The 121,896-nt window shown below is 42.2% G+C and overlaps 8 protein-coding genes across 30 annotated transcripts in view; 3 read left to right on the forward strand and 5 right to left on the reverse strand.

Moving 5' to 3' along the window:
• The window catches only part of LOC118508836 (diuretic hormone receptor-like), a gene marked incomplete at its 5' end in the record, with an annotated part of 31,786 nt that extends 18,962 nt beyond the window's left edge, over positions 1-12,824 (reverse strand). Inside the window, 7 exons of the mRNA XM_036048583.1 lie at positions 782-858; positions 2,702-2,782; positions 9,618-9,717; positions 9,937-10,030; positions 10,127-10,310; positions 12,282-12,405; positions 12,603-12,824. Of these exons, the coding sequence (XP_035904476.1) occupies positions 782-858; positions 2,702-2,782; positions 9,618-9,717; positions 9,937-10,030; positions 10,127-10,310; positions 12,282-12,405; positions 12,603-12,824 (882 nt within the window). The remainder of the gene's footprint in view (positions 1-781; positions 859-2,701; positions 2,783-9,617; positions 9,718-9,936; positions 10,031-10,126; positions 10,311-12,281; positions 12,406-12,602) is intronic.
• Positions 12,825-57,416: 44,592 nt separating this feature from the next.
• Positions 57,417-89,607, reverse strand: LOC118512939 (diuretic hormone receptor-like). Of its 22 annotated transcripts, none has more exons than XM_036058137.1 (13): positions 89,401-89,579; positions 73,365-74,038; positions 67,314-67,512; positions 67,110-67,221; positions 66,804-66,897; positions 64,828-64,908; positions 63,402-63,484; positions 63,126-63,236; positions 62,747-62,932; positions 61,709-61,836; positions 61,097-61,147; positions 59,596-59,677; positions 57,417-58,300 (listed from the first exon to the last, which is right to left on the reverse strand). In XM_036058137.1, the coding sequence occupies exons 2-12, from the start codon at positions 73,675-73,677 to the stop codon at positions 59,644-59,646; spliced, it is 1,392 nt and encodes a 463-aa protein (XP_035914030.1). In that variant the 5' UTR covers positions 73,678-74,038; positions 89,401-89,579; the 3' UTR covers positions 57,417-58,300; positions 59,596-59,643. The 22 variants fall into 22 exon arrangements, with proteins under 22 accessions (XP_035914030.1, XP_035914022.1, XP_035914023.1 ...); XM_036058138.1 differs by lacking the exon at positions 57,417-58,300 and adding an exon at positions 58,314-59,103 and having other exon boundaries at positions 89,401-89,580; XM_036058129.1 differs by lacking the exon at positions 59,596-59,677 and having other exon boundaries at positions 89,490-89,607.
• A 3,305-nt stretch (positions 89,608-92,912) lies between these two features.
• Positions 92,913-96,615, forward strand: LOC118511563 (potassium/sodium hyperpolarization-activated cyclic nucleotide-gated channel 2-like). The gene is made up of 10 exons (XM_036054802.1): positions 92,913-93,218; positions 93,416-93,565; positions 93,635-93,768; positions 93,844-94,010; positions 94,097-94,430; positions 94,509-94,702; positions 94,779-94,928; positions 95,000-95,308; positions 95,388-95,436; positions 95,992-96,615. The coding sequence occupies exons 1-10, from the start codon at positions 93,046-93,048 to the stop codon at positions 96,171-96,173; spliced, it is 1,842 nt and encodes a 613-aa protein (XP_035910695.1). The 5' UTR covers positions 92,913-93,045; the 3' UTR covers positions 96,174-96,615.
• An 860-nt stretch (positions 96,616-97,475) lies between these two features.
• On the reverse strand, positions 97,476-98,876 carry LOC118511565 (thioredoxin-like protein 1). The gene is made up of 3 exons (XM_036054804.1): positions 98,430-98,876; positions 98,234-98,344; positions 97,476-98,161 (listed from the first exon to the last, which is right to left on the reverse strand). The coding sequence occupies exons 1-3, from the start codon at positions 98,679-98,681 to the stop codon at positions 97,664-97,666; spliced, it is 861 nt and encodes a 286-aa protein (XP_035910697.1). The 5' UTR covers positions 98,682-98,876; the 3' UTR covers positions 97,476-97,663.
• Positions 98,877-98,954: 78 nt separating this feature from the next.
• LOC118511566 (non-structural maintenance of chromosomes element 1 homolog) lies at positions 98,955-100,072 on the forward strand. The gene is made up of 3 exons (XM_036054805.1): positions 98,955-99,198; positions 99,255-99,742; positions 99,808-100,072. The coding sequence occupies exons 1-3, from the start codon at positions 99,093-99,095 to the stop codon at positions 99,919-99,921; spliced, it is 708 nt and encodes a 235-aa protein (XP_035910698.1). The 5' UTR covers positions 98,955-99,092; the 3' UTR covers positions 99,922-100,072.
• LOC118511564 (bifunctional coenzyme A synthase) lies at positions 99,936-101,886 on the reverse strand. Its single transcript, XM_036054803.1, has 2 exons — positions 101,021-101,886; positions 99,936-100,951 (listed from the first exon to the last, which is right to left on the reverse strand). Exons 1-2 carry the CDS (start codon positions 101,738-101,740, stop codon positions 100,109-100,111), a joined length of 1,563 nt encoding a protein of 520 aa, XP_035910696.1. The 5' UTR covers positions 101,741-101,886; the 3' UTR covers positions 99,936-100,108.
• Positions 101,887-103,777: 1,891 nt separating this feature from the next.
• LOC118511567 (cuticle protein CP14.6-like) lies at positions 103,778-108,306 on the reverse strand. Its single transcript, XM_036054807.1, has 2 exons — positions 108,152-108,306; positions 103,778-104,784 (listed from the first exon to the last, which is right to left on the reverse strand). Exons 1-2 carry the CDS (start codon positions 108,161-108,163, stop codon positions 104,386-104,388), a joined length of 411 nt encoding a protein of 136 aa, XP_035910700.1. The 5' UTR covers positions 108,164-108,306; the 3' UTR covers positions 103,778-104,385.
• A 12,133-nt stretch (positions 108,307-120,439) lies between these two features.
• On the forward strand, positions 120,440-121,633 carry LOC118508834. 2 transcript variants are annotated; one of them, XR_004905822.1, is made up of 2 exons: positions 120,440-120,756; positions 120,849-121,633. XR_004905822.1 is itself a non-coding variant. In XM_036048581.1 (2 exons), the coding sequence occupies exons 1-2, from the start codon at positions 120,444-120,446 to the stop codon at positions 121,030-121,032; spliced, it is 333 nt and encodes a 110-aa protein (XP_035904474.1). In that variant the 5' UTR covers positions 120,440-120,443; the 3' UTR covers positions 121,033-121,633. The 2 variants fall into 2 exon arrangements, 1 of the variants encoding a protein (XP_035904474.1); XM_036048581.1 differs by having other exon boundaries at positions 120,440-120,592.
• The last annotated feature ends 263 nt before the right edge of the window (positions 121,634-121,896 follow it).

A 121,896-nucleotide genomic window follows, 5' to 3' on the forward strand; every position in this document is an offset into this window, starting at 1 on the left:
GTTATTCCCTGATTTCGAATGGAATCTGCTTTGCAATAACTGGTGGCTGTTTGTGGTGCCAAGGAAGACTGCATGAGTGCTTCGAGAGTATTGCCGGACAATTTCGGCCGGTAATGTCTCTTGTTGACCTCTTCCTTTCGATCGATAAAAGGGCAATGCTGGATAGGAAGAATTCATTTGAGAGATAAATGGAACTCTCTTGTTTCTTATAGTGTGAATGTTTTTGCTCAAAATGTTTTACTAAATAAAGCAAAATTTTCCTTAACTTAATACAATAGTAAAGAAGAATTTTTTTTTAAATATTCAGACACAAAAAACAATGTTCTTCATGAATAAAAATTTTAAAAAATTAGACACATAAGTTAGATTGGAAAAATTTAATAAGTGCAGAGTCAAAAATTATCCGAACACTTAAAATAGCAAACATACGCTAAAGTAAAGTTTATATGGCTGAGCACCACACTCGCTAACCGCAAAGCTTCCTTCAGCCAGATGTTGTGGTTCATTCCAACCAAGCGGTAGCAATACGAAATGGACACTAACGGTAACTCAAAATTCGGAAACAAATGTCAACTTTCTGCAGCACTCTACACGAGTAAGCTAAAAGTTAATAACAATTTAAACTTTCACTTTCCCCCCGGACTGGCACGCCCAACGACCGATGATGACCCATTTTGTTGAGATAATTGTTTCGTCGATTTTGTAACGGGGATCGAAAATCGTGTTGGAGTAGGTTCGCGGCGAGGGGGAAGTATGGGAACTTCCGGCTGCACTTACTTACCGTGTCCGTTTTGCCCTGCCCGGACAGGGTGATACCTTTGGCGATGGCCCACAGCATAACGAAAATGGCTGGACCACCTGGAATTTTGGGAAACGGAACGATAGAAAAAGGTTACGAACGGTTTTTTTTTCGATGATGAAAGGGCCTTTATTGCTGAATGTTTTAAAAATTAAATAACCAGTTAATCGGAATTGTAACGGGGGGTGGGTAGAGTTGTATAAAAAAAAATTGGTCCCATATTGTCAATATGCTGCCAGTGTTAAGGCGTTTGAGAAGATAATTACTGTGGTGTAATGGTAATGATGTGCTTCATTCTTTTATCGCCATTGCACAATAGGCTGTTAATATTTAATGCTTACACACACTACGCAGCCTTTGGTGTGCGTTTGTTTTGTTGCAGCATCTTCTTTAGGCCCTTTTTTGTCTCCACTCTGTTTAAACTACTCTCCCGGGAACGTGAACAATATGGCGTACGAAGGGAGAACGGTCAAATGGAATGCTTAAAAAGCAACAAAACACCATCTTCCCAACCGTTAGGACATTCGGTGTAAGAGTAAAAAAAACAGATCCCGTACTGGAATGGATGGCCATTTACTTTTTGCTTCTCTTTGGTACGAATGGTCAGGAGCTAAAGGATGGTCCACTGATTCGTGTGTCCCTGGTGGTGTACAGACGGTGCGTTCGCCACGTTACACGGAACGTAGCACGCGGATAAAAACCGGAGCTTGGGCGCCGGTTCGAAATAATGGTCGCCACACTGAAATGGACAATTTATTTAGTGTTTATTGTGGCGATAATGGTTGCCCCCCCATCCCGGTGCTGGCTGGTTTCTCTGCTGGTGCTCTTTTTTTTCGCTTCTCGACCGGTTAGCTTTTTTCTGGTGTTCGTTTGTGGGACTTGGTTGGCAACGGAGGCCTTGCCGGTGTTGAGTATTGGCGATTGGCCACTTGCCAGTAGAAGATAGTGGATGAGTGCCGATGCTTGCAGTGGTTGGTTGGGCAGATAATCTGGCTTTAAGTGTTGCGAGACGGTTGTTAAGCGAGATGCATTTTTCATTGCACCGTAGTATGGGGTGTGCGTGCATGGTTTAAGGGGTTGTCGAGATTCTTTCATAACGCTCTAAAGGATTGCATTGATGGGCCTTCAATTTGTATTCCAATCCAGTCTAAGGTACGTTTTAAAGTTTGGTTAGGAATTTTCAACTATTGAAAAAAAGTCTATGAAGTCATCATAGGTCCCATCAGGGGAGGACCATAGTATAAGCATACTAAACAGATGCCCCGAGTTTTCAAGAGACCCCAAGGGGCTTTTAAGAGACCCTGTAAGCTGGTTGTCAGGTCCTTGGAGATTCTATCATTTAGAGGGATCCCAAATTCCATATCTCCACTTTAGGGGCCTCCTACTTTTATTCTGCTTAGGGCATCCAAGATGCTTGATCTGCCACTGTGCCACTTGTAAGCTTATTATAGTAAATTGATATATTCGCCTTCGTTTGCGTAGCGTCACTTTCTCAAGATGTTTGATTGGCTGGTATAAAAAAAATCCCTAAGCTTATTATTCCTGTCTAGAATTAAAATCATATGAGTTAAGATGAGGTTAATTGGTGAGTTAAGATGAGGTTTTGGTTAATTAAGATGAATTCCGTAACCAAAAATCTAGGGGCTCAAATAATTGGGCTAGAGCGATCATAGATAGCTAGAATCAAATTCAATTGTAAATTTTATTTAACAACGAATTGCATAATTTAAGGCATTACCTATCTGATACCATTCTGAACAGATTTAATGAAGCGAAACGAATTGAATCTATTCCCCTGCTGATATACTATTTAACGTAGAGTTTTTTGGTTTTTACCTATAAAAATAACTAAGACATAAATAGAATAAAATTCGCCGCAAAATTCGCTCCTCCGTTACTTACCCCAACCGATGGCGGCATACATGTTGAAGCGCAAATTATCACCCGAAAACGTTTCCACCACGAGCATGTACAGATAGAGCCCTGTAACGAAGGAAACAAAATCGTTTAGCAAGATAATGATTGCCAGCCCCACACCGAGGCTCAAATTACACAAACAATGGCGAAGTGGATACAAAACATTGGTATATGCTGCACTGAAACAGAAAATCTAGGAGACTATCTTATCCGATACAGCTGACGGTAGTGATTATAACGCTTCGCCAGCCTGGATGGATTTGCTTCGACAGAAACGAGAGAATAGCCCCTCTTCCGGTAGGAAAGAAGTATAAAATCATTTCCCAGAATCGTAGACTAACAACGCGAGCACGATACTTGCAGATTAATTACTAAGCATGCATAGTGTTCTGGCGACGAGTCCTCCGGGCGGCAGCCCTCTATCCCAAGAACACGTCTATTTCGAAGCCTATAAGGCCTTGCGGAAGCTTTTAAATGCTTGTATCATGTGCTCCGAGGCATCGGACGGTTCGATGTATTCGATCCGATAGGATTAGTGTTTCGTTAATAGCTTCCGCGCTGAACTCATGATGATGCAGAAAAACCCCTGTCCGGAGAGAATGGAACGATGGTAACCTTCTTTTGCTTGAGAATTAAGACAGCAGGATGAAAAAGAAAGCCAACAATCGTTTATCGCTTTTCTTCCTGTATCTTTCGCATTCGCTTTCTGCGTTGTTGATTCTGGGTTGTGTTTTTAGGGAAGAGGTCGCTGAGGCCATGAGCTTAAGCTCAACCGCTTAACACAAACCAGAAATGACGTGCCTCGCGGATTAACGGCCTTTCTGTTTCTATAATAAGCTTCAGCGGCGCAACGCTGAAACTATAGCACCATCGCAAGCTGCGAAGACGCTCATAATTTTCGCGTTCGATAAAACTTTCTCCCAAAGGTGGCCATCATCCGTCCAGCAGCGTATATTTTCACTATGATACTAGGTGGAAAAGGCAAGAAAAAAAAAAGTTTTCTCGGTCTCTCCAATCTGGTCTTGCCAAACATAACGCGTTAACAGCACGCGTGTTAGAATGTTTAATGTTACACTCATTAATAACCTGGGCACCTGCGAGAACTCTTTATGCTCCCTGTGCGAGAAAGGCGGGCTCTAATGAGTGTGCCGGTAAATTGAAAAAAGTTTTACCATCGAGGGTTGGGCGAAGCAAAAAACTTTTCTCGTCAACTGTGCCGTGCCTCGTGTGTGTGTGTGTGTGTGTGTGTGTGTGTGTGTGTGTGTGTGTGTGTGTGTGTGTGTGTGTGTGTGTGTGTGTGTGTGTGTACGTAAGGGGTTCCGTTCTATTTGCGGTTAGGAAAAGCTATTTTAGTGTGTTGGAGGTTCAAGTGAAACAGGTTGGTTAGTAGGTGAGATGGATGGTTTGTTTATGTGCATAGTTGTGGTGTTCAATTCTGTTTATTAGATTGGTCGGCCAATGCTCGAAATATGATGAAAACTTTACTTTGTTTAAAGAATGGTAGAGTTTAAAAACAACATAATAGTTAAGAGAATATAATTTTTTTCAGAGATTCTTAGTAAGTGAAGATATATATAAGAGTCGAAATATTATCATACTGAAGAGGACTGATCTGAAGAGGAAAGCATCTGCTATCCTCAAAACGAGCTGAGTTAGATTTGAGCTGGATATTGAATAAGTGAATAATAATTGGATTGAATAATGATATAAAAAAAATCTGAATTTTTAAATATACGTAGTGTTGCCAATCGGTCATAATACAACCTGAGGAAAACACTCTTATCTAAATACTTTTCGTGCCGGACTGAGCTGAATCTCTTTATAGTACATTTATAGCAGCCTATCAACAGAAAGGATGATCCGCAGAAGGATTTCTGTTCCACCGAAAGGACTTAATTGTGTGGAAGGACAATGGAAGAACCATTACAATGGTGAGATCACTAGGACATCTTTCCTTCTTGTAGCGATTTTGAACTCTCTTCGATATAAAGATTCGAAGACTAGTCATGTCATGATACTGTCACCGACGAATCCCCGATCGGCCGCTCCTTCCGCTCCTAAGTTGATGCGCCACCGGGTAGCAGTCGGTACTAATAGAGGATAATAGTTTGAATTGAAAAGTTCAAAGTCTTAGAAGTTATGAATCAACTATTGAAACAGTATAAAACAGTATATACTTTTCATTAACACAAACAACCCTTGACGACTGATTAAAAATAAATTTGAAATCGCCTTAGTGATTCTAATAATATAATGGCAAAAAGCTAGCAAATCCATAGTTCATAGATCGAAAGCAAAAGCAAACTAACTCCATTTAATGTTGTTTAGTTTTCCTGCTACTAATTGATCGAACGTGACGTAAGGGAATGGCGAAAGCTTATTTCAATTACTGTCCCGAGCAATGCACAGCGAGAAAACTCGGATAGCACGGAAATTGAATCGTACAGAACCTGCCAACCGGACACCACAAGCACGTTCATTAGAATCGGCTTTTAGTGTGGAAAGGAAAGTGCACGGTGGAAAAGGAAAAACAAAACACTCAACCACTGTCGGGTTTCCGTCCATTTTCCACTCCACTTCACTGAGGTTTCGATTGGGAAGAAACCAAACGCAGACCAGGCTTACTAAAAGCAATCTGTGTCGCTGCGTTAATTGGTGAGAAGATATAGATCGGTTGCTGGGACTATTCCACCGATTTCCTGGTGGAATCGATCTTCCGCTAAAACCTAATCGTAAATACTATCGGATTACAAATCGATCCATTTACTGGTCCGGGAGTAGAGTGAGAGGTTTGGACGGGGCAAAGGAAAAAAAAATAGAATCATCCGGAATGCTTTCCACGGGCACGAATGGATTCCGTTCCTAATCCAAAGTCAAACGCAAGCTAAAGCTCTCTTCGATCGGTTTAAATCCAATCGCAAAACGAGTGATCCAAACATTGGGAGGATGTAACTTTGCCCAAAGGGACCACCACCCTGAAAGATGCTTCCCCCGGGAGGCAAGTGGCATTTGTGTGTTGTTCTAACAGGAGTTTTTTTCTCCCTGTTTGAATGGAACTCTCAATCCCGATCGGTGGCCCTTGGGAAGGGTAATATAATGTTGGGGAGGGCCAAGCGAGTGGGAAAAGATTCTGGTTTTGTCCGGATCGATTTAACCCAGTTAATCCCACCATTAACGTTCGTGCTTCAGCCAAGGACATAAGACCATAATCTTCGTTCGTCGTTTCGTCGCCGTCTCATGCTACTCGCTGCCACGCTTGGCTAACAATTTTGCCACCGTTTTGCCCTCCGGCACTCGAACTCAGTGAACGATGAATCCATAATCAATATTTATCTTCATTCGCCATTCTGTTTTTTGTTGCTGTTGTTGCTGTTCGGAGTTTTCACCGTCATACCGTGGAATAGGGCTTCGTTACTAGCTACAAGCACAAGTTCCTTTATGTCCTTGCACTAGGGACATCTCTGCTGTACATACTGTTTTTCAAAGGAAAAAAGGAGGAAAAGTAATGAAAAGCAAAGGGAAAAAGAGAACAACAGCCAAGTAAGCATCCCTAATGTCACTCTGCCTAGAGGTGTTTCGCCGAGGAGGTTGGGAGGTTGGGATCGAGTTCCACCGGCAGGCATATCTAATGCGCCGTACCGGATTAGGATCGAGAAGGGTCTGAGCCTGATTTGATAACAATTATTTTCGAGGTCGAGAAATAATGTCAACATGAGCATCTACTGTCCTTCCAAAGTCGTGGGAGGGCTGAAGAAGCAGCTTCAGCGAAGGACAGTGATTGGATTGGGAATGAAATTAGGAATGAAATAAAACGATTTTTTTTAGTTTTTGTCACTTCGTTTGTTTTGCTGTGTTGTTTTCCATGCTTGACGCAAGCAAATAATTTCTCGGTTAACTGTCAAGCAGAAATTAAAAAATGTAAGAAATTTTATAATGTAAGACATGTACTAAAGTGAATTGAAATTTTGTAAGAGGTTTTGAGGTATAATTCTTCATCCTTTATGAAGCATGTAAGTTTAGATTTTTTAAGACTGAATTTAACTTTGAACTGCAAGTTCAGAAAGGTATTGGATTTTCTAAACTCTTTTGCATTATACTTTATCAAACAGTGGCATTCATGTACTTGAATTCAAAATTGTAAATGTACCCCTAAATGTTTGCAACCAACATAACATCAAGCTATTGAATCTTTGCACCTTAAAGTATGCAATCTACATAACAACATATTGCAGGACTAGTTGTTCCTTTCCAAACCAAATTCAATACGTGATATTATGCTAAATGACATAAAATTTCGTTCGAAGTAATAATAAAGAATAAAACCTGATTGCGTTGCATCAATTATCCATCCGTTACTGTCCGATCATTATGTTGACCAGAAAAATGATCATATTTCGCCGAACATCATTACTGCATCACGAACACTGTTGCTTCTCATCTTTAGCGGGGAAAGAAAAGAGAAAATTCTCAATCTCTACCAGCCATAAAGAAACCATCCACTATCGTGCAAAATGCATTTGTACCACCCTTGCCATCACCTTTTTTTTGTCCCTTTTTTCTGGGTAAAAGTTTTCATTTCTCACTCCCTCTCGAACAAAGCTGACGAAGCGAAACCGACAACGTAACAGTCAAATCCACGGTGCACTGATTATGATTTTACTCACGTTCCCCATGTTCTGTGTCTTAAATTCGATGGAAAGACATGGGATGGGAAAGCTGAAAGCAGATTGTGGCAACTTTGTTGTAACCGTCCGGTGCATGCGGTTCCTTTTGATTCCATTTCTTTTGCTGCTATCGCTAAAACATGACGACGGGTTTTGTGACAGCGTGTTCCCAAACGATCAACTCGCATTAGCCGATGCCGGTAAATGGACGATGAGCGGAAGCTGCGATGGACGAAGCAGAATAAACTGGACGAACGTGTTTTAATGCTGATTTTTACGTGGCTGATTTAACCGTGCGAGTGTGGAGTGGAATTTTTGAAACGGAGTAATGTAAATAGTTCAGAGCAGTGTCGGGGTTGTGGCTTAGAGGGTTTACCGTTAGTATTTTTAGTTTTAGATTTATTTGTAACGGACAAAAAACTGGGCTTTTTGGATTGTTTCTCTCTTTTTTGTTGGATGGTTTGATCTATTATTTTCTTGTAACTATTGCACTGCTATCTTTATTTCAATTGTTCTGTTACATAGTTCAGACCGTTTATTCAACCTAAGTCTAGTGCAGTATTTAATTTTTTTCCTAATCCTAAATCGTGTTCCGCTGGTTGCCTACAGTTAGGCGCAAACAGAGCAGATGGTCAATTTTTCATCAGATTCTACTTGAATTTAATTTATTTGTTGATCTAACAACAGGACAGATTTCCCCAAAAAAAAAAAAAAAAATCTTAGCTAAATCTCACCAACTTAACCAAACCATTTCGCTACGATAACGATCTCAGCTATGCCACTAATTGTCCTTCACCAATGTTCACGAGGTTCGTATGTAGGTTAAGTGTCCTTCGAAAGTATAACATAATTATTGTGTAACGCAGATAACTAATGATGTTGTTCTTTTAAATGAATTGTCAACGCCAAACTTCAATTACGCGTATGTTTGCTACTATGCCAAGCAAAAAAAATAAATAGAAGAGCCATTCCCCCCCATCTGACTGGCTTCGCTGCTTCCCACGGTTAATGCAGCAGGAAACTTTAGCAAATGTGGATAAATGTTAAACATGGCCGGTTGAATGTTTGCATTAGCTTTCTCGCCATGCGCCACATCCTAAGCCGTTCCGTCGGGTTCTGCGTCCGCGACCGAGCATGTTTGTTTTGTTCTTCCGGCACAAATAGCGAGGAAAAACGTTGATGTGCCCGTTTGGTTCTTTGTTGTGAGTGTCCTTGCGGATGGTGAGGAGGTTCTTGCAGGGGGGAAAAAAAGCTACCTCCAAAGCGCTCGGCGACACATACGACGACGGCAATAGCGCATTGCCTCACAGTAAACAGGCGGATGTTTCCGTTTTCGTTACGCGCCGGAAGGATGTAGAGTTAGAAAAACAGAACGATCGTTTTCTTCAAGGTACCGGGTCGTGTTCCTTTTTTTTCTCCCCCTGCTTTTAACCAGCAGTAATACTAACTATTACTTGGCTGTTGTGTTGGGTTTCCTGTAGCCCGGAAAAGAAGTGTGCGTGTGTGTGCAACGTCTTCTTCTTTAGCTTGGTGTGGTGTGTGGGCTCATTTTTGGAAGGATTTCGGTTTTCACGAGTGGGAAGCACCGTTTGTTAAACCTTCGTTGGCAGCAAGCAAACTCCCGTTTTACGAGAATATGCTAGCTACCAACCACGGATGATGGCATTTTATTAGCAAAACGGTTGTGCACGAGCACCAGCAGCAGACGATGGTTTCCTTTTTCGATGCTGAAGTGGAAATTTTCGGAAGCCACAGGCGAAGGCGCTCGGCTCGTTTTTAACAGAATGAAATTTAATGATATCAACACGCGACGAAACACCACTCGAGAGAGTGAGTGCCGCGGCTCACGTTTCCCGAGTAAATAAAGATCGTACGTACCGGTGGCGGTGTTTATTTAAATAGGCGAAAATGTGTGGCCACCGTTAGTAGGGAGAAGCATTTTTTTTGTTTTGTTTGGGAGGAAACGCATTCGATTTGGAGTAAGGATGGGTTTTGTACAAATAATTTACGAGAATCATTTAAAATGGCATGGCAACGTGTGATTAGATACTTGTTTTTTTTTTTTGTGAGTGGAGCTCAACGATTCACAGGAACCGTTTCAAAAGTAAGAAAAGCATCGCTGTAGTTTTGCTTTCTTGTAACTGGGAAATTTATCATGAACGGAGTAACAGACATAAACATTTCGTAAACGATCGTTTAAATGAAATATCATATTAGAGGAAAGTTTCCTCACTTACCCTCAACAAGCATCCAGAAGAAATTCGTTAACGTAAAGTAATGTAGAAGTGTGACGAATATAACACAACTCGTCATGCCGGTACTGTTGCCCGTGGAAAGCTGAATGGGATGAGACATGAAAATTAGTTAGGGTTACACTTTTTTTCAGAGCTAAATTTAAAAAGTTTCCAAACCAAATAAAAACTGAAATGTTCACACTTAAGCCAAACAAATCATCATCTGAATTGGTCTTCTTATAATTTCAAAGCGCTGAAAGCGTTTGCAGCACATTGGTAGAGTGCTGTGAATGCCCACCATCCACCTCCCAATCACACTTACCTGCAGCGTTAGGATAATAATCCACAGCAAGGCCGACAGTATGTAGGTGATGAAAAGATTCGCGTGAATCGTGTTCCGCAGGCAGCGCAGATCTCTATTGATATAAACGAAGCAAAAGAGAGTACGTGCGCACACAAGCATTCGCATGTAAATGTTTGGCCTACCGTTGGCCCACTTGCCACACACTTACTTGAAGTAAACGAAAACTATCACAGCGAGACTTAGCGCTACCAGGCTGATGATGTAGCCGGTGTAGTAGATGATGGACGAAATTTCCACAATGTCCGGCGGTGGTTCGTTCACATGGTGGCAGGCGGCATAGTGGCTGTAGTTGTCCCACCTACCATTCGGATGACAGTAGCGGGTGGCATTCTCTGGTGAGGAAACGGTACGTAAAGCAAGCAGAGGGCCACAAATGAGAAATAATTATCCGTGTCACGAACAGACCGGCCATCATACGATCGATCGATCGAACGATGTGTTTGCTACTGATGAACATCCCGATGGCTCAACGGCGATGGTTGTAAGAGATTATTTAATTGCTCATTAAATTTCAGAACCTCGGTGATTTTACCACCGAGTGTGTGTGTGTCGATCGGTCAGACGATGCCGGAGCACAAAAAGCAAGTAAAGCAGAGCATTCGTGAACGGCGGCACAATGCAGCTATGGCACGTGGAACACAGCACATTCCCGTCGGTGCGGTATGCCACTTCAAGTTCAAGTTTGTCACCGTAGAGTAAGTTTGTCGTTCTACCCGCGGAGAGCAGTGTTGGGATGGGCTGCATTGTGGTTCAATGATTTGCGGGAAAGAGTACCGGTTGGTCGTGTGTTAAGGGTATCTGCCGGTTTGCATTTCATGGGGTTGAAAGTGCAAGTGCACCAAGTTTCAATAACGCCGCTGGGAAAACTTTAATTGAATGTCATGCCGGCGGTGAACGTGTGGTTTTGGGCGAAGAAGGAGCAGAGTTGCCGGCGTAAAACAACCGGATGAGCGGATGCAAGGTTTGATATTTCTGTCTGTAGTCATGTAGTTGGAGCAAAAACTTTTGCCCTACCGTATGGTTCATAAACGAATGTTATTTAAAGTTTTGTGGAACGCGTGAACGTGTCGAAGTTGTCGAAGCTAGGACGGATAGGGGTAAATATATTTTTACCCGATGGGTTTGAATACGCGTGGGTTAGAAATGGAGTACCGTGGTAGAGTTGCTTTCAATGAGCAAGTGAAGAATTCTAACTTCTGTGTGTGCTTAAAAATAAAAGTGAAATAAACAAGTTGCTCTAAATGGACGTTGTTTGGTGAGAAATGGGTAATTATCATGAACTCAACGAGCTAAGCTATTGTACACTACGGGCTACTTTTAAAGCAACTCACCAAAGAAAGTTTGCAATTTATATAATATAAGATTATCAAAAAAATACGTTGAGATAGGAAAAGCTGGATGATTTTTTCTCCTAGTATTGATTTGGACCTTGAAATACCCAATTAAAAAATCTGGTGAAGAGCTTATAAGAGAGTGTCTATTGACGTGATGACTGGTTCTTGGGTTCAGGTGTTCGGAATTGGACCTCGTCCATCCGTATTGCGGTTCCAGAATGTAACGAAACACCACAAGATCTCAAGTTGATCTCCCATGCACAACAATAACCAATTAGCATGCTTTTATTACATCCAAAAAAAGACAGAACGGCTTACCTATAATTACTCCTAATTGCTGTTAGGCCTCTGCATTTAAGGTCATTCTTATTGACTGAATACTGATTGCATGCATACAACAAACATCAATTTCACACAGCAGAGTACAGCACAGTGCACTGTGCTGTACTGCTTGCCATCGTGCAAGCCAGTATCACTATCAACCTGCGTTGAACTTTTGGGCAATTAGATTATACTGTACACAATGTGCCCCTATTTAGGAACTATTAGGTGCGTCAGCCTTTATCGTGCCGAAACGAAAAAGACGAACAAACCCAATGATCTTTGATGATAAGATGGGAAAACTTCCACTGGCTATACGGAAAGTGTGTATGTCCGGCCCGGAGAGACAGAGCCCACGTACGGCATTATTGAATTGCTGTCCCATGAAATTCAACTAAAGCAACCCTTTTCAGGGCGTTGCGTAAGCTCTATCGAAGAGGTGCACATATTCAGGGTGTGCTTGTTACTTCTTCTGGCCTTCCTGACGGGAAAGGTACACACGCACTCACAGAAATGAGTTGAGTCTTGTTTACGCTGCCTGTTACGTTGCGTTACTTGTCGTCGATCATATTTCGTCCGAACCGTCAGCCAGCAGAGCTCGAGACGGGGGCCTGTGAACGAATCGGTGAGAGGGTTACGTTTACTTACTTGTCACATCGTAATGGACGCCTTTGAACTCCTCGAAGCATGGAAGCACTGCCCAGGTACCGGGGTCCGTTTTCGGCCAGCACAGGACCCGGTCAAAGTCCACCGGACATCCATCGAACAGCGTCTGGGCAAAAGATTCGGAACACAGACGGGTTCTGAGTGAGATGTCGTTCTGTTGATACATGCCTTTTTTATTGTTGTACTTTTTTGTTTGTGTTCGGATGCAAGAGATGCAATAACATTGTTAGCTCAGTGAAAACAATATGATATGGCATCCCTTACGATAGCGCCACATGGGCAAAATTGGACCGGACCGGTTACCTCGGACTGTGCATCCTGGTGCGCTCGGAGCAGACATTCGAGCTCGGTGCTGTTCTCGAATGCACCGAATAGTTCTGGTGGAAACGAGCTAAGTTCGTCGTAGTCCGCCACGCTGACCAGCCGCTTGTAGCTTCCGTCGCCGAGGGCTACCCGCTCCCTGTGTCGCTGGATGGGTTGTATTATGGGAGTTGCAGTGTGCTTCCGGTTCTTGTTTGTGTTGGGTTAGATGGGACGGATGCGATGCGAATTTTGTTGTCTTTTGGGGTGCTGGGTGCCAGATTTTCGTGCCACTGATCTTAGTGTCCGACAGAAGTGCGCTCGGAGGATGACATGGTGTTGGTTTGTTGATGTTGCTGAAGTTTGATATTATTTCCTTAGCACGATCGCGCTAGACGTCTAACACTGTAAGAAAAGAAAGATGGAAGAAAAAAAATCCGTTTAATATTAAATATTTTGTATGTGTTGCAAACAAAATTTAATCTTTATAAACATGATTAATATCTGGATGGCTAAGTCACCGGCAAATTCCAAAGTTAATGGCCAAAGATAATTAGACAAGATTTTTTTAAACTAAACACAAAGATACGAATCGGCCACCCAGATATATAGCTAGCTTAAACCATCACAATCTCATGCCAGTTAGCATGATAAATAGGTAGGATTTTTTGAAGCGTACAAATTTCCATCACCAGATAAACCGCTCGGTTAACGAATGCAAAACGAGAAAAGAACTGAACGAACGTCCTAACTCAAGGTTAGGAACGCGGGTGCGCTTGTTCGCTCGCCACAAACCACCAGATAACAGCCTCAGAAATAAGATTAGAACCAGCGACCACTAAGCACTGGGCACCGAGCGAAAGAGCGCCGGGCCGCGTTTGAAGCAACCAAACTTTTGCAATTATCCTCCGCTAGCTGGCTGGCTGGCTGGCTGGCTGGTTGGCAGGTTCAGCACAGATCTGCACGTCTGCATCCCTCATCGTCCGTAGTACCACTTTTCCGTTTGAAATAGTGGTAAATACTCTGATAATTGGTTTGCCACAAAACTTAACGTCCCAAACCGCCATCCCAGCTCGAGCTTGTTGGTGTGTGCGGGTGTACGGGTGCGGTTTTGTGTTTGGGATAAGGAATGGCGGATGAATTGGGTTCCAAAGTTTGGACACTTCTCGCGGTTGACTGCGAGCAGGGCAAAACTTTGATTGCACACACCTTCCCGGAACCGTCAGCAGGGTCCCCGGGCCCCGGGTTTCCCGGGTGTCCGTGAATGTTAAGACCGATGCTGTAAAATCATGTCGCCTGTCAGCTGCACATTCTGAGACTTGGGGTGGAACTTTTGAGCCCATAATTCGTTTGGCTGCGGTCGGTTTGATGAGCCGCGCGGAGGAGTTTCTTTGGGTGGTTTTTGTAGCTGAAGAATGGTTGCGAAACGGTGCACATAGACGATGGTGGTGTTTATTCATAATTATAACCATGATATGATGTGTGTAATGTGTCGAGATGTTTATAGAAAATGAAACTTGACCTTTTTTCCAAAATTTTTTAAATTATTACACTCCAGTGGTAATTGTCATGCAGTAGTTAGAGGAAGTAGATAAAAGTGGTTGATTATCAAGAATATTCAAGTTATTTGCGTTGCATAACTCGTGATAAGTTCGTAATTTATAAGTTCAAATAACTCAATTTTCTTCTTTCCGCGCTGGGTATAAGAGTTTATCACCGCGAACAGATCAAACGCCGAGATGTATGCAATTTATTTTCGAATCGTAAACTCTCGTTTGACATCCAGCTTTACATCGATGCCGACTTCCCGGTATAGTCGCGTAATGCAATACTTAGATGCCATCAATCTCCCAGACCAGCAAAGGCCAATAAAGACAAATTTATGTGCCTTAATATGAATAAACAAGAGAGTAATTTTTAGACCCATTTTAATCATATTTTTAGCTGCTTTTTGGGTGAGTAATAATAAGTAAAAAATCAATTGTAAATGCATTCAAAAAGTTGCCTCTCACAAACATAAATCCCCTTTCGCCACAGGTGAAACGGCGTCAACCTGACTCGAATTTAGATCAACCTTAATTATAGCTCTCTGAAGTGCATTTATTATAGCGCTGTTTTTTTTAGCTTTTTTCCACCCTCAATCCTATAAAAATCACGCGACCCGGAGAGTATAAAAAATCCACAATGCAGCTCGTACAATCAATATCGACAATGCACCATCGCATCGTTTGTTAGCGCTTTTCGGCTAACCGCTGAACTACATAAATCTAGTTTAACATCCCAACCCGGAGCATGCAACCACTCCGCATCGGTGTTCGTTTCGGGTGGAAAATGTGCAGCAAACGAGCGTATGCTGATGATCTCATACTCAAATGAACAATGCACAGGGTAAAGCTCGCTTGATTTCTTCCTCTTCGCTTCGTACATTTGCATGCGTCTGTTTGTTTTCCGTACGCTTCGGAGGTTAATTTGTGCAAGCGCGTGGGAGTTTATTTTGCGAGCGTCGTTGTGCCCCTTTTTGCCTTGAATAAAATGAAACAAAAACAGCGTGCATTCGGGAGAATCATTTTTGGACAATTTAATGTACAACGGCCTAAAAGGAGCCCATTTGTGCATTCCGATCAATGGAACAGAAATTGGATTCGACGTGTGGAAATAATGGTTCTAATCCGATAAACTAGGCAGAATGTTGCTAATTTTTCATAACGTGAAAGGGTTTCACGAAGTAAGGGTTTTCATAACAAAATCCATAAATATATTGAAAATTTATTTTTTTATCATGAGCGTTAAATTTAACGGTCAAATTTAGTCTTAGTTTCGATGGCAAAAGCTGCTCCTACAAGCTTTAGAATTTGGCCTATGAATATGAGTTTTTATTATAAATAGTTATTTCATTAGTCATTTTCAATCATTTCAATAGTCATTTTTCAATAGGAAGTCAATAGTTTTCCTTTAAAATATATAAAACGTATAAAAACAGCTTTAAGTTATCACCAAATTCATCATTAGTGTAATGGATAAACAATCGTTCGATATTAGCCTTCCTGCCCCTAATCAGAAAGAGCTATCAAGCACTGCAAAAAGCATACATCTAGGAGCACAGAGAGACACAGATTGTTCCATTATCAAATTAATGATGTATTGATCAACCCTCAATGCGACGTTGGCAGAATCCTTTGTCCCCTGATTGTGAATGAATTATTGTAGCTATCAATTTCAATCACTCGTAGACCACCAAACCAGGACCAGGAACAATGAATACCGTACGCTCGCAACCACCGAAACCTCACATAATGAAACGATACGCTTACTAGATCTGCGAATCTGTTTGGTTATCGTTCCTCCGGTGCCGTTGGTGGTCGTTAAACAATTGTCTCATTAAAACTCACGCTTCGTACACGCAGCGCTTCCGGGTTGTGCATAGACGAGTCGGCACAGCCATTGGCACTTGCCCGTGCCCTGTCGTACGGCTTAGAAGCAGTTGCCCATCTTCTGGAACGGCTGGGAATGGTCGTAAACGTCCCGTTTTTTTCGTTACTGGAGTGTATGTTTTATCTGTACGGGTTTTAATGACTGCAGCACCGGATGGACTCAAAGCACTGCACTCTCTGCTTTTATCGGTCATCTTATTGGGGAGGATAGGCAGGGTGGATGACAAAACGCGAATGATTATCCACCAGCTGCAAGCTGTTAAAAATCCACCAAACCGTATCGTATAGACGACGACGACGACCACCACTGGTAGCGGGTTCGATGTTGAAATCGGATAATGCAGCTACGAATCGAATAGAAAACTCGATCCTGGTGGTTCAAGTTCGAACTTGCAATTGGGTCTGGCGGCTGAATGCAGATTCCCGTTTCTGGGGTAACAACAATTGAAATGAGCAGCTGGTGTGACTTTAATCAGTTTCGATACCGTTTTCCATCGTGCCCTCCAACCAGCAATTGTTCTTCGCATGCGATCGTACGCAGAGGCAGTCCGAGATGATCACCGTTTTTTGCTCTCTCTCTCTCGCTCATACTTTTTCAGTTCAGTGGTGCGCCTTTCATCGCTCGCTGATTAAGTCCAAGTGTCGACTTAATTTTCCCACCCACCGTACCTGGGTTTATGGCCCCGACCGCAAACCAACCCCCGTCCCGGAAACCATTAGAAAGTGAGGGAAAAACTTAATTAAACCTTCTGCCGCGAGGACAAAAGTTTTCCATCATGCTTGGGTTCGCGATGAAATTGGATATTTTTCGCAGGTCCGATTTTTTTTGTGTGTTCTTTTTCACATTTTGGTCCGCTGTTTGGTCCACTGTGGTCAACCTTGCACGCAAGACGAATGATTGTGGGAAATGAAAATTAATGTTTTGGGAAGTGACTGTTTCTTCTTGGTTTTGATGTAACAATCGGGAAGTGGTTGTTACATTCCTGTTTGTGGTGAAGTTGGGAAATTTTTGACAGAATTTCCGGAGTTTTTTGGGGAAATAGTGCGGATTGTTTTATTTCTTTCCCCTTTGCGATTATTTTCTTTTATTTTTATTTGTTTTTCTTTCTTTTAAACGTTCATCAAGCGAAATATTGTTTCCGTAATTTTGTTCAATGACTTCCTATTTGAATTTTTCGATTTCCGCAAAATAGTACCTCGACGCAATCGAAACAAGGGAAAGAGATAATAAAATTTGCCTTCTCGCAATTGAAAGCCGTTTGCTTGCCAGTGCTTTGTTAATACCTTCTTTCTTTACCTATGGATTCTCGTTACTTTTTGAGGAGTTTTTCACCATGAAACGGGGAAATAAAATTAGGAAAAAGAAGTTCCCTTCTCTAAATTGAACTCACTGTTGAGTTAGTTGTGTCAAACCGTGTGGACCTTTTCATCGTTCGGTTTGTTTTACGGTTTGCGTTCTTTCCTTCATTCTTCCATTTCCCGATGTTGTTTTGTTTTTCTTCTCAAGAAGCGAAAAAGCCACGGGACATCTACAGCGCCAGCACCGGGCACCAAACTGACCAACCCACTAGCCCCATGTTTGCGTCCTGGTACTGGGTTGCCAAACCATCCCGCTGGGACGATTAATTTAATTAGATTTTATGGGCCTTGCAGCGCCGGACCGTAGCGAAATGACAGCCGGGACTAATTTATGTAGAGCGAACCAGCGTTTGTGCTCCCGAAATGTCTTTGTTTTCGTAGTCGTTACGAGCGAAGTTGTTTTTCTTTTCGTTGGTCAGTTATTTATTTCAGTGTGTGCGTGTGTTTGCAGTACGGGAACGGGTTTTGTTTGAATGCAGAAGTTTCCTGTAAGATATGATTTTTTTGTGTGCTACATCCCATCCAAGGTTCTAGCTCTTCAGTTGCCTATGCATCGGCAATGAAGATAATGCTTGGGTCAGCGATGGTGTTAATGGGTTTGCTTGCTGGTGTGCGCTATCGAAGCAAGGATGGAAAGGCACTCTGTGCAATGCATCGAGCGAGACCCGAAAGAGACAATAAAAGCAACCAATTTATTGCACATATTTCATACGCGACAGTAACGGCGCTAGGAGATCGTGGGTAATAGTTTAGTTTCTGGGTGTAGATAGTTGGTGGCTTTGCATTTGCTTTCCGGAGTTTTGTATTTCATTGTTGTGAGAATGGTAGCATAAGGGTTTGCTTCTTCGTAAAACTTTCGCTACACAAAAAAGATATTTTTATATTTTTTATGCAACAATACTATTTATGTTTTATTCGTTTACTATTTCAATTTGTCCTTTCCTTTCTTTATTAGCCAGCTTTAAATTTTTCTTTTAGTTTATAAAAATCTGCTTCTTCATTATTCCGTTTGTTGATTAAAAAAACTTCTTAAAGCTTTACCTCGGTTCAATCGTCTATTTATTCTTTCAATTTGAATAATAACATCAAAACAATCCAATCAGTGTGTTCGTCACGGTGTTACCCCTAATTCCCCGCCCCTAAAGTCATGGTTGTGGCGCCGTATTTTGACTGAAAGAAGAGTCAGAAGATTTCTGATCCAAATTCATTACCCAGAATCGTTGCCGACGGGTTAAACTACGTCCCTACCTACCATTAACCGGAGCCCAAGGGTGCAGGACGTGCGTTAAGCTTGGTCCGGCGTGAAATTACCTCGTGCCTTTCGAAGGTTGGAGGAATTAGTGTGTCGATTCGCTCGAAAACGGTGGTTGCGCCCCGGAGCGTTTACAAGAACTTGCCAATAGAAACCACAAAAGCGTCCAGTTTCGCCTCGAGTCTGGTCGCTCCAAGAGCCGAACGATGAGCCGTTGTTTAATTCCATGCCCCGGTTCCGGGTCTTTAGCTTGTGCAGAATTTATGGATGAAATGTTCGCGAGTAGTACGGTTAGCAGCACGGTTGTGAATAATATGGCAACGGTCATTGTCCGCGGTACAGAAGCAACAATCAAACCGTTTATTACGCTGGATGGTGCGTGCTCGCGGCTCGCTTCATGGAAGCAGAGGGCTGTTCTGGTCACAGCACGCGCAGCATTGGTGGAAAATTGATCCCTTTTTCCGGGTACGGATCCGAGGTGACGCAATGATCACTTATCACCATTGCAGCAGCAGGCCAATGCGTTTTTGCGGTATGAGGGAAAACATCGGAGAGCACCCGTGCACCTTCGGCCATCGAATACGGGTTGGAAAATTCGAAACGGCTGTATGAGGGAAAAGAATAAAACAAAACACAAGTCCTTCCATTCGTAATCGTGCGCTGGAATTGAAGGGTGACAGTTTTCGTAACGCTTTGCTCGGACGGTGCGTTGCGGGCTGGTAATCTTGAACGTGATAAATCGGTTTAATTGTGAAGGGGTCGTAAACCTGTCGCTTGACCATACTTGACTGAACCGGAATCCTTGTACAATGCACTGGGAGACGAAGTTGAACGAACGGTCGATGGTTCGACATTGAAAAGCGGATTAATTTATGAAACTTCATGGTGGCGGTGTTGAATGTCCATAAGTTCACTTACGCGAGCTTTCAAATAAATTATACCGAAGCAAACTGTAATGTTTGAGCTGTGGTTAAAATCTAATAGAAAAATATATAATTTTAAATAAGACGTAATTCTTAAAACACCAGGCGTCTCCATGGTACGATTCGAAAACGTTTGTGAATGACCAGGCACCTCCATTGAAAAAATTAAAGTACAAATAATTTTGTTTGTTTATTTTTGTTTTTTTGACTTTATGTCAGATATTCGATTTTTTCATTTTATTTTGTTAATCCTTTTTTATCAGAAGCTAACAAAAAATACGCTCTCCCCCAATGGAGATCCTCCATTTATCTTCCGTGTGACAAAAAACTGCAATCTTTCTCAATACACCGGCCAATACCGGACCGGCCGGCTGTCGATAAACTCATCAATAATGAATAACGGTAGCGAGAGAGAAATATTGCAGGAACCACTGTCCCGGAGCACCGTTTCTTGTTCAAATACAGTCACTCTACCGTGCTCGCATCGAGCTGAAGGGAGGAAAACAAACACGAAAGTGAATTCTGGAAAACTGTACATCGAGTCATCGAGCCTGACCATAGCTTCACCATGTCGCAGTTTGTGCCTTGGGGAATGTATTTTTTTATCTCTTACCCCATTCCGAAAACCTTAGCTGTTTGTATGCATATTTTAAATTGAACTGCATAAATCATTCCCGGTACCATTTGGAGCATATTTTGAAAGATAGAGCCATTGGCGGACCGGATGATGTTTGTTGCAATGTTGCGTGGGAAAATATATGTTTGTGTTGGAGCGGACTGAACATCATCTTCTCCGGGAATCAGTTTCTGTGCCATCGATGCGAGTTTTGTATTGTTTTTCTTGTGAAAGGTTGTGAAACTGTAATACCAATAGATTTAAGGTTAAGTGAAATGTGCTCTTGAGTATGAGTAGCTCAAATGCTTTCAAGAAAAAAATTTTTGAGATTAGGATTGAAATAATTCATCATTGCAGGATTTATTATGTTCTTAAAAAATATTTATTCTCTTAATGGAATACGGGTTACGACCCGCTGCCCTAGCATATGCATGTAAATTGAATCTTAAGCTGAAGATTAAATTAAACGTGCCCAGAACGCATCAAAGTGGCTTTAGTACATCCCCATTTAGTATGATTGACTTCTGGTTCAAGTACTGGGTCGACCTTTATGTCACCCAACTGGCAAGCGTATGCACAGAATGTTTGGGAGTATTCATAATGCATAATGGAAATTGCTTACATTGCCATTTCGCATGGAAAGCTAACATCCCAAACATGCCACTTCAGTTCGGTTGGATCGGTCCGTGCATACTTTGCATACTGGGCCATAGACGAACGAACGATGGCACTGACCGCCCGTACGCTTTGCACGCTGACGAAAGGAAATATGTGTGAGGCATTTTGTTCGGACTTATCTTTTCCTGTTGCCCTGGACGGTCCAGTCATCTTCTACAACTGCTGTCCATCCGTTGCTCGGGCACCATACAAATGGTGCAAAATTAGGTCGTATCAAAATTTTATTGCTTGTCACACAATGGGAAGTGAGAAGGAAGAAAAAAATCGTCGGAGAAAGAGGTTTCTTTTGCTGCTGCCATCGCGGGAAAAAATTTTCACTTCCTTTTGGATCCACATGGTCCAGCAGACGTTTTCGTTTTTTTTGCTGCTTGTTTTGACCGGTCCGGAATATATTGATCATATTATATTTCAACACATCAAACTTCGGAACAAAGGGAGCTACCTTAGACAGCAAAAAAAAACAACACTCGCACTGAACACTCTTCATCCCTTGAGAAGGGTAAAAATATATACAAAACAGATGAGGGAGAGATTTGCTACTCCATATGGCAACCACAGACTGTTACGGTGGTGTGATAAATGTATCGAGCTTATGAAGCTCTTATGTTATCAAAGTGAGGATAAAATACGGACACTTATGGTCATTCGTTCGTCCACCAGGCAGACAGCAAAACGGAGCGCTGTACGGTGTGAAGCCAGAACAGTAGAAAACCGGCACCAGCTTTGGTGTAGTAGCAGTGAAGAAGCGTTCTTTTTTGGGAGTATGTTCTTCCACGTTAAAGGATAAACGACGAGAGGATGAAATGAGTCCAAGTGATACCCGAAATAGACACTCGAGTGATGGGAAGGTTTTTGGAAGGTTTTTAGACGTAAGGCGTTCATATGTAGATGACATTGAACGTGTCTGCTGTTGACACTGGAGAGATTAATTTGTGAAACGATTTTGGAAGAGAATGGATGGATTACACTGAGAATGGATGCTGGTGGTTTTGTTGAACTTTATGAATGAATTGTAGCATTCGTTGAACTGTCTTTATTAAATGGTGGTGAAGGAATGGGTTAATTTGATAATTCATTTGACTTATTTGGAATGAAAGGGATTTTACAACTTCAATTTAAATATTAACCTGAATAGATAAAGGAAAACTCATTCAAGTTTAGTGGACGGCTAAAGTGTTGCAGGGACGAAACTCATAAGGCACCAGGCGTCTCCATTGTAAAACTCAAAAATATTTGTGAAATAGCAGGTTCAGCTCAAGAAATTACAATTATTATAAAAAATTACTATACGGTTTGATATTCAAAACAAAGAAATATCGTTATTAAAACTGTAAAATATTCTTAACGCACAACGCCTGAAAGTATGCAATATGCTGTTTATTTTTATTTCCGTGAGCATCTGTCAAATAAGCGTAGTTTTAGCAAAAAGGATAGTTTATTTTTGGAGTTTTATAAATGTTCTTTGAGCTTCAAATACTTCACCTCAACAAATGATGACCAGTTTTTTACTCTTACATCCCACATAAACTGGTTCACGGCGATATTCGCTTAAAACCGGCCTCTTCTAAGAACAGAAGGCAAAATGCTTTAAGCACGATTTATCGATCTTATGCAAATGTGCTGGCACTCAAAGCATCTTCCCCGCCGTCTGCCAACAGAACGACAGGCACTACTTAGGATTGCAATTCTAACTTTGCAGTCATTTATTTCCGGCATGCATAAGCCATTGCCGGCCCAAACACGGGAAAGTTGTGCAGTTGTGCAGTGAACGGACAGCCCGGCCGTTTAGTGACACTGGCGGTGGTAATCATGCGCTTCATTTGTTTAAGTTGGCACGGTGCCCAAAAACTGTAGGAATTTTCGGGGGCCGTATTGTCTTATATTATTGTGTCTGTGAGAAGGCGATAGTGTACAGAGCGGAAAAAGGGGTTCCGAAACGAAAAACGGGATGATTAATGCAGAACGAAGGCAGTTGTGGTTTTGGTTTGGGTTGAGCAAGAGCGAAGGTGAGCTTTCCCGGGCAGGATTGTATTGGATTTCGTGAGAGAAAGTGTTTACTTTAAGGATTTCAACAAATGGTTTTTGGTTGAAAAATTGAAACAAAATACTCCAAGAATGCTATACGAAGCAAAAGAGCGCCTAAAGTTATGCAATATTTCAAACAATTTCAGTTTGACGCGTAAATTTTATCCCTTCAAATCCGAAACTTTTCCGTGAATACAATGAACACTAAATCATAAAAACTTTAATAGCTGCATGTGCTTTATTGTCATCCTTAGCGATATTTTCGCACCATTTTATGACGGCTTCAAATGGTCTCTGTCGACCACGGCGGTGTTCCCTCGACTCATTATACATGCAACTAAAGTGCAGAAAGCTTCATGCAGCGAACGACCTTTGCACCGCACGCCTTTAAAATCCAACAAACCCAGCCAATATGCATCATAACGGCAACATACGCCCAACACATGTCGAAGATTCGTATTCATGCCACATTTAAGTTCACCACCGGTCTGCACCGCGAATTTATTTCGACCAAGGGTCAAAAGCTCGCCGGTCCGGGAAACGTACATATTCTGCATTCGCAGCCATCATCGCCACTGCAAACGTGACCTATTTCCCAAACCGGAACTTGTCGAAGCAGTGCTGCAAACGGAAAGCGGACCAGCCAGCCTATTCAGCTGGGCCTCTGTTATTGTCCAGTGTCCAGAGTATCTGGTGCTGGTGCGAGCTGTTACGTTCGGTGAGTTTGTTGTATCGGAAGCATCCGTATGCAGCAGCATCCGGACGCGATGCTGGTTCGAATCACCAACCGTACGATTCACGGGCGTGGTACGATTCCAGTTAACAAGGTTAGGGAGGAGAATTTCTCGTCGGTTTCTCTGGCACCCAAACCTCGACGGCTCGAGACAGTTATAGTCGTCCCGAAGTTGCAGTATAACTTCAGTTCAGTTGCCTTTGGTGGACGTTTCGAGGTCAGCTGCTGGGGTCGGGTAACAGTGTGTCCAGCTGTGACCAGATGCGAACAGTAAATCCAAAAATTGCTTATTCTGCGCATCGAGAAAGCGCGTTGCATCAAGTGCCATCAGTGCTTTCCGGATGACGGTTACCACAGCACGATTGTAGCGTTCCAACCACCGACAGACAACAGAGTGTGATGACAGAGAAGTGCACAAATTTATTACCCTTTGCGTTAGAAATGGCCAGCTGGAGTTGTGGTTTGTGTTGGGCTAACTAGGGTAAGTAGAAGCGACAGATTGAAGGCGTTTAGCACATCGGGGTATTGGCTGGAAAGTTGTCTCCTTTTTTATGCGATTCTAGTGGTCAGTGAGGTTAGCTGCAACCGTTTGTGTTATGGAGAGTAGTTGCAGTCAATCTTCAAACGCGCTGTAAAAAGCGGATTTATGTTGCGATGGTGATTTTGTGGTTCACGTGATGTGCATGACCCGGTACTAGCAAGCAACTCGGGAGCGCTCGAAATAACCTTCGAGGCATGAGTACATGAAAGCCATGAGTAGGTATTCTGCTTGAAGTTATGCGGCGCTTGCATTCGTAAAAGTGTACAGACGGCGTGACATAAATAGACAGATGAACACCTAAATGTATGCAACTCGTAAAGCGTCACATGTCTTTCGGACTGTCTGGTGGACGAATTTTCGCTTCCAATAATGTCATCTGATAATGCTCCAAATGTCTACGCATCAGCCTTTGCAAGCTGTTGGATTTTGGGAAGCAATGGTTGAAATAACTGACATGCAGCCCACATATCCACGCTGTCATTGTCCTGGTTAGCCTCTTTTTTGTCGCTCCCGAGAGAGAGAGAGAAAGAGAGTAATGGTGCGGTTGTATTGCTGCCACGGCCACGCTGCGAGCAACATAAAACAATAGAATAATTAGCAATGCACAGACTGTTGACACGGGACACAGATGCTGTGTCATGTGATGCCAGCCACGCTTTTGTCTAACTTGAACTTTTGATGGAAGGGAAAAATGGCATTTTGATGTTACGCAGTACAAATTGCGAGCACTCGAGGGCAAATGTTAACCAACCACATTTATAGATTCTGTGCAAGGAAATGTTGCATGCATTTATTGATTGGAATTCCTATTTATAACATCAGTTAATTTATTTCAACATAAAAATATGAGTCGCTAAAAAAGAGCATTATATTGCATACATTTAGGCTGGATCGAGTTCATGATAATTAACTGTTTCTTTTTAAATAATTTGATCATTTTTTTGCGAAATTTTGCGCAAGCTTTAAATACATCTGTACCATACATCTCATACAAGCATCACATGTATCCGCAGTCCATCTGAAAGCCACACCATAAAAAGCCCTTTATCCAATACAAGCCCACAAGTATCGATCGATGTTTTTCATTAATTTTACTTCAAGCTTGGCGCTGCCTTCGTTCCGTTCCAATTTGCATCCTCCCCTGACTTGAACCACGATCAAAACATCGTTACAAGCACATTAAAACATAATCATTGATTAATTCCACTCCCTTATCGGCGAACGTTCCTGCTGATGATCGGTACACCCCCTTAGCCTTAGCGTTTTCTCTCTCGTGCAGAACGTACCACGGGGATGAAAAAGCAATCATCTCTGAGTTGCTTCGGTTGCGGTCTCAACATTTGCCCCCGCATTTCCCACATACACACGCACATCGATAACGAGTAGGAGCGTGTATTTTTACTGTTTTGAAGAATTGACAACATTAATATTGAACACGTTCTGGGTGGGTGTCTTGCTCGGGGACACTGACAGCAGAATGCTGAAGAAAGTAGAGTCCTGTGTGTGCGAGTTTAGAAGATGGCTCCTTTGAATTTCGATCTGTTTTCAAACCGGGCTTTCTAGTTGTAGGTGAAGAGGTAAAAGCATTCGAATATTGGCTTCATGTTTTCAAGTGGGATTAGCATGAAATGAGTAGGCAACCGTGATAGTTTAAAGTATTTTGCTATTGCTATGGAATTGGACTCCTGACGAAATTTTAAATTGTTTTGAAGCTTACTGACTTTGACAGAATATTTTATACAAAGGAAAGCATTCACATCAATCTTTAAAAATATTGCAAATCAAAAACCGTCATACATCCGAATGGTACAGTTACATTTTCTGCTCTCGTTTGGAAGATACGACCCATTCCAAAAACCCAAAAATCAGGAATGGGTTGTGTTTTTTCTTTGCATTTTTATGACCTCCCAGTGATTGCTAGAAACATAATAATGCTCAGCAACAGCACAACATGTCAGCTTATTCGGGTCCATGCATCCATGCCGTTGTTGGAAAAACAAACCCAACTCGATCCTGTAGCCACCGATTTTCGTACGAAGGGTTATTTTCTGTTTTTCTTCCGCCGAAGGACGCACTTTCGCATGCCCGGACACATACCGTGCTACGGATGATGGAGAGTAATGTGATGTTGTTGGACGAACGTATCGAATGTTTGTTGTTATTCGATAGTTTTCGTGTGTAGCGTGTGTCCCGGAAGCGGATGATCCGTTTCCCCGAAGCCTGGCGTCATTTTTTCTGCTTACGGTGAGATTAACTTGAACCATGTGATGTAGTAGGAGTAGGCACACACACACACAAGTTGTTTGTTCGGGGTTTTTTTGTGTTATGATGACTCGCACTCCAATGATGAAATGTAGCTCTTAGGCTTTCATTTAAGACAAGTTTTTTTTCTATCGCAATAGTCCTTTTTTCAATCGAAGCTGATGGTTGTGGACTACATATATCGTTCGGAAGGTTTGATTCGATTTAATGAGACTTTGATGATCATGCAACCACGTTTACTGCTTGCATCGAAAGCGAGGAAGAAGAAAAAGATGAAGAAATCCTTAGAACTAGGTCACCGGGGTTAAGTGGATGGAAGATTGATGAGACCTTGGAGATTGAGTAGCTAATGGGGCTTTAAGTGGTGGTTGTGTCCCATCGATTCGCACGAGATACAGATATGTTAAGACATTATGTTTTGACCTTTTTTTCGGCGTGACAGTTCAACCGGTTATGAGTAGTACACGGTTAGTGCTGCGATTGTTAATTTACTGCAAATCACAACATAATGATTGATTGTGAATTAGCTAGCTCATTAATCTTGTTGTAAGCAAAATTCATGTTGGTGTTAGAGATCCTTATAACAAAATCCTTATATTGGTTATCAAACATAGTCATTTCAAAAGAATTTCGCAGGATTTGTTTTTGATCCTATAAAATGGATGATGTATCCAGATAATAGATCAATTCATCATAAATTAATTCACAGGGTTTTGAAATGAGTTAAAGAGACGATGACATATCTGACAGCGCTTAAAATGAAGTAGATAATATTAATCAGTAACAGTGTAACATCTGTTTAGATCTATCTAAAAATTGTTCAGATTATCTTAGACGAGAAATAGCAACAGCGTTAGATTCTAACTTTGAACAGGCCTCTTAATTTATAACTGGGTCTGCGTATAAAAATTGTAATGGATCTTGTTATCATTTTGTTATCATAAAATTATGGATTATTACTCAAATTTGTAAACAAATCTGTCTGAATTTAAGCTTTTAAAGCATGCTCACGAAACCATAATACTTAACAAAAAAATATTTCTTCTTTTGGTATTAATGACACTAAATTAAAAGCCGAAAGAGTAAATCTTATATTGAACTTAAACTCACATCTTTAAACCTATGACATCTTCTTCAAACATTTTAAACCCATTCAGACGTCTTAAGATTTCATACCATAAAGCAGAACTCTCCAACAACACAAACACACACACAAACACACATACACTTAAAAAAACACGTCCCCCTGAACGTCAACAGATCATTGCACGAAAACAAACCTAACTCAAAGCCGAAAGCGCTGCGTTGAATGGCCGGATAATAATTACGCTTAAAGGAAGCCACTTTAAGCGAAAACACAGTGCCGAGTGATGGAAAGCTACTAAGGTTTTTCTCACCCCCATCATCCCCTCACATACCTTTACCCGGTGGAAAAACGCCAGAGTGCAGTGGCGACGGGTTTGTACCCGACACATTTTGATGATAATGATAAAACGTGTCGAAAACTTTACCCATTGAAAGTAACTCGTTCGTGCGGGAGCATTCCGGCACCGGCAGCGGGAAATGTTTCCGGAAAAATAAAAGAACGCGGAAGGTGTGGCATAAAAAATGGTTCCTGGATTTTCTCGCCCCGTCCTTCCTTCCTCTTCCCTTCCTTGTGCCAATGCTTTTGTTCGTATGGAACGATAATTTTGACTCCCTCCAGTTCCGACCTCCTCCAGTCTTGTAACACTTTAAGTCATGGAAATTAAAGCTTACAAGTGAAAAGTTGGTAACGAAAAAAAAAACAAACGATCGACCTAAATTTGTTGCCACGTTTGTACGAGATGGGGCAATACTAGGAGTGGAATAAAAATAACCTTACAAAATGTGAGAATGAAACAGCATCCCCAGCATTAACACACCATCGACGGAAAACCCATAACGGTGAGTCGAAGAAGGGTTCGAAAGGGGAAAAGGAGGAAAAAAGGCTGAATTTGACAAGGATTTGTCGTTTGACATTCAGTCTCGGAAGCAGGGCAAAAAGTTTGTCCCTCGCGTTTGAAGCGTTTAGAAGCGCGTTTAAAGGAAAATCCGGCTTCGTCGGACACTAATTGTTGGGAAGTGGGATGAAGATGATAATTTGTTAGATGACTGGTTTTTTTTTGAACTCGTAGGTCAGCTACATGTCGTACATTTTGAGTTTCCTTTGCGAGGGATGACCTCCGTTGAGAGGTAACAAAAAGGGATGTAATAATTTAAAAATATTTTTGAAAGGAAACATTGCTTTATTTCACTTAAATTATGCTTCAAAGACCGAATTTCTTGAGAGAAAAGCGCATAAAAAATCATAAAGTAGGTTAAGTTTGTTAAAAAAAGTCCTTTAACAACTTGAGTTGCATTCGCTTTAAAGCAAACACTAGCGAAAACTATCCTTAACCTGAGAAATTGAGATTTAAATAAGAGATGACAGTACGACCGGTAAGGAAAAGTTTCCATTTCCCCAAAATGGGATGTAAGGATGCACAAAATTTTCTCCTTCCTGTGCGAATGTTTTTCGTCAGCGGGGATGATGCTTCCTTCTCCGGCCCGGTTTGGTCCAAAAAAAAAAAAAAAACGCTGACAAAACTTTGCCAACCACACCGGGAACGCGTGCAAACGGTTTTATCGCGTGCCAAGTTTATTGAAAGTTTCGTTTGCAAAACCCGTCCAATTCCAAACATTTCTTCGGCCTTTAACCGGTTGTCAACCAAGCTCGGCTGGCGTTTGGTTCATCCGTGTCGAAGCAGTGAAGGGAAGATCGTAGAAGAATGCTTTTTTGGGAAGAAACGAACAGTTTTGGAAAGAACGACTTATACACAGTCCTGTGGAGGCTTCTTCCCGCGTACGCCTTTTTGCGCTCCGCAGCTTAACAGTTTTTCGGTGACACTTTCGCAAAGGTGTGGTGTGTTTGTGTGTGTGTGTGGGAAGCATTTTCCAGTGTGGTGACTTTTCGCCGGCAAAAGTTCGACGGCGTCGAAGATGGCCGGGAACTTTCGAAACCCCGTCAACAATAGTTGTGGCCTCATAAATAACTCAAAAGCCACGGCTCGCTCCGGAACGGTCCCGACGGTTGATTCGAGTGGATACCGGCGAGAGTGCATTTTAGTTTGCGTTGTGAGATTCGTGGAGATCACTTTTTGGGGGAAGGGAAGATAAGCAAGAGAGCACGGCGTGGTTAAGAGGAAAATATTTCACGCTTTGCTGGAAGCGTTTTACCCTCGAACTGTGTGCCGACCGCATGGACAGAAGATCGGAGAGGATTTTAAGCGTTAAACAAATACCGATTGCATGTGAAAAAAGGTTGTTTGAAAAGACGTTCGAGCTTCGAGTCCATTCTTTTAATTTGAATAGTTTTTTTTTCTCTTTAATTTTCTATTTCTTTTAAAACATCTCTTCTTCTTCTTCTTCTTCTTCTTCTTCTTCTTCTTCTTCTTCTTCTTCTTCTTGTTCTTCGTTTTTCTATTCTTTGAGTCTCTTTTTTCCAAGTCCTTGATTTTCATCCTTCTTTTTCATTTCCTAATTTCTATTAATGTTCGTGTTTCTTTATAGTTTTTATTTGATTTCGATTTTTTTGGATTTTCCATTGAATTATCTTTTTGCTTTTTTTATGTAAATATTTATCACATGTTTTCTAAAATCTTACTTTTTTTTCATTATGCTGTACACCTACAAACGTTTGTTTTCCGTCGTTGTTTTATTACATTTTTTTCTATTTGTAATCGAAGACTGTTAAATGGTTTTCATCATGTTGTTTACCTTTTTAACTAACTTAAATTTTTATTTTATTGATGTGAAACAACTTTGGATTTTTTCTATTATTATAGAATTTTATTTTTGAATTTTTCGTAAATTTATATCGTAACTTCTCCTATTTTGTTCTTTATTTTCCTAATTTATGAACTTATTATTTTTGTGACGAATCATTTTGTGTGTTTTTGCTCAAATTTATTCCAGCCTTTGTATGCTTTCGCTTATTAGCCTTCAGATAATTTATTTTACTTTCTGTGTTTACTCTAGATATGATTTAAATTATATTTGCATTAACATTCCTTAGCTTCTTTGACTGTGAATGATGAAAATAAAATATAAATACAAACCGATATACAATATGGTTAAAAATGAGACAATCAATAAGGTCTTCTAAACACATTTGCTAATGATATCGAATGACTTGCCTGTGCCACAACACCAATCAAATTGGTGGCTCATGATTTTCCGAACACTGAAATCTTCGGTAGAACACGAACGGAAAACCCACAAAAGATGGTTTTGATTGTTGGCGTTTGCTTACATCTCAAACCCGAACAAACTTTACTGCCGAATGCTTTGTGACATTTTGAAGTTTTCCATTTCTGCAGTCCAAACACAGCTCGAAAAGAAGTTATTGCCACGCTCGGTGGCACGATGTTGTCAATGTTTTGACCTATTCTTGTGAAACATCTCGAATGAACACACACACACACACAAGCTCCCGGTCACAAAATTTGCTACCTCAAAAATTCCTTAGCCTTGTAGTGGAGATTATACTTCGAGCTTTACCCGGCAAGGAACAATTCCTTCCCCGAGGGTACTATCGAGAACGTTGTGGATCGTTTTGTGCGTTGGTAGCGTTTTTCGCTACCGTCACGCTCGTCACGCTGTGTAAATAGGAGGGCGAGAAAAGTTTGTACCCTGTGATTTAAAAGTTTATCCGGTGTGTTCACCGAAAAAACACCCAGCAGAAGGAGGAGGAATTTGGTGGATATTTTGAACGCTGGAGAAACAATGTCTATAACCAGTGAAGCACTCGCGCCCGTGTGCGTGTGCTGTGTTTGACAAACTTTTTCCCCAAACTAGAACACAAACACTAGCATGCGATACCCAAACAAACAGTGGCAACGGAACGGAGAAGCTGAAATGATAAAATTCAATTACTTCGGCGGACTTTTCGGTGCTTCGTCAAACGTCAGCAAAGGTTAGGATGGATAGATTGGTGAGCATCAAGGGTGCCACCCAAGCGAAATATGTTTTACGGATGGGAGTTTTATTTTTCTTCACGGGCCGGCTGGCTGGCTGTCGGATGAATATAGCAAATCAAATTACATCAGTTCGAGTTCGGTGCTGATCAGGGGCGAGTTGCTGGGGATTATGGGCAATGCTTCATATTATCCTTCCCTCGAGGGTGGCAAAGTTGTAAGCTTGCGTGTGCCATTCTTGGGAGGGATAGAGATAATCTAATCTCTTTTTTCATGTATATTTTTTTGCTTCACGTGGATTCTTATTACGATGACATTGAGCAGTATTCTCAAAGGATCAAAATCGATTGATGTGTGGGAAGGCTTTTGTGGAAATGATTATTTGTGTTTGAGCAAGTATTTAATTAACTCCAGTCTTAATACAATGTTTTATCTTAAGAATTATATTCGATTTATTGATGGGTGATTTCAGGTGGCGTGCACTTATTAAATGTAAATAAAACAAGAATGCATCTCAGTAGCTAGATTATTGATAACGATTTTACCAGATTAAATTTTTTCAAGATAAAAAATGCCTGTGAACGATGTTTTAAACTATATAGTTTTTCAAAAACTTACTCATCCTAAATTATAATAGCAGGACCTTATTCCACACTATCAGTACAAAAGTTCTAGGGAATCAATTGCCTAGAGTGAAGAAAAGTCCTTTAATCATTACTGAACGTAGTTATGTGGAGATATTATCTCTCTCTCTCTCACTCTCTCTCTATCTATCTCTATCTATCTCTCTCTCTCTCTTTGGCCTAAAGATTTCTCTTAGGTCATTCCAGCCATTTCAAGCTTACTAGACTTAATGATAATGATAGTTAGCTAGTCAGCTCTCACTACGAGGGAACGGTCCAAAAGGGATTTGAACCCTGGTCCTGCCGTAGAGATAATCGGCATATTCATATTGTTGAACTTAATTCTTTTTTTATTATATTCGCTCTGATTAAACTGCCAGTGCTTTACCGATTGGTATAAGCTTCCAAGAACTCTGCAATATTGCTACTAGCAAGAAGTCGTGAACAATCCTCCGATTGACCGCAGAAACTGCACAATTTCTCGCAAGTCGTTTTGTGAACAACGATGCCTTCCTGGGATTTGGAACAATTAAATTTGTGTTTGGAATCCTCGTCTGGCGTAAGCAGTGCCATTATTGAGAACCGAACCATTTTGAATCTTCCCAGAAGTCATCGTAGGAGTTATTTTCGGAGTAATGCTTCATTTTCAGGCCTTCTTTTTTCGGACTTAAGTTGTTATTTTACCAAGTGTTATTTTTGAAAAAAAGTAACACACGTTTATTAATACCATGTCGCTATCCAGCTGCTTTCATAGAAAACTGTGGTATACATTAAAAATAATGGTTTATCCCACAAACCATAGCTTAAAACAATATTGGTTTATTCTCAAATTATTATCCCCATAGCAGAAGCCTTCTCAGATGTTTTTCTAAAGTTTTCGCACTGCTCGTATTATTCTTTGAATCCGTCCAGAAGATTCCATTTTAATCAAAATGTGTCGTTTTGTTTTGCCCTTCACAAAACCAACTGGCAAGTGATTGCAAATTAAATTAAACAACCTGCAGCAATGGGCTACTGAATCCGGGTTTACCTTTTAGCCGTGGCTGTTGATTTAAGCGCACAATACGAGGAGCCCACACCCAGCAACAGGGGCTGGCATAACTATGAGACGAACTAGACTAGGCGGCTGGTAGTGCTAGTGATTTGTTTCGAGCGAATCTTGCCGGTACTACACTGAAAGGCACACAACAAATGGTGAAATGGGTTTGGTTTTGAGTGTACATTAAGTAATTAATCGAATTTGCCAGCCGAAAGACGACGGTACCTGGGTTGGTGTTTGGTGTGATACGTCGGTGTGGCACAGATTCAACTGGCACCGAGCTAGGCGTGCTGGTGGGCCTTATTTTGATTGGGCGCAGGGAGTGAATCGCGTTTGGTGCCATAAAACGCTACGCGGATCAACATTTGTTCATGTAATTAAAAGCGACGTTATTGGGCGAAATCTGTTCCCGCTGGTAGAGCTATAATTATTTTAATTGGAAATCATAAAACTTATGTTTGCTTTTTAATCTCCCCTTAAAAAATGGCCGCTATTAAGTATACCATAATCATAAATAAAATCCAAATTATACATCAGCTCGGTAACACGAAGAAATTAACGTGGACCGTCGACACACTCTCAGCTAGCTTCGGTGTTAGTTTTCCCCCGTTTTCCTCCTCCAGACTGTCGGAAAACTGATGGATTGTGCTTGGGAGCAGATTTCAGCACCCGATAGGATGTTTAATTGAATAATTACTAACCCCCAAAAGGGTTGCCGAAGAAAAGTGCCCACCGTAGACGTGAGCGAACCGTGTCCGACCCAAACAGGAACAGAAATGCGAGAGAGCGAGAGAACGCGCGCAAACTTATCGCTTCCTTCCGGTGAAACCTTTCCACCAACCCGACAAGTCGTCCCAGAGCAAAGAAGCTGAGGTGAGAAAAATATAATAAATTTACTCCACTCACGGCATGAACACGAGCACGGCGAACGTTATTCCGTTCTGTTCTCTGTGTGATGTTATACTCCCATTAGACAGTGTTTCCGGCCACCGGAAGCAAACGAAATAAAGCTCCTTTTTGGGTTGGAACAGTCAGCGCCGAAAGGAATGTTTTGTACACCACTTCTAATCGTGAACTGTGGAATGGTTAGTCGGTCGGCCGTCGGAAGCACACAAGGGAAATTAGGGATGGCCCAAAATCCGGTGTACGATCCACCGGTCGAAACTACGGGGAATTCATGAATGATAATAGATCCTTGGTTTATTGTTGTTGCTGTTGCTGTCTGCTTCACTCGCTATTCCCTCTTGAAGGCTTTCTTTTCCGGGCAAAATAAAAAGATTCATACACGTCCTTTGCTTGGTGGTTCTATGCTTCGTTTGTGCAATAGTGATAGCGACGGGTTTACCTGTTTCGATCATAAATTAAAACCGCAAGGAAGTAGATTAAATTTATGTCCGCCGCTAATGGAAGGGGCGAGTAGATAATGAAAGGATTCTCGTGGAAAGCGTTTGTGGAACGTTGGCGATAGAGATAATGCAATTCCAGGGGTCATTAGGTGGTTGCTTGAGTGGATGTTCATTTCTATTTGCTCGTTTAGGTTTTAAAATAATGAAATGAAAAGCTTGCTGTCAATTGGTAAACCATGATGCTTCCTTGAATCCTAGAATTTATTTATACGTTTAATCTTTCCACGACTTTACTTCGTCTTTACTTAAGAATAATTTTACCTTTGTTGTTGCTTTAGGATAAGACACTCAAGAATTCTTCAAAATTTACGTCTTTCTGCGATCAAAAGTCAGTCAAAATACCTCCCGTAACATACCAAACTACTGAGAATGTATGGGACGCTGACAGTCTCAGTACTCACATGCGGAGCTGAGACAAAGACTTTGCTTAAAATTTACAAACTCCTTAGTTGTGGTGGAGAATGATGATGGATGAGCAGTTTGAATGGTGGCCTCCATGAATTGTTCGGTGACCTAATCATGCTGCTAGACTCACCAGGCTACGATGGGCTTATCATGTCCTTGTAATGGCACTAGACATTCCAAAATGGAAAGTCTTTTTAGGCCACTCGCCGTTTCATAATAGTGAGTTCATCGGTGATACGCCATCGGGGCGAGTTGGACTTGTCAGGCTCCGGTGGGCTGATCATGACATGAGAGTGACACTGGATGAGTCAGACAGTAGGTCTTTTTAGGCCGTCTGCATGGACAGAGGAGGCCCAAGCTGAGATGGATTGATAGCGTTGAGGCATGCTCCATAAGGGAAGTTCAATTTTGACCAAGACTGCGACGCGGTTGTTGCGCCAGATAAGTAAGAAAGTGTCTTACTTATAATAATTTTCCGATTTTGTGGATCGGGGTTGTTGGATTGAATGATTTTAGGATTTCCAATACCATGAAATATTTACTCCAAATTGTATGATCACAACGGTTTAATCCCCTGGGGCAGTATGGTTCGTAACCATTCTAAATAGCTGCTGAAATGTGTATTACCACCGTAAGCATTGGATTGAAATTAGGTAAGGTAAATCCTGATCCAACAAACTCTTCATTTTCAACCATCCGCAACCCAATTTCTGATGAGCCGAAGCATCCGTTTTTCCACTTGTTCGCTTCGGTTAAAACTATTTTTCTCCATCACGTTCACATCCACCCGTTTCGATTGCTCTAGGAGGGGCGTTAAATTGTCCACGGGCTTTTGTGCCGGATTGCCCTGGAACAGTATGCTTTGCCAAAGCCAATCAGCCAACAGATTCACCAACAAACCAGCAAACCATTACGGGAACTTTTTTACCCCACCCCATCCACACTCACCGTTCGATGCAATCGGACCTCAATCGGATGAGGTGGGTTGAACTGCTTTTCCGAACCCTTTTTTTTATCTCCTCCTTATTTCATTTTTCGGATAAGATTTCAAAGATTTCATCGTTCGCTGAACAAACTTCTGCCAAACGAGTGTTGTTGAAGTCATTGCCGAGCTTCTCATCGGAGGGTACTCGATCGTAACACTCGATCGAAAACGAGTAGCTCGTAATTTGATCCGGGTTTGCTGAGCCGTCCGACGGTGTCATGGGCGGTAGCAAATAGTGTTTGCAATTCCAAACCCACCCTACTACTTGAACGTTACGCCAGGATGGTGCTGGAAACGGAATGCTTCAACGCAACAGGATAACCACTTACACCGCACGTGGTGTGAAAATGTACTTCTTTACGGTTGTTGGCGTGGAACAGAATTGTTAATACAGAAGGAAAAGAAAATTGGAAGGCAGATAAATAGGATGAGTAGCAACAGAAGTTAGTTTCCACTTGCGTGTCTTTCACTCTCTCTCTCTCGATCTCTTTTTCTTAGCGCAATTGCATTTAGTCACAACCCTACCGGTAACAGATGGGTGAGGAAAATAAATTGATCCTGGCAAGTATCGGTTTACGATTGGGAGCGAAGATGGCGTGAAATTGTTCGCTTTTCGTACAACGCTAACTTTCAACCGCTGTCAACCTGGTGGCCGTTCGGCTTCGGGTTACCTTTGCTGCTGCGTCCATTACGCTGTCAGTGGTATTCTCGGCGTTCGTGCGATGATTTTCTGAACCTTGATAGCGTAGTTAGAGGTTGTGGTCGCTTCCAGAAACTATTGACAAGTTGAAAGCAAGAGAGTGAGAGAGTTGAGTGCTAGTGCTCTTGCATCTCCTGTGTAATGGTGTTTTCATGCTTTAACTTTTAATTGAACATGTTTAGTAATTGCGTTAGTGGTAAATTTTTCTCGAGGAAATATAAAGAGAAGTAAGAATGTGATGGATGAAGTAAAGTCTTAAGTGTGCGTTTTGGAGCGTAAAACCTTTTAGCGATGAATAATTATATTAGCGAGAAGAAATCTTTTCAAATTTTCCCAGTTGGTGGATAATTTATTCATTTTCTCTCTCCCAGTAAAAGTTTCCTAAATATGCTGACGTTGGAAAGTGTCAAATCAAAGAGCAACGTTCTTTCGTTCATATAACCACAACAAGCTAAGTCGTCAATGGTCAGATTCTGTCTCTTACCAAACCAAACCTTGGTTTACCGCAGCTTTATTCTTCGCTTCCTGTTTTCTGTTTTCTCATCACGACAAAAAAAAACCAACGAAAAGTAATTGGTTGTGAACGAAACATTGCCCTAAAAATAGGCCCGGTCAGTTTCTGGGCCCAAAAAGCATATTACTCCAATTTATTCCTCTTACTTTGGCTTTGGAGATGCGCAAAAACCTGGGGAACGTTCCATTTTATTCAATACTCAAATTCGTTTGTGCTTCAGCGCGTGGAAAGCGCCCAGCAGACGAGATTGTGGTGAGTTATTGCAGCTATAAAAAAGCGTTCCAACTCGCGTGAGTCTATTAAATGGGAAAAGCAAGAAAGCATTTCGTGCACGGGAATACGGGACACACCACAGGGAAACAGCGCAACATTTGCGCTTCAAAATCACACCCAAAAACGAGTCGGGTGTAATAGATTGAACCAAGAGGTTAAAGTTTACACAACAAAGTAAATAGAAGAAAAAAGCAAACGACATAGTCCATCCGAGCTGTACAATGTTTGTGGGTTCGTCGTGAACGACCAGGCGTCTCCATCAATGTACGCACGGGTGATGGAGACGCCTGGTAGCTCACATTTCTTTAACCATTTTTTTTCGCTGTCGTTGTGGTATGTTCCAGGGTTCGTTTAAAGACACCCGCAGCCACCTGCAGCAGGTTATCTTAAGCAGATGGCTCAATTTTCTCGTGGCTTTCGTGGTTTTATATTTGCCCAAGCTTTACGACCCGTTACGATTTATCCTTGCCTAACCCACCCACCACTCGGGAACCGCTCGGGGAAGTGTTAATATAATGTTTGGGACGTGTTTTACCACCGTGTTTCGGTACTTCCGACGACGAATGATACGCGAGGCGAGGTCACATTTCTTGCTCTGCGCTGTAACCGTTACACCCGGTTGTGCCCTTCGGTGGTAAACTTTTGTCGGGATTAGGTCCCACTTTGGCGATTTTATCCCACACAGGCCACAGGCTGGAGTTTACGAGCAAGGTTGTGCAAGCATCCTGTCTTAGTTTGCTCATTCTGTGGTGGGGTTTTCAGCCTGTCTATTTTATTTTGGGGATAGCTTTACTTGTTCGATATCACAGAACTTTCTTCAACTTTCCAGCTTATCCATCGGATCTTTTAGGGATGTTTCTGAAGATAAAATAGCTCTCGTGCGTAGACGAGAAGCAATTTTTTGAGAAAGAAACATTTGACGAATTATTACTGTTGTTGTGTGTGTGTATCATTGACTAGCGAAAAAACCCTTAAACAATCCATAACATTACAAAAGGTACAAGAAAACATCTTCTCTCCCCACGATCACCCAAAAACACGATCACCAGCATTGTCACGGATTGTTAGATATGTTGTCTTGTGCCTCGTAACTTCCTCCACCGTCCCTCGGTTGGATGGCACTCAAGCAGAAGAAATCCCGCCGAAGCGTGTAAGGATTTGTGGTAAACGCGTGTTGTTTGTCCCGTTGGGAGGGTTGCTGCTGCTCCGTGGAAGGATATTTTATTCAGCAATCCCGAAAAATAGAGTTAGTCCATCAGGCGGTTGGAAGAAATCCGAAACCTGGCATCGATATTTCCAGCACGTTCCATTCTGTCGCCTAAACCGTGTACGCACTTCGTGCATTCCGTCGCAAATTGAAGCAAAGAAGTGAGCTTCTTCGCCGTTGTGCGTTGACGAATGGCAGAGAAGATTGCAGGAGCTGATATGAGGAGCGGTTGGAAGTGTTCGTAAATAGCAATAAAGGGGCTGCTGCTGCTGCTGCTGCTGGTTGTGATAATGTGCTATGGAAAGTGGTGTGAAAGCGTTTGAAGCGTTTTGGCGGTGTATTTTGGAAGGAGACAGTTTATTTTCGTCTCGAGTTCCGTGCGGTGTGAATAATTCATTTCGCACCACCAACACGTCGTACGGGTTTGTCTGTATGATGTATGATGTGTGTTCCCGTTCTAGCATGCTGGACTCGGTGGAGTTGTGTAGTGTATTGTGTGCCATGTAGTAAATGGGCCAAGGGTACAGATACAGAGCAAACATCAAATCGACTGTTGGCTTGACGTGGGCGGTGGCACTTTGTCTTGATGGCGCACGAGATTGTGCTCGGGCACTCGATGGTTGATGGGATGATGTACTAGAATGGAACAAATTGAGCTTTTGAGCGAGTGATGGTGGTGGGAAATGTGATTATGCTAGGCTAAAGAGGATCAGCACGAATGGTTAAATTATGAATAGTTCCAGGAATTGCTGGAGATTGTTGTCGGTTGTGCTTGTGATAATCCAATTCGGGAAATAAAACGATCTGCAGGAAGTGGGGCGAGTTGTTCTGAGTTTTTGTATTTTCCTTTGGGGGTTTGTAGTTAGATGATTAACTCAATCTGACATACGAGATGCTAGTGTGTATCTTTATTAAACCTTTGATTTGAGAGTTGAGCAATTATAGACCGTTAAATGTTGGTAATTGTGTTATGACTTAGTAATGTTTTTTTTAATGGAGTGCGCCAAAAGCTTTTACCAATACAGATACTCTCTAAGAATATTTTTTTCATTCTCATTATGGACTAAGTTTAACATATATTTGAAACTTCTTGTTCCTCACATAGAAGGTGGCTAGCAATCAGCGTCCCAAATCACAACCCTGAGGAGGTCCTTTGGTGATATTTAATGGATAGAATTTTTGTCTAAGGTTTACGCTTTCATGTGTTTACTTTCACCCATTCTGACCACTGATAACTTAAGTAGTTGAACGTGGTTGTAAGGATGATTCTGACCAAGACCTTTCGCTTTGGCCTTAAGAGGTTGAAAGATTAAAAGTTTCTGGTTTCATGAAATTCATTTTATTCATTAATATTTAAATACATATATTTTAAGCCTATATTGTTCTGAGAGAAATCTCAGACGACTATCCATTAACGCCACCAACACAGGGCTATAGGACTGCACCGGATGTTTAAGATAATAAAAATCAGCAATCAATTGTGTTGTAATGTGAGTGTTACAAAACTATTAACTATTTAAGAAACTACTGAGTGAACTTCAATATTTTAGCTTTAAACTTTTCCTAATCCATCCATTTTGACCATTTCTGGAAGGAGAAACAAGTCATCAAAGAGCAGCAAACATGTTTCCTTAAATCGGTCCAGGCATTCATTGCATTACTACCTCAACTTTTAAATCAATTAAATTACTATGTAAACTCAAAAGAACTCTATGCTGTTAACGTCATAAAAAAGAGTCCCAGTCCATCAGTGTTTTGACATAGTTTGACAGAAATAAAAACATAGCACTTCGTTTAAAGTTCGGTTCGGAGAATCGTTTTATTTCAACACTACAATTATTATAATATTAAAATCAACATATTCCATATCTAGTTACGAATATTTTTTAATAAATTGCAAAAATCTAATACATTTCTTTATGAACTAAAAAAAATCTAATACATCTTCTTTTGGTGTTGTTGTTAGAATAGAGATAATGCTTTCAGTAAGCTTATGAACAACGATGGAATCCTAACGAATTGCAATCCATAATTAATGACGCTAGCTACACTCTACGAAAATGGCAATAATTGGGAGCACAGATTATCGCATGATATATTAACGTGTGCCACTTACACCGGCCAACGAAAGCTGCCTTACAAGCGTGAAATTAAATTCGTTCATCTCTCGGAACGTATCGAATCACCCGAAGCACAGCAACCCGAAAATGGAGCGTTCCCATCTCATCGCCATGGGAAGAAAGTTCCATACTAGCTCGTTGCCGAATTAATTATGCTCGCGAGTGGAACAATGTTCGCACGGGAATTCACACACTATTTACCGTGGGGCTGTATGTGGGTCAACTGTGTTATCTCCCGCGCTATGTCAAATCTCTCCACCTTCCCATGTGTGTGAGTGTGCTTGTTGAGCCGGATGTAGAATCCAAACGATGCCAACCCATCCCGGGGGCGCTATGTTTAATGCATGCGAAACTCATTAGTTGGGTGACGTTTGCACAAACCCATGCTTGAAACATAGCACCAGTTTCGCTAGAAGTAGTGGTGCTGGTAGTAACAGGACGTTATTTGCTGCTGAAAAGACGCTGTTTGTGTAGCTGCATAAGAGAACGGTACGATGTGACTGCTGAACGAACGTGTGGGATTGAGAATTCGTAAATTTATCCATTTTATTCGTTCGTTGCGTTTCTTGCTGTCGTAAGGCAATTGTTCTTCCTCCACTTTAATCTTCATTCCTTGCCCGTTCTGGCGGTGTCGTTGTTTGGAGCTGCAATGCAAACTGACAGCGACTGTCAATCGTGCGGCGCTGTGCGTTCCTCTTGATTGAATTATCTCATCCCCTATGGTTGTCGCTTGTGGTTTTGCCATTGTTTGCCATTTCCAATTATTGATTGAGTTGCTTCTGGGTTTTCCTGCTTCATTTTATCTGTATCCAAACGAGAACCTTTTTTTTATTTCCACAATGGCAGTCTTGTCAAACATGGTGGCCTATGCAGTGGAGTGGAGCTTTTTTTCTTCTATTTAACCTTACTCTTTGAAACGTGTTTCTAGGGACAGGCATGTCGCAGTACATTTTCTGTCGAGTTAAAAAAAATCCTGAACCGTGTTCACCAGTTGATGGACATGCACAAGCCGGTCATCAATCTCGTTCGCGGCATGGATTGATTGGGTAAGAAAACCCGTAGCGCGAGGATTTGAACACGAATTATAAAGGGCACACGGACACAGAGGACACACTTTTTCGGCGGGCTTTTTGTGAACATGGACAACGGAAAACTTTCACTGGTGAGTGTCGTTTGTGATATTTGAGAAATCGTGAGAAGGAATAAGGCATAGTTTCATGTTAGCTTAGGGTGTGTGTAGAGTGGATATTCGTGTTAGCTAGAATGACACTTGTTGCATTTACGAATGGTTTTCTTAGGGAGGATCTCATAAATTTTTTTAAGTCAAGAGCGACACAATCTTCCAAGGTAGAAAAATCATTGAAAAAATACTTTGAAAGGTATGAAATGATCTCATAGTAAAAAAAAATACATGAATTTTTTGAAAGTATTCGTTACTTTCAGTAAGTTAGGCTCTTGCAACATAGCAGTCCATTTCTCATGATTAGCAGCCGTTTTGGTGGCCGAGGCGCTAGCGACGCTAGTCTTAACACAGCAGGACAGCACGATTATGAGGAGCCACATACTAGAAATCAAATGAAAATAGCACTAGAAAAATAGTAACAATTTTCTTCACAAGTCTCAGTCAGAATCGCATGAGACTGCTCTTCAAGAACATTCGTTGTCATGCTCATTATCGACAAAGTCTTACAAGTATTCTTCTGCTTTTTATTCCTCGCAAAAACGGTGAGTTTTGAGTACGAATCGATCCTAAATCCTAAGGGACTGCTTCTATGATGTATAAGGATGGAGGTTTTGCCTAAAGTAACAGCATTCATCTCCAGATTTATACAAGTTTCGATGTTAAATGGTCTTGACCTTAGACCTCATGTTCCACTGACTTCATTGAACCCATAAATAGTCAACTAGATTAGTTGAAGTCTTCCTCCTTGTTTCGAAGTACGGTCCGCATTGCAATTCATCAACGCCTCATTTTGCTGGACCATCGATAACATTCAGCCCCATGGATCATAAAGGTCACGAAAGTGCTGCATATTTATCGTTGAATCGGTTAAGTCATTGATTTTAGGCTACTGTCTTCATACGTCAGGCACAGGAGATTTTTTTTTGTTTAAATTTCGTTAAGAATAAAAATGAGCGTAGTTATATTTCCTTAAACTGCTTGAATTATGTATTTTATTGCTTTCTTTAGAAACGGTCTTTTTTAACGCACAAACCAGGATATCAACATGAAGTCTAAAGCAAATAATTTAAATATGACACAATACAATCTCACAAAACAATCTCAGAAAAGCGGTACAACTGCAGTCATTCTGCACCAACCGAAAAACGTTACCAATGTACACGCAATGAGATTTTATTTCACCGCTATCTGAATCTTCAATGGAAGAAACTAATCCAAGCTAACATTGTGACACCCGTGTCAACCGCATGGCCCCTGTTAACTGTTTTCTCCGAACGTAACCTCAACAGGCAGTGCCGTTTCGTTTTTATGTTCCGTCTCGCTGCTGTCGTCCATACCGAGCTCGTCAACGCTAATCGGTTCCGATGGCCAAGGGGTTGAATGGTGCGCGACCATTTACGATGGACATAAGTTATCGCGGTAATCAGATTACATCATTAGGGAGCAGTGGCTCTCTGTTTACGTTCTCGCACACATGTCTCCATCCTGATCGAGGACGGCAGGTCCTTTCAGAGCCGTTCATGCGATTGACGCTCAAGGGACAAACGGATGCGAGGAAAACATAATAACACACATTCCACTTTCCTGCTCTAGACACAAAACAAAACAAAACTAAGCGAAAATAGAAAAACCTGCGTGACGCAGCACGATTTAAGTTTCGTTTTTCATACCATGCTGCAGCCTTTTTACTCTTTTCACCCCAATCAACTCAACTCAACACTGGATGGGCTTCGAAGAGGGCTTCCGAAAATGGTCCAAAAGACCGCTCGACTCAAACTACTGCCCCAACAAAAAAAGGGATCCTCCAATCGGAAATGGAGCGAGTCAATTTTTATGTAACAGATTGTAAGATTATTTCGGTTCCGTTTCGTTTCATTTCGAATTCTCTTTCAGCCTGTGTCAAGCGAGAAAGAGCAAGAGAAACGACCAAGCTGATTGGGTGGTCCATGGTCGTCCCTTGTGTGCCCCCGTGCGGCCGCCTCTTCCGGCATTTTTGTTTGCATTACGTGAGTGTCCGGCGAATAAATTGTATTAGCATCATAATGGAATAATATGGATCAACACTCGCCCGTCGCTCTCGTCACCGCCTTGCACTTCCTTCGCCACACACAATTCCACTCAAGCCATGCTAACATATGCATACATAACCTGGTCCTCGGCTCATTGCCGTACGCTTTCTCTCCTTCCGACTGCTCCAAAGAACCATTTAGTTGAAGAGACATGCATCAAGCGTACGCTTCTTAAGCGGCTGTACAAGCACCGGCACGATGATGATGATACTGATGACGGTGATGATGATGCAAATCGGGGGCCAGAAACGACAAGCCATGGTAAAATGTTGCACGAAGTTTAGCGTTTCAGCTGTGCACAGTGGGTTTGGATGGGGATAAAATTTTGAATTTTTACTTTGAGGTAAATAGTTTGTAAATATTTTTGTATTTTTGTTGGTGCAGTAAAATGAAACGTTTCGTAAGAGTGGATAGACGTCCAATTCAAATTGAAAATAGAAGAAAAAAAATGTTCAAAGGGTCTTGATTTAGTGAGATGGTGATTAAGACTGAATAGTCTCTTCATTTTTAGTATTTATTTTCGTATAGAAGTTTTTGCATTAATATATTAAAATCTTAAATTTTACTATTTTAAATGTTTATTATGTGTTTGATCTTTGCTTGTTACTGAACCAGAGATACCAGGCGCCTCCATCAATATGTTCGAGACTAATTTGAAGGATAAATGAAACATTGAACCTTAGATTTTCATAACTTTATTATGAAACATTTGTTCATCTTTCTTTCTTAAAAACATGGTAGAACAAGAAAGCGTTTCTTATTTATATATTTATTTATATTTTGTTTATTTGTGCTAGAGCTGCTTGAACGGCTTAAAGAAAATCTTAATCTCTATCACAATCCAATTTGTGTCCAGCGATTCCCATTGTGCCCCCACTAGGAAAGACAAATGGGTGATGATGATACCTACGAATGGTAAACATTTTCAGTTACAACTTTTGCCCCATTGGAATCGACAACGTCCAATATGTCTAGTTTGTTGGACAAAAAGTTTTACTGATTCTTTCCACCCATTCCCGGTACTTTTGATGTGTGGATCAGCATAATATAGTTTACGAAATGAAACTTTACATCAAACCTGGTTGAAGTGGATGGAGCGGCAGCTCCTGGGGATGGTTTTTCAATCTCTGCCCTCCAGGGTGACAGTCCCTGAAGTGATGAAGAGCCCTTCGGCGAGTGTGTGACAGGCGTAGCAACGGGTTTTCTGATTGACAGCGGTTTCATTAGATGCGCTCTTATTTATGCATTAGCGTTGGCAAGTAGACCACCCTCCGAGCTACTGAGTAGCAGCCGTAGCAGCCGTAGCAGCCAGCGGTCTGTGGTCTTGTCCAAAAGGGCGGGTTAGAGTCAGCTATTCAATCACAGTGGCATAACTTTACATAAGTTTCATGGTCAAAATTGATGAGGGAATTGTTGGTTTGTGGAAATTTGAGCTGGGTATTTTAAGAGATTTTTAGGCCTTCCCTTGCAAACCCCAAAAACGACCACCAAACGATCATGATGAAATCGCAAAAGTTGTGTGTAATAAATTTGTACTATTCTCGACAAAAACACCCACCCAAGGTTCAGTGCTACATAGCTCAACGTCACGGTGTTACATTCTAACATAATTTCACCACAAATCATTCGTAACGATCGGGAAGCTTGCTCCGGGGAATGCATTGCCTCCGGGGGAGGGTGGGCAGATTCTAAGGATTTGATTGATGCCTTCGAGGTATCTTGTCTGTTTGCGTCACTGAAAGATGACACCGAGTATTGCAAACAACCCAAAAACACACTCTGACATTGATGGGTCATTGTCATTGGTGCGGCAGAACGTGCTACCGAGCTTTCCCGGACGGACCGTTCGAACGTGTGGCTGTTGATCTGGTCGTGTGGCAGACAGTATGCGAGTAAATGTGAAATTGTAACTGTCAGTAAACCACTCACGTTCTGGTGCGTTCTGGATGCTTTGACATGTTTTCTCGATTGTTACGCCGGTGAGGTGGGTGAGTATGTGTGTGTTGTATGTGACGTATATGTCCATAGAATTGTTTGCTTTGCATCGTGACTCTGCATACATTAATAATTTGTTTCATAAAACGAAGTGAATGGTAGTTTGTTTGTAAATGAAATATAATTACGTCAATATGATTCATGAATAATTGAATAGAACTATAATTCTATTTTTAAACTTTTCTTTATTACCTTAAAAATAAACAGATTTCCGAATAGAAAATTAAATCATCAAATAATCTCTCTGAACCCCTTTTAACCCTACTCTACGGATAAAGCATCTAGATGCAAATATATATATATAATTTTCCCCACAACACAATTCCAAAAAATTCACAAACGAATATTAACTTAAAACAACAGTAAAACGAACGCTATCCATAGTTTTTGTTTGCTCTTGCACAGACCCATCGCCGCTCAACCGAACTGCTTTAGGCTCTTGTTTGTCATTCGCCGATGAGCCATGGCATTAATTAATAATTTGCGTTGAAAATAATTAGTCCCGTGAATCAGTGTCACCGAGAGTGATATCCGGCCGTGGTATATCCCAGCCGAAAAATTCCCCGTGTTCCCACCCTTGCCGGTAGCAGCAAGTGAATTAACTCAATTTGTGTGTTCATTTTCCACATGGCTGAAACGGTGTGGGGGGTGGTGTATAGGTTGGCGAAGGCTGGAGCAAAATAATTTAACTGATGATGGTGGTTCTATGCATGGCTTTAGCTGCACAGCAGGCCGACCGTCGTTTGAACTAATTTGACCTCAGATGTGCTTTAATTCAATAGCCTGAATGTATGTGGTGAGGCTTCAGTGGGGCTTTTTTGAAGCAGCGTTTGTGAGATTTATGAGCTAATTTTTGTTTGAGCTACAGTTCGTATGTAACTTTCAACTTTGGAATTTAATTTCATGCTTTAATTTTGATGGCTTCTATGGGATCGTGTTTTTCTTTCATGCCGTTTATGAAAAAGTATGTGGTGCTTCATGCAAAGAACTTTAATCCTTCCATTTTACAGTCCACCCGATCTGCATGGAAATTGTGTTGAGAAAATTAAAACCCATAAACCTTAATCCTTTCTAAACCTTACGCTGAGCATCGTTCCTTGCAACTCATCATTCGTATAACACGTGCGCCGGTCCATTTAGTTACTGCTAGGGAGATAATAATCGCATTTTCCTGTCCATCACTTTCTACACCTCTTCCGTCTGAACTAGGAAAAAAAACCTGCTTGGTCATCTTTAACAACATCACAACAATCCATAACCACACTAGATGAAGTTCCGCGTGATGTTCCCTTCCACGGCGCATGATGTGTAGAATGTTCTGGCTCGTTTTGGAAGGCTAGAGATGGCAGATAAGCGTGTATTTTATCACTCAATTAAGGTACATTTTTATAAACGATTGACGCGTGCTACTTTCTGTTGGATGGACTTCGGAAGGAAGAGACCTAGCTCGAACCAAGCATCATGAATAATAAATTACCCTAACGTAACGAGTGTTGTGAATATTCAATTTGAGACGAGTTTTTTACTATTTTTTATTGCTGAGAGAACATTTCTCGCAAGATTGCTAGGTGAATCTATTAAGAATATTCACCAAGAAGTTTTCAATGAGTAAGCCTTAAATGAAAATAGTTTTAAAATGATAGCTCAAGTATATTACTTTATTAATCAACTGAGGCAGTGAACAAGCTTTCGTACAAAAAGAAAGCTAGAACCCAGCGCTATAGCAAGCAAATTAAATCCAACCCTGAAGCACTTTTTTACACAGACACAGCTTATTCACGCATCAGTGATAAACTGTGTAACCTGATGAGCGTTTTAATTTCTGCCAAAGGGCGGCGAAATTCAGTACTCTTAAGACACTTGTCGGTACAGCTGGTTTTTTCGAGTAATTATTAGCATTCAAATGTGAACACTAACTGCTACGCTTGATCAGCAATATGTATCAGGAGCAAATATCTGAGAATTTACAGTAAAAATTATTTTAAAATAAAAAAAAGAAAACCGAAGACTAGAACCTCCTTTAAAGAAACTGTACACGCTGATAAAGATATTGGAATAGTAACCCTAGCCGGTCACTATTGTATGCATAGTCTACACTGAATCGCCGACTTTTCCGTTTTAATCGCGGACTTGACTTATTAGTCTTTGCACATTTCTTATATCCTCAAGCATTCTTATGTTGCCATGAGCTTTAGTCTAAGAATCTGTTTCTCTTTAGAACGAATCATTAAATCTGAAGAAAATGTAAAAGAAAGCCCCGCTTTTCAAGCGCTTAAATGTGAACTGTATTTAATTTGGAGTATTTTCTCTTCTACTGCTTTTTTGGCCAAACCAGATATTTTATTAACTGTGATAGATGATAGCTAAGACTAACATTATGCATATATCCATGGAAGGACCTGTCCAATAATTAGTTACTCTAAATGAAGGCTAAGAAGATCGATATCTGTCGTTGGTATTAATTTACCTCAGGCAGAAAGGTATGACGTCCGAGAGTAAAAATTTTTCTAGAAGGATTCAGAACACTCAAGCTGTAAAACAATGTCGCAAACAGTGGCGAATCAAGCCTATGGCAAGCCTCAAAAAATAAATGTAGGCCTTGAATCCGCTCGAGGATCTTTAAACTAGGACCAATGTTTGAGTCTCCTAATATCAGGACTTTTATTCGAGCAAGCCTAAGCGTGTGCTTATTCCACTAATCACTTGATACGTCATAGAACGCAAAGAAATTATAGCTTGATGCACATTTATTCAACCTTTGTTTACATTGTGCAATATTTTTTCCTATTTAAATGCTTGCCCCAATGAAGACTTGTCCAACTTGGAAACACCATTGCTCTTAGCAAAACATAAGCTACGATGTCTCTTCCTTAACTTCCGCCAATTTACATTGAGCAAACTACTAACTTTTGATCTATGTACTACAGTACAGGAGAAGACTCTTAAAATCCACTCGCAACGTTAAAAGCTTTCAAAACTCCTTACTAAAACTGCCATGCAACAAAGCTAAAAACCAGAAGCAGGCATACAAAACTTGTTGAAATTGAATTTCTACACCCCGAAGAAGCACCAAAACGGCACGAAAAAAAGACATCGTTGGACGGATGCTCACATTAGCCTTCCTGCAACTTTCAATTATAAGCAAACCTTCGAAAAAAGGAAAACGAAAAATCTTTTGCGCCCGTCTTCGCACGCAAGCCCCCTTGAGCTTGCTGTCCGTGTTAGCCGTACGCTCAACCGTCTTTTATCATTCGCTGCACTTTGCATTCAACGAAACGGTAAAGCGGTAGCTGCTGTTCCATTTTCCTCTTTTCTCCCATTTCATGCTGTTCACCGTACACTGAAACGATGATCTTTTCCCCCTCGGTGTTCGGTTGAACGTTTTGTTAAGCACAAAGACGCCGGTAGCATATTATTACAATCACGGCACTGGATACTGCACCGGAGAATTCTGCTAACGCATTTCATCAAAAGCTAGGAGGATGGTTTCAGTTTTGTGCGATAAGAAAGGCAAAAACGATGGGTGTTGAAAAGAAAAGGAAAAAGAGATAAGAAGCATTGTTGCAGCAAAAGAAGCTCATTGACTGACTGACTGATGTGAAGATGAAAGCATTATGTAGAAATGATCAAGAATTGCGAAACCGGGTTTGTGCTCTCGGGCTGCATATTTGCTGGAACTCGGTTCGTGTGACAGCGGGAAAGCGATTTTCCATAGCTTCGCGAGAATTATTATGTTTTCATCATGCTTGTGTGCAATGAAACAAAAACGCGTCCGAATGACCTCGTTGAATTGCTTCAATGTCGATTTGTTTGAAGCTATTGCAACGTGCGCTTCTCCGGGCAGTTTCCAGCAGCTAGCAAAAGTTATAATGGGCAACAAATGGCAAACTTCTTCTTGCAGCAGCATAATGGGAAGCGATGAAGGGGGAATTGCGCACCGAGCCGTTCACGTTTAGCATAACGATCAGACAAACTGGCTTCCTTCCACAAAGCAAATCTCTGTCGAGCTGTCTGCTGAAGTGCCAAACGACAGTCAAACTAGGCCATCACACTATACTCCACCGGGGGACGAGGGGCGCAAAACCATACAGAAAAGGCAGCTTATTGCTCGTCGTGGAAGCACTCGAACGAGTGGGCGATTTCTTTTTTGGACATTAATGAGATTTTCCTGTCCGGGGTTCCACTTGCTCGAGCTCGGAACCTCAGGCCGTGAGTAAAATGATTACTGTGTACCGGTGTTGAAATTGAATCCTACCGAAAGCTTACTGATAACGCGGGACTTTGCACGGTCAAACATTGTGCCAAGGAGCGGACGGTTGTGTTTAATAAATTTTCGTCAAATACACCATCTTTGCTTAATCTAGCGTTAAGAACGATCTGACCTTTGGCTTTGGTGTTAGCACAGGAGAAAAGTCAACTTGCTCGTTGTTTTGTTTATTCATATTTCCTGTTCCTGTTTCGTCATTCCAGCTCCGTACCACGGCCATCTAAAGTTGACCTATTTATAATGAAACAGGCCGTACAGGAAACACTCGTACTCCTATTCTTCACAACACACGAACACGCCTAAGAAGGATATTAAAAATAAAGCATTGTTTTCCGGAACGGGAGTATTTTTCCCCGGGAGCACTTCAACGGTCTCTTTCTCGTCCTTGGCAAGCGAAACGTCCCCTTCAAAGTAGTATGAGGCAGGAGGGTTTTGTGAAGCATAAATGTTTGCAGGCTGGCATGCTGGCGTGGTGGAAAATTTGATGCAGTAGAACACCGGCTGGCTTAAATCTCACGCGTAAACAACGCGGGTGGAAGAAAATGGGAAAGGGGAAGAAAATGTGCCGGGGGCTAACGTAAAGGTTAGGTAGCAAATTGGGCGTACCAATAACAATGCCAATAAATGCTGATGAAACTGATGATGATACCAGATGGAAGAAGGGAGCTTGCTTCAAAAATCATGCTGAAAACGACATATGATTTTCCATTTGGGAATTTTTGAATTGCTAGTAAGACTAAACGTGTTATTATTGAGCGATTTTTTAGAATATTCATGTTGAATATTGAATTACGAGAAGTGAAGATTAACATCCAAGTTCGAAATGCATCAAACCTAAGCTATTAACTCTTAGTAGATATCACACTGTTAGATTGCCAATTGAATCTTTAGCTCAGGTGACCCAGCCAATTCGTGTTGACGAAAGTTCGATGTTGCGTCTGAAGTGTCAAACAACATGTCAAATAAATTGAAGCCACTTCAAGACATTGGACTATCCACACCCGGGAACGTTGACACCATCTTCCGTTACCAAACATTGAATAGATTTCCATCTCATCTCCTTAACAATAATTTTTGGGAAGGGAAAATTGCGAGGACACTATCATGAATTAATTACAACGTGCAATCAGGCTGCACCCAAGTCCTAGGGCCAGTCAAGGAGGAATCATAACGGGTTTTGAGTATATTGTTGTTTTGGAAACTATCCAACCATCATCTTCCAACCCACTTATTTCGAAGCTCCTCGTGAGAGGCAATGCAGCTGCTTATATGCATTTCATTGCCAACAAGCTTTCATCATCAACATCCTATCGAAGTTCGACGCAGAAGACGAGTTATAATTTCAGATCATGACATAGGTAAATGTCGTTACTGTAAATTTTCATGTATTAAAAATATTTCTTTGAGCTTAACTTATTCAAAATCCACCTTGCTGAAATTTTATGTAAAATAATTTAGGTCTTAAAACATGAAGAAGAACACTATATGCACGAAAGTTTGGCAGATATAGGCTTTATATTGATACTCATTTAAGTTTTTAAATGATTTCGTAATAGACCTCAATATTGACATCCCCAGCTATGCTGTCATTGAATCGAAGTAAAGTTTACGGCTGGAGTTAAATAAAATTCCCCAAAAATAGCAAAGACATCTAACAATTCACTGAAATTTAGTATATATTGAAGCTGTTTTTATTTCATTTTTAACTTATTTACCAGTCTTTACTAAAAAAACAGCTAATAAATTTTGCTGACTTCAATTGGACCGAGCTTTGCTTATATTCAATAGAAATATTTATGAAACAGCTTTTTTCTGCAATAAATAAGCAAACATTCTTCTTTTAACTCGACGCTTTCTCCTTAGAAAATGTACCATTCACAACCATTCATCTCCCACAAGTAACATTTTGTTCTGGTCGCACAAGCCAATAACAGAAAACAAAAAGAAAAATAAAACAAAATTTACAAAGGAATATGCAAAATGGTGAGGTTTTCTTAGACCACAAAAGAATTGTACACCGTTTCGCAGAGAAAAGACCAAACGTCCAATTGCCGCAGGATATTGCGCTCTAATGAAAACATTTTCCCCTTGCGGAAGACAAACAATCGTTGACTGGATTAATGGTGACTTGACAGTAGACAGATTAAAAAAAAATCACTTCACAAAGAGATTTTAGTTTATATTGTTTGAAAGGAAAAATATGATTGATGTTTAAAAGAGCTATTTTAATATTTAATAAATAATTAACTTACCAACTAAGGTGTGGCCAAGAGTGTGTAATTGGGATTAACTTTCACACCTTGTTCTTACAGCAAAACCCCGTTCAACTAAAGTTATAAAACATTAACCGGAAACATCAACAGCACATTCAACACTTTCCGAGAACTTCATCCACCTAAGCACCGTTTAATTGCTCTTACCACGTACTACTCAACGCTGATGGTCGGTGGCATACCACAGAGCAGTGGAGAGAAGAGAAAAACAAAAAACACACAATTTCACCTCTAATAAAAATGCACTTTAACTGCTACCGTGGAACAAAATCTGGTTTCTAAAACCACCTGTACGTGTGTGTGTTTTTTCCACCTTCAAACCAGAATATCGGTTCTGTGGGCTCTACCTCCACCGTGGAAACCACCTCAACCGGGTGGTGGATGATGATTGCAGCGTGCAGCGATCCCTGAACACAAATTCAATTACCTTCGTAAATCCAATTTTAATTCACTTTCGTCGACAAAATCCACCGGAGAACACCGTGCAGTGGTTGCATTATCGCTCACCTGCCAACACTTTTGGCACACCAGCGCTGCCACTCACACGCACGTTCAAGCGCGAGAAGAAAACAGTAAAGGAAGAGCCGAGTTTCACCGTTGCTAATTTAGCGAATGGTTAAATATCTTTTTATCTGTGTATGTTTTCGGTGAGTCGGTTTGTTTTGTTGCACACAACGGCTCGTTCGCTTTACACTTCAATCTGTAGCTGTAATCACTTCGCCAAAGGAGACTTTAGTTAATCCTCGCACAAACCCGTACAAACGAACCGAATTTTCCTACTGAGCGTTGGTTTTTTCCGCCCATTTTCTCAGAGGTTTCCCGTTGTTTGATTTATGGAGCTATTTGACAAACAGGCACAACATAACACGGTCGGTTTGTACACATTCCTAGGCGAAAAGGACACCGCACACAATTTTGGAGAACATTTTTGTTTGTTTGTGTATGTGACTGTTTCACAGCGTGTATGTGTGACCCCGAAACGAAGCGTCGTCCGGTTTGTGGTTGGATCAGGCACGCCTTCACATTCGTACGGGATAATAATACCGGAACGGAACACATTTTTCGCTCACGTCTCTTGACACACTCGAGGTGGATGATAATACACACCGTGGAACGGTACTGCGATACACACCGATACACCAAATCCCATACGACACCGACACACCGTATCGGGCGAGACGGAAAATAGGATTAAGGATGGGAGCTTTGTTTTGTAATCAGCTTCGTGTAAGTAACACTTAATCAGTTAAGAGAAGCACATTTAAAGGTAAAACCTCCCTCCTTTTTTCATTATTATAGTAAAACTTACTTTAAAAAGCACACTCAATTACCTCTTTAAAAGCACATTTTTCTTCTAATAGTAAACACTCACACACGAATATAATTAAATGCAATCAAAAACACTTCATGCACAACACATTAACGTACACTTCAATATAGAGATTCCCAACCCAACTGCAGCCTTCACTGTGCACTGAAACCACAAAGCGCGCAGGCAGAGCACGGCGTATGTATGCGAGCTAAACCACGAGTAACGTTGAACTAACGGGCATGGAGATTTGTTTGTCACCTTGCAGGCCCCCGTGCACACGATCGTCTGCAACTTAACGAAGGTAACGCCGAACCAACATAACGAAACCCGAAGCATTCGTAGCATTCGTTCATTTGCAGCACGGAACTGAGAGCAGGAGAGTAAATTGAGAGATTGAACGCGTTGTTTATCCCATAAACTGCCAGAGCATGAGAGAGGGCGATTTTCTCGTCAAGAATTTTAATTCTCTTTGAGAGTGACGACCTCTCTCATCGCTTGTTTCTCGCTTGTTGCTATAGGATTCGAACAGCAATATTGGCGGGAAATGGGGTTTGTTTACGTCCCATGAACGCGTTGTTCGAAATTCGAACACAACGCTAACTAATCCCGGCTTTTCAATTGATGGTGGAGACGCATGGTTGTTTACGTTCATGCGAGCACGTGTTTTTTGGCTCAATTTCTAAGGCATGTATAAAAACATATTTACCAAAATAATGCAGTATTTTTCATTTTCATATGTGAAAAAAAAAATCCAAGGAAAAAAAAACCTATTATACATCTATATATTCCGATCCTTTATTTATTGTTATTTCTTTTTGAGCTGGTTTTTGTTCCTTTATTTTATTGGACAAAGTGAGTATCAGACATTTGCATTTGTATATTGGATATCTCTTCTTTTTCATTCAGTGTATTTGATTATCAAAAAAAAAAACTGCGACATAGAAACTTGTTAATCATTCGAAATTGACTTGAAATTGAAGTAGGCTTTAAGGAACAAAATTGCAATGTATTATGTTTTGTTTACTGTAAAATATTATGATTTTTTTTGGTTTTGAAGAGCGATAAAAATAACATGAGATTTAAAAAAGGATAAAAAGGACTAAAAGGAAATAAAGAACTTCAGAGCAACTAGTACAAACATCTCGTAATGGTGGAGGCGCATGGTAGTTTACATTCGAGGAAGTGAAAAAATATTCTTTTGGGTTTTTTTTATTATTTAGTGTTCAAGACTACCTTTTTAAATTATGCAATTCTTGAAAAAACTTAATGTATTATGTAACCTGTCGAGATGTGTAAAAGTTATAAGCCAGAAAACAAAAAATATCATTCAAACTTCTCACTAACACGCATTAACACATTTACAGAAAAATATTGCTTAAAATAACCTCAGGTATACAAACAAGCTACCAATTAAAGTAATACGGGGTGAAAAGGATTAAATTTCCAATATGTAGCAAAACACACCGAAACAACCATTCCCACAGCGCCCTGGTATCGTGGTAGAGCGTCACAAAATTTTAATTAAATCATTGCCACATGCCAGCTGCTCATGCCAAAGCCAACCAAGCAGCTTAACAAACGTCCCAGTAGCCCAGTTCACCCACAAAACAAGCCCCGAACGCTCGGGGAGCAGCAGCAGCAGCATCAACAACAGCACAACAACAGCACAGCGCCGGTGCATCCATGCAATCAACATAAACCACCCATTGACGATCAAACCCAAAACCGAACGGAAGTTGGAAGCGCAACGCCATAAAACAAACCGCAAGAAAAGCACACCGGCGAACCGCTGGTGAAGAATTGGAACTCTGTGTCTGCTTCCGGTTCTGACCACCGGTTGACTTTTCGGGAGCTGTTGGTGAGCCAGAGAGAGAGAGAGAAATACTTGCACCTAGAGTAGAATTTTCCACCCATCGTTTCCCGCAAACCGCTATAATCTGCTCATAAATATTTACATCCGCTTCCGCCCGAGCAGATTGGGACTTACGACTTTGGCACAGGTCGGCACGGGACGGCGCCTCACTGGGACCCGGTGCAAGAATCCCGTGTGCAACAATGTTTGACGAAGACTTTTGCTGGAGGATGTACCGGCATATCGGTTTATGTGTGTGAGTGTGTGTGTGTCTATGTGGAAATTGGATATCGCAATGTTGCCTGCAGTTTGCTTTCCTGGTACGAAGCAACATAGCAGCACGGAAAGGTGCACCAAAGGAACATTTCGCATCCGCTAGTACACTGTAGCGCTTCACGTACACTGTAGACAGGATTCACGTTTGACTTTTGGAGCAGTTCCAACGCGTGGCGAGACGTTCATGGAGTCGAGTGTAGAGAGCAAGCTTGAGGAAGAACTGGAAACATCACAAATTGCAACCATCTGCTCGGTGTCTTGTGAGGGTTGCGACATTGTTGACGTTAGATAAATACGCAGGACTCAACTGGCTTGACCACAAACATTTTGTCTCGGGAATAAAAAGAGGTAAATTTATAGTTTAAATCTAAAACCGAGCTTTTCGAATGAGTATAAAATAAATATTTCACGTTAGGAAAGAAAGAAGACGAAGAGGCTGTCTTGATTGGAGGACACCAGAAGGTCACTGGGATAAGTAGGTCAATAGCGTCTCCACTTGGACGTTGGTCTGGAATTGATCTGCTTCTAATGCAACGCACGTATTCAGCTATGAGCTCAGTTGGATTTTTCATGATACCTCTTAACCTTGCATCAAATATAGCACTGTGGGGTATTGAAGATGCATTTAATCATACAGCCATTTGTTGATCGGTTCTCCCAACCAGTGACTGTCGTATCTATAATTTATTCAGTCAAAAATTGATTTAAGGCAACAAATCGGAGCTAGCATAAGGTGGTAAAGACTAGCTTGAAAATTTTCACAAATGCTTATAAGTGTTCAGGAAAATTAATAAGGATAAAGTGCACCAGCGATATACACACTGCAAAGGAATGTGATTTTTATGGGAAGTAGTGAGCGTGGACAGTTGCCAAGAAGAGGCATGGAAAAGTATTGCAAGAAGCGGTGAGAAGACCATTCTTCAGCTAACAAGATGGACGGAACAGCGTATGCCAGCTGTTAAATTTTAAAAAGAAGTCCTACCATCTAGCTTGATGGTACAAAACATAAGGTTGAATAAAGTTCATTTCGATCTTGAATTTAGCAAGACTCAGATATTCATATAACAACGATAGGTATCTGTCGAACACAGTGCGGAACCAAGATACATAATTTTTTTTTGAACCAAATTGTTTCACCAAATTAAATTTAACATGTAATTTGATTGAAAAGTATTGCCTTACCTCATGGAAAAAAGGTTACATTTTCACTAGAAAAGGCGTACACAAATCCTTCTGGACACTGACATCATTCCAGTAAAACGTATGCATTGCTTCTACTGCAATCAATATTGAAAGCTGAATTTACGTTCAATTAAATACATTAAACTGAAAACTTTATTATTGTAAAAATGGAATACTAAGCACTAACATTTCATATCTTTAAACCATACGAAATATTTTAAGATCACCTACTTATAATAACTTTGTTATAAATTATTTGTTGTGTTCTATGGACACTTCTCACTGTATTCCCTTCACAAGTCTGTGATATAAAATGAGTAACCAGAACAACTCACTGCTGTATACATCGAGATTTCATTTATATTTGTGTATCCTATTTACAGCAAAAATACATTCAAAAAATGTTCATGACATGACATCTCGTGCACCAAAAACCATAATGACATCTCTTATAAATAACGCTTGTGTTTAGCCAGCGCCACGCTAGCTAGCTTCCCTGCTCGGCTGAATGCATCTGTTTTGTCCGTTGTACTGTGTACGTTACACACATTTAGATTGGTTGGTTTACGTTTCTAGCTTTGTGTTCAATAAGTTGGCAGAGTAAGCTTCTAATAGTTTCATGTGTTCAGTATCGTTGTCCATTTTAACATACATTATAATGTTTTCCCTCTTTTTCTTCGTTAAATGCTTTACACCGATGCATTGCTGGATTGATTTTATCGATTTTGTCTACATCCTTGCACACATCGACACAATAAAAAAAACACTAACACACACTGTTTGTATCGTTTAGCTTTGGTGTGCGGAGTGAAAAAATAAATAACTTTATCACGCCCAGCATCGTCTTTCTGGTCGGCACCGTACAACCTTACAGCCACTATCAATTTTGTTTACATCGAGAAACATCGCAAAATTGTTTACATTGAAGCTATTTTTGTTCCTTTTTGGTTTTTATTTTCATTTAATTAGTCTCCGGCTTTGCTAGCACTCTCCTTCTTTCTCGCCCTATCTCTCTCTCTCTCTCTCTCTCTCTCTCTCTCTCTCTGTAGTGAATCTCGTTAAAAACTGTTCTCTATCGAGACTTGGCTCTGCATGTCGCTCACAGCTTGATTTTTACTGTGTTTTTCCCCCATTACAGCTCAACTGACCAACAACCAATACGTCTACGATCATGGGATGGAGAGTGGAAAGTTCATCGATTCTGGTCGGGAAAACTGGGAAAACCTGGGGGAAGAAGAGAGAGAAAGGAATCTGAAGATAAGAAAGAAGGTCGATGGTTGGTTATTAGTATTTCATGGAGTGACGATGATGGTGTTGGTGGTAATTATTTAATGTGGCTGTATTTGTATTTGATTTTAATGGGCATAAGCAGTGCTGTGAGCGGATGGGATGCTGATGGAAAGGAATTTGTTTGGGAAAACAATGAAATGATCGTAGACGCGTATTTCAAAGCGCTGTGATGTTCCTATTTGATGTTGAGTATTACGAGTATTTTGTTTGAAAATATACTTGATTAATTTGATTAATTTGAATTTTATTGTGAACTCTCTCTTAAATAAATAATTGTTATGCTCATTTTATTTTTCAAAAATAGATAATAAAGTGTTTAAAATCCTCAAACAAGCCATAATACGCTTATTTTCTTTGCTCTCCTATTTTAAATAGTAATCTGCCATCATAAAATACATTACAAGCTGAAAATTCCTTTTCATTCCATTCGTTTCACTCGTGTTTTTGATTATGTTAAACACGCCCTAATTATTTATACATTCATTTCCGCTGCAATGGACATATAAACAGACACGAAAAACAACAGTTTATCTTCGTTGATAAGTACTGGCGCAGGGGTTTTTGGGCTTTTTGTTGCAACCAATGCAAACATCACTGCATCATGCATTTTCGCAAGTGTTTTTCTTCCGGTGGGAAACACAAAAAACCTTACGCTCGAGACGACGCGACTAGCAATTAACGTTTAATCTCTCAGCACGCACGAATGCTTCAGGGTGGCAATGCTATACTCGACCGTACTGCCAACCGAGAAGCGATGTTGTTTACGTAGGTTTTTTTTTTGTTGTTGTTGCGTTGCGTTTCCCGGTGTGAGTTCGTTCGATGTGTCCCACCAATCCAATGTACGCATGCGACCATCAGCAAGGAGGAGGTGATGGAAGGTGCAGAGAAGAGGGCAAGCAATAACGACAACAATGAGAAAGAAAATTAAATTCAGCACGCGTGTACGATGGGCTTGCAACGCAGTGCAACCGGTGTTGAATCATTACGCTGCAAGTGTTAATGATTGGCGCGTGTTGGTGATGGTGGAAATGATAGTTCTGTGCTTCGTGGAAATGTCGTTGTGGCGGTGGTGTGGCGATGTTTTCAGATTATTAAAAGGCTTTAGTTGATGATGGAGTTTTACTGTTATACGTTTATATAAACTATGGTATTTTAAAAGAAATATTTTTTAGAACAGTTTGTTTAAAAAATAATACTTATTGAATAAAAGATCAAAATCAAAATCATACCTTTATACTAAAACTAAATAAGAGCGGCAAACAGTCAGGAACACAGGATCAAATTAATGGTGCAGAAGTAGTCGTTGTTAAACTAAAATACAGGTACAAAACGAAGATTATAAAAAATGAAATATTTAAATAAAACATAAAAGAAGCAGCAACGACAAAAAAAAGGAACACATTGATTGGCAATCTAACAAAAGCAAACTTAAGACACGTGCTGCGGAAGCTGATGTTGTTGCTGCGTAATGAAAACATCGACACCAAACATTCAAACAGGTGTCCTGCAAACAGGTGCCTCGTGTAAACAATTTCCAAGTCCATGGATGGGATTATGGTGGGCAGCGCCTGTTCTCGGTTCACAGCCGAGCGGTGATAGTTAAACATTCGATGAAAACATATTTTTAATGAAATCACTGATCAGTGCTGGTGAGACGCTCGGCTGTGGTGCTGTGACGAGCGGGAAGGATTGGAAATTGAATCAAATCAATGTACGAATGTGTGAGAGCTGTGTGTGTGTGTGCACACCGCGTGCACACATGGTCGAGCAAGCTTAGCAAATAAACAAACAAATGCATACAGCGTGTTTTCTGTTAGATTGATTTTTTTTATGACTTAAATGGAGTCTGTTCTTGTATTTTGTAGATCATTTTTGGAGTGTGTTATAATGTAAATGAGATGCTGTTTAAACATATAATGTTTGGTTGCAAGCACGAAATAATGATCACCGCATTATAAAAACATAGAGCAAAATTATTAAAATGTTTATAGAAAAATTAATAAAAGTAAAGTGAACTATTTCAGCAATTAGTTTAAATATATTTCTATGAAGGATTTTAAAAGTAAAGGAAGAATTATTTGTAGGAAAAAAACTATTAGTGTACTCTTCTTTTTGAAAACTTTTTGAAAAGCTATCGGCAATCGGAAGTGAAAAAAGCCTAAAAGTATGCAATTTAATTTTATAGCACCTACAGATCCTCATACTCCATACGACTTTACTTGAAAACATACTAATGTTAGACAAATTTAAGGAAAAAGTTTAAAATAGTAAATTTTCCTTTAGTTTTATTCATCACATCACAAACATCGGCTAATGATTGACCCAATGCATCAATAAACTCCCAACAGCACTACTACACTTATGCTATGCAATGTTACTGATTGCATACTTTTAGGCGCCATCAATCTGATTCTCAAGTAAACAAAAAAGTACAGTACTGTTTCATCTTATTTTAATTTGCTTTCAAAGCGATAAGCTTTTGTTTTTAATCGCGTACAAGCAACACATTGTAGTTTTTGTGTGTCACATGTTGCATTTTACATCATGAAATGTTTCCCTACGTAAAGCATGGCTGAAACATCACAATCAACGTGTACACACGCCGGTGACAATAAGGTTCAAAAAAAAACGAAAAGCAGTACATTAAAAGCGAAGGGTGCAAAACAACATTTTAAAACTACATAAAAAAAACCATCGCCTTTCGGTTTTATCGCTTGCTAATATACCAACCGTGTGCTTTCGGTGTGCGAACGGGGTGAATTGTCCTTGCTGAACGTCGGCCTGGGTTTTGTGTTGTCCAATATGTTTTGCGACGCCATCCAATGTTGACCAATGAGCAATGGGTGGGTGGGTGGGTTGGTTGGGTGGGTGTAGTTGGGGATGGCACCAGTGATAGGGGTGGAAGGATATTTTTCGATCAGTTTTTAAAATTTTGTTTCAAGACAAAATCACCGTGATTGTGAACGTGTTTAGTGTATGAGCGAAAAGGAAAAAGAGAAAGAAAGAGAGAGAGAGAGAGAGAGAAGGAGAATGAAAAACAAAACACACCCACACACAAACACACACAAAACACATCCAATTTTACAACATTAACGAAGGGGTTCGTAGGGAGGGATCGATCGATGATAATGTAAATATGGAAATAAAGTCCCGTAAATATTGAAATTAATAACAAAAAAATATGCACAACAAAACCGCCGAAAGCGCAATTGTGTGAGAGGTGGAAAGGATGTTCGGTTTGTGTTCTGTTCTAAAAAAAACATTCCGAAAACACACAGAAAAACAAACACCAAAAAAGGGAGAAAACAAATGCAAAGAACTCCACTCCATTTTGTGTCTTACCTACGGTGGTGATTGTTCACCTTCCCGGAAAGGATGTTCCGTTCGTCCCGCCAGCGATAGAAATGATGGCGCAGTGTTTGCCGTACCTCGGAGTTGAGGAAACAGTAGAGAAGCGATACGACGAATCCCTGGCGAAATAGTAAAAGATTGCGAAACAATATTGAATCAAGAGTTAATTTTCATAAAAATATTACGTCCAATTCACAGCTTTTAAATAATAAAGTGATCGATGGTGTCAAGCATTTAGGAAGGGTCCAGCTCGTTTGCATATTTATCGAATCAAACAGGAAACGTGTTTGCGATGCAGTTTTATTAATTTTCCTCGAAGAAAAAGCAGACAATCATTATTCTAATGATGGAAGAGATTTGTGATTGGTTTCATTGCTTCACAGCACATTCGTCGTCCGTGATTGCTCGTGGTCGATTACAGAGTGGTGATTAGAATAACTATCGCCTTGTTGTCATTTTCACTTTTTTCTATCTCATACTGTCTATCATTGTTTTTCATTGATCTGTACAGTGTTTTTCAGAAGATAAAACCAAGTCCAAATTGAGATGGTTTTAAAGTCAAAGCATCATTAAGACGAGTTTATTTATGTTGAAGTTGACCTCAGAAACACTGTTATTGATTTAATATTATTTATGAAAACATTTTTTATAAGGACTGAACAAAACGGCTGAGCTATTTTTTTCAAATAAAAAAAAACGCTCTAACGGACTTTCCGGTCACTTTAGCGCACGTCATAATCGATCCTACTTGGAATTGCTAAACGAAACGATTGAAAAGCGAAGCAATATTTTTTCTTCTCTCTGCCGTATGACACCCTTCTAAATTGAATCAAATCCGCTCGATTCAAACCATATCCGTTTTCGCATTCTCATGAATGTCGAGCATAATGTGACTCCCGATGTATCCCTTTTTCGGTAACGTATCGACGAGCTGCCAGCAGACGTTCACTTCAATCGCGTGCGAGCGTTAAACATTCTCAAATATTCCCCCCAGTCTGTTATAACCGTTGCTCCGTTGCGGTTGTTTACCTGTGTGCTAAGAAGAATGGCCCGTGTGATGGCAAATATGTGGCTGCCGACACCTCCGTCCGGGCCATAGATAACGATGAGGTAGGTGATGCCTAGCAGCGGTATCAGCACGAGCAGCGCTTTCGAAGCTTTCCGATATTGGCGTGTTTCGACCGTATTGGCCGACCGGAGCTTCGTGATCAGCACCTGATCCGGGAAAAAAAAGAAAATGGCAGAGCATAGACGAAAAAAAACGCACACAAGAAAGAAAATGATAAATTCGTCAAAAATGATCCTTCTTCTTGGTATTGTTCGTTCGGTAGCAGTTTTGCTTTCAACCCCGGTGCGAATCAATCATCATCGGTGCGGGCCCGGAAATTCCCTTTTCGCATTCACTTACCCACATGATGCGCAGCAGGAAGATGAGATTGATAACCAGCACGGCACAGGACGGGCCCTGGATGATCCAATCGATGTGAGATTCACGCATCCAGGAGCATTCTATTTCGAGCTGGGTTGGAAAGTAAAAGGATGATGAGAATTTGTTTCTCCTCGCTTTTTTTGGCATGCAATGTGTACGCAAATAGGAGCATGGTTAAAGGTAACAGGAAATATTCTTAATGTGGTATGATACGACTCCGTCTGTCGATTGAGGATATCCGTCTGTCGTGCTTACTTTATTAGGATGTTCCAAATTTGCGGATGATCCGAAGAATGGTTTAGCGATGGCCCACGCACCCACGAAGATTAACGGACCTCCTGTAGGATAAAAAGAAGAGTTTGATTTGGGGATTATGATGCAATAGTTTATAAAACTTTCAAATTAAACTACTTTTTTCGAGCAATCAGGCCTCTTCATGGTCCTTCCAGGTCTAAAGATTTTATTTGCCATCGTTATGCCTTTGGCATTCAGGTCAAAGATTACAACATATTTTCGACACGAAAATTAAGTCCTATTTCAGCTCCAAAAAGAAGAAAAAAAATCTTTTTGTTCTTTCTACTACCTCTTCTACTTTTATACTCTAACCAAACCCTCGAAAGATCTTCAAATGCCTACTATTTCCGGCTTTCTGTGACTTTATGTTACCCGTAGTTGGATAATCAGTGTTGCGTGGTGGTCTGGTTGGGATTTGATCCCCGAACCTGCCATGTGAAGACCCGTGCCGTTCTAACCTCGACCACTGGACCACCGTCCATAACTTCAAAACTAGAACATAATATCTTAATAAACAACTTTATTTCTCATTCTCATTCAACTTAAGTGCGAAAACTTAATTGAAGCAATATATTCCCAAAACGCATTGCAAGAGTGCTTAAAACAAGCCTCACTATTCGAACAATAAAGCATCACTTGTGAAAAACCGATAACGAATCGCCAACAGAATCTGCATTTCTGCAATTAACTACAACAAAGCGATACTTGTTGATATAGACACTCATTTCACGTTACGATTCATCTCTTCTGCGTTCTAGTTGCATTTATTTCTGCGAAACGTGCATCTCTAAACTCCCTAAACAGAACACGTTCAATATTTCGATGCGTTTTGAGAGAGCGACCTACAGATTGGATTATGCCGAGCGCAAAAGGGCACAACAAAGGTTGAACCGTTTTATCCATTACGGTTGGTTGTCTGCAAGCGAAAGGATTAGTCCGCGCGTGGGTTTCCGAATCCGGCGAATCCTTTTGATGTCGGTTCTAGCTCGACGAACGGTGGCTGCTATTTTTGACTTTTGGTTTTAATTAACGAAACTGTGCAAACTTGGTTTCGTTGTGTTTCGTTGCTCGAACATGAACATTTTTGATGTTCTTACGAAACAGAGGTTGGGTACCAAGTACCTGACAAGCTCACTGATTACGCATAGACGAAAAAGTTGATGTAAAGAAGTGGGGGAGTTAGAAAAAAGTAAAAAAATAACCTAATTGTTATTTATGTTGCGAAAAATCATGCCTGTAATGGAGGCGCCCAGTACTTTGAAAAATTAGTAATAGTGCCCAGAGCTTTTTTTCTCAATAATTCAATATTTTATCCATCTTATTATTTGCATTTTCTGGCAGCATAAAATATAGATACACTAACATAATCCTTTTACCCCATACTTACCCCATCCAATAATGGCGTACTTCCGAAAGCGCAGCGTGTCACCGGAAAACGTTTGCACCACCAGCATGTAAAGGTAGAGACCTGCAACGAAAGCGAGACGAAAGGTTAGGTATCACCCACGGATACATTAAGCTAACAGACATCTTAAGTCGGCCCGTGTGAATTATTCCCGCCCGGCCCTTCTACTCCACTCTCTCTCTCTCTCTCTCTCTCTCTCTCCCATCTAGCATCGACCCGCTCAAAACCACCCGTGTCTAGCTCCTAATTGATGGAGTATGTATTAATCAGATGCTTTAAACTAATTACACGGTTCGTTACGTCTCTTTCCAGCCGCTATTTCGCTCACGATTAGAATAAGGGTTGTGAGCGCGTATGCACGCTGCAGGGTGGTGGTAGTACGGTAATTGATGTTTTAACTATTCATAAGACAATGTAGGCAAATGTCTGTGTGACTGTGTGTGTGTTTGTGAGAGGGAGTGTAATTAAGTGCATCTTTCAAGCCGTGCAATGGCAGCTAGGTGCACCGTGTGCTACCACACGGCTTAGGAAGCTAACGTTTAGCCAGTCTCCAGCCTGATGTCGTACCTGGGCGGGAAGAAAACTAAAGCGAAAGCTGTTGGTGGGAAGATTTATGAAGCCAATTCTTCGCTGGATGTAATCCGCCCCGGAGGACCATATGGTGAGCGAACAGGGGCAGAGGGTGATGGTTGAATCGATTTTTCACACTTAATTCTAGGATTTGTGACAAATTTATGAGCTTTATCGTGGGCGAAGGCAATAGAAATTAAAAGGGGAAGTGAATTTTCTGGGGATTCTGGGGAGAGTGTGGGAAGAATTAAGTGTGAAACTTAAACAAAACTTAAAGCACAGTATATAGAGCATCATTCTTAATCTTTTTTCTTCTCAAATTTTATCTCTCTTCATTGGCAAGGTTTTGCACTTCGTAAGTGCATCAGAGTACCGTTTTTCCTTAATTACATATGCGCTTAATTTTACTTCGGTTTACCATCAACTTAACGATGGAGTAAAAGCAAATAAAACTAAAAAAAAGCTCGCTTCACTCACAAGCAAACCACCGACGGAGCCGTTTTCGGTAATTAAACGAATTATAATTATCGTGCCATAAATCGTGCCGGCCCCTACCCAGCTGGTTGTCAGCTCGGGCCGGCCCGGGGTGCAACATCGAAAAGCAATTAAAGTCAATTATGAAGTCGAAACTACTCGGCCATCAGCGTCATCGGGGCAAGATTATGGTGGCAGTGCGCGATGATGGAAGCTCATTTTTCAAAAAGGGGAACGCAAAAAAAGAACAAGCAGATGCTGCCGATATATGAGCTGGGATGGGATTCGAGATGGGATGCCAAGGAAGCTTGTGCTTGCACCCTTTTGCACAAGTTACTAAACTTGTACTCATGATTTCGCGGTGGGATAAATATTTTATCGCCCACTTTTTTGTTGCCCTTTCCTTCTTGCCCTTTATTTCTTTTGCAGCTGTTGATGGTTGTTTGATAGAGCTTGGCAACCCGGTTATGCCAGGTTGATGGGAAAAGTTTTTCCTGCTCGGCAACACGGCATGATCTCATCGTTAAGCACCCTGTTCGAAGCACGGTAGAGCGTGGAGAGCGTGGGTAGCCAGTTGGTAGAAGAAATTTATCTATCCACTCGATGTGTCATTTGGTGTTTGATCGGTTTGCCAACGAGCCATCGAGCCGCCATTTTTCTCTTTCGCAGTGGGATAGTGTGTCCTGCAGCTGGCTCTCTACTACGCATATTCATTTCCCTTGTTAGACAGTGAAGGGCTGTGCCGATCCTGATAGGAAATTAAGTTGTTTACTGAACCTGTTTGATCTGGTGTGTTGTGGAGCTGTGAAATGAAGCGCACGCTAATCGATTACGAGCCTGAAATGTCTATCCATAGCTTCCCTGTTACCTTGGTAGGGCGTGAAGGATATGATGCGTCCCATAAAGTCACTCACCTTCCACCAGCATCCAGAAGAAGTTGGTTGTGCTGAAGTAGTGAAAGAGCGTTACGAGAAATATGCAACCAGCATCCTCTAGCTTCACGGTGATCTGTGCATCCATCACACGTAGGCAGAACGAGCGATGAAAATAATTTCCCACAGGTGAACCGAAACCGTAGAAGAAACGAAAATAGAACGATTTTTCATTAGCTCTCGCTGGGTTAGAAACAATCTTGTGGCGTGGGAAACGGGTTGTTTTCTTTCCACTGTTGAGGGTTTGAACCCCCTTTAATAAATACTATCACTAACGTAAAAACCTACCTGCAGCGAAAGGATCAGTATCCAGAGGCTGGACGACATGATGTAGGTAAGGAACAGGTTGACGTGGATCGTGTTCCGCAAGCAGCGCAAATCCCTGCGGGCAGAGTAGTTACTTTTTTAAATCACACGGTAACGCTTCCGGCGCCGGGAAACCGAGTGGGTCGTGGCCTCGCAGCCATCCACCTCAGGCCATCGCGTACTCACTTGAAATACACCAGCACGGCAACGGCCAGCACGAGCGCCGCCAGGCTAATCGAGTAGCCGACGAAGTAGATCAGTGTGGGCAGTTCGATTTCCGGCTCGAAGCTGGGCAGCGGGGACGGTTGGTCGATGTGCTGGCAGCGGTCGTAGTCGGTGTAATTGGCCCAGGTACCATCGTGGCTACAGAAACGGGTTGCATTTTCTGTCAATGATGGGAGGAAGGAAATATGAAATGGATGAGTTATTCTTTTTTAAACGCCTGCTCACAAATGGATGAGATATTTTTAATCTCAAATCAGTTCAATCAATGATCAATGGTCGGATGATCAGCGCATCCGCACAGAATGATTTGTTCATGTTTAATTGAAGTATAGTCCCGAGGGATATATGTTCAAGTCAACACTTTCTGAGGATTGAATACAGCAATTCTCCGTCATAACATGCGTTGAAACCTTCACGGTTCACGGTTCTTCACGGTTCACCAGTTTTTGGACGCAGGAATTAGCTGAAATGTTGTCATTTAATCTATCTGCTGTATTCGTATATGGTTCCGTACCGATACACCTGCATAAGTGCTTTACGACAGATCTATGCTTGCACCATAGCCACCTGGGCAACTGTTACTCATCGATTGGCTTGCACAAACACTTAAGGAAAGGCCGAATCATCTGCACAAAGACAACTGGAAGTCAGCACAATCCATAGCACCGAGACCAAGCCACTGTCCCATAAACCTAACCTAATCGAGCACGGAAAAACATAATCTGCAGATTCATCATAATAAAGTAAGTTCGATCAGGTGCTCAGGACCTTTTGATTTATCATTTAAACTCATTGATATACATTATTTTCGAAATAATTGCACAAATTTTCGAATCATTTCAACAAGTACTAAAGCTTCATCATAAACCTGTTGGCACTTTATAAAAATCAGGAAGCTTCCCATTACCACAGATTACTACTAAAACACAGCTCAGAAAACCAGCTTGTTTACTCTTTGAATTAGCAAATTATTTTCACGAAAAGATTCACAGCCTGTCTTCATTTCTCCCCAAATATATTCGCATTCAAGAGCAGCGAAAAGGTGTGTGCTAAACGACTGCTCACCTACGGCGGTCGTAAAGCTACAGTCCTCTGACCCTTACCGACTAAACATTCATGCATATAAACAAAATTTCATCGAGCCATCGAAAGCGAACAGTAGAAAAAAAAACCACCCATATATTATTTTATTCTCTTTCCATCAGCGCAAACACGTAAGCACAAAACGTGCCCCAACGTTCAACCACCAAATCAACCGTACCGTCGAAAATGTGTTTGATGTTCGCTCACACGTCAAAAACCTATCACTTCCAATTACCCTTTGAAGTGCGTTCGATATGCGTGGTGCAAACATGAAGCAAAATGAACACACACAAGTCTGTGTTTTTTTTTTCGGCTAATTGATCACTGATTTCTAGTCCTTGAGTCAAGGAGAGAGAGAGAGAGAGAGAGAGAGAGAGAGAGAGAGAGAGAGGGGGAGAGCAAAGTTTTTGGAAGGTTTTTGTTTTTGCTTCCAGTTCTCGTTACATGGGTTATAGCGCCGATTCATGCTGTGTACTTCTCCGAAGGACTTCAATTAGCATCGGAAACATAAGTTGCTTGTGACATTAATATGCAGCTCCAAAAACCGAACAATCAATTTGCTTCATATCTGAGTGAAAAATAGAAACCCCGTCCCCCTTTTTTTCACATTCCTAGAATGCTTCCTTCCACCAGTTTGAAATGAAATGCGTTAGTCTTTCCAAGAAATGAAGCTTTCACATTCGGTACCAATTATTGATATCCCGTACAGCGGATGCATTGAATAATTAATCATTCGCGAACAAACGGCCACTTTGCAGCGACTGGCTCACTACATATCCATTGTTTCGTTCGAGCTGATCCCATGCTAATGACACAGGCGCACGGCCCTCCCCATCAGCGTGATGTCATTTTCACTCAACGAAGCGGAAGTTAATTAGCATTGCAGTCAACTAGCCAGCCAGTCAGCCAAGTCCATTATCAATTCCCTTTTTTCGATGGTTCACTTTAACGCGGCCTGTAATTATCGGCTGACGACGCCCCGCTTGTTGTACGACTACCACGGCAACTTCAAGAAAATTCCGAACCAGCTAGCAATTTTCTTAAGGGTGCCGTTCTGCTCCACCAATGTAGGCCACGCTCAACAGGTGGCTGGTTGAACGCTATGCGGCAAAGGACAAAAAAAACCCGAACCTCGGAAGGCCCAGAAGTCACTCCCTTGTTTGTTCTTTACCCGTGGAAAAGCGAAGAACAAGCTTTTCCCCCTGTCTGTGAGTGTGAGTGTTTCTGTGCAGCCGATCAAAAGAACAGTGGGAGTAAAAATGGATGATTTTTCTAGGAAAACTAGCCTCGTTTTGTTGTTTCTTGTGGAGCACAAAAGCCTTATTCGACACGAAACATAGAGCAGCATCAACTACACTTAAGAGAACGCCTTCACAAATGTATCGCAAAACAAATGGCAGCGAGAAAGGGCAAACGTGGAAAGAAGAAACAACCGAGCGAACGGGCGAAAAGCTTATCAAACTGCTTAACCTGTACCGTGCGCCATATCAAGGCGTTCTCTTTGTGAGTCGAAACCGAAACAACGAGCGTAATGTAATTCCCTTTTTGCCTCGGTACCGGCGGCATAAGAGCTTCACGAGCTTCTTCTTCATTGTATGGTAAATATTTTTCATTGTTTCGTTCGCACCGCCATGCTTTTCAAAACACGGCACAACAATGCCTCGAGTGATGGAAAGAAAACATTGCAACTGTGCTTGCATGGAGAAAAGAAATGAAAGCTCTAAGGAATATTTTGTTTAAAATGGAGCTTGAAAGAAGTTTTCCGTTTCATCCAGGCCACCAGTTTGTCAACGGTGCGCCGAATTAAGTTTTATTTAAACTCTCATGATGCGCCCTCTTGACAGAAGATGATAGAAGATGACAGTTTTTACTAACTCTTCCCTGATGGCTGGCGAGCGGACAATTTGGACTCAAATCAAGCGTTCAACGCGTGGAACTAGCTGCAAGTCATCGCGTTTTCTCGTGATCCATTTCTATCTTCATGTACACCCTAGGTCAAACAATAGCTTAAACACGGCCAGGAAAGGTCAGGGTCCGAGCGGTCCGTTTATCTTTAAGCAGCAGGTTTGAAGCTGCGCTGGATGAAACAATAGACACAAACAAGGGTTGGGAGCTTACAAAATGAACGGTGCGTGATGTGAAATGAAGTCCAAAAGATTCTGAGGCCAAAGCAAAGTTAACCTTATTAGCGTGATGTACTGAGATGTGCGAGAGCCAAGAACCTCGTACTCCGTTGGGAGATGGCGAATGCGAAGGTTGTGTAAATCTACTGCTGCATGGCGTGTGTATCTTGCTCTTCGGGTAGGTACGGACAGGGAGCCACAAGTCACAACGGTACACATCGTGGTGGCAAGGCGATAACGTGAAGACTAACAATGCGACGACGTCCGACCATGACAGCGAGCGGGCGGAGTGATTTATGTACATCTGCTGGAAACTGCTTGAGTCCCTTCTATGGGTCCCCCTCTCTCGCCTACTCATGCGTTTCTACCTTGCCCCTAACAAATAGACATCTTGCTGGTGAAGTAGATTAAGGTAAAGCTAAAAACGAGCAAGACAAAAATACATATCTGGTACCTAATATGCTCTGCTTCTGTCACCCACACTTAGCTATCTCGTCCAAGCCATCCATCCATCCAGTCGGGCTTTCGGTGCGAATGTTAAATGCTTCCCTAGCTTCCCCTTGCTTGTGGATGTGTTTCCTAAGGTTGATGCAACTAGGGTCAAGGTACCGGGCATATGGGAACAATAAAAACACGAGTACGAAATTGCGTACGCATGTAAGTGCCTCTGTGTGTGTTGGAACCGGCACAAGTGTTTGATGTAGCTACCAGCAACCAGGCGTCTCCATCGTCGGGACGAAGAATGTCGGTTTCACGGCCGATAGGCCTCGGTGCACTTGGTCTTGGTGTGGAATTTTATTGTGATTTAATGTAGAGTTTTGAAACGAATAGACCATTAGACGCTTTTCCCGTGCGAAACATTTCACCATTTTGCTTTAATGATTTTTATCTTGGAAGGTATCGGTGAATGATTTTAAAATATAACAGAAAAGGAGCTTGGAAGGACAAACCTATCTACCTCCCTACCTACAAGAACCTATCTATTCCACATTCTTCCAGGTTGCTACCACAACCACTCAGGCACAATCCGAGCCTAAGCTCGCGAAACCATCATCCATTCGGGTGTTCACCCAATATTACCGGGGTAGCTCTTACGGGAAAAAGGGATACATTAATTTCAATTTCAGACCCCCGAAATCTTTGTCTTCGATTCGAAAATCCCGCCGATAGCTGTGCACTTGCTATCGCCAACCGTACCGGCTAACCGGGTTGGTTGCTGTGGCTGCTGCCAAGGTCACCATCACAACGATCATAACCGGGGCGCCATAAACCGGCGCGTCTCACCGGAATTTTCAGCAGCAGTAGATGTATGTATCTGTTCAATCTTCAGGGGAGGGTTTTTTCTGTGCCTTTTCTGTGCGGCAGAACAATAGTGTAAGCTAGCGATCGAAAATTTGCTATCGGGTAGGGAAGGATTTGTTTTATCTTTTACCTTTTTAAGGTGGGGTTTGTTGAAGGGGTTTTTTATAAGGTAAACTGGCAAATGCATGGGAGGGGTAAACAAGTACCAGAGTTTACCTTGCAATGAGATAATCTTGTTCAGATTTGTGCTTCGGGTTTTTGCTACAGTATCGTGTTTTAGGGTAGAACTATGGTATCTTTAGCACAAGGTGATTCCAGCATTAGATGTTTGTTTCTCGGAATGAGAGACAATGGAAAATTTCTTACATTAAATTACTCAATGTGCAATATTTTTTGCCTCCAAAAAAGTACTCCAAAAAAATCTTTAAATTGTTCAATAATACAACCGCGTTGGACTTCAAAGGCTGAAAAATGACGAAGAACTAATCAATATAAATTTAGCGACATTACGAAAAGACACCATAGATGTTGCCGCTAAAGTAATTATTATTCTGCTTCAAGAAGCTCAGATTTTCAGTTAAATAAATCATAAATAAATCAAGTTTTTTTTTATTTCTTAAATAGGACACTAATGGACATTATTTTAAGACCACCTAGTTTTGATGCAAGTGAACTACGAAATTGAAGTGAATATTAAATGGATTGGACTGTTTCGTTTTTGGTTAAGCTAATTAAAATTCTTTTGTTAACCTACGATAAAGTTTCTCATGTCAGAAAAATGGATTTGATAATTTTCTTTTGGCAAAAAAGGTAAGCTAAAATATTAGAGAATAAAGTATGAAACTTGTGAAATGTATGTGAAATAAAATCAATAATCATAATCGGATAGCAGGGTGGACCTATTGGTTTGTCCCTCACTGTACATGTGAACCAATTTAATATTAGTTTTTCACTTAGAAATGGTTTTTGTTTACAGCTCATTAGCCTCGTAAGCAGCGCGGTTGTAAACCGGGGATCATAACCAATCCTTCGTAATGAAGACTGAATATCCGATTTCTTGGTATAAATCAGTAAAGTATGGCGTAAAATCGTAATAATTCAATATAAAAAAAATAGTCTAGAAAACTATTATAAAGGCATGACCTAACAGTTCTTTAAGCCAAAAAGAAAGGAAAGGTCTAATAAAATTAAAATTTTTAAAGCACTGTATTCAAATTCCCTTGGATTTCTATAAATTTTGACCAACTTTCTTTTAACCAATAAGCTTTTAAAGACATTTTACACACTATAGCTAATATTCGTTACTATTATTGAACATGTTTCATCTTAAATAAATTTAAATCTTTTCACATCAGTTTAATAGAACTCAAAACCATACATTGCACTCCGGAAACCAGTCTACAACTCCCACGAACAATTCGTCCCAAACACATATCTAATTGTGCCTTGCGAATGGCAATGAATAATGCACCAAACCGCCCCACTGGCAACAGCAAATACTTACGCGAACTATCATACTGCACGCCCTTGAGCTCGGCAAAGCACGGCAGCACGGCCAACGTGCCGGGCGGTGTCCGAGGCCAGCAGGACACCATGTCGAAGAAGGACGGACAGGCAACGTCCTGCAGCAGCTCCTCGGCCTGTTGCTGCAGCCGGCACCGTTCCGCACCGCTCGCATTCAGGGCCAGCGCCAGCAAACCTTCCACCCCGAGCGACGGATTTTCCGCCACCAGTCCGGTAAGGTTCGCTCCGTCCACGTACGGTGGCTCGCCGGAACCGTCGGGCACCAGTGTTGCGGGTGGCATTGTTTCATTCATCGCGCACAAAGATTTTCAATTTTCCACAAAACACTCGAACCGTATTGAACCATTAAAAATTCACTTCACAACCCACACGAGACAGGGTGCGGTGGGGAGAAAAACGGGTTAGCCTCGGGATGACGAATTTCGGGCATCGAGTATCGGTTGCCGGCACTCACATAGCTTTAAAGCAACACCAGTTTCGTACCACTTGCACATTGTTTTCAAGGGGATTAATAATTTTGCTGCTAGCAAACGAATCGATTCTAAACGGTTGGAAGTGATAGAATTTTCTACTCGGTAAATTATTATTTCATTTTTCACTTATTTTGCTTTGATTGGTTGATTGAATTCACTACTTCACAAGTCACATATTCAGCTAAAATATAAGAAAAAGTTGCAAAAAATCACTTCTCGTTAAGAAGACTTCTTTTTAAATCACTTTTTGAATAATTTAAAAAAAAATTTAACACTAAACGATTCACAATTATTCACTTTTAAACAATTCCTATTGCACTCCACTTCCTACAATTATTCATCCACCCACCGATCAAACAGAAGGCACATTGAATATCATTTCCCATCCACGGTGCGTCGCTCTTTGCGTGCCACTATTTTCTCTGCACGCGCACCCGAATCGCGGCACACCCGATCGGAAAAACACACGAAACGCAACCAAACGCGTTACCGTCCAGATGGAAACTGATTTCGCCGGCGGAAAGCTTTTCGATGCTGCTGCCGGTCCCCAAGACGCGCCGTCGTCGTCGTCGTCATCATCATCGTCAGTGCCGTCGTCGTTGTCGTTGTAGCTTGTACGCAAACACACACACACACCACCACCACCAATACTACCTGCGAATGGAGCATCGTTTTCATTCGCCGGGTTTGTTGATTTTTTCCCCCCGGCGTTCTCTTTTTCTTATTGTCCGTGGTACCATTTCGTTCGGTTGCCGTGTTTTTCCCTGGCCCTCGTTCTCCCCACTGTTCCACACTTTTCCTGTGGTGTTTTTTTTTTTTTGTTGTAGGAGATTTTCGCTCGGTATGATGATAAATCCTAACCCTCTACACACCACTGGTCTGTCATCTTGAAGATGGAGTGTTGAAATCGTTTCCGTCTTGGCGTGAGGCACGATGAAGGAATTCATGCCGTATGTCTTGGTGCCGGGAAATCCGATGGACAGGAGGTAGGGGTTTAGTGTTTAGATTTTATGTTTATAAAGTGGCAAATTTAAGTGGTTTTAAAGGTGGTCGGAAGGGTGGATTGTTAGAACTGGTATTGTTAGAAATGGGGAATGTTTAAATGAAATTGAATCATTAAAAAACGTGCAATATACAGCATTGCTCCTTATTTCTATAATAAAGAAAAAAAGTAATGAAAATGGTTGAATGGCCTTGTTTCGTTTCAACATCAAAAAATTTTTTTGAAGTATGCTTTCCTCTTCAAAGAATATCATATGGTACTCGATATGAAATTTTCTTCTGATTGCCTTTGGCTCGGTTCCAGGTATTCGGTTTTAACGATAAGCGCTCGAGTTATGCCAATAATGCTATTGGGCGATTTATGAGTGGGAATAGCAGTGTCGGTCGTCACACGGCAGAATCGGGCATCAAATCCCATCCAAACCGCCTCCCGTCGACACAAATACCAGGCCGACACCTTTCGAAGTTTTAGGGCCAAAAAAGCAGATATGATATAATTTTGTACTCCTTTGAATAAACTTTTACTTAAATACTTTCGTCATGATTTTTACATTTATTTCGTACGAAAGCGATTATTGGTTTGTTTTGGTCTGTTTGTTGGATTTTGTCCTTTGTATTTATTTTTTCATTAGTAACGTCAATGGTGTTTCAACTTCTTCATGTTTTCCGTGTTTCTTAATTTTATTAAATTTATTTAAAAAAGCTTGCCCTATTTTTGATTTCTATCCCATTTTTTCATGTCGGTTTAAGAGCATGAATGCCATTTTTTATTTATTTCTTAAGGTCAATCAGATCAGATTCAAAAGGTATTTTTCAGAAATTTCTTGGGAATCTTTTTGAAAGTAATTGTCCAAGAATGAAATACAAAAACGATCTTTTGAACTTATTATTTTGTCCTTGGTCAATCGAAGAATTTAAATCTACTTATTAACACGTCCATTCAAATAATAAATTCCCGTATCTTCTTATCCGCATATTGCGGGAACATACTGTACTCATAGCAATCAAAATTCTTTCCCACCTTCCCACTCCGTCCCCCACACACTCCTGCGTGTGCTGGAGTACCTTTCGGCTCCCGGGAAAAACACCCCTAATCGACGCGAAACTCATTTTCTCCAGCTGCATCTGCTACCTCGTCATCTCGGCGTACAATATTTTCAACCATATAAGTAATGCGAGATTAATGACTGCTTTCGCTCTGCTCCGACCTAACCCTTTGTGCGTGCGTGCGTGCGTCCCCTGTCCCATGAGGCTCAAAAACCACACACACACACACACACACACCACGGGTGCCCGATTTAGTTGGCCTGAATTGTGGTTCGCACTCACGTAAACATACTTGAGCGTGGCACGTGTGCGAGTACGATCCTGGAGCGATAATTTGTACAAACTGATCGTCCCCTCGTCGTTGTTCGGTGCGCACACGATTGGAGCGCGCACCGAAAGCAAATAAAAATAAAACAAACCCAACGCAATGTAACGGTGTGCGTACATTTTCCCTGCCGTATGTGTGTCTGGCTTGGCCTGTTGTGTGCTGGGAGAAAATTATTCATGCGAAAAGCGATGGAGATAGGCCTTTTTTTGTGAAGGCCGCTTTCTCCCGAGCGACTTTTTTGCTCAAAAAGTAACATGATTGGCTGTGTATTGTTTCACATACATTGAGATGAAGAAAGCAACAAAAAAACGAGTGGGAAAAGTGTTCATGTAAGGCTCGTTTCTAGTGAGGTGGAAAACGTTTTGTTTTAGCTGAGCGAAAAGTTGCTCCTTATGTGGGAGGTGGAAATAATGTAAGCAAACGTTGCAAATATCGAAAAAACAAAACCAAAACACAGATACAGACAGCGCCAGTTTTGAACTTAGAAGTCGTAAAGATTTATGAGCGGCCGTTGTTTCGTTACACTGGGTGACGGGGTACACGGGTTTTGGTTCTCGCTCACCCGCTTCTACGGTTCAATTATGATCGTTTCGGCTTCGATTGTTTACTAAACCTCCCAGCGTACTGATTGACAGATCAATTCGTAGTTCGAAGTTTGGTCAAAACTTTCTCCCTCGCTCGTGTCGGGCTGGTTTGTTGCAGATAAGCCGATAAAGGCTAGCGAATGGAATCGAACTCTATTCCCAGAAGATGAAGAGTCGATCGAATAGAAGAAGACAATTCTTGGGGCCGAAAAACGGGGAAAAGGTTAGGTTCTAATTTAGCTCAAGCTCACAGAAAGAGATAGAGAGAGCTGGAGACTGAGCATCTGTGTCTACATTTTCTTAGAAGGACTTTAACTTCATCGAATCGATGGTCATTTTTTCGGTCCTGTTTTGGTAGCAGTAACAGGGCACCGCTATATTTTTCATTTGTTCAAATCAGTTGGAAAATCAGTACCTGAAAATCGTTGTTTAATGAAGCGTCAAGTTTTCCGGTGAATTGTATAATGTGGACAAGCAGATGGGTATTATGTTGTGCTCTTACTGTTCCTTTTCCAGTAATTGATCCGTTGTCTTTTTGGGTTCGAATCCGTGATTGAAGGAATGAAATATATTTTATTGATTTATTTTAAAATATCTATTTTTCACAACAAATTTTCACAAAATTTACCACAGAGAATTGAGAAAAAATGATGCGTCAGCTATATCGAAATTGGACTTCCCTTGCAAAGCATATTATATCGCCTTTAAAACTAATGTCCGCTTGTTTTCTAAATCAGAGTGAAAATGCTATTCCGCCCTCATCGTTCCCGTTGTCTGCGTTTGTTTTCTTTTTCCAACCTTCAACTTGCGGAACCACATAAAGAAGACGGCAGCATAAAAAATAATGTTTTTGGAACGAATGGGAAACAGCAAAACAAAACTACGATCAGCACAAAACGACAAATGGACCTGAACACGAGTTGATTTCTTCCTCCCTTTTTTGCGAGGAAAAAATCTGAGGACACACTCTACGCACGGGGGGAAAACTTATGACAGATATTTTACTCTGGGGAACAGGGCAGAACAAAAAAAAACCAAGACGAGATGAACCAACCCGATGTTGAAAATTGTTGCTGGCGTTTGCATTGCGGACTCGCTGCGTACCATAAAAATATCTCTAATGAACGTGGACAAACAATAACAACCGAGTGCGGTCCAGCTTCGGGGAGGGAAAAAGCAGGAAGAAGATCGCCCTCCACCGGTCCCGACCGTGTGGGAGGGTTGCAAAAATTATGCTCCACAACATGGAAAGGTGCTCTCCGTAGCTGGCGGGCAGACACAGGTCGGCCGTAATGTTTTGATGGGATGTATTTTTCTGCCATCATTTTCCACAGAATCGGTGGTAGGAAGTATGCTCCGAGTGGGTGAATGTTTGGCCTTGCCGTTCTGAAGGCCACTTGTTCGAGATTGTTTCTATTGTTTTGTGTGTGTGTGTTTTGGTTTCGTGCTCGATGTCCAATTAACGGGGGTAGGAAGCAGGGATCGATGTGGTAAGAGTAGGTCAGGGGAATGATTTTTGTTGTTGTATTGTTTTCCTGTTGACCCTAAGCCTTTTAAAAGGGACACAATAAATCCTTTCCGTCTCCAGAAGGTATCTTGCAGGATATGAAATATTTTAACATTATACATGAAAGAAGGTGTTCAAAAATAATAAATAGAATATACTGAGAAAACACAAAACTTCTAATAAAGCAGACAAAACATAAATTAACGAAAACAAGAGCTAGGAAAGAAGTGAGGAATATGGCTGTAGGGAGTCGATGGGATGGTGCGAGCAATCAGAAGTTCTTAAACTGTTTTTTACACGTGATGATTTGAATTTATCTTAAAATCATTTGGAGTAAGTTATATTTAATACCTTCAATTGTAAATGTTATATTGTTTTAATAGCTTTTTTGGTTCAATTTGAGCTAGATAGTCTGGCTGGCGTATGGGGAAGTGGTCTGGATTGAATTTGATATTTAAAAAATAAGTTATAGCTTATACAAGAGCAATGAATGTCAAATAATGAAATAATGCTAAATATTTTAACTCGAACTTACTTTTCGTTTGTTTTACTCTTGTTTCAACCAAAACGAGTAATACGCAAATTTCCCAAGAAAATTTGAGTGAAACTATGCTTCCAACATAATCTATTCTTTGGTATCTTTCTATGTCTATTCTTCTGGGGGCTCGTAAGCCATCCAGACCAGAAGAGTCCAGACCAAAATCCAGAAGAGTGTTAATAAACTTTAATACAAAAAAACCAAACTGATTCGACAGTCGGCAGATAATCGGCAGACTCTCATGTTTAGGCTGGTCTTATTATATTGTCCATCACTGTTGTCATGCTACGTACTGTTGTTACTGCGGCGAATGGTGTTGTTGTACTTTGTAAAACAAATTTTAAATTTTGTTTTACTAATGTATGGACGTGCCGCTGGTCGAGGCCGTAGTGGCGCCGGTTATCATACAGTAGAATCGGGGAATATGTCTCCCAAGGAGGGCCAGAAATGTCAGGCCAAGACCTCTCAAGATTTTAGTGCCATAAAAGAAGAAGAATATATTCAAAACAGTTAAAATAATCAGTAACTTGAATAAATTTGTCCAATTAACACGCTATTGACTCATAAATAGATTGTTACATTGTTCATCATTAGTAAAGCGCTTTTCAGCTTTAACAAGAACCGTTTATCCTCAACTCTCCGTGTAATCGATGCAAAATGTTTTCTATTTTGAGAAGATCTACATACGAGACATATCTCGGTCTTTTTCCTAAAACAATCAGATGTGTTTTTTTTTTGTTTTGTTGTTTGAAAATGAATATTAATGCTTCCTTCCCAATCGTCTCACAGCCCATTTGCTAACGAGTGTAATAAACACGCCCATCGTATGTTTGCTTCACCGAACCATTTCTTCTGCGCACAAAGCATCTTAAAGAGAGTCTCAGTTCTTATTGACTGGAACAAATGCCGGCCTAAACATTGCGCTTTACAAATGTACCCGCCTTGACAACCTTCCCGATCCGCGACCAACCACCACGATATGTCTCTCGCAGCCTTGTTTGCCTTTCGAGGAAAACATGAATGCATAATTAATATGCTGCCTGGCAAGTAGCAGCGTAGCCCGGTCAATTCTGTACCAGCTCGGTGTCTGCTCGAATAAAAATATGACCGTACGTGGTTTGGTAGAAAATCGAATGCCGAAGAAAAAAACAAGCAAGAAGAAACACAGAAAAGCTGAAGAAAAGTCAACACACGGGAACGGGAAGGGCATGAGCGAGCGGCTCGAGTGGGATGGTGGAAAACAATACACAACCACCGACTCTGTATGTCGTCAGCAAACATCAGCACCATTCCACCACGCGTCTATTTGTCTACACTTTTCTTATCACAACGTTTCTACCTAAAGGCACCAAGCGACAAGCGACGCACCAAGATAGCTTCCTTGGTCTTGAAAGAACGAAGAAGAAAAAAAACAACCCCCAGAAACCTCTTAACCGAAAACCAAAAAAAAAACGGTAAGGAAAGGAGTATAAAAAGACCAGAAGGTCTAATTCTCTTTTTTTTTTGCAACCACCTTATCCCTGAGAAGCTATGTGCAGAAATTGCGACCAATTGTGTCTGGCGGGTACGTACCATACGCAACCAGACTGTGCAGTGGCAAACAGTGCGAACCGAGGTCACGATAAGCCGCCCAGCTAGATCGGGGCGTAAACATTACGGCCCCCGAAAGTATTTGCCAAACCGAGCCAGGTTTAGGACCTTGGTGTCTTGGGACGGAAATAATGCGACGCAGGTAATTAAAACGTTTAACCAAAGATTAGATAATTCTATGGCACGCACGGTGAAGCTGGCTTAAAGGCCCTGCTACGTAATACCGTCCAGAATCTATTGTTGTGTCGACATGCTCGAACACAAGTTTTCCATCGACTGTTGGCTTCAAAGAATCTTCTACGTTCCCTTCGGTGTTCCAAGCTTATTATGGCTTAATTTCTTGATCACTTTTCAACTTCCTTTCCTGCGAGATGTACCGGCATCGGAAAAGTTACATCGTGTAGGAGGGGCCCATTTTTTCTTTCCCTTGTGCTTTCCCTCGAAAGCAACAGGTGGTACAGCACTCAGTGAAACTCATCCATAGCTTCACTTCGTGTTTGCTTAGAACACTCAAGTGAACGAAGACCGTAAAAAATTTGAAGAAGTACAGATACTTTACGCGAATAACAAATAAGGCAGGAAACACTTAGCCGTAGTTGCGGTGTTTTGTTTTGCCTGCTGTTGTAATGCGACAATCAATGTAAAGCGTCGTTTCTTGGATAATTTGATGTGAAAATTGATTTATTACATGGAAAATCGTTAACTTTTCCGTTCGTTGAAAAACAAAAACTCGTCTTGTCGGCTAATTCCAGGTGATGTAACGTATCGCTTTCTTTTTTACACCTTCTTTGCCTACTGTCAGTTGGTAACAGCGGCCATAAGGAACCTAATTATATCGCCGGTTATTATTGCCTTCTTGCCAGCCATTTTGTCTCCATCATGTTAAATCATTCATTCATTTAGCTCGTTGCACCTTCAAGTCTTCATTATGAAATTGTTACCAACCGATGATCGGTCTACTGTGCGGGGAGACAAAATTTAATTATGGTACTACCCGCTCACCAAACCCCAAGTGGCCAAAAGGGATCCCGCCGCTTCACCATCCATCCATCCAATGTTCGGTTAATGGTTCAACAATGTTCATCACTTGCACAAGCGCTTGGGGCCTTTTTGGGCGGGATAAACTGGCGCACGAAACTGGCTGTCACTCGAGGGATTCGAGATTTCAGCGGTGGTCTTGTTGGCTTCATCCCTACCTTGGTGACCTTTCCCTCGTGGTGATGGTTGGTTCACCAGTGTTAAAGGTGAAGTTGACGAGCATATTTGAAGGTTGAAATTAATTGTGTTTTTTAGCTGCGTCAATAAGTGGAAATGTAATGAACACATCGGTAAGGAAGAGATCGATTTCGGTTAATTAAGCTATCCTATTATGGTGGCATTTTCCACGATTCCAAGTATAGACCGTTCCGAGAATATTGGGTTCGGGCGATGAACTTTGAAATTATTTCAAACGATTGTGCCTCACATCGTTTTATTAATATCTTCATCTGTTGATAAAAAAAAATACTTTTGTTCATTGTTCGATTGATTGCTTATAACAATCAAATTCCGCAACCAAACGATTTTAATGGAAATGGAAGGTCTCGTCCCGCTATTTCTAGTTTTCTGTGACTTTATTTTACCCTGAACAAGGTAGTCAGCCCTGCGTACGGGGAAGGCAGTCTGGATGGAATTTGAACCCTGGTTCTGCCGTGTAAAGACACCGGATAACCCCAATTCTAGGCCAATTACTAGGTTTATATAATTTCTCTTACTCTAGAAAGAGCTGATTTTTGAATAAGATTGCTAAACGGGGTTTCCTTTCCTTTTACGGACAAGAAACGAATTTTATCGGACTTTGCAGAAGTCTTTCTCAAGAAATGTTTGAGAAAAATCAGACAGACTGTAAAATGTAAAAATATAGCTTAATATTGTTCTCATTGTCTCTATGGGAAAAAAGCTGCAGACATCCAAAAATTATTTCCAAATGTTTCTTCTATCATTCTTTACAGCTTGGCTGTTTAGTTCTGCTACAAGGACTCTTAAACATAGAGAAGTAAAGATGATCTACTACATGATCTCAAGCCAAGAAGAAAAGAAAAACATTGGTAGATTATGGGTCATACATGAGTCATGAGTGCACCTTATTTAATCCTTTCTTATTATAAGGATCCTTCAAAGACTTGATCAAATTTTTAATCAAATTGTTGATATAGGTGTCAAAGACGAAGATGTTAGTAGCATTCTGCGTGAATTGTTTTTATAGTTGGAGGCGCCCAGTACTTCATCGCTATACTTGAGAAGAAATAAATTATTTTTTCTCTATTTTTTCACAGTAAAAAATGAGACAGTTATTGTATATACTGAGAGAGCTCCATAAGTTTACTTCTTCTACGTTAAAACTGTATTTAGAATATGAAGTCAATTGAGTGGTTTCTTCTAGGCCGTTCCATAGTCGTTTGGGACTCAATCTTATGACGTAATTCACGTATCAAAATCCTACGAGTTATAAAGAACATTAAGTTTGCTATGCTGCCATAAATTGTTCCATTCCAACACGTTTTAAAATTCACTTAAATATGCTATTTCTGATAAAGAGAATGCTAAAACAGAGTCTAGCGACTTTAAAAAGCATGACCAATATCTTAAACTTAATACGCCTGTCTCTCCATCTCTCCACCTATAACCAGAAGAAATCAATACACTCGAAACAGCTAAAGTGTTTGCTAAAGTCGCCTTTAAATTGAAACTAATCCTTGAGTCCACCCTTCAAAGAACTTCGCTCAGAACAGATCGGTAAACATCAACCCCTTTTTTCCTCCTCTTGATTACCCTTCTTGCAACTGCAAAGCGCAGAAACGCGAGAGAAACAAAACAAAAATTGCACTACTTGCCACCCCTGTGAACGCATTCGTGGCACGATGCTTCTTCTCGCCAACGATGCACCGGCGTAAAGTCCATCGACTTTGAGCATCTATCAACAGGCGCTGTAAATGTGCCCGCGGTGCATTAAACGTCGGGCGGGCGGTTAAAGACAAGATTGAGCACACCGACTGCTGCTCGCCAAGGCCAATCGAGTACGGCCATGTTGTTTACGAGTAAACGGCTCGTCGTCGGTCGGTGCAATAATTGCAACATGTCGGAACCGTCGTACCGTGCAACGGGTGGGTTTGTTTGGGACGTGATCGAGATGCATCACCGGTGGCTCGGTTGGTGTGCGAGTATGCACATTTGTTTACGTGTTGTTTCGATTTCGATCGATTTCCCGAAAAGTGATCCCACCGGAGTGTGTCGCGATGGGGAACTTGTTTGAGCAAATGATGAGTGGCACTAGGAAATCGAAGTGGCAATCGTTTTTCCCCCTCAATCTCTCACTCGATCCAACTATAGGAGCAGTGGATGCTGTCGGTTCGGTGGAGTGTTTATTTGCAGTATAAATTTATTACAAATGTCCAGCGTCCGTCTGACAGCTCGCACGGTCGTCGTACACGTCGTGGCAATTAGTCGGAGTCGGTGCTGCATTTTGATTGAAACGCTCCATCAGTCATAATCGTGTCCTGCGACAGCGACGAACGCAACCAATCAAAACGGTTCGTTCGGAATGCAGTCGAACGCTTTGTTCAATCAAACTTTAACGTTACGTTAAACAAATTTGATATCGTTAAAAATGCTGCACTACATTCCAGCCCACTTCAAACCTTAATGGAGAGCATTAAATTTACAACGTCCGTGTCGACCTCGACAATGTAACGGCCCGTTCAAGTGACGCAGCTCGACTGACGTGGGAAAGATTGCAATATGTGGGGTTGCGTTAAATTCCTACGCAAACTCATAAATTGCAAACCCATAAAATTATTGTCAGCGAGGCAGACATCCACATGTATGATTCATTAGAAAATAAAAATTAAAAGCTTTCGTTAAGCGCTGGCTAGCCTTGTTATAATTTCACATGGGGCATTTTATTACTGGCGATTACACCGACATATTGTTGGCCGGTTACGATAATTAGTTCAATGTTCAAAAGGCTTTTCATATCGCTCCAAAGTCATAGTTAAACCCTGCAGGAGGTCTCAACATTGATATCAATTTATGTCTGGTGCGTATGGTGGTTTTATTGAATAACTTTCTAAAAAATCCTTAGTAAATTACAAGTTGTTTAATAAAAAAGTGTGGTAATACACAAGAGCATTTTCTTCCACAAACTTTTAAAAATAGATAAAATCTAAAAGATTTTTTCTGGCAACATTTTCGACTCAATTTCAATGTCATAATAACATACTTTTTTGGGTACATTGTGTAAACATTGGCTTGAAATTTAATATTAATCCTGAAGTCAAAATAGTGAGAAAAAAAATTGTGCTAATATTTTTTGTAATGACATTTAAATTTAATTAAAACTTAATGCTATGGAAGACTTGAATCAATCTTAATGACCGAAATATGTATTATTTTTTAGAGTTTTTTTATATTCAATGCGAGATAAATTCAGAATGCAGCTTTTCCATAACACAAAACGACACATAACGTTAAACTAAGGTGAGTTTATGGTTTAAACCTGAGATGTGCTCTTTTTCTATTTTCTATTAAATTGTGCTAGGATTTGGAAAAAATGTGTTCATTTAGCAAAAAATCGAAGGTAGAACTAATAAAAGATTGATAAATCTACTGCAATTCTTTTGAAGGAAATTGTAAAAGATATTGGGCTTGAGCTACATTTAAAACAACTTCAAGAACAAATTAAACTCTGTTGATTACTCGTGACCGAAAGGAGAAGATGTAACCAAGGTTCAATTTCAACCAAAAAACGAACGCCTTTAAATACATTTTCAGACCCGAAACAAACATCAGGAATCTTATTAAGAAGTAATTTATCATCTTATTCACTACAACGCGCTCTTGTTTGCATGTACTTTTCTATTAATAAACAAAGCCCATAAATTATGCCTATATTTAGCTGCGGGAGGGAACGAAAAGTTTTCCACCCAAGTTGATTGACCCTAAACAAACAAACCGAACGGACACACCCATTCGGCGACATTCTTCCTCCATCACTGTTACGATATTCGGTATCAAGTAGAAAGCGATAATTGGCCTTCGTAACGTCACAGCAGCAAGGTCAATATTTACCATGTTGGGGTGTAAAGAAGCAGAACCATCCTGATAAAATAAAGCTAGTTCTAGTGGAATTATCTTTCTTTATAAAGAAAAGTTTCTTAAAGATTTTCATGGCAGAAAGTTTTATAAGCAAAGTTTTTATGCCGAACTTTACATGAGATATTTTCAAAAACGACTCTGCATATCACAACTTCTTCACATGTCAAACGCGCTAGTTTCAGTAGACTACTCCTGAACACCTGAAATAGATTTAGCTATCCCCGTTTCTTGACGGAACTTGAAGTACATCCATAAACGGAAAGGAAATTATTCCTGTCAGTTGGAAGAAAATGGGGATAGTCACCATCCTCCCATTGCCTCTATCACACGACAGGACACTTCATTGGGTACAGAAGTTTACTTCACAAACTCTTACCTTAACCAATGAAAAGTTTTCTTGCACTTTCTACCCTTTTAACCCCGATCCAGTAACATCGACATGAAAAATGGAACGTCAGGAAGCATCTCTCGAGATGCAGAGCACTGCTGGTTCGTTGACTAATTCCGGTGACATAATTTAGTGCCCTACCATCGAAGCCATCCACTCGATTAGGTACGCGCCGTTTGTTCTTGTGCAGTGTATCGAGCAGCATCATCTCGCTAAACTAAGCGTGAAAATCGATAGTGAGCATGAGCATACACCTATAACGATGCTTGCTGCTCGTCCCGTGTGAAAAGGGATCTCTGCAAAAAGTTATATCTCCAAGGAAGGACTCGAGGAAAAACTCACATTGAACACCGGTTTCTTTGCCGAGTAGTAAGCGTGTCGCGGTGCTCCAATAAACAGTCCATCGTCTCCATAAACGTTTCATAAAATTTCGTCTCCAGTGTGCGTCATTTGTCTGGGTTGACTTTTCATCGACTATTCCTGACTTGCTGTGACTTTTCACCTTCCACCCAACGGACTCTCTCTCTCTCTCTCTCCCTTTGCTATCTGATAGCGCCGGGGAAAAAACGATGATAAATGAGCTTCGCGTGGCGTTTAACTTATGCCACCCCTTTGCCCTTACATCGCCCGCCCCATCCTTTCTGCCAATACACGGTGGGAAAATTGTTTCCATCATTTTACCCCCGGGAAGATTCCATCACGACAAGATGGGCGGAAGGAAAAAAAATAAAATCCCACCGGGGAGAATACCCGTTCCGGGGGGAAATGGGTCACCCACACGGACGATTATATGCCGCCCGTGACATTTACGAGACGTTTTGATTAATTTGCGAAATTAGGAAGCCTTTTATCGCCCGACAGACAATCAAAAAAAGGCATGACGCGAAATGATGAATGAATCATGTGAAGTGTGTGATGTACGCCCCGTCACACGATCAATTTACGGTTCCGGTCGGCCATATTATGTTTATATTTACTTTTATGTGCGAAAAAAGTCGTTCAGCAAAAGCCGAAGAATATTATCCCTCAATAAACTACAACCACAAGTGGTAGAGGGATGTTCTCGGTTTATTTGGGGGGTGTTTTTTATTAGCTTAATTGACTCAACTCGAGCAGAAGGTGTTCGTATGCCTTTCTACACCCGCTAAATAAGTAATACCGGGCGGGAAGCATCTTTGCGAACAACCGATACCAAACACCGGGTTTGTTGATAGCTTTATCACATTTGCCCCCGGTCCGATGCGAGAGCAAACAAGCACACAAACACATTTACAAACGCGCGACAAGATGCACGTGAGCTGACTTGTGTGTCGAAAATCCAATCAAAATATCGCTACCTCGCAACGCCCGTTCGCCATACTTAGATCACTATCGCACGGTGCGCTGATGCTGACATAAACACACTGGGGTACGAAGGGTGATCCGTTTTGTCAGCCAGTACAGCAGCAGAAACAACATGCACCGATGCTGCGTGCACCGATATGCGGGAAAACATCGAGCAACAGGAACAAAACAGCAACGGATGTTTGGAGAACGTGTTTAAGCGCATGTTAGAAGCGTGTGGAACGACGTTCTACACCCAACGGTGTCGTCAAATTTCCGCTTGTTTTGTTGATATTAATCGTTTTCGATAGATTTTTTTGGGTAGTGGATTGTGCGAGAGAGTGAGAGAGGACATTTTGTTTTTGGTTCGTCATCTGGTTTATTTACAGGGTATCCCGAGGCTGTTTGACGATTTTCTCAGGTGCACTTCTACTTTTTTTCTTTTGTTTTAAAAGTGTTTTATGGTTCCTCCATTATTTTTGATATTGTAATATCTTTTAAACACCTAGAAATGGGGCCAGGCCGCCCTTCATGAATAAAACAGTATCTTTTAAAGACCTGTTTTCTGTTTAGATATTTTTTTGTTCAAATATGCTTCGACTAAAACCATTTGAATTATTTATCTAAAATACTTATTTTAAGTTATAGTTCAAGCGGAAAAAAAACAAATGTTTCAAAAAATATTAAGGTAAACCCAAATAGGACAAGACCGTGCTAGTAGCGTCCCTAATAATAAAAATATAAAAATATATAAACTCAAAACTATTGGCGAAATTTTACTCAAGAACCTATTCAAATTTTTAATATAAATATAAATATATGAGGAAGCGTCAAACACTCAGAAGATGAAATATATAGAATTAAAAAAAAACTTTGGACAAAACCTAATATAGACTGTTGAACAAAAGGACAAGACCATCTTTTTTTTAGAATCGCAGCATTGAGATCATGATGTCGAGTTTCAACGAGTATCATTTTGCTATTTTCATAAAAATATGCCCAAAGGATATTGTACAATAAAATAGAAACTATTAAAAAAAAAACCATTTAAAATTAAAAAAAATATATAGTTTTAGGAGTCATCTCCTTCTATTTTGCAGCTGTAACACAGTCCAGCATTGTTATTTAAAAATATATTTTTCTTGGATAATGTTGATGATGTTTTTACGAGATTTCGGTATGAATATATATCTGGTGGAAGAATCTAAAGCATTTGTTAGAAAATCTAATATCGTCAAAAATCCACCTGAATGCCCTGTAACGCTGGACAAGGATTGTAGCTCTGAATAGTTTTGCAAAATACCTTCGCAAATGTTTGCTATACGTTCCATACCAGGAATTGATCCGCTCCGCTAAGCAAACAAATCCATCGTACCATTCCAGTTTAATAGTTAGTTGTTCCATAATTGTTTTTAGGCCCCCTTGTTCAAACACGGCCACGTTTCAGTGGCGTTCAGCTGGGAATGGCACAGTTTGGCCTTTGGTGAATGTTGTTGTTATTCTGCTCCAACTGTCTTTCACCGGCGGCCCACCACACAACACACACAATCTTTCAGTAATCAACACCGACGACAGCACTACATATCAACACATCAGCCTCACGGTTCAGTTGATAGTTTGCTCGTACACAACCGACTTCTTCCATCGGCATGATTCAGCGAGCAGGGTGCACTGTTTGATTCCCCCCCCCCCCCCGCTTTTTTTTTGTTTAAAATCTTATCTAAACTTCCCCTAGATGAGGATGCTACTAGCTCGATGCACTAACGGGAGAAGCTCGCCATCGAACTATTTCTTGCTTGCTGAATTACACACGCTCCACGGTTGCATGCTGAAACTATCCCCGTACGCAGCCACTTGGCTCGCGCGTACGCAGCCGCACACAAAGTAAACAAACCGAAATCAACCTCTTCCGCCACTACGATCGTTACACAACGTGTGCTGCTGATCAGCTGGCGGTTCGCCCACGCCAAATTAGCGTCAAAGTGAGGATCACACACTGACACGCTCGCTTTCCTAGGCACGGTCACACGCGCTCGCGTAACATTTGATTCGATTTTGTACACGTCACAAGCAATGTATCTTAAAAGTGAGATCCGCTCGTACAGTACGATCAAGATCAGGGACGCTGTGGGTAGTACGAACGACTTTCGTAGCACACGCGTGCCACAGTACACTACGCAACTGTCACTGACGGTACACGGTCGGAAGCCTGCAAGTGCCCGTTCGCCCGAGGGCTGATAACAACACTCTCAGCGCACTGCTCTCGACTGCACTGCCAGCCAGTGTGCGCTCGCCGAATGTCAAACCGCCCGGATGGATGCCTCTCAAGGCTAATCATCATCTTCGCTTTGCGCACCGAACCCGAACCCAGAAGCTGTGGACACGAGAACGGAGAGCTAGATGGTAGATAAGAGCAATAGATGGGAAGGATGTAGGAAGGGAGGGGTGGGGGAGGAAGAGGAGCGCGGGAAACCATGTCCCGGGGAAGGTATGAATTACTATCATAATGTTTCATCTATCTTCCAAACGATGCGGTCGGTACGGTGGTGGCAATGATTCCCTGCCACTGATAACAATCCCGGGAGTGGGAGTTGGTTTCGGTGGCCTTTCGAGCATGGCCAAGATCAACATTTAACATCCTCCACCCACACACACACACACACACTGAAATGGATTCAATCATTGACCATTTTCTCGACGACCGACCGGGGGTGGGTTTTGATAAATTTCGAATCTATTGCTCGCATCAAAACCGTTAACGACAATGGCGCCTTGTGCGCCAGATCCTGCCCGATGATTATGATCTTACCGGCATCATGACGGTTACTGCTAGTACCGTAGGAGTACCAATTCACCCACAGCACAGCAAAAATAGGCAGGCAGGCAGCGAGAAGCAGTGGTTCTGCAATAAAAAGAACGAGAGGGAATCTAGACAAATTATTTTCAATTTGAGTTTAACGTACCCGTTGTAAAGTGAGTAATGGAGGGATGTTGACATTTCAAAATCGCTTTAAAATTGAACTGGAGATCCTTTTTACTTTTATAAAATGGCAAAAGTCAAATTTTTGCATGGCTGCGCTATCTGTTTTCCTTTATAAGTATTTTTTCCCGGAAGAAGTATTAATCCGGAGCAATACGGTAAGGCTATTCTATTAGGAATAAAAATAATAATAAACCTATAATCTGGTGATCTGGTTTGGTGCTAACAATCCAAAAATTGGTATAATTAATGCAAGGGAATGAATAAATTTAGGCCAAGTCCTATTTAGATTGAAGGACCTAAAAAATAAGATATAGATGTGTGAAAACAATTAAAATATGATGTTTGATAGAATTAAACTTATCCAAAAATCGTCTTCATCTTTTTATATAAGTCTCGAATTCTTAGTTTATTTAGGCAAAAAAAATCTCTTTAACAGCTCATAATAAAAAATATCTAGTAGGTTCCACCAGAAAATTATACTCTTTTTTATTTAAATAGAACAGCCTGAAGTATTAACATTCAACACTGTTATACAACATTAACAAACAAGTTCTTATTATCAAATAATAGTAATAATAAATGATTAATAAATAGGCATAATTTGGATGCAAAATGAAGAAACTCTGGCGTGCCTCAGTATCTCATCATCATCGAGACTACGATACTGAAACTAAACCTGTATGAAGGCCTGCCGGTAGATTGCATGGGATAATAAAACATAAGTTTATTTTTAAAGCCTCCACCTGCTCCCCCCCCCCCCCCCGCATCCTGCACCACCCGATATCTGCACCCCAAACTCATGAACTGCACACAAACCAACGCAGAAGCCTCGCACTCGCCTCGCTTCGTAAGCTTGGCTTTATGGTTCAACCACTTCAGAGGCTTCACAGGCATCCAAAGCGTGGGTAATGTGGTTCGCCCAACGGGATGACTTTTTGAGCGCCAGGTATCGACCCCACACTATCGCCCTGGTGCCACTGGAAAATGCTTAAAGAGCATTCACTTTACCGGGCGAACGGAAATGAGACTCGGTTGATTCGGTCGGTTTTCACACAATAAATGGCAAACGGGCCCTTTTTGCTTTCTGACTCTACCATCCGAAAAGTAGATCGGATCGGACCAGGAACCGATTCGGGAGGAAAAAGAAGGAAGAAGGACGGTGTTAATAGCATCGCAGCCAGGTTGGATGATGTGGCCGGAACAGCAAAGTTACCAGAGACCATTTTCGGTAAATTGTTTTTGCACAGCTAATAGATTGATGATGCGTTGGGGCTGAGTGAACGTACCATGGTGAACCGAGTCGTGCAGACAATGATCCGTGAATGTGTTTTGGCAACTGTTGAACTCCCCTTGGGCAGGAATAGGTCAGATGTGTTTTGTTGTGCTGCTTAAAAATACAATCCTATCTGAACAATAATTTTGGAGAACACTGTGCATGAATTATTAGCATTACGAATGCTTTTATTTTTCACCTTCAAAAAGATGGTCGATGCAATATGCTCAAAATATTCCACAAAAATGGAACATGTAAAGATCCACAACATTCCATCATCAGCATACGTACCCAATCTTACTCCATCTGCTTTTATCTCGCAACCCTTATAAATATTGGAAAATGCTTAGCTAAAGGGAAAATCAAAGCATCAGGCCTGATTTCAACACATCTTTCCCCGTTATGAGGCGTCTTAACGAGTTCGACGCCTTTCCGAATTCAACACCCACCCACCGCTAGCCGATGCGCTCGCAGGTTGGGTCGGGAGTTTCTTTCGCGCGAGTTTCATTAAAATTTCACCACGCTGCCGTAAGGTGATGCGTACCGTGATGTATCCTTGGGCATCCCATCCACCGTTACCGATCCGACCGAGCAGCAGGAAATTTGCTGCTTTAAAAGTGAGCTCACCCCCATCCCCTTGTTTCAGCTTTGTTCATTTCCTGCCTCGTTTGGCGCATCCTGGGCACACCAACTGCCGAAGGTGCAGAAACCGAAAGGGATCAAAGGGATCGTTAATATGCTTGCAAAAATTGACTAATGAAAATCACAACCCCAGAGGCTAATTAACCTCTCGGCTTCCCCCGTAGGTATTTTGGCACCGCGCAACAAGGGCGATGGTGCAGCGTACGGGAGTGTTTTCTTCGGTGTGGTTTTGTACTGTACTGCTGCTAGCGCCATCGTAGAATCGTCCGAGAGTACCCGAAGGAATCAGGTGACGGTGTAAAAGAGTATCCGAGCATACCCTTCCGAGAAACGGCGATTCCTATCTGGTCGGCTATCTTCGGCGGAAGATTTGAAGCCTAATTGAATTAGGATAAAAGGGGGGAGGAAAGTTCGCGATGCTTCGTGGGTCTCAAATCTGAAGATGGTGTTAATGATACAGGCGTAATCGCGGTCTCGCGGCTCCTATTGAGAAGGGTGGTTTGGAAATCGGCCCAACTTTGCTTCAATCAATCAATCGATTTAACAGCGAAATTGCTAGAGTACTCTTCCATACATTCGACTAGGACAACACGTGGAGGACTTTATCCTAAATTAATTACCCACAAGCTAAAGGTAGCTTTTTACCAAACACCCTTTAATTTTTTAAAACTCCCCGACTGACGTTTGTGCTTACAGTAGGCTTTGAAAACCGATTTTACTCTACGCTCAACTTTCCAGCCCACCTTGGATATTAGTCAGGAAGGGCCAGCCAAGATTGGGGCCTACTTTTAATAGATTCCGCAGCATCGGTTGGGTTTGAAGAATTTTTGGAAGAATCGTTGAATTAGCAATGAGCAAAAGCCGGGGCACGAACGCCGGTCCGACCCACGCCCCGGAACACCCAAAGGAAATGATGACCGGTCGTGGAAAAGGTAATCGGAATTTTCCATCGCACAACTGCACCGTGAACCATGATGTGGACCTGCTGAAGCTGCTAATATCGGCCGACTCCATCCCACACAGGTAAGCTGGTAATGAAAGTGGGTTAGATAGAGGGAGAGAGAGAGAGAGAGAGAGCGTAACTTTGGTTGGATAATAGAACGAACGATTTTTCCTCGCCTGGTATGCTAAAACGGGCGGAAACGTTACGATAAAGGATTTTCTACGGGTGTAATAACAGTGGCATAATTTTTTGCTACCGTTGATTCTTTTCTCCCTAGAATCGGCCGTTGGTGGCGTCGGATGTGTCTGATCGATCATCACAGCCCGGTAACGAGATTCGTTTTTCGCAGCGATACGGCGATAAAGCGCGAAATGTCACGCCAGCTCACGTACTACCCGGGCACGATACATCCGCTGAGCTACTTCCGGTGAGTGTGTGTGTACCCTGCCAAATGGTGGCTAATTAGATATGACACCCTGTGTGCCTCTCGTTGCAGGTTCGTCTGGGAATGTCTGATGATAGTGACGTTCGCGACCGCCTTTCTGCTGATCCCATACGATGTAACGTTCCTGTTCCGGATAGGCGATTACTATCCCTTTACCGTCTTTCACATGGTGCTGTTGGGCACGGGTAGGTTCCGCCCATTTTGCGCTGCTCCCAGATGTGTCCCTGTTTGCTCAATCTAGTATGCGTATCGTTTGACAGATTTCATCTGCCTACTTGATGTGGTGATTGCGATGTACAGCGGGACATACCTACGGCGAACTCAGCAGGTGGATCTTGACCTGAGGGGCGTCCGGAAGCGATATCTGCGCATGTGGTTCTGGATCGACGTCATCAGTTCGGCACCGGATCCACTGATAACGCGACTCGTACGGTTGACTTAAATCATATCTATAACCTAGTTCGTAAAGCACACATACGATAACTGTGGCTTTTTCTTTGGTGCTTTTCGCAGGTACCTCCCACCACGCTCGACAACTCACTGTTTTACTGTCTGCACCGAATGGACTATCATCCTGGTTGTCTGTGGGATCTGTGGAGTTTGCTGTCGGTGATAAAAATCTTTCGCTTTCGGACACTGCTCCGGTACATTCGGAGTCTCTGCGAGAGGTTCGGATTGCGTCGGAATGTTATTAAGTTCATCGCCATCCTTTCCACGGTACTGACCGTGTTCCATTGGAGCACGTGTCTGATGTTTATGGTGCTGCGACTCTCGCAAGGTACCGATCCGGCACTGGTGGACGAGCGTTCCTGGTCACAGAAGATACCGTTTTGGAATCAAACTTCTTGTAAGGGAATTGTTGCTGTTTTGTGTGAATATTTATGCACTCAACTCTTACTACTGCTTCCTATTTTCCGCTTTCCAGTCGTGCGCTACTTGGAATGTAGTTACCGGACTCTGTACACCGTAACGCACATCACCCATGACTTTAACGAATCCATGACCTACGACGACATGTTGATGTCCCTTATCTACACCATCAGTGGCTACATACTGAAGATTTACCTATTGGCCGAGTTGCTTATTTTTATACGCATTCTGTTCTCCAGCACAAGCAAGGTAGTAAAGCAGTGAAGCGTACCTCTCATGTTTACGCTGTGCTAATTATGTTTTGATTTCTCCAATTGCCCACCAGTACCACGAATATCGGCACGAGCTGAGCAACTACATGCGCCACGAACAATTGCCAGCCGCACTGCAGAAGCAAGTGCTGGACTTCTATGACTTTCGCCATCCCAAGATTTACAGCCGCTGGTCACTGATACGGTCGGTCCTTGGGGAACAGGTGAGCTTGCATCGGGGCGTTGTCAACAGAGTATGGTCCAACCGCTTGTTTACGTTGAACTTCCTCCGCAGCTTTTCGGAGAACTCCGGATGGAAATTCTTGGACCACTGATTCGTGGCTGTCCCCTGCTTCGTGCCACCTTTACCGATCAACAGCTGACGGCCCTGGCGCTCGGGATGGACTTTCAGCTGTACATGAAGAACGATATTATTGCCCGATGGGATGGTACACCCGGTGCGAGCGTTGAACGGAACTGGAACATGGTGTTCATTGTCACGGGAACGGTCGCCATCTTTACCAGCGGCTGGAAGGAAGTGTTGCATCTGGAGAATGGGGAACATTTTGGTGAATTCCAGCTGCTCTTTGATGCGGACACGGTGGTAAGTTTTGGGATTGGAATTCGGAATTGGTAGTGATGGATACACGCTGGGTTGCTGTTATGTTATTTATCTCTTGCAGAAATTTCCCAACTTGGTCGCAGTGGAAAATACCGAGCTGTACACTCTGTGTAAGTATTGGTTTCTGGGGTGGTTCTGAGGGGAGGGGGAGGGGGTGGAAAGTTCCACCACTGTAAATTCCATGCACTCTGATGCATGTCCCACGATTAGTTCCCGTGAAAAACGATATTAACCAGCGTGAGTGACAACAAGCCGAGCGGCGATTCTTTTACCCCGCATTTCCGTCAGCAAAACCATGCACCTGATTGCATTTTCCTTTTGCTTTTATTAACCTTTTTGCTGTTTATTACCTTTTGCTTTTTGAGTTTATTAACCTTTTGCCAGATGCATCCGGGGCATGCATCAACCGCTGCAAGACATGCTCTTCCTTAACTCCGTTCCTTTCGTTTCGCATCCGCTTGCCGAACGAATTTCCTGTTTCGTGGTGGTGATGGCAAAATCCAATTCTACGCCACACGCGCCACGCTCACGCAGCATTACCACCTGGGAAATAAAACATGCTCCCACAGTCGCCTAAGGCCGACTCGAAATGGCAATTGCAATTGAAATACTTTTCGTGTCATTTCACGCTCACGCCCCGGTATGCTGCTTCCGCGCCAACACAGCCCGAGACTGGCTGGAACGATTTCTGCAACCGTACCCAACGCTGCGCCGGAATCTAATCGACCTGGCAACGGAACAGCTACACGAGATGGAACGGATGCAGCGTGGCACTGCGCTGGAAAGGCTAGAAAATGTCGAGACGGTACGAATGCAGCGTAGCCGATCACGTGAGACCGAGGTGTAGTGTGAGCGCATGGAGCGGTGGAAAGTTTTCCTACCCAGATAAATAAAAATCCTTGCCTTCGAGGTGCTTTCGGCCAGAGAGGACAATCAATCATTTCCGGAACCCGGAACCGAGGTCGAGGTTTTTATACAATTTTGCCTCCCGCTAACATTATTTATCCATTTGAATCGGTTCGACGCGGCATTGTGCCTTCCATATTGTTTTTTTTTTTTGCAGTCCCTGCTTGCCTACCTTTTCCGATTTATTAATATTAAGTGGCAATCCTGCTTGGTGGCCGCTTGTGCTCGTCAGCTGAAGCAGAAAAGCCTTTTAACGGGCGCGCGCGAATCGTGCACGAATTTAATTAAACATTTTACTTTGAACGGGCGCGCGCGTATGATGCCAAGTCCCAAGGTCCCCCACCCCCGGGAGACCAATAAATCAGTTAGCCAGGTTAAGATGATGCTTTTGCTCACCGTGTTGAAAGAGAATCGTTCTTCGAAAGGCATGTGGAAATGCGGATGGAAACAGTCGCGGGGAAATGATGATGGTGATTATTAATTGAAAGCATGGCGTTTGTTGGTACCGGTTCGATTTCGTTTGCTTGTGCGCACCGGAAAGGCTTCTAAGCGTGTACGAAATGAAATTATGTGTTTTTGGCCTATGAAATGGTGTGAAGTGTACAATGGATTGAATTAAACCCGAACGATATGTGCAAATAAGGAAATCGGAAGAGCTTTGAATAGACACGTGTGTAGGGAATGGGATTTTGTACAGTCCGATCTTGAATGTTAAGTTTAATTTAAGAGTTTTTTATTTAAATTATTTTTATCCTTGCCATTATAATTGTGGAATTTCTATTCAAAGTAAAATGTTTTTTCTCAAACAAAACTCTGGAATTGTTGGAGGGTAACACATGAGATAAGCCGGACAATTTCGCTCCATTCATAAATGATTGACAATAGGGGACGCTTTTATCTCCATGCTTGGCATTGTTTCACCGTGAAGCATCTTTAATGGAAATTTTTGCTCTCAGTTCGTCGGGATAATGAATTTTCCTGGTTCTGACAGGATCAAGATAACCGAAATGTAAAGTAATTTGACCGGTGCCAGAAAATTGCTTGGAATATTAAGCAAGGCGCTTGATACTCCTGTGAGCGACTATTTAGTCGAACGCTGCGACTGAATTCTTCTTCTTTGGTACCACAACCTCGAACGGTTCACCATTTCTGAATACACATGACTCAACTTTTTGCCGTAGTGGGAGAGTCAGTCCTGCGTACGGGGAGACTGAAATACAATTATTTATGAAAAGAGTAGTAATTGTTAGTTATTAGCTTTTTTTTTATTAAATCATACTTCCGATTAATGAGAAAAAGAATCGCAAAACAGGGTCCGGCGTCTTTGCATGCCGACGATCGATACCATCATAACACTCGTGTACTTGTCGGGCAGGATTTGTCGCGGATCACCGAAACCGATCACACTCACTCCGCGGTTTGCTCCTTTGCTCAGTGACTTTCACCCTTCTTGCCGGCCACACGCTGAAAATCGTCCATCTTCGTCGTCGCTATCGGCTGCCCGATGAAGGCCAGATGGTCAATGATTGTCGTCTCGCCACCGGACTGATTATCCTTCACGAACAGCTGAATGTTCTGCACGTTCTGGAACTTGACAAACCGCAGCTTGATCGGGTTGCCCGTTTCCAGATCCTTCGGATCGACCTCCAGATCCTGCACCGAAACGTACGAGTCGGCCATATCGAAGTCGAGCGTACGGGGTTGGTTAATGAACAGCTTAATGTTCTTCGGGCCGTGCGTCGGTGGTGCTTTAATTTTCAGCGAGTGCAGTTTCACCACCTGGTTGAAGGTAATCGATACGATGAGCTGCTCGTCACAGTCGGACGCTAGGTGGCCACCGGTCGCGGTCAGCGCATTCGTCCACGGATGGTCGTCCGCTTCGTTTAAGCACTCGCACTGGTTCTTCTGGATGAAGGTGTTTAGGTCAAGCTGGAGAGTATGAATATAATAGTGTTATTAAGTGTGTCATCCTTTGTATCATGTTCAAAACAATGCACCTACCATTCCCTGACCATAGTCCTCTCCGGATTCATCTGCACTGGCCGCATAATGTTTCTGTATCTTTGCCTCTAGCCCATTGATATCTGCTCCCTGTAGTCGGTCAATTTTGGTCTGCAATGAGGAAAACATTTGCGTGCGTTAATATTATTGTTCTGAATGATGTTTCCGCACGCATTGCGGAAGCTCGACGCCTTACCCTGGCACGGTAGAAGATGAAAGTTGGCATCGCGGATACACCCTGGGTCGCCGCCGTATCGGCACATTTGTCTACGTCCACCTTAAGGAACACGGCTTTCGGGTACTTGCCCGGCAGCTGCTCAAACAGCGGGGCAATATTGCGGCACGGACCGCACCAGGTCGCTGTGAAATCGACCACCACAAGCTTACCACCAGCGGCCGACAGTTCGGCCTGGAAGTGTCCCTCGTCGTTAATGGCCTTTACCGCCATGCTGTGTGCAAATGCAAACCGGTCCCCACCTAATCACTCGAAAACAAATCGCAGTGGAGTAGCGATTTCCACCCAGTTACGAACGCCCAAGTGCCGAAACAAAACCCCGGTAGGAACTTGCTTTTTACCGCAACAAAGCGCGACGACGATGACGATGATTTTTTGATATTTTGCTTGCCCTTTGCTTTGACAGCTTTCGTGCGGTGCACACGTACGGCGAATTGACAGCTGCTGTTGACGTTTGCGATGCTGTCAGTTGGCTGGCAGTTGATTTGTTGTTATTTGCAGTTTCAAAAGAGCGGCAAAATAGACGAGAGGCAGTGTTATTGGAAACAGTGCGTGTAAAAAGTATGTAAAATAGTTGATTATTTCGTGCAGCTTTGTGGTATTTTGATAGTGAAACCTTCGAAAATGGCATACACTAACGTTCATCGGGCATTTCTGCAAGCATGCTCGAACCACGGCACGGTCAGCAAGCAACACGCACTGGACATGCTGACGAGCATCTGCACTCGATGTAAGTACCGAACGTCCCCGTAAGCTGAATATTTCTGACAAATCTTTGCATTCTAGACGGGGACCGCGACACCATCCCGAGCGAAGACGATGTCGTTGATGTGGTGGCGAAAATAAACGAAAAAATCTATCCATTCGACCAAAAGATAGCGTACACACACTTCGAACCGCTGGACTGCGACTTTTACGTGTTTGTCAACCTGCAAGAATCGCCGATCGATCTGCAGCAAAATGTGTACACCCCGCTGGAACTCCACTACTTTCGGGTGCTGTTGCGTGAGCTTACACTGAGCGAAGACCATACGCTAAGCATGATCGCGTGTCTCAACCTTACTGCTGACACGACGGGAGAGACGGTGAAACCGTTACCGAAGACCCGGGCTGAGCAATTGCTTAACGAGTGGGAAGAATTGGGTTACTTTGTGGTGCTGGAAGAAAAGTTTCACTTTGGACCGAAATCGGTGGTGGAGTTTGAGAAGTATCTCAGCAAAAACTATGTGGATGTGATGACCCGCTGCTGTCTGTGCAATGTAACAATATTCTATGTAAGTTTAGAGTTTTGTTATACAAAGTATCACACACAAATAATCGTTTCGTCCGTTCATTGCAGGGTGTCCGCTGTGCTTCCTGCCCACAGATTCTGCACAAGGACTGTTTGAAGAAGTATCTCCGGCGGCTTACGACCTGTCCATCGTGCAGTAAACTGTGGAGCGTTCCATTATAGTAAACTTCGATTGAATTTGGTTTATTTCGTCCTAATCTTTAATTCCCAACAAAAAGTTTTTACAAAAGCCTATTCCCGCCATACTATAAAATGTAACATAACAAAAGGTACCAACGTGTTCTGTCGATATTAAAAAAAAATAACACCGTTATATTCGTTCGTTCGCATGAGCATGGCGACTGCCCATTCATAGCTTCAGCTTCAAATCCCGTTGAATGATGGCCCACGCCTTTTCCGCCTGCTGCTGGGAGTACTCGTAACTCCACAGCGTACAGAAAACAATATCCGAGTTTTGTACCATCTCCTGATTGGACGTCGGTTGCGCATCTACACGCCGTATCGCATCCTGTTCATCGAGCTGATTCCGTTCCATCAACCTTCGAATGGCTTCCTCCCGTGGCACGATACAAGACCACAGCTCGTGGCAATTATTCTGCCATCCGGCACGAAGCATCACCGCCGCCTCCATCACGATCACCTCCTTCCCGTGCTCCTCGTACAGCGTACGGATAATCTCATTCGCACGCTTCGCAATCGCCGTCCACATAATCCCATTCAGCTGCTCCAGTTTGCTCTGATCGGCAAACACAATAGCGCCCAGCGCTTTTCGATTGATTGTACCGTCCGGATTTAGGATTTCGCGTCCGAATGTGGTCACCACCTGATGGTAGCATTCCTCTTCCGGTTCGTACAGCTGATGCGCGAGCTTATCACAGTCAATGATGCCTGCACCAAAGTCCCGAAAGCGTTCGAGCATTTTGCTTTTACCAGAAGCAATTCCACCGATCAAACCGATAATGTAAGGTTTTGCCGGGATGTGGGCTGGAGCGGGCTTCCGGGGTCGTAACCGTGTTCCGAGCAAATCCATCCGCTGGTTGCTGGAACTGATTTTATCCTCCTTGTCCTCGATGGTGCTTTCGTCGTCGAGCAGTTCGATGGTGTGCACTTCCAGCTGGTTCAACCCATTCTGGGCGCGCAGTTCGTTCACTTTGGCACCACCACGAGCCGTCTCGGTACTGACCACAATTAGCTATAGGAAGAGACGAGTTGTTACTTCTGTTCGTATCTTTTTCTTGCAGCTGGAAATGTTATGACTTACGTCCATGTTTGGATCGGTGGCGGTGGGCCCGAAAGGATCAAGTATGGGAACGACTTCATACCGTAGGAATGGATCAACGTCTTCCAGGAACTCCCGCACATGCTCTATCCGTTGTGCGGCGGGCATTATGAGTTCGTGCAGCTTTTTGCTCTTGATCATAGCACCGTCCGTAACGCCGACCACGACACGTTCCGTGGCAAGCAGTACCGCTTGCGTAAGTAGCACCTTATGGCCGGCGTGAATCCGATCGAACGTGCCACCGAGCACCACATTTCGATAGGACTTTAACGTGCTATCCAGTCCAGCTGGTAGCGAAGGCTGCTCCACACCGACCGTATCTAGCTCCACCACCTTCACCCCCGGATACCGTTCGGTGAGACATTTTTCACCACCGGAACTGGAACTTAACGCATAGTCATAGAACAGACAGTCGACCGTTGAGGGTCGTTTTCGGTTGACGAACGAGTCGAAGCTTGCACCGTTTGGCCGCAGCGATCCGGTCACGATGCGCAAATCCACCTCGGATCCCAGCCAAGTGACGGACGATTGGTATACGCTGGCCACGAATCGACCCAACGCCAGCGGACAACTTACGTTTGCGGCTACTTGCGGATGAAACTGTAGGTACAGCGTGTTCAATGCGTAGGGCCGTGTGGCGGAAAGGGTTTTGGCAATGTTGGCCAGATGGACTGCCGTCAGCAAACCGGTTCTGGACGGCATTTTAACCCGCACGCTCGTTGGGCCGTTTTTGTGTGCTGTGAAGCAAACCTGTGCTTTATCAAATTTTCACCGAGATAAGGATAATTTGCCAAAATATTGCCGTGAATTTGCTACTTTGTTGTGGCAGGTAGCACTGACAGATGGAGTACTTGAGCGTGAAGGTTTCATAGGTTTCAAGGTTTGGTCGCGTGGAGGACGCTGTGAAGTGAATTCAAATTGGCCGTTAACTAAGGAGACCTTTTGTGTACCAGAACACGTTTACCTTTTTGTTTAAGGGTAGCAAAGTTATGAAAACTGCATCTGAAGCTCATGATATTAAACTCTACGAATTTTTTGGAGTATTTTATTAGGATAATGATGTAAAATATCCAAAATATTTTTTTTCTTTTTCTCAAAGTAATCATGTCGGCTTTGACGAACCGTAACATAAATAAAAACTCAAGTTTAGGCAGCAGATACATAGCCATAAAATTTTGAGAGTTCATTTAATGTGTGATCTTTTCACTTTTTAAAAGTATGAAAGAGCCACGATAATGACGTACGCTTTGAGCTGTGCCATCTGGCAACGAATTAGACATGCCAGGCTCCGGTGGTCTGGTCATGTCATGAGATTGGCACCGGACGGCTTATACCAAAAAGCCCTTTAGGACGTCCATATAAACAGAGAAGAAGTGGTTGGCACAAATTGATATGAAGTCATGGCGTTGAAGACGATGGCGCTAGACCGTGTGTGGTATCGAGGGTTGTTTAAGCGGACTACGAAGTGGAGTGAGAGATATTCGTGAAATATACTCCTAGAATCGAGGAAATAAGCAATCAAACTCTTTTTAGCTACCCGTTCGGTAGCCAGTTACTTGAAATGGACCGGCAAAGGTAAATAAATCATAATGTCTCTGGGCATATGTACCTCTCCAGTGAATGTTCGAAGATAATCGACGGCACATTCAGAAAGTTAGATGGATCTACAATTTACCATCAGGAGCGACATTTTCTTAAAGAATGGCACAATGTCCTATGTGCCATAATCAACCCAATATTAGACTGATCGTCCGTACTTACTCTCCCAATCGACGGTTCCAAACCAACCAACCAACCAACCATCATCGTCGCACCATTACCAATTGAAAGGGCGTTCTCATCAGCTGTATCCCTCGGGGCGGTTTGACCATTCCATCCCGTCCCACGGAATGCACGATGACGAATGCAAAATGCGCGAGAAAGCGTATTCTTCAACGCCCTCACCACCAACATAGAAGGCGACCGCACCAAACCGTTGGCTGCAAAAAATATTACGGTCCGCTCACCGGGCCCGGTTATGTCATCACGATAGCAATCTTTCGCACACTGTGATTGCTTTACCTTCTGAATTTCCCTTTCAATTTGATCTTCTGCCTCGATCCCGGGGTTTGATCTTTGCTCTACTCCGTCGCCGACTGGCGTCTCGTTGTAGTCGCTTCTCATGTTTCCAAGCACTAATCAAACGATCGCAAAACGTTGGTCGCCAACACGGTTCGGCAACATGCAAAGTTCTCTCCGTTTTTCCTCTTCTTCCCCCCTCCCCTCCTTTTTTACTTTTCTCCCCGACCTTTTTTATGATGTGAACTTCTTGGCCCGTTTTCTTTCACTGCTCACGGTTCCGCGGGTTTGATCATTGCGCTCACGTGCTTGGGAGGTTTGTGGACGGTACGATTAAGCATTTCTCGCCCGGTTTTTTTTTTCCCTGCCAGGGGTTTGGCGAGATGCGCTCAACGCATGGTAGAGCTGCTCGTTGTGGTTGTGATGTCTTTCAAACGATGACCTCTAACCTAAGGCTTAGTTGTTTGTTGGGCAGACCGCCAACACACGCGGACTACGTCGATCGGATGATCGTGATCATGATGAGATCAGTGGCATTTGAGGTGGACAGCTTCAGATCTCTGTTTGCGCTACATTATGGACACATTGAACTTTTTCAGTTGACAATACGAACAGGAAGTAAGCGAGCCCCAAAGCATCAACAAGCAGCAAGCAGTAAAGAAAAACACACCACAAATGAGATTCGTTTTTTTACAGACGTTTGTAAATGAACTAGTCAAAATTATGTACAAAAGTATTACAGCTTCGCAGTAGGTAGTGGTGTAAGAGAATTATAAAAAAAAAAACAAAATCTTCAAAGGGATGCGGCATGCGTCGTTCCCTCCATTACGTCTGATGGGGTTGGTTTTTGTAGTGGCTTTGCCTTCCGTTTCCCTTTCATTTGCTGCTTCAAGGTGTAAGTGTGTGTGTTCGTGTAAGTGTGTCTTCGTGTTTCTGTGTGTGTTTTCGTACGTGTGCTCCATTCTCTCCTTCGTTTTCGCTTTTCCCCTTAGACAGAACGCGCTTTCCTCGGCTATCGGCACGCCCGGAAAGCTGTTCGTGTGTGTGTTCTTTGCGCTAGTGCGTGGATAGTTGCTCTAGCTGCATGAGTATGTGCACAGGTCACAGCGAAAACGCCCCTCACAAAATCTCGTTCTATTGCTAACTCCGCCACTCATCGGTGCCGGTTCCTTTGCACTTCCTTTCCCTATTCGCTCGCTCTCCCCCTCTCGTCCTTATCCTCCGCTCTCCGAATTCTCAACTGACTGACTGTGAAGAATGGTGCGGCACAGATCGTTGCCCCTCACGCCTTACTGGAGGGCCTGCAGTCTGGCGATTTCAGCTTCCAGCGCCTGGATGTTGAAGTTCGGGTCATCCTTCGGCGGGTTGGCACGGATGAACTCGAGCGTCTTCAGAACGTGGGCCGGGACCGGTCCTTCGCGGGGCAGATGAGCACCCTGCGGCTGGAATCCATTCTCGTCGGCAACGTACGTCAGCTGGATGGGCGTACCGTCACGGTCGGTCCACGAGGCCGATCCCTGGGCCGACTGGCCACCGACTCCTTCCTCCTGAGCGCGGATACCGTTGCTCGTCTCGTAGTTCCAGGCGTACGAACCGTCCGGGTTGACGGAACTGTCCGAGCTCAGAATCTGTGCTTCGGCGTCCGGGTTCTGGGCGACGGCAACGGCGGCCAGGGCAGCAATAACGAACTGCAAACGAGAAGAGCATCATGAATGACACATGAAGATGTATGGCACACCCCTCCCATACGGTGCAATCTAATCTTAGCCTTAACCCCCTTTTTCGTTGATTGGGGTTCAGCACACACAGAGGGATCGGTTTTTACGTTGTAGCACACCTTCGCACCGTTCACAAGTGGCTAATGCTAACCACCGGGAACACACCCTATCCTTGAAGAGCTCTCTCGTTTTACTGAACATGTTTGCACGGTTATCGTGCCTGGCGTATCCGATGAAGGATCTTCCTTCCTTGTTGTGGAGATAAAGTGTCGAAGGACGTCACGATTCACGTGACATCTCTCCCTGTCTGTTCGCTCGGCAATCCTAAGTGAACATTTTTCCACACGATTCGAGATGATAAATCATTCCACAGTATCGAGTGGCGGTGGTCGCCGTTAGAGCTTCTCCGTGCATAAGTGTGGTATCATCGCACACAAACAGCCCCACATCATAACACGGTGGCCATCGGTTTGATAGCAGGTAATTGAAGTCGATTACTACCTCCAACCGGTGAAGTCACATCACGGATCGGCGGCCGGATGAGGCATCATCATTAGTGTCGACATTTCATTGACAACTGCTTATCATCGGCAGCAACGCTCGCTCGGACACTGTCGTGAGTGTGCTGTACGGGCTTGAGCCAGGTGCGTTTCTGAGAGCGGATGAGTCAACCGTCGATCATCGATCTTGGGTGTTTTTGTTTTTGCGAACCTGTGTTCTCATCGCTGCACCACGCCATCTCCCCCCGTTTCGAGACCTCCGACGGTGTGTCAATTCAAATGATCGATGTTCGTGTCGTTCGATCGAGAGAGTTAACTGGTTGGGTGGATGTAGGATTTACGAGCCGAAGCGCGTATTAAAAATAGCTTCACCACCAGACAAGATCATCACCCGTTTAAGGTCCCCTCGAACAAGGCAGGTTAATTTAAGAAACGAACAAACGGCCGACAATCAAAAATAACGAACAGCAACGAAATCGACTGTCCAATCATTGTTGTACTGCTGTGACGCAAGAACGCTTGGGGGATGCGCGCACGATAGAATTCGCTGTGAATCGTTGCATTTCGGCAATCCAACACCTTGGACATCACAACGTCACAGTCATGGAACAGTGGGAAGATCGGTGGCACAGTTCCTACTCTTAGCCACCATGGTGTGGGACGAAATGGAAATGGGAAAATACCTTCCGCCCAACGCACAAGACTTCTTGTGTTACAGGCTCTCATCATCGCAACAACAGTCTTGGGAACGTTCCCTTCCTTCGAGATTTGTCCAACCATTGTACCATGGTTGAGGGAGATGCAATTGCACTACTTATTCTCCCACGCTGCGTTAGTTTTGGGGTGTGTTTCGGGGCTGACGTAGGGGCTGCTGTTGTTGCTGTCACTTAATTGAGTGAACCGTTGAGGGTGCACACACACACGCTAATGCGCGTTTTGTTTGCTTTTATGTAAGCATGGTTTACTCGCAAGGTGCTGCTGCGCTTGGTGGCAAGCACAGGGTAATCGTTTTGCTTCCGTGCCCGCGGTAAGGGCGGTTTTTCGCCATTGCACAAGAGATAATGTGGCGGCGTCTGGTTCAAGGTGATGACTTCGGGCACGGGCGATATTACGCCCGTACATACAATGTTGCACGCTTGATCTCAACTCAACGCCCGGTTTGTTTGCGATGTGACGAACGCGATGAGCAAAAGATTTTTGTGATCGGAGATGATAGGGAACCATTGTATGGGACACTATCATGCTCGAGCGTCGGATCATGCGTTAATTATTTAAATTACCAAGCATGATATGGCATCACATCTTGATTTCAAATTAGTAAAGAATTTTACCAGCTAGAATGATCAAGTGCAAGTTTAATTTGCAATTAATTTATTCGTATTTAATATACGTTATAGCATTACGGTCAGGCCGTTCTATATGAATAAAAAAGTATTTATATGTTATGAAGATAACAAATCTTCAGGTAAAGGGGTCAAGTTTCTGACAAATAGTCGTTTTGAAATGGCTTCTCTATCTATATAAAAATAGATTGCTTGATCAGTAACTATCTTACACAGATCGTCCTTCGATTGCTTCATGAGATCATATAAGGACGAATTTTCAAATAATTGCAACTGAGCTTGAGCTGTTTTTATATAAATAGATTATCTCCTTCTCGTTCTTCTTCTAGAGGTGCCACAACCTCAAGAGGCCTACCATTACTGGATTTCCTGGCCTAGGCTTAGACTCCTGCAGCTGGATATACAGACCTACGTACGGGAAGAATTATAGGATTCTACTCACGGTCATGCCATGTCAATAGAAGTATCGCTGCAGTCTGAACCACTGGACCGTCTTAGAAGATAGACATTTTTTAGCTATTTAAAATTGAGGACTGACTGCACCACATTTGACTTTACTTTTCTGACATTTGAGCAGTGGCATAACCTACTGCAAGTCCTGATAATTTCTTACGATAAATATAATTTATAAGGAGTATTCTTTGAAGTTCTATTTCCTTTTTTCAGTTATTCTTGGACATATTTTATTATAGTAAATAAGTCTATTTTAAGGCTAATCAACACTGCTCGTAGATGTTAAGCATCAGTCATCTGCATGACAAAATCGATATTAAATCCTATTTGAAGACAAAATTCCCATTCTAGTTACGGGTTTATTCAGTCAAGGAATAGGACAAATGGCCAGACCAACCTTAGGAAGTTTTAGTTCCAAGACATAAAATAGTAAAACTATTGTAATGAACTACTACTAGGAATGAGGGACTACTTGGCTCATCCTGTTCATAAATTAAAGCAACACGATTCAAGGATCAATAAGGATTTTATGAGTGACAAAATCTCACACATAAAGTCCAGTTAAAAAAGACTCTATTTCTTTTCTGGCCCTAACGACCTCCTAGGTTCGCGCCAGCCATTTTTGGCTTACTAGAATTAATGGATACCACCGTAGTTGTATCAGTCCTCACTACGGGTCTCTAAGACTCTGTAAACAATCCAAAGTTTTCTATTTCCTGTAAATTATTTTGATTTCATTACAATAAACAGATAAATCTAATCAATTAGCTTTTCACAACGAGCCCCATCGTCAGCAACCGCACTTGAACAAAATGGTCACCCGTGACCATTCACTGTACAGCACCAATTAAACAAAGCACTTTTTGACCAATTTTGCTACAAAACATTTTTTTCCTCAATAATCACTTAAAAAGTCTCTCGTGTGTCCAACATCACTTCAGTAAGCACCAACAAAACCGTATTCCTGCTCACATCCTGCCTTCGATACGGAAGGTGCTGGCCCGGTTAATCCTTAAATCCTGCCTGAATGTGTAAACTCACCACTCGGAACATGTTGCTAAACTGTGTGTATGTGTATGTGCGTGTTTTTGTAAACGGAACGGATAAGCCTTGGCTTTTGCTGCAGTGTTAAACCAACTACCGTGGGCAGAGAGAACGTCTGTATGACTGATGATCGGTACGCCGTTGCGGCGTTTTTATACGCCGCGTTAAAGAAAGTCCGGACCGAAAGAATCCACCACCCCGGCAACCCCGGGTTAGGGCTGCTGCGGTAAGAATAGAGCAAGGGAGATGAAAAGCGACGTTTGTGTATGTATGTGCGCGCTAGTAGTACGTGCACGATCGGTAAGAAGCGCGAAAACATAAGCGCAAAAAAAAAAAACGGTACCGACTACTGGCAACGGGCGCTACTACCGAACCAAGCGTAGTTGCTGGAGGGAGAAGGAACCAAATCTTACCACACCGATGGGTTGTTGCGATGAGTTGTTGAGGTGTGTGGAGAAGGGGTGGTCGGATAGGTGGGAAGGGAGTGAAGGCTGTGTCTCATCGTCGTGATCAGTGGAAGGGAAGACGACCGCGACGACGCGAGCCGTCTCATCCGCTCGTCATGCACATCCCGTCCCATCGGGAAGGGACAGAACATATACGTGAGGATTTAAGAAATCTCGGGTCTGTGCGTGTTACGGGCAGCAACCGAACCACCGAAGATCGCAAATCGAATCCGCCACCGACCGAATGGCCGAATGCAAAATGATGCGAAATCCTTCGATATAGCAACAAAAAAAAAAAAATGCCAGGAGGGTGGTTACGGCGGTGTCTACTTCTTTGTGGCGGCACAGGGGACGGGCTGGGGAACGGACCAGAAACGGTAGTGGGATAAAAATGTGTGTATGTTGTAAATAAATGTGTGCACGAGCAGCCAGCACTCGCCCGGCTTTAGCATTAGCCTTTGGAAGCTCTTCCCCAATGAAATATCCGTGTCGGTGGTGGTGGACTTTAAACAAAAAGTGCATCTACTGAGAGGGGTAGTGGCCGGTACAGGGGGGAACCACCGAAGAGCACATGAACATAAGCGCTAAATGTTCGGGGTGCCGGCTCCCGGGGGCACACATTTAGTTACAGGCGTTAACATCTCGACCTTTTTGGCACGGGGCTTCAGTTCAGTGCGGGGGGGTGGGTCCACGGGTCGGGAAGGGGATGGGACGCACCACGAAAGGATGGTGAAGATCATGACGAACATGATGATGCTGGAAGGCTGCGCAATCGTTCGGCTGTGGTTGCGCGTGTGCGAACGGGACGGTGAGCCCAAGCTGGTGACGATTAGACGATCCCACTCTAGTTAAACGAGCCAAAGTATGATGGGTTTGAAGTCCGATTTTTTGTTGTTATGCTCGTTGTTAGTTTGAATTCGTTTCGTAAAGCCACCTTCGGTCGAACAGATTAATCTTATTAAGAGAGGTGGTGTAGATTCCGATTCTCTTTCTCTCTCTCTCTCTCTGTCTCTCTGTACGTTAGTGGGAAATTTTTGGGGGAATTTTAATGATTGGCAGTGGGTCTCTTCGGGGTCTTTTCGAATGGCAGTAGCGGCAGTAGTAATGGGTTTGAATAGATGCAAAGAGTATGATCAATTGCAGACACCCTTTGTACGTACACACACACACACATCGGACACTAACACATTCGCACCGCGCAAACGATGAATGAAAGCGAGCGCGGTCAAATTGCGTACGACTAGGGAGGTTCGTTGCTTGCCGCTGCATACTTCGCTCATTGAAGTCTTTTGTGTTTTGGTGCATTTTGATTTTGATTTTTCCTATTTTTTATCCGTTTGTAGCGAAAATTGTTTTTCACTGTTGACACTATTTCTCGCCAGAAAACAAGTCCCGGGTTTCTTCTTGTTGTTTTTTCACCCAGCGAAAAATGGCTTTGCAGCAGCTGGTTCTTGTGCTCCAGCCGATCGCAACCCAGACACAAATTTGCAAAATCGGTCATTTTCTGTCACCCGAAAAACAATCAGCTGCACCCGAGACATGCACCCGCGCGGTGACCTAAAAAAAAGAAGACACCCAACCCGTTCGGGGACAGAAAGGGACAGTCCGGGCCCGCAAGACCGGCTGGGTGAAAGCGATGAGCTAAAATTATGGCACACCATCGGTCTTAACGATGTCCTGGGGCTGATTTCGTCCTCGAAAAAGCTTCTCATCTTCTGCGTGCAAACGCCGTGCGAGCTTCTCCGCAAACCACCACACCGGTCCGGTTCCCCATCCGTTTCGCTAGGCCTTGAGCTTTTTCGGCGGTGTTTTTTCGGGTCATCCCGTAAAGTTGACGCCCCAGCTCCCCCCCCCCCCCTGGGTTGATAAAGGAAGATTGCTAGTGCAAGAGAAAGAAACAGCAAGTGTGCGTCGTAATGGTGCATATTTTTTGGCAAAAGGACGCTGCGCCAAATGTCAAAGCAGCTTCAGTTCGGGAAGGTTCGTACGCGCGTTCGGTTCGGCCGTTTCGCTGGGGTCATCGGATACAATTAATCAATAGCTTGGGGTTTTTTTTCTTCGTAAAGGAGCATGCAGGTATATGGTGTCAAAGGCTTACATGAGCATCGATTTGCGATACTTAATCATCACAGTGGTGGAATGTATGGGTTGCAGGAAAAGTTAGTAAAAAACAAAAATCAACTCACACCCAAAGAAGCTCCCAACGCGTTTTAGGAGATGAATGTCGATGTAATGTCACATAAATCTTTGACCGGTGCTACCTTAAATGTGTTATTAATGCTGAAACAAACATGCGAGTCACATATTACGCTCAAAACGTTGGAATGAAAACGGAAGCAGTATCGGGTAGGTTTAATTTTGGGCCGAACAACGAACGGTCGATCGTTACAATAAATCAAGCTCACGTTTGACCTCTTGCGTAATTGCGCCGGCGTACTGGCGGGATCATGTTCCTGTAGGAGTTTGGAGAAGAAGAAGAAGAGAGAGAGAGAGAGAGAGAGAGAGAGAGAGAGAGAGAGAGAGAGAGCGAGAGTAAAACGGCACAGCAAAAGCTTGACCAAATTTCGGCCAACGGCTGGTTTTCTTTCTTGCGTGCTCGTTGAAGTCACTTCCCAACGGAACTGATAATTCATTCATAAATGGTGCAGGCGGACAATGGAAATGGGAAATGTTAACCTTTCGATTTCGGACACAAATGATATTATTCAATCGGGTTGCTGCGCTCCCTTCTGAATGAAAGGGTACAATTTGAGGGGTGAACATGTTCAGTAGGTTTCATTCCTTTCTTTATTTCATTTTGTAAACATTTATTTTGTTTTTACCTCTTTTTTCATATTTTAAAGTAACTTCTTATTTTTTATTCATTTTGTTTGTTTGCTTCTCTTTTGTTTAATTTATTTCCATTTTTATCTGCCTTGTTTTCATATTCTTTTTTTTATTAATAACACTTTGATTCTTTTTTAAATTTATAACTTATTCTATTCCGTAAGAGAAGAAATCTCCTGAACATTTATTATACTTTATTTTTAAATAGAATACCATTAAGCTTTTCGAATGCATCTTTGTCTCATGCTAATGTGTATAATTACTATGAATAAATCATTAGAACACCAAACAATCATTCACAAAAATGAAAAAAAAACCTGGCAAACCAAACTGATGACAAGCCAATCTTTGCAAAAAAAAGGAAAGTCTTCACAGGCAATTTGCAACATACTTTATCACCACAGCCCTCAGCAGTGGTGATCTTTCGGCCTCGATGCTGAACTTTTCCTTTTCCTACAGTCTGACGCTTGAACGATCCTCTCCGATCTGCTCAAGGTACACGGTCGCAATAAATTTTTGCCCCTTATTTTCGAAGCAATTTCGGATCACTTTACTTTATTTGCTTGCTAATTTATTTTTGGCACGTTTTATTATACACCGAGCAGTAACAAAAAAAAAATGCAAAAGGTTAGGGTCAGAAGATATGGCATGCTCTTGGGCTAGAAAAAATGTCATTACTGTGTGTTCTTAATAAATTCACATTCGGATAAAGAACGTTTTTAATGAAGTTGATATTTAATCAATATTTGCAATTGCGAAACTCGGTGAGTGATCTCCTCCAGCTTGTCGATCGCATTCGGATCGCATCTACGCACTGCAAAAGGTCAGCTCCGTAGCAATTGCAAATAATTTGCCAGCTCTCTTCCGCGAACGAGGTGTTGAAAAAAAGGGACCCCCCTCATCTGCTTCGCGATCACGAAGCGAGATAATTTCGATAGCCAGCAGGCACCGGGCGACACCAGCGGCCATGTGGCGCCTACACGTGTTGGCAAGCTTCTTAGTAGCAAGTCGCACCTGCACCAGGATGATGAGAGTTTTCTAATAACATATTATTTATGGCTTGAAATGTGAGGGATAAGAAGAAGCCGGTTCTGTGTCGTGCGTCTCATCAATAATTCTGATGAGTCGGGTTTTGATTTTTCAAACAGCATTGTGACTTAGACAGAGCAGGGTAATTTACTTCCCATCACATTAACCTCTCTAATGAGTCGTAAGTGGTTCGCGGTGTGTTACTTGTTGATGAGAAGGCTTTTTTGTCGTAAGTAATGGGGTCTAATTTTTAGAATATTTATTGAAAAGGAACTAAACCTACATTAAACACAAAAGATCAGCAGTAACTAGCACTGAGAACATGTGCCTGTGCAAATATTTACTCCTCGCAGGTTAATTTTAAATAATTGACACTCACCACCGTGCTGAGTAAGCAGTGGCAGAACGTGCTAATTTTGGCACCTGACATTTTGGTGGCTTTGATTTTTTGTTGCTCATCTCTTCAAACGCAACTTAAAACAACGATCACCACTTGCCCGGTAACGACTTTGGCTGAGAGGTTAACAACAGTGAGTGCTGCGAGGGGCTTCATGAATTTTTTTTTTATCATGCCTGACATTAACACGAATGTATCCAAAAACGGCAACTTTTCGAGTGGAAACCAAATAATATAGATGTCAATCTTTCTATTGATCGTTTCTAGGTCAGTTCGGCATGTGCGCGTGTGTGTGTGTGCATGCTAGAGGTCAAAGGTGCTCGATGCTTGACGGGACGGGTGAAGAATCGAAATTTTATTTAATTACTTCACTCAAACCACATTCCTATCCTCATTGACATTATTGTAAAGCGTTCGGGTGGTATTTCTTTTCCTTCTTCGTTGGATGCTTCATTGAATCGCACAGCCAACTCCCGCTGAGCCTGGCGATACACGGTGGCACGGTTGCAGCCCAATGATCCTCATTCATCTTCAGCATCGCACTAAAATACGAACCCAAACCGATCATAACACTTTCAATTTGAAGCAGAACCATAAAGCAACCATTAACGGGGGGTTACGAGCGGGTTTGGATTGGTATGCATCCTTGCCCCCGGGGGTAGATCGCCAACTTAAGGAGAAGAACTCGGTGTTGCATACTTCGCTTTTGAATGGTGGAATTTTGTTGGTGGTCTATTTTGTGTTTTATGATGCCTTTTTCTAACCTGATCTAGCCCGATTGTTAAGTCCGATCGGTGTTGTTCACTAAGATAATCTACGATAGTAAAATAGTTTAAAATCGTGTGAAAAAGTAATAAATATCGTTGTGTAACAGACATTCTTCGTTGGGCTATATTTCGTATCTTCGATCATTCGTACAAAAGACTTCAACGATAAGCGACGAACCTTTCTTTTTTTTCTCATACGAAATTCCCATCCTTTTGGGGCGCGTGTATGCCACCCTGCCCTAATTGATCGATCGTGTGTGTGTGTGTGTGTGTAGATATATGTGTCAAGAAAGCATCAATGATCGCTCTGTCTATCCTCGCCGCTCGTCTCGCAGCTTCAAACGAAAAGGAAAGCCAGCAATTTTTCATCCATTCAGTCGCCCATGACACGGTGTGTGCGGCCGGAATCGCGGCGATGGTACTGCATTTATCATCATCAGTATCGACCGTTGCTAAGGTGTTGAGGTTAACCGGCTTTGCAAATTTTTGCCCGTCCAAAGCTATCTGCGAGCTAAAATTAAATTTCCACTACAGCTCGAATATTGTTCGATTATTTGCATTATCATCACCCGTTCGTCCATGTGTGCAAGATATTAATAAACAGGGGAGAGAAGGAGTGATTGGGACGCTAGGACGTAAGAGGGGTAGATTAAACCGGCTGCGATCGTCATTCGCTGCCGCTGGTGCACGAGACTTTGCAAGCGCACAACGCTCATTCGCACATCGTAAAGATCAATATTTGCATAAGATGCATTTTTAATTCTTGGCCGTACCGTCACCAAACCCCCGGCACGTTGTGACAGTGTTTCACCGACGTCTGGGAAGGCAGCAGCCAATGAAACCGGTGTGTGTGTGTGCGTTGTCGTTAGAAATTATTGCTTGTTAAATGGCGCATCAAACAAGCAAACGGGCAAGCGTCCGAGGAACGTGCTACAACTTGCCGTTCGCGATTCATTTAATCTTCCCGCGATGGTTGATGATTTTGATTTTTGGGCAGACCAATTGGTTTCGCATTCCATCATTTAGGTCGCAATTTACGGCCTTGATCGGTATGCTGAACATTCTCAGGAGCTAGTCGAAACTAGTGGAAAAGCAAAAGAGACACACAGCATGAAGTAAAAAAAATGAAATTTTCACACGTCAAAACAAAAACCCACCCACCTGCAAGATCAAAGATCACGGTGAGTGTGACCGCGTGTGCGCGCGCGCTCACACACAAAAAGAATGCATTCGGATGGCGTTTTTATTGTTCCACGACGCATTTAAGGTGAAGCGGGAAAGGAAGGGAGATCAAAACAGCACCGAAATAAATGCATTTTAGGCTCCCGAAAGGCGCAAAAAAAAAACAAATGCAAACAAAATTTTCCCACAGACTCCGAGGCGAGACAGGTTCCCCATTGTCACCAGCCCTGTGAGGCGTTAGCTTGGCGAAGTTTTTTTTTGGCCACGGAAAATTGCCTGCCCGTTTTTGAACGTTGTTTACTAACTCTAGCCAAATAAATGCTTTAAACATGGCCCGACCGAACTGACATGGAATGGGCGAGTTGCATTTCTTTGGTGAGACCCTGGTTGTTGGAGCCCGTGGTTAGCAATTGCAGCATTTGACAAATCGCACATGTAACGGAAAGAGGGTGGCGTTGTTGTTGTTTTTTTGTGGGTTCCCTCATTTATTCATGACCGTGAAGTTTTGACGCAAACACTGGGAAGGGTTTGTTTTTTCGCAGTGGAAGAGATATGAGAATTGATGGTGCATTCGTATCTGATGTAGTTGTATGAACAGGTCGGCTGGTTGGAATAAATGGAGCAAATTATAAATGTCGTGTTTTCATTTGTGCGGTGTTAAGATAGGGACAACAACGACGGACAGCCATTTATGCGTTGTTATGTGGATACGATCTTGGAGAAGATGAACTGTTGAACGCATAATTGCTCATTTTCTCCCTTAATTTAAAGAGGCGAAGAATATTATCTTTTTCACGCAATTTACTTACTGGAGAGTATGTTTGCTCGACTTTCTTATACCGTTTGTGATGCCCAACCGTTTAATGATTGTTGGATTAAACTTTATGTTTAATTCAAATCCATTCATATTTTTCAGAAGTCTTTCTGATAGCCCAACTATCGAATCTAATGAACTCCTTGAGACAGATGGTGCATGAGACAAACAAGATAATCAGGCAGATGCTAACACGTTTAAACACTATCATTTAAGTAGCATAGGGTATTAGTGTTGTAAAAATATTATTCAAAAGGTCTGTTCCTCACACTGTACCGTCAAATAGTAATCAACATAATTTCACCCAAGCACATTACAACATTTGCGTTTATGAGAAACGCACATTCAAACGCAAATTTATTATTCATAAATTCAAAACGATCGCCGAAGGTCACTGTCAGGATTTGTAACACAAATTAGGAAAGGTTAGAAAAGCTGTTAACAGTCAACCCAGGCGTGGGCAAGTGGGTTTTGCGATTTTACAACAATTGACCAAACCGAAAGGGCAAGTCAAGCTGAGTCCTAAGCAGCTTAGATAATAACGGACGAAGAAATAGAATTAAAAAAGTACACGATGCAGCGAAAATGAGGCACAAGAGCGCGATGTTAGTAGAAGCGAATTTAGTACGGAATTTTTCAAAGTTCCACTGCACAGTCCGGTTTGAGCTTCGTATCTCCAAAGGTTAGAAGAACCCGTCCAATTAAAATACCACAGCCCTACGGTAATAAGTATTTGCCCAGTTTCATGCACAATCAAAGCTGTTACCTCTTTCAGTAATCCGGCTATGACATCTTTTGAGAGAATGACGAGATGCAGGCCAAGGCATTGGTCATTCGATAGTGCTGCATTACATTAAAACATAACACAGCGCCTTCATTTTTCTACGCCTGTGATAGAGAGTAATCGAATAGTGAAGAAGATTAGGTGGAAAGCGACTATTATTATGCAAAATCCTCTGGAGTGACCATAAATCATGGGTCATCTTGCTAGATGTTAGACGACAAAGTCTAGCGAATGACCAGGTACTTCATGATCCCCACTAGAGACGGTGGCCTTGAGGACAAATCCGCTATCAAGAAGTATCACTCAAAGATCTTGTGCTCGTCATATAAAGCCAGGAAACTCATGATCGATAATCGCAGTCAAATTTCGTTAACTTCAAAAGATTCGTAGAAAAACCTGTGAAAACATCGACACATTTCGATGAAAACTCGGTAAACATTGATAACATGAGTAATATTTGCATGACTTGCAACAGAACTAAATTTTAAAACCATTCGTTAAATTTCGACAACCTCTTCTCCTTACAAAACCAGAACTCATTATGGAAATACAAGTCCATCACAAGCATATGATAGCATTAATAAATGATAAACAATGGATGGTACATTTGGGCCGGGCGAAATTATTCCTCACCCCGCTCAAGTCCAACGCTGGCCAACAAGCAAAACAATATGCACTTACACCATTAAGTCCACCCCGGGAAGGGAACACTTGCAACACGAAGTTACGACAAATGTACGGCAAAGCAACACAGCACAGCTGAAGCAATGTCCGCTGAATGCAGACGTGCAAAACTTTTAGCAATTCGGTTACCGTTTAACCAGCGTCGATTTTTTTCTCGCTTTTTGATGTTTTTGTCTCTAATTTTACTCTCGCCCGGCTTGCGCAAAAGGAAAATCATCCTCTGCCGCAATCACCATAAGCTGACCAACAGCCATTGCCGTTGATGGCGATTGAATCGGGGCACATACATTTTGGGCCTGTCTGGAGGATGGGCAAACGCCCGAACGATGAACAAGCTGAATTGATTGACTGTGTTCGGTGATGCTTTACATGAAGGAAGCTAAACCTATTGAAGTATTTTTCAGTATTTCGCTAAGGCTCTTCCCGTGTGCGGAATGATTACAAAACTAGTCCTACTGCTCATGCAATACAGTAAGGCAAACAATCAATACACCTCTCCGAACACCACGCGCGATAACATCTTTGACACTTTAAGCAACCGAACAGCAGTATGAGCTGCCGATGATGGAAGATAATCGAGCAAGTGGGCGGAAAGAAACCTTCAACCTTCGGGTGGGCGTCCCGAAGTACCGATCGGCGCAACGGGAAATACAACGGGCGAATGGTAGGCCCAGACCTACTACTACCAGACGACCTTACCAATTATGCTGTGTTGTGAATTCTCGTCGCCGGCAGACAGCTAGACCTTACCATTCTGCCTCACACTCTTAATGGCGTCTAGCACATTCAACGCTCGATCATGGCTATCTCAGGCACCGATGCACAGCAAGCAGTAGATGTTAAAGAGCTAAAAGAGCTGCACTTTCTGCTCGCTCGCTTTAGAAACTACCGTTGCATTGCAAAGATCAAAATGTCTTGCAAATCATTAATAAAAGCCCTGTTTTATTTTTCGCCATGAAGATGATAGGCGAGAAGGAGAAGGATCACTGGTGGTACACGATGTACATCTCCCACTGGTAGCGGAGGGTAGAAGTTTCCATGTCGTTGTTGTTGTTGTCGTTAGCTGGCTCCATAAACACATGTCGCCGTTGTTGAAATAAAATAATCTCCAGCAAGCAACCAGGGGGAAGCGAAAATGAAAACGAAAAAATTGGAACGCGTCGGTGTTTCATGGGCCTGATGTTTGCTTAAGAGCGTTAAATGTCTTTTGCGATGAGCCACCGCCGGTGGATCGTTAAATCGTTGGAAAATGTTTGTGCGAGCGTGGATCGAGTTGAAGGTTTGGTTAGTTCGATTAGCTTCTAGTAAAGCTCCAGTGTTTGGTGGTGGTGGTGCATATCTTTCCAGCAGAAATAAAGCGTTGAGTATTGCTGAAATAACGTAATTAAAAATATACCTTATGCAAATTGTTGACATCAGTTATAATTATTGTATTCAACGGTTTGACTAGAGAAAAAATGGAAAGAGGATTAGACATTTGAAAGAAGCATTCAGGAGTAATGGAGATTTAAATAAAGTACCACAGACTTAAGAGTAAAAAAAAGCAATGAAATGCCCTATTTCAGTTGACGGATCATGGGATATCGACACGGTCACTGTAATGGCAACTGTAAACTATTGCAGAGATTTTCTTACATACATCTTTGATCAATGTTTTGGATGGAGGCCGATGCTTTAGACCAAGGGCTTGACCAAGGACCTGATATTAAAGCTCGTCTGGACAGTCTAGCCGAGAAGAATAAGGGGAAGCAGATGGCCATTCTGCAGGGGTAATTCCAGCTGAAGTTATAGGCGGTATACTATTCACTTTATTAATAATCTAATTTAAATGTAAATTACTCTGTTTGTTCGGATACTTCTAGAAGAGAAGTCCTTCATCAGTTTTTTTCATACGGTACGCACCAAAAAAGGCTAGAGATGAATAAGAGGAACTTAATACTAATTCCATGGCTGAACATCATACAGAAAAGCGTTCTTTCCAACGATCTTTGAAATACTGTTCGTTGGTATTCGAGGAATTCACAATGTTCGGAGAAAATTGATATTAAGGCCTAATTTACTGTATAAAAATCTAGATTTGTTGCAGTTTTTCTAGTAGACCTTGATCCGTCAAAAGCAACATCTGGCCATTAAATATCCTTGCGATGGGTATCGGCGCGCTGTAACTGATCCTGTATTTATAAACGACGCCATCTACTAGAAACTACACCCTGACAGGCAAAAGGTCAATAATTATATTATTTTTTGGTTTTTAGAGGTTCTGGAACTTAAGAACTAATTTATTTTCTTTGACACTTTAAAAATTAATGTGCATTATTAACCATCAGTTGGTTCTAGTTTTAATGGCTAAGTGTGCTTAGTGGTACTTTTCCATAATAAAAGACCTAGACTTCAAGAGAGGCTACAGACATACTTGCGATAATAATCTCAATCTTATATCAGTTCAAAGAGTGAGATACAATGAGAACAATCTTAATTTCTTGAGATCAAAGTTCTAAGAAAACAGCCTAATCCTTTTCCAAACCCGTGAAGTCAGGGACCATATTCATGGTCGTCCATTTATCGATCGGTCATCGAATCAACAAACATTCGCTCATTAACTATCCAACTATCCGATCGATCTTTCCGAGCCCATCCTCAGCAGCACCAACAGCAAAACAAGGGGAACCAAATTGGTGGCGGTTGTGATGGTGCACCCCATAAAAGTAATTATCTCACCACGGGGAAATATTTGTTTTGCGGCGATTTGAGGAAGAAAAAAAAACCGCACCACATGTGCATGAACGTACAAAAAACCAACAAGAAACAAAAACAACATAATTTATGGGACGAAACGGACGGAAACATTATAAATCGATACAGAAACAAAATTGAAGGTAATCGCACCGTACCACAGCAGGTTGTCAAAGTCGCAAGGTCGCACTAAGGTGGTTGGAACCGGAGGTAGGGAAGGGTAGGGATTACCCTACCCATCGCGACATCATTGGTGACTAAATAACACACACACACGTGCGTGTGGACAAACATTTGATACATCATAAACCGTAGTTACCGGATCTTGAGCTACGAGACAGAAACAGAAGATGAAACTTTATTTACGAAAAATTAATCTGTACAACCGACCCAACAGCGGGTCCCATCTTCAGCCGATGGCCGGAGGCGATGAGTGGTTTCTTCTTCTTCTTCTGTCCACTTTTTCCCTACAAGTAAGACACTCAGAAAGTCGGAGGATGGCGGGACCGTATCCGTTCTTGAGCCGTTTTGCCTATTTCGGTTGCGTGCGCGGGACCGGATTATGTTCGGCTGTCATCATGACGGCACGATTAATCGATCAAGCAAGTGAGTCGGAGGGGAGAGCACATGGGGACGATTGTCCCTGAAGAATGGTGGAAGGATGGGCCACCAGGTAGATGTGCGGAGGACCTGTTCGTACACGGTGGATTGCTCGGACGTCGGGCAATTTTCCCCAAGCGTGTGGTGGTTTTGGGTGACCCTACAATTAATCCAAGGTGAGTGAGGGACAGTGTCATCCTCGTGTGTTGCTGCAAAAGCCTTCCCGCGGCATGATGGTCCAAGGATAAGTGGTCGAAACCACCCAGGAAGATATAAAATTCTCGTGGTACATCATCGACACAACATTTTAATATTAAGACGCTTAAAAACGATGCAGAATGTAAGTCATTATTCTTAACATTGCTGCACTTAAATAATTTCGATGTACGGGCTTTAGTAATTGCCTATCGTAATCCTTCTTTAATCGAACAGCGACAACGATTACGGCGCGTGCAGTTCTGTTCGAGATCCACCAGCAGGGAGTAATGCGATGGTTATGCTGGGATGGGAGAAGCCTAGGACACACCTTAAACCAACAACGACAACGTCACTGATGGCCTTCGAGCAGTTTTGCATCGCGACATGCACCACACTGGACCGAAGGCGTGCAAGTTGAGATCGTGTTAGGTTCGCAGGGAAGCACGAAACGAAAACCCGCTGTGAAAGAAGACATCAGCTCAAGTCAAGATCACCGCCATCAAAAAAGAGAACTGTATGTCCAATATAATGTTGGTAATGGGCGACGATGGTTCGAATGGCGAAGAAGGTGAGTTAAAACAAAACTAGCACACGCTGATCGTGATCATTGCTGGAGTGATTTAGATTGCTGTTTGAGAGGAAACAAAAATGCAATTCAATCAAGAAAAACAATAGGCAGGCAGGCAGGTCTCAATGTCGAGTTTAGATCGTTGGACTATTTGATGCATTTTTGCTATAGAGTAATCACGACTGTACTAGACCGAACCTGAACAACATTCCTTATCCAAGCAAAATACGTTTAACCATTAACTTTAAACAAAAGCATACTTTAAGATAAATAAACACAATTATTTAAGATAAGAACAACCCGGAAAATCTTCTGGACCACCCGCAAAATCTGATCGGAAAACTGATGTTTAATGCCATAAATGAGAATAAACAATATGAAGAAACTGAAGAAAAATAATTATTAAAAATAAAAGAGCCACGAAAAAAAAGTTTCAACGGAATGTAAATACTTCTCCACACACATGAAGTAGAATTAACAAACAAAAATAGAACAAAAATGCAAGAGAACTTGCACTCATACATTTAATGTGTTGCAACTACTCTAAATATAAAAGGATACAGTGTGGCTGTTTTATATACCAAAAAACATTGTGTTTGAAATTAACTAGTTCTAACACACAAAAAAACAATAGGCAAAAATAATCATATGGAAATAATAACAACTATAGCCGGAGTAACGGGATGGAACTCGCCGACAGCTTCTGATGTCGGT

This window comes from Anopheles stephensi, chromosome 3 (genome assembly GCF_013141755.1).
Source record: "Anopheles stephensi strain Indian chromosome 3, UCI_ANSTEP_V1.0, whole genome shotgun sequence".
Taxonomy (NCBI): Eukaryota; Metazoa; Arthropoda; class Insecta; order Diptera; family Culicidae; genus Anopheles; species Anopheles stephensi.

Excerpts from the sequence above, each read along its gene's own strand:
- LOC118512939 (XM_036058129.1), bottom strand. The coding sequence starts at position 73,677 with ATGAATGAAACAATGCCACCCGCAACACTGGTGCCCGACGGTTCCGGC. Across the intron at positions 67,222-67,313 it reads GCCGTGCTGGTGTATTTCAA|TAACTACTCTGCCCGCAGGG; the intron begins GTGAGTACGCGA and ends GATTTAAAAAAG. Across the intron at positions 63,485-64,827 it reads GTACGCCATTATTGGATGGG|GAGGTCCGTTAATCTTCGTG; the intron begins GTAAGTATGGGG and ends TTTATCCTACAG.
- LOC118511563 (XM_036054802.1), top strand. The coding sequence starts at position 93,046 with ATGAGCAAAAGCCGGGGCACGAACGCCGGTCCGACCCACGCCCCGGAA. Across the intron at positions 94,929-94,999 it reads GGTCGGTCCTTGGGGAACAG|CTTTTCGGAGAACTCCGGAT; the intron begins GTGAGCTTGCAT and ends CTTCCTCCGCAG. Across the intron at positions 95,437-95,991 it reads TACCGAGCTGTACACTCTGT|CCCGAGACTGGCTGGAACGA; the intron begins GTAAGTATTGGT and ends GCGCCAACACAG.
- LOC118511565 (XM_036054804.1), bottom strand. The coding sequence starts at position 98,681 with ATGGCGGTAAAGGCCATTAACGACGAGGGACACTTCCAGGCCGAACTG. Across the intron at positions 98,345-98,429 it reads TCATCTTCTACCGTGCCAGG|ACCAAAATTGACCGACTACA; the intron begins GTAAGGCGTCGA and ends TCCTCATTGCAG. Across the intron at positions 98,162-98,233 it reads AGGACTATGGTCAGGGAATG|CTTGACCTAAACACCTTCAT; the intron begins GTAGGTGCATTG and ends CATACTCTCCAG.
- LOC118511566 (XM_036054805.1), top strand. The coding sequence starts at position 99,093 with ATGGCATACACTAACGTTCATCGGGCATTTCTGCAAGCATGCTCGAAC. Across the intron at positions 99,199-99,254 it reads GACGAGCATCTGCACTCGAT|ACGGGGACCGCGACACCATC; the intron begins GTAAGTACCGAA and ends TTTGCATTCTAG. Across the intron at positions 99,743-99,807 it reads GCAATGTAACAATATTCTAT|GGTGTCCGCTGTGCTTCCTG; the intron begins GTAAGTTTAGAG and ends CGTTCATTGCAG.
- LOC118511564 (XM_036054803.1), bottom strand. The coding sequence starts at position 101,740 with ATGCCGTCCAGAACCGGTTTGCTGACGGCAGTCCATCTGGCCAACATT. Across the intron at positions 100,952-101,020 it reads CCACCGATCCAAACATGGAC|CTAATTGTGGTCAGTACCGA; the intron begins GTAAGTCATAAC and ends CTCTTCCTATAG.
- LOC118508834 (XM_036048581.1), top strand. The coding sequence starts at position 120,444 with ATGGGGACGATTGTCCCTGAAGAATGGTGGAAGGATGGGCCACCAGGT. Across the intron at positions 120,593-120,848 it reads GACCCTACAATTAATCCAAG|CGACAACGATTACGGCGCGT; the intron begins GTGAGTGAGGGA and ends TTAATCGAACAG.